Source organism: Brienomyrus brachyistius, chromosome 17, assembly GCF_023856365.1.
Source record: "Brienomyrus brachyistius isolate T26 chromosome 17, BBRACH_0.4, whole genome shotgun sequence".
Classification (NCBI taxonomy): Eukaryota; Metazoa; Chordata; class Actinopteri; order Osteoglossiformes; family Mormyridae; genus Brienomyrus; species Brienomyrus brachyistius.
Genome location: NC_064549.1, coordinates 8,274,011 through 8,395,126, shown reverse-complemented (window position 1 = coordinate 8,395,126; position 121,116 = coordinate 8,274,011). Strand labels below are relative to the sequence as shown.

General features: G+C 42.0%; 7 protein-coding genes and 1 long non-coding RNA gene across 18 annotated transcripts in view; 5 read left to right on the top strand and 3 right to left on the bottom strand.

Moving 5' to 3' along the window:
* Positions 1-2,529: 2,529 nt before the first annotated feature.
* Positions 2,530-36,497, top strand: LOC125711902 (mitogen-activated protein kinase kinase kinase kinase 5). 2 transcript variants are annotated; one of them, XM_048981334.1, is made up of 34 exons: positions 2,530-2,630; positions 2,844-2,953; positions 13,992-14,049; positions 16,497-16,587; positions 18,389-18,453; positions 19,008-19,063; positions 19,318-19,365; positions 19,821-19,863; positions 20,352-20,424; positions 20,810-20,941; positions 21,840-21,902; positions 22,599-22,680; positions 22,839-22,955; positions 23,317-23,398; positions 23,575-23,633; positions 23,779-23,852; positions 23,968-24,018; positions 24,973-25,017; positions 25,122-25,142; positions 25,347-25,392; positions 26,082-26,244; positions 28,927-29,027; positions 29,638-29,679; positions 30,031-30,109; positions 30,208-30,284; positions 31,001-31,061; positions 31,205-31,307; positions 31,795-31,853; positions 32,091-32,194; positions 32,762-32,939; positions 34,244-34,312; positions 34,598-34,690; positions 34,902-35,028; positions 35,218-36,497. In XM_048981334.1, exons 1-34 carry the CDS (start codon positions 2,564-2,566, stop codon positions 35,312-35,314), a joined length of 2,736 nt encoding a protein of 911 aa, XP_048837291.1. In that variant the 5' UTR covers positions 2,530-2,563; the 3' UTR covers positions 35,315-36,497. The 2 variants fall into 2 exon arrangements, with proteins under 2 accessions (XP_048837291.1, XP_048837290.1); XM_048981333.1 differs by lacking the exons at positions 2,530-2,630; positions 23,968-24,018 and having other exon boundaries at positions 2,715-2,953.
* LOC125711908 (uncharacterized) lies at positions 26,254-28,919 on the top strand. Of its 4 annotated transcripts, none has more exons than XR_007383145.1 (3): positions 26,254-26,699; positions 26,880-26,939; positions 27,090-28,919. It is a non-coding gene; the product is annotated as an uncharacterized LOC125711908 (long non-coding RNA). The 4 variants fall into 4 exon arrangements; XR_007383144.1 differs by having other exon boundaries at positions 26,880-26,969; XR_007383143.1 differs by having other exon boundaries at positions 26,880-26,999.
* A 168-nt stretch (positions 36,498-36,665) lies between the features above and the next one.
* zmp:0000000529 (WD repeat-containing protein 20) lies at positions 36,666-46,626 on the top strand. Its single transcript, XM_048981341.1, has 4 exons — positions 36,666-37,643; positions 38,760-38,942; positions 42,843-44,189; positions 44,343-46,626. Exons 1-4 carry the CDS (start codon positions 37,260-37,262, stop codon positions 44,388-44,390), a joined length of 1,962 nt encoding a protein of 653 aa, XP_048837298.1. The 5' UTR covers positions 36,666-37,259; the 3' UTR covers positions 44,391-46,626.
* Positions 46,627-46,775: 149 nt separating this feature from the next.
* Positions 46,776-54,850, top strand: si:ch1073-429i10.1 (delta(14)-sterol reductase TM7SF2). Its single transcript, XM_048981342.1, has 12 exons — positions 46,776-47,124; positions 48,375-48,425; positions 48,745-48,856; positions 48,995-49,182; positions 51,129-51,183; positions 52,088-52,285; positions 52,391-52,494; positions 52,628-52,747; positions 53,508-53,676; positions 53,837-53,917; positions 54,001-54,123; positions 54,584-54,850. Exons 2-12 carry the CDS (start codon positions 48,399-48,401, stop codon positions 54,742-54,744), a joined length of 1,338 nt encoding a protein of 445 aa, XP_048837299.1. The 5' UTR covers positions 46,776-47,124; positions 48,375-48,398; the 3' UTR covers positions 54,745-54,850.
* A 1,398-nt stretch (positions 54,851-56,248) lies between these two features.
* hif1al (hypoxia inducible factor 1 subunit alpha, like) lies at positions 56,249-70,427 on the top strand. Of its 3 annotated transcripts, none has more exons than XM_048981336.1 (15): positions 56,249-56,407; positions 60,346-60,536; positions 60,667-60,842; positions 61,610-61,697; positions 61,806-61,921; positions 62,411-62,598; positions 64,029-64,135; positions 64,620-64,767; positions 64,924-65,099; positions 65,204-65,352; positions 65,472-65,567; positions 65,681-65,817; positions 67,798-67,906; positions 68,189-68,306; positions 68,441-70,427. In XM_048981336.1, exons 1-15 carry the CDS (start codon positions 56,388-56,390, stop codon positions 68,515-68,517), a joined length of 1,896 nt encoding a protein of 631 aa, XP_048837293.1. In that variant the 5' UTR covers positions 56,249-56,387; the 3' UTR covers positions 68,518-70,427. The 3 variants fall into 3 exon arrangements, with proteins under 3 accessions (XP_048837293.1, XP_048837294.1, XP_048837292.1); XM_048981337.1 differs by lacking the exon at positions 56,249-56,407 and adding an exon at positions 57,082-57,371; XM_048981335.1 differs by lacking the exon at positions 56,249-56,407 and adding an exon at positions 59,994-60,148.
* A 3,107-nt stretch (positions 70,428-73,534) lies between these two features.
* Positions 73,535-81,674, bottom strand: zgc:152863 (uncharacterized protein LOC562658 homolog). 3 transcript variants are annotated; one of them, XM_048981344.1, is made up of 5 exons: positions 81,337-81,674; positions 76,775-76,884; positions 76,140-76,334; positions 75,303-75,444; positions 73,535-74,764 (listed from the first exon to the last, which is right to left on the bottom strand). In XM_048981344.1, the coding sequence occupies exons 2-5, from the start codon at positions 76,866-76,868 to the stop codon at positions 74,440-74,442; spliced, it is 756 nt and encodes a 251-aa protein (XP_048837301.1). In that variant the 5' UTR covers positions 76,869-76,884; positions 81,337-81,674; the 3' UTR covers positions 73,535-74,439. The 3 variants fall into 3 exon arrangements, with proteins under 3 accessions (XP_048837301.1, XP_048837300.1, XP_048837302.1); XM_048981343.1 differs by lacking the exon at positions 81,337-81,674 and adding an exon at positions 78,468-81,330; XM_048981345.1 differs by lacking the exon at positions 81,337-81,674 and adding an exon at positions 78,468-81,330 and having other exon boundaries at positions 76,775-76,880.
* A 131-nt stretch (positions 81,675-81,805) lies between these two features.
* Positions 81,806-113,146, bottom strand: pak4 (p21 protein (Cdc42/Rac)-activated kinase 4). Of its 2 annotated transcripts, none has more exons than XM_048981339.1 (10): positions 112,967-113,146; positions 94,404-94,625; positions 91,883-92,106; positions 91,273-91,702; positions 88,507-88,968; positions 87,845-87,978; positions 87,351-87,477; positions 85,028-85,153; positions 84,235-84,369; positions 81,806-83,802 (listed from the first exon to the last, which is right to left on the bottom strand). In XM_048981339.1, exons 2-10 carry the CDS (start codon positions 94,602-94,604, stop codon positions 83,647-83,649), a joined length of 1,995 nt encoding a protein of 664 aa, XP_048837296.1. In that variant the 5' UTR covers positions 94,605-94,625; positions 112,967-113,146; the 3' UTR covers positions 81,806-83,646. The 2 variants fall into 2 exon arrangements, with proteins under 2 accessions (XP_048837296.1, XP_048837297.1); XM_048981340.1 differs by lacking the exon at positions 112,967-113,146 and adding an exon at positions 103,160-103,463.
* Positions 113,147-119,427: 6,281 nt separating this feature from the next.
* The window catches only part of ccdc9 (coiled-coil domain containing 9), a 13,133-nt gene continuing 11,444 nt past the window's right edge, over positions 119,428-121,116 (bottom strand). For both annotated transcript variants that reach the window (XM_048981254.1, XM_048981256.1), the window contains one exon: positions 119,428-120,560. In XM_048981254.1, the coding sequence (XP_048837211.1) occupies positions 120,556-120,560 (5 nt within the window). In that variant the 3' untranslated portion in view covers positions 119,428-120,555. The remainder of the gene's footprint in view (positions 120,561-121,116) is intronic.

The following is a 121,116-nucleotide window of genomic DNA, read 5'->3' as shown; positions in this document are numbered from 1 at the left end:
GGTGTTGGGTATGCCCAGTGGTGGACAGAAGAGGATCTATGATGACCAGAGCCAAGGTGTAAACTTGGAGACAAGTTTGATGATGTGGTTATATAACCCCCAGAGTAAGAGGCTAAGTTACCCAGCAATGGATAGGAACCTGTGAGGATGTTTGTACTCTACCAAGACACAGGAGTGTTGTGGTTCTTGGGCACTCTTCCTTTAGTTCTGTACCAGTCCGTGGGACCTACAGATGGTATGATACCAGCCACAGTATCAGAGGATCAAGCAGCTCCCCGAAATCCAGTGCACCTTCCCAGACCACTCGAAGGACACAGCACCCCCAGCCAGACACAGGAAGAATTTTGTAAGGCCCCAGAATCTGGACCTTAGTGGGTCACCAGGACGTGTGTAGCAACAGAAGCACACACCTGCCATTGCGTTGACGTTTGCATTTCCCGTCCTGTGAAGTGGCACCCCCTTGTGTTCAAAGTAAGTAGTTGCCCATCATGAATTGAGCTAAAGTAGGGTAGAGGTAGCTAGTTGCTTATTCAAACAGCCTCATCAATTAATTTCCCTCCAAAAAACACTAAAATTCCTATTGGGAGAAAGCCTCTAAAATCTGAGAAACGCTTACAGAACTGTGTGTATAATGATGTAACTGGACTACAGCAGAATTCCATGATGTGTGTATGAATATGTCCATGACTGGAAATGGCTAAAATCATACGGCCACCAACCAGAGTTAAGCTACCAATGGTTACCTGAGCAAAGCCCTTAATCCACATTGTTCCAGGGACTCTGAATGAAGTATCTCTATTTATTGTGAATAAAGTATCTCTTTTCTAATCTTGCCATGTAGGTTTCCACAGAGCTCCTGCATCAGTGATCCAGACCAAAATTTTATTTCAACCAACCAACTGAGTATAGAGTCACAGTCACAGAGTACTTAGCTGATTGGTTGAAACTAAATATTGGTCTGAATTTGTACTTTTTGGACCTGACCATTACATATCTGTTTATAATCTTAACGGGAAAAGAGCTCAGATGCATCTGATACTTTTCATTTTGATGTTAGTGTTTTTGCTCATTAGATTTTGCCTGGCTGATCTTGTCAAGATTCTGTGAAGATCAACTTGTGTGTGGAATTCAGCTTTTTCCCTGTTTCATCATGGGGTTTCGTCTGGATACTCCAGCCTCTGCCCACAGTCCAAAAAAAAGGCGCTGAAGTTAATTGGAGTTACCAAATTGCCCATAGGTGCGACTGGTGTCTGCGTATCCCCTGCAATGGGTCCACGTCTCATTCTGGGTTGTTCCCTGCCTTGCACTCATAGACTCCAGACCCCCTGTGACCCTGAATAAGATACAGAAGATGGATGGATTGATGTTTGTGTGTGTATATATTTTATGCTTTATATATATAAGGAAAGGAACATACACCAATTACGGTGTATTGCCACACCCACCATATGACAAACCACCTCAGGGTGAGAACCTGAGTGCAGCCGTGTGGAAGGTGATACCTCAGTACCACACTAGACTGAATAGACCAGTGTGAGGTTTTTTCTGGTGGCTGGAATGCCAATTATCCCATCAACCCCCAAGTTATTCCCTGTAAGTTGGAGGACCCCCTTATAGGGCTGGATGTAGATTTATGTTGTACCGAAGGACAAAGTAATTGCAGGTCAAAGGCCTTGCTCAAGCGCCCAAGAGAAAAGAATCACTCTGGGCATTCATGGGATTTGAACCAGCAACCTTCCAATTACCGGCACAGATCCCTATCCTCAGATTAACCACCCTGTCCCCCATTGCACTATAATCAGTGCCTGCTCCTTACCTTTATATATCAGAAACGTATGTAATAATTGGACTGCATGTTTTTATATAGCGCTTTTCTACTCCTCCGAGTACTCAAAGCGCTTTACATTTCATGCCTCACATTCACCCATCCACACACTCATTCACACACCGGTGGCAGAGGCTGCCATGCAAGGTGCCAACCTGCTCACCGGGAGCAATGTGGGGTTCAGTGTCTTGCTCAAGGACACTTTGATGGGGTCAGGAGGAACCAGGGCTCGAACCTGCAACCCTCCAATTGCTGAACGATAGCACTACCTCCTGCACCACCATCTAAACCTTGTCACTCATTTTATATTAAAAAAAATTCTCCCGAATGTTTTATTGGATTATCTTACCCCAGCAATGGTTCCTAATTCTGTACCAAACTTGCGGTTATGGCTTTACATAGCGAGTTTTGTTTTATGTTGTGAACTTTGTTTATTTTTTTTTTAATACTGTTTTCTCATTACTTGCTCCTTCAACGAAAGAAGAACTTCATCCGGATACAGCCCATGTCATTATTTTTTTTTAATCATATTTGCACATGATATTAATTGAGTTGGTTACTTGATCAACTCAGAAACACTTCAAAGCAATTCAGGCAACAGCTGCAAAGGGGCCTTCCAAAGGCATTTGTCTTTTACGTCAACCAGATCGCACGCATAAATCGCAATACAGGATGTTAGTCACATTTTAAAGATGCGGCTCAGAAAGTAGGACAGCCGTGCAACTTCATTCTGTTTGCATGGCTTTTGCAGGCCAACGAAGATGCACACGTATTAAGGCCAAGGATATTGCAACTGCGTACACAGGTAACAGAAATGAGAGATGGCGTACGCACACACCCTCACACAGGAACACCCAACAGGAAATAAAACCAGCATTAATGTAAATGAGTCACTCATGGCAGGAGAGGGAGAGTAAGCGAGCAGAAAGGGAGGGTGCTTGGGTACAAGAGAGACAGGAAGGTGCGTATGTAAGCCTGTGTGCAGCAAAGAGTGAGAGTCATTGCCATGTCCCAGCAGTGATGGACTCTCAGAACCGTGCCGCGCTGGATATCTCTACCAGAAACCCCCAAGATGACTTTGAAATACTTTTGCGAGTCGGCGGAGGCACCTACGGAGAAGTCTATAAGGTAAATCGCCAACTGTGGCACCGGCGGTCTCACCTGACTCTTCATCATCCGGCATCCTGTTCTCTGGTTCGAGGTGCTGGCGTTCCCCAGACCGTTCAGATAAGCGACGCCATTGAGCCTTGGGTTTGCGCTCCGATGAGAGAGATGGGGGAAACCGTAAAAGCCCCCAGAGGGAGAGGGAAATGCCTGCATCTGTGTGTCACTGTTAAGAACATGAGAACTCTTCTTTCCTAAAGGCTTCTGGGTGACTTTTCTGCGCTAATTTCTTCAACGTTAAATATGTGCTCATTGTACGATTTGAAGTATCGGCATTTAGTTGTTCTCCACAAAACTCTGCAAAGATTCAAATCTCGAGTTTATTGCGAATATATGAGTTTCTAAAAAACTGAATAAAATACTTGCACTGAAAATTATCCTAACTTAAATTTTTACAGTGTATTTTGACTTTAGTACATAGTTAAAACTTCATATGATACTGTCAGAGTACTTTTTTATGACGAAAACAATTTTAGTTTTGGTTATTCTGATGAATCACTGTATCTGGTGAAATATGTGTTTAGATGCTTTTTTACATTACTTCCAAGTATGAAAAATGATTTTCACTCATGTCTGATTGTAGACACTGTACACTGTATGCAGTTTGAAGTCACTCTCGTTTGTTCTGCAACTGGGTTATGGATGTGATGTTTAAAGAAGCATTGAAGCCCTTTACAGTACTGAAAGTAAATGTGTTTTGTATTTGTTCTGGCTCCTTAAATGATCTACAACATATATCCAGCTTGAAAACATGATTAAAACATAGCTATGTGTGTGAATATATGTAGAGTAGTGCAGCATCTCAGAAGACGGAGTTAGACTAAAACTGCATTCATTTCACATCTAGTCAAATAATATCTTTGGTATAAAATGGCCAGAGAATGCGTACGCAGATCTGTGAACTAAGAGCTCCTAAACAGGAAGTTATAATTTTGATAGCAATCTTCTCATATGAGCTGGATGTGAACGTTTTCTATTTTTACTGAGAAGGTAATCTAATGAATAAGGAGAATATGAAAGTCTATTTCTCTAATTTCCCACTTAGTCTACTACAAGCAGACACAGCTGCGGTTTGCTGCCCAGTGATTGTGATCGTTACTTCCAGGGTTGTAGAAAAAGAGATGTGTTTGCTGGTGATCGCCTTTTATTTTATATTGTGCCACAGCGAAGTGTACCAAATGTCACTGCGACAGCGACGAAGCACTGAACGCTTTGTTCCACATGGCTAGAAAGCAGCGGTCTCCGCAGCTGCCATGTTCTTGAGAATGTGCAGCACACAGCCAATGCAAATTAGGGGGATGTGGAGCGTACTTCCTCTTAAGAGACACAGGCACCTTTTAGCTGGCCAGTAATGGCAAAAGCGCAGAAACGTTGTTCTTACTTTGAGAGCGGTTAGGATGTTGACAATCGCAGTCCCCAAAAAATGGAGCCATGAAGCTCTGGTGGCAGGCCTACTCTGTTCTGATACTAGCTGTTGTAATACAACGATAAAATGAGTAGAAGACTGCGATGTGAAACTAAGATTTGGTTATTGTAATATTGTAGGCCTACTCCTTTATATAAAGGGCCCTCCTTATATTCTTGTGTTAAAATGGGCTATATTTTATTAAATTACAGCCAGGCCTACTACGACGCGTGATGTCACAGCAGGAACATGTTCTAATGAAATCGATTATTAGCAGCCAAGTCCAGAACAACGTGGAATTGCATTTGTATTGGCGCGGTTTTCAGTCGGAGAGGAAAGCATCACGCACTGGTCTTAGGGAGAAATACTGCTTACAATCCAGTGAATGATACTGAGGTCCGATTCAGGAATGAACTGTTCTTCTGACGCGGTTCTTTTTTCAGTGAATAGTTGGTTTTCAAATCTAAAAGAGTTGAAAGTTGTTGTGCATCCACGCATTTCAAAGATCACTGTCTAAAACCTCTTGTGATATATGATGAATTTTCATATAAAAATACACAACAACCGTTTTAATTCACTTACGGCTGATTTTACCCCTCGTCGACTGCAGCCATGTTGCCTTCACTGCCCCTCCATTGTATTTGGTAAAAAATTGGTCACTGGGGGGGGGGGGAGGCAAAAGCAGGTTTTGTAGGGACCAAATCAGCCCAGGATCGCCCCCCCCCGCCCCCCCAAAAAAAAAAAACACATGGTACTCCCACAATATTAGTTGTGACATGTATCTGCTGGCCAACCCCCCCCCCCCCCCCCCCCCAGATCTACACCCTTGGCTTGGGTCCTTCACATTTTATTTAATACGGTTAGTTGAGGCCCTGGGGGCAGGGTGGGGTGGGGGGGTTTGGCTGCAGTAAAGTGTCCTGAATGTCCACCTTTCAAATGCCATGCAAAGAAATAAATCATGCAGAACACGATTATCATTCATATGCTTGGATTTCTGTTTGAGAACCGGAGAAGCTCCAACGAGCCACTGGAAAGCCGAAGCAAATGCACAGAACTAGCTGCAGTAATACATACACAACTGTATTCTACATCTGGCCAGTCAGGAGATGCTGACTTTAGTTAAAGAGCAAAATCGTTTAAAGGGTTTTGAAGCACTGGGCACCACTAAAGGTTATTTTAGATTGTAGCAGTGGTTCGTTTAAAAAAGAACAGTCTGAAGTGTCTTTATTCTTGTTAGCTGCAACCCTGGTGGTGCCACAACTGCGGTCTTGAGATATCACGGTATTTTTAAGGTGTAGAAGCTTGCAAGAGCTATAAAGTGTTTCAGTATTCCTGTAAGTGCGGACAGGACAGCAGGTCCATGATGCTTTGTAGGTTTTAAGAAGTTACACAGTATGTAATTATAATATGTGCAGTGAAATGTACTGTAAACGTTAGGGTCGTCGAACTTTTCAGTTTCCCTCTCCTCGGTGGGAAATGATTTATTGTTGAAATAAAAAGAGTAACTTTGTGCCCCGTTCAGTAGCACAAAGTACGATGAAAATAGAGAAGTGAAAGACCCCAAGATAATTGTCTTTTCTTCAGTATATGCAGAGAGAGGTTTCTCTGCGCTGCCTTATGTCCTTCACTGTCAGTTTGTTGGTTTAGTATGTCCCTTAGCAATACCAACGCGGTTCCGTCATGCGCGTCCATCAGTGCCACTGTCAATCGATTTCTGGGCAGCCGGTTCTGACCGTCATTTTTCGAAAAATGCTGCGAAACCAAACCTGAGGGAAAAAAATCATACTGTACATCATGCAGTACTTACTTTTAATAAATGTAAAAAAATGCAGCCTTTCGATCACTTGTCCACTTTCACAAAAGCAGCTGCTTGAAAACTGCAGCCATATTGACACCCACACACTGTCTGAAAGACAATGCAGAAAAATGACCTATAGGCATTTAACTGACATATCAAACGGAGAACAAACCCTGAAGGGGTGGCTTTTATTTTTACTTTGTTTTATCAGGTTTGAAGGCACTTGGTCACCTCACCCTGACAAATGCCTGTCACACGCTTTTCAGTCACCATGAAGGTTCCTATGTTTTTTTTTATACAATATTAGAAACCTCTACCCAGCTGGATACGCATGAAAAAAATCCCACAGCACTTCAACTAGCTTGTTCTGATACAGGGAAGTAGCCATTCTTTGGGGCCGCCTTAAGAAATCTCGTCTCAGCTAATGTTTTTTTGAGAGCCACCTTAAGCTCAGAGACCAGAGAATAGCATGGCGACATAGAGCAACCTGTATAGTGTGAGTTTTGTCCCAGTGCACATTTAATGAAGTACAGGTCATGAATCATTTAGTTCAGATGGTTGAACATTTGAAAAGCAATTCAAATAACTGAAGCTTTGCATGCAGTTACCTGTCATTTCTCAGTATTAATGCTGGTAATGGTAAACTGTAGGTTAAACTCCATGTTTCTCTGGTGTCAATCCACAATTTTAGTCATGCTGGTTTATATGCATAGTATTGGTAACACACTTCTCTGAAAAATATTATGAAACTCAACTAAAACTGTAATCTTCTCTATATAAATGTTATTTTCCATTATGTGGTTTTTACATTTATTATCTAGCTAAGCCTATAGAAATGTACAAATCGCTTCCATTGTGCAAGCTAGCCATACATTTTTTTTGATAAATATGTTGTTTATTTTTCTGTTTTCATTTTATGTTTGGTGAGACGTAAACAGGCATTTCCCCCCCTGAGCAGCATCCATTAATTACCCATAACTGCTCATCCAATGGATCTTATATCAGAAGACAGGCTACATGCTAACATACTACGGACATATTAGAGACACCAGACAACATTCTTCTCACAAAAACTGTGAGAGGGAACCAGAAACCTCCACACACAGACCAGGAATCAAACCCACAATGTGCAGGCGTGAGTTAACAGCACAACCTGCTTAGCCAAGTTATTCTTAGGGTCAAAGTTGGGTGAATGTAAAAGCAAAGGAACTCCACAACCATATCTGCACAACCACTAAACCTATTTTCATATGCATTACTTATACAAACTGAGGATACTGCCTCCATTGAGATCTCTCATGAGAACTGAAATGGAGGCGTATAAAGCTGTAGTGTGTCCTGTGCTTGCAGATATTCCTGTCTACCGTTTCAATGGCATGCAAAAAGGTTTCCAGAACACAACTATCATTCACATGTATGAGTTTCCCTGTTTGAGAACCTGGAAATTGCATGAGTCACTGAAAAGCCGAAGCAAATAAGTAACACTGTATCCATGGGAACACAAATAATGCAGTAGTACTTTCTTACTTAATGTATTAATTAACCAGAAACTAAGTGTTAGTTACATACTGATCCCATGTTCATTCCTCATTAATTGACCCTATCGGTTCATGTATTTCATGCAGTTACTATATTTGTTCATGGTTTATACTTGAGTAGTAACAGAGTTACTAAGTTACTTGTGCCCCCTCAAGTAAAGTGTTACCAAGCAAATGCATTTAACTAGCTAGTAAATATGCTATTTTATTCTGCATCTGGTCAGGAGAGGTTGACCTTACTTGAAAAGCAAAATGGATTAGAAGAATTATTTCATAGAGACCATTGAATGTTGTTTTGGATTTTAGCAGTGGTTTGCTTTCCTCAGAGTGGTCAGAGCAGGCTGGACAGAGTCCCTCAGGCTGGACAGGGTCCCTCAGGCGGGACAGAGTCGCTCAGGCTGGACAGGGTCCCTCAGGCAGGACAGAGTCCCTCAGGCAGAACAGAGTCTCTCAGGCTGGACAGGGTCCCTCAGGCAGGACAGAGTCCCTAAGGCAGGACAGAGTCCCTCAGGCAGGACCATCTCTGCAGCAGGCTGGAGCTGCTTCTGGAGATTCACTCAAGAATATCATTCTCATTTATTTGGAACAGACCTTTTCACTTACTGTCCAGGGGTGACTTTGCCAAAGCCTCCATAACACTGCGTTGTTTGTAAGTTTTACGTTTTAACACAGAACTTATGAACGGCGTAGCATTAAGAAGGCTTTGGGAAACTCCCCCCAGATGACATTAGGCACCCAAGCAGTCTAATCATTTTAAAAACTAGCTGCCTGTATTTGTGGCATTTCCCGCAGTGGTGGCTCTGCGGTACTCAGGACTACTTCCTTCAAAGGAGGACATGTACAGGTTACAGGTTAAGACAATTCTGTTTGTCATCTGTCCACTTTGATAATATAGTGAAAAGACGCAGCTAATCATTTGCCAGAACACATTTGACGCCTTGACAATCGATGGCTTCCATCAGTACTAGCTGAAGCACATGCCAATTGCCCCTTTGAGAAGATGGCCGCCTAGGTTGACTGGCCCTGATTTTCATAAATCATACTACCTTTATACCACATCTTTTTGGTTTTATTTCCCCATCTGAAAGGTCTTAGTTCATGTTCGAGACTATAATTATAAAGCAGGAGATTAAAATTCAGTTCCTCAACATCTATTCATCGTCACAATATATTGCAGCCTCTGCAGTCACTCTGCTTGACCTTCTGGGCAAATTACTGCAAAGTGCTTATCAGCTGGGGGTTTAGCTGCACAGAAAATATGGGCTGACTATGGATACAACAAACATCAGCTTTCCCTCCCTGAAGCTACCTTCTGCATACTGTAGGACAGTCTAGGAGTTAGCTTTGTAAGTACCGTCACACCCAAGCAGGGACTCTCACCAAGAGTCAGTCGAGAGTGAGATTCCAACAATGGTGCTCTTTTGAATTCGAATTTAGCTGTTAAATGTCATTAAAAGGCTTTCAGTTTAGCAAAAAATGGACCATTATCTTCTGACAAATCACTTAATTGACATTTATACATATTTATATTTAGTGTGCCTTTCTTAAGAGTATTTATTAGATTCACATAAATAAGTTTTAATATTTGAAAGACTTTAAACAAAAACCTAAAGGCAGAATAATAAACCAGAGACCCTCCTAAATATACTTAGCGAATATTCGATCTCTGCTGCAGCACGCATTTCTGCTGTCTATTCCGTCCATTTTCCTTGAAGCAAACCTGCGACCGGTATTTGCATTTGGGCTTTTTTTTTTTTTTTGATGAGCATCATGCGGTGGGGGGAGGGGGTGTTTGGGCGGGCAGATTTGGGAGGCTGATGCTGCAGGAAGCTCCAGGCGACGCACAGTGAACCAGCCGCAGTCGCTTTTCAGACGACAGGTAGATACTGTCAAGGAAGTGATGTGGCGCTTTTGATGTGCTCCAATATTAAAAAACAAGAGAGCAGATACGCCGTTAATATGCAGCCCCAGGCAGATGCACAGTATCTGCACCACTTTCAAAACTATGTTGTAATAGGTATAGAATAATTGTATATGGTAGATAATAGTACATATTGATTAGGGTACAGCTCCCCCTTCACAACTCTAACCAAAATAAGCAGTTGAAAGAATAGATTATAAACTTATATATAATACTTATGTATAACTGGGGTTTTTGTGCATGTGTCATTGGTGTGTGTGTGTGTATGTGTGTGAGTGGGTATACCTATCCTTATAGGGACACAATGTCTCCATAACATCCGTTTTTTTCCCTTATGGGGACCTGTTTCCTGGCCCCCATAAGGGAAAACTCTATTTTATAAAAATCAGTAACTGCTATGAAAAAGTAAAAAATGCAAAAACTCGTATTTTGCTTGGTTACATAAGGTTATGGCTAGGGCAGGGTGGGGGCTAAAGTTGTCATATTTAGCATTAGCATTTTTCCCATAGAAGTGAATGAGCGGGCCCCATAAGGATAGGTATACCCTACTTGCGTGCGTGTGTGTGTGTGTGTGTATATATACAGGGTCATAAACCATGCACATGCAGCGATGTGCACATCTGTCAGTGTTCCAGGCAAACAGCATTAACTTAACGTTCATGCTGCCAGTAGTCAAAACTTCTGTTTTTTTTGTGGACAATTTTAGTACTTATTAGCTGAGGTACACAGAGTCGGAAATGAACACCCAAGATGTGCAGGAAGTTGAGCAATAGGTGAAAATTAAACAAACAGCCTGACAGGGTATAAGTAAGGGACGCAATGGACCACACTCACTCCCCACACATGTGTTAGCGTTTGTTGAAGCGAATCGCTTAAAACGCACGTTTCAAGATTGTAATAGATATTTCATATTTTAACGCCTTTTTCTGTTCTGTATTAAAGGACTTAATTAGTCTTAAAACTAATCCTACAGTACAGTCCCATCGATGGAAACCATCTGCTATCTGCAAGTCACCTTATATTACAGGGAAATGTTTGCATTCTGTAACTCAGGTTAACTAATATTCCAGACAAAAGTTTAACAATAATGACCCTTTATTAATTCCCTTTTTGCCTGTACATCTTGCTGTCCATGAGACGCAGACGCATATGTAGCTGAGAGCAAGCTTGTCAGTAAAGGTCGGCCACCTGCAACAGTGCCCAGACGGCTGGTGGTTACGGAATTTGCCCCAGCGCCCACAAACATGTGACTATTTCACGGAGGCTAGACATAAACCAGTGACCTTCTGCTCACAGGCACAGAGGCTCAGCCCGCCAATCCATATGCCACCCACAAATATGACTATACAGGCTACAATTTGTTGTAAAGTCAAAAACTGGTCATTGAGCAGAACAATTTTTAAGCTACTCAGCATGGACTAATGTGTGCAAGGAGATGACATGTGGTATGAGAAATTCACACATCATTTTGCAGGCGATGCCTTTATTATATGCTTAGAATTTAAGTTCAAGACATTTGCCGAATAAGACAAAGTAATATTAATTCTTTATCCAGTGGCCAAGAGGGTAACAATCTGAATTAAATCAGAATTAAAAATAAAAATTACAGAAGTAATTCACATTCACATTGGATTTCTAGTCGTTGGGCACCATCAGAAAAAATGGCACAACATTCATACATTCATTCCCAACTATTCAGTGGTAGGACCTAACAGGCATCTTGCAAATACAGTTTTATTTTATTAGCTATCGACTGTTAGGCTTTATTTGTCTTTATTTGTCATTAACAATAAGCTGCTGCAATTTTTTCCCGAAATTACTTCAAAGTAAACATGTATACACAGAGAAAGCCCGGGCGGAATACTGATAAATGGCTACAGCAGCGATTCTCAGTCTGTGGGGGGGGGGGGGGGGGGTCACGACAAGTTCTGAAAGGGCTAAGAGGCAGAGTTGGAATTGTAAGCATTTTAAAACCTGCAAGTTCCTATGCTGCTCCACGATCAGATTTCCCAGCCCCAGTCCTAGAATTAAATTAAACAGGCACATCCAATCAGATTTATGCCATAGGAATTGATTAGCATAAATTGCAAACTGAACTGCTCGCTTGATCATAGCGTTAATGTAAACCGGTTCTTGATATAGGGTCGCGACTGAGCTGGCGTGGTAAAAATCGGGTTGCAGTGCAAAAAAGGTTGAGAACCACTGGGTTACAGAATATCGACGGAATATGGAAAACCAAATATGGACTACCAAAAGAAAATGACATCATTTTGATTAACGACCTGCACCTGCCACATGGGAAAGCCCGCAGGGAATCCCTACACTACATCTGTGATGATTCTTCCTTTGTTTGTCTCCAGCCCTCTTTGCATCTTTCAAAAATTCACTAGACATATTTGGATCCCTGCATTTGCTCTGAGCAGCAGACATGGATGATAAATACTTTCGTGTCTCTTGCTAAACTCACACCAAATACTTGACAACACAGTGCTGCGTAGCTCTGATGCTATTGCAGAGGAAACCACGATGGTTTAAACGGGCTCCACATCATGGCAAATAGTACTTGTTTGTTTGTTGACCTTTACATCTTCATACTCTGGATCCCAACCACCATCACCCTCCGCATAAACTTTCCACTGTTTATATACGAGGGTCCACAGGCTATTAATAACCTGCGTTGTCTCACATTGTTAGAAAAACAGACGAAATATAATGACACTTATTATGACTAATCTGTATACATTTAATTGCTGTCAACTACTGACTTTATCAGTGATTCAACCCTGTGAATTCAAAGTGTAAAAAGTCTGTAGCATTTAATACTATAAACAGTAATAATGCACTGTTTGGAAATGAATACAGTATTTATATTTCGCATAACAAACACCACAGAGTAAATTTCTAGAAACGCAAGGTCATTGCTGATTATTAAGAACGTAATTCAGATGTGTTCTGAGTGGGGCGCCTTACTGTTAACTCATCTTTTCATTGTGGTCACCATGTTTGTCACTTTGTGCATTGTTTGCTCTTTGTTGAGAGTCATGGAGTCAGTAGTGGGTGGAATGTGGTGATTTCAGTAGAGGACGTTCCAAGTCAGAAAGTTCCACAAGGAGGGCGGTGGGACGCGCAGTGGTCTTCTCTAAAGCACTCTCGTTATTATTTACCGGCTATTTCTGATCGTAATCACAGTGGCACCTTTTTATTTGGGTGCAGTTATATTTAGAAGCGAGAGAGAATTGGAAATGATGCTAAGCCGATAATTTCCCACCTGGGGTGGGGGCATTCGATAATACTTACTAACCTGGGGACAGGATCAGTGCCAGTAAATCAGTCGGGCAGATTTATTGAACATATAATCAGTAACGAACAAAACATTAATACACTATAATAACTGATCTAGTTATGCCAGAGTCAATGCTACAATAAATCAGCAATTACGTCATAATCAATCATTTTCACTTATTAATTTTTTTTACCCATGGGGCGTTGAAGGGGCATAGATACCCTGGCAGATTCAGGGGGCCCAGCACTTGATAGGGACCCCTGAATATGTGCAATAATGCATAGAATTCGGTGGCGGGGGGGCAGAATTTCTAGAGCATTAAATTCAATAGAGTATGCCATAATATAATATTAAGATTTAGAAAATGAACTCATTTTATATTTTTTGATGCATTACACTAAAAGCTTTCAAATGTTAACAGTGTTATAGTGTCAGTGGAGTTTGCATGTCAGGAATAGAATCAAAAGTAAATTCTGTCAGCAAAAAACAGCTCAATGTCCAGCCTTGGACTAGTTAGAGGTAAAACAGGAAACACAAAACTACAGAAGAATACAGAATCGTTTTATAGAAGCTTGGCAGAATAGTCACACGTCTGTGGACCCTTAATCTCCAGCTCAATCTGTACCATTACATATGTGGCCGTATGTCATGGAGAATAAACTGGAGCAGGTGAAAAGAGAATTTCCCCATGGTGATCGATAAAACGTCATTATTATTATTATTATTATTATTATTATTATTATTATTATACAAGTAATAGAAACAATAGACCGACTTAATACATTTTATTTCATTACTTTACCTGCTTTGATTTTGTTTTATTTTTTGAGTGTTGACTTTTTATCATATCATTTTTTCATTCTTATGGTAATTCTATTCTTGTCTTCTATATAATTTAAAAAGTTGAACAAAAAATATATAGTTCCTATAACTACTAATTTTTACACTTGCTCATAAGGAACATGAGAAGGAGAGCAGGAAAATGTTGAAGGGTAGAGTGTCCCCTATTTATGTACCACAAAGACACTAAGAGAATCTTGTCATCCTGTGATTTCAGGCCCGAAACAAACAGAATGGAGAAATGGCCGCCCTCAAGATCATCAAGATGGAACCAGGTGTGTCTCGTTCTCTCATGGGCCGCCATTGCACAGATTGTAGGCCAACTGTTGCATAATCATATGAATACAATCAGAATATTAGAACACTCAAAAATAAATGTAATTTCAGGGAATGGTTCAGAAATACTCTGAGTATGATATCAAGGCAGTGTTCATCTGGATAGAACTTGGGGGTTATTTTCAGATGGATTTTTTCTGACCCATTTGACAGTTAATTTCCACAGACTCAGTAAGGTACACATCTGGGCACAAAGGTATGCATAATGTATACATAAGGTATGCATAAGGTATGCATAAGGTATACATAAGGTATACATAAGGTATGCATAAGGTATACATAAGGTATGCATAAGGTATACATAAGGTATACATAAGGTATGCATAAGGTATGCATAGGGACATCATTGTATCATTGTGGCTAACCTTTCTGCAGGCCTTTCTGGTTCAGATAAACTGAATATATAATAGAAATGTAATGTATGCTTATTATTTAATAATCTTCCAACCACTGATCTTGGTCAGGGGAGGCCTGGTGCCTAGTCCAGGGAACATACAGCACAACCTTGGATGGGATGTCAGTACACCACAGGGCACATATACTCACAATATAATTTATTATATGAATCAGTTTAACAGCATGACTTCGGAATGCAGGGAGACACCCGAATGAGCAGAGGTGGAGATTTCAGGTTCAGAAAGATTAAGATTTTGCTTCAAACGACCAGTTGAGTACTCTGTCACCATGACTCTGTATACTCAATTGGTTGGTTGAAACACATTTTTTGTCTGGACTTTTATGTTTAAAAAAGTTCATACTGCCTGCCTTCTGTGTAAATTGACTCGTTGGACCTTATAAAAACATCGCAGTTTTATATTCATTCTCCTAAAGGCAAGGGAAGTAAATTTACAAATAAGCTCACGTAGTAGCAAGATGGATATAAGGGGTGTATTTTTTCATTGCTTAATTCCTGTAACACATAACAGTGTACATAAAACTGAAAATACTCATACTGTTACGTACTGACGCATTTGGGTCATTTCAGGCTTAATTCATAGCTTTTGTTAAGCCCAGCCAAGCTAGCTGAGATATGCAGTTCAGTCTTTTGTACCCCTACAGTTAGAACTGATTTTGGGTGTCATCTGATGAGCTCCTAATTACGTCTCTTTTTTTACATTTTCCAATATATCACCCGCAATTCACCCCCATATCACCATAATAGGGTCCCATGCAGGGGTGGGTCGCCAACTGGGTTAGTTCAGCATAAACTGAATTTACTCATTAACTCTCGGATCTTCGTTTATTTTTTACGTGTACATCAGGACACTTTAGTGAGGGGGGGGTTGAGTAAAAAAGTATGCATTAACTCTAGCTTGCCAACATCCCTAGTAATTCTGCACTCTGAAAAATGAAAAATCTAACATCAAATACTGGTTAGTCAGGCCGTTCAAGCTGATTGGTTAACTGGGAAGAATGTCAAGCTGGGATTGGCCAAGAAGACCCTGTGCACATCATCGCCTAAGTGAATTTTTAGACAGGCGGCGATATACATATCTGTGCCGAGAGATAAATGTGCGACGTAATGTGCTCTCTTGTTGCAACGTGCAAATTGTTTTACTGGCCAACATTCAGTTTTTTGTACTAACTTTAGACAGATGGGTGAGCTTAATTTTCAGTCCATGTCCCATATTTAAAAAGTAAACAGAAAAAGACACCAACAAAGTGTCATACATTGGGTTTGCATAAAGGCCACAGAAAGACAAACATGTTTTGCTTGCACTAGTGGCAAAGCATTGGATAGTGAAAAGGCTACATAAGTGATTGGTGGATTTTTAAAATGGCGTAGGACCAAAAGGGATTTCCCTGCCATTTATGGTATCAATGAAACCTGCTGCCTACAAAATATACTTTTGTCCCCACTTTACACCATTCATAACAGGTACGTGTTTTAGCTGTGGGGGAGGGTTAGCGGGGAACAAGTGTGAGTCACAGGATATGATGTGCATGGGGGGGGGGGGGGGGCACAAAGAAATGGTTAGATTGACATGAAACCAGGTTTCGTGAGTACTTTGAATTACAAAACAAAGTGCAGAAGAGGACCAATACACAAAACGAAATTAAAAACAAGAGAGCATGACGTGCAGTAGTTCTTCAAAATCACCCGTGCCATATATCTCCATTCAGTACATATTGTAATATGTAATACTGCTACAGTAATATAGTCGTGGCATAAGTAGGGCAAGGAGTGTCATGCACACGGGAATTTTATACACATCACACGAGAAGCAAATGAGTAAACGTCTTCCACTTGACTGATATAGCTAACGAATAACTTGACTGTGCTTTATTACAGCTCATCCATTCATTATTAATTAGGCTCGTTAGGTTGAGGAATTGATTTATTTATTTTTCATTCTAACGTCGTTTTGCTGCACGATCCCTACAGAGGACGACTTTTCGGTGATCCAGCAGGAAATCGTGATGGTGAAGAGCTGCATGCACCGCAACATCGTAGCTTACTACGGTAGCTATATCCGGTAAGGCTCCGCTGATGAGGTGTGGTGCACATAACCGCAGTAGAAAATTGTGCTGGTATCAAAGAATGTGTGCTGACCATTGAAGAGCCTGCATTCAAAAACACACTCTTTGCTACAACAGCACCAGAAATCGTAGCGATCATGTTATATATCCTGTTGTTTGCTGTCGCACCAGAGATGTGAACAAATGTCTTGCAATTGGTAAATAAATAGACATGGATGAATCATTGAATAACATTTATTTAATCTTTGTATGTTTACCCACTGGGTCATTATAAAAGTAATTTACTGGGAAAACACTGGATTATACAGCTATTATAAAAATTCAGTAATATAGCGAAAAATTTAAATAACGCACTATACATTTTATAATGCAGTACATTTGCTTTTGTCCCAAGAATGACAATATCTTCCATCCAGACCACCACAGGGTATGAGGCAGGGGTACATCCTGGATGGGATGCAAGTCACACACACACACACACACACACACACACATTTGTAATCATATCTTTGTAGGGACTCTCCATTCATTTCTATGGGGGGAAACTCTCATCACAACACGACGACCTTAACCCCCACCCAGCCCTAACCTTAACTATAAGTAGCCAAACAAAATACAAGACTTTTGGCATTTTTAGATTGTTATTGCATTCATAGATTCTTATAAAATTGAGGTTCTTCTTGTGGGGACTGAAAAAATCTCCTCACAAGGCAAAAAGATGCAGATGTTTATCACGATGTGGGGAAACCCCCCCACAATGTAACAATTATAAAAGCGGAGATGTACAGAGACACATTTGAAGCAGATACCAGTTCACCTACACCCATGTGGAAGGGACCTGGCAGAATCACACATGAACACAAGGAAAACATGTAAACTGCGAACGCACACAGTCAGTTTAAGAATCAAATCAGCGATCCTGGAGGCATAAAGCTCCGGGTCTTAATGTTATATTCTTGGTGGCTCACAATAAGTCTTTGGCCTCCATAAACATCACTGGAAAAATGGCTAAATTAGCTGCATTCATGTGATAATTGATTAGAGTTGATGTACTTAGAAAACACTGTTCCCTACAAGTTTGTATATGAAAAAGCATTGTCTTACATTATTGATGATGAAGCACTACGATTTACAGTCAAAGAGAGGGTGATGTATGCTTGAGTGACCCCATTTTCTTGCAGCAACTAAACCTCATTGTACGCTGGTTTCATAGAGCTCAGCTAAAAGTATGCATTTTTTTGATGTTTTGCAGGCTATGCACGATTTCATGCACACAGAGAAGTCTGTTTCTGATTTAGATAATGTTACAGGTGGATTTATGTTTAACAATGGATATAAATCCATCCATCTTATAACTGCCGATCCTGTTTACGGTCACAGGGAGGCTGATGCCTATCCCAGAATGCACAGGGCACAAGGCTGGGGTACACCCTGGACAGGAGATGGCAAACCCTTGCAGAGCACACACACAAACTCGTACTTGAACACTTCAGGGTAATTTTGAGATGGCTTTCTAGCATAATTACATGTCTTTGGCCAGGGGTAACCCAAAACCTAAAGGGAACCCATGATACAATAGAAGACATGGAGAACATGCAAACTCTACACACCAGATGGTGTGTTGATTCAAAACCCAAAAAGCACCGGACCCACTGACTGACTATGCTGCCCTCAATTTTATTCGTTACTTGAATTAATATGCCCATTAAAAATCATACCATGTTATTTGATATAGCTACTTTGCTTACTTATCAGTTTCCAGACACTAATATCTTATTGTACTGTGTCTGGATCCAGGGCCAACAAGCTATGGATTTGTATGGAATACTGTGGTGGAGGATCTCTCCAAGACATCTACCATGGTGAGTCACTGGACTTCGGAATACGGGAAGTGTTAGAAACGAAGTGTTAGAAAGATGAATGACAAAAATCCAAAGTACATCAGATCAGCAGGCTCTCTGTGTTAGATTGTTGCATACTGCTCACTGCCCAGCTATGACTGCATGTCTCCTGCTTTGGGTTTAGGCTAGTTATAATGGGTAAAGTGGTTATGATGGTTAGTTTCCTCACATGTATATTGTTCTGCTTCAGTCACAAATATATTTGTAACTTGCATGCAGATGTAATTGTTTGACAGACACATTTGTCCAAAGCCACATACCAGGTCAGGTCCAGTGAACCGCATATTACAAATATATAGCAGTCAATGAGTCAGCTAGACAGCTAGGCTGAGCTTCCATAGCAAGAACCAAATATGACAATTATTCAAATAAAAACGACTAGGTGCAACACTAGGAGCAGTCAGGGAACATAAGACAGCAGCAGGGGAACACTGGATTTAGACTATATAAATCACATCAAACAGATTCCGTGAAATGTAATAATTTTAGCATCCAATGTTGCCTTCTCTTTGCAGTGACTGGACCTCTGTCAGAGCAGCAGATTGCCTATGTGTGCAGAGAGATGCTAACGGTAGGGAACAGCCCAACAAGCAGAGGTCCAGACACTAATCCAATCCAAATCCAAGCCAAGATTTTCTTTCAACCAATTGATTGAGTATAAAGAGTTACAGTGTCAGAGTACTCAGCTGGTTGGTTAGAACAAAATCTCGGTCTGGATCTTTTCTTTTTGGACCTGAAATATCCACCTCTGCCAACAAGGGGTATTTACAGATCCCACCCAGCTGTCAGACTGTTACAATCTGTCTCCTCTGATCATTTCATCAGGGTCTTGAATATCTGCACGGACAGAAGAAGATTCACAGAGACATTAAGGTAAAGCCGCCCGAGGCCGCAGATTAAAGAACTGCGGCATTGCTGCTGCACTGCATGCATGCTCTGCCTTCCTGCCCACACATTCATAATGCACCCACAGGCTTTGGTATATCCTTACCACAGGATTATACTAGAAAATGCAACCAGGTAGCAGAGCTGCAGCATTGAAGGGAGACCTGCAAACTGGAGTATGTGTCTTGTTGCAGGGCACGCCAATTCCTTATCCAGATGAATAAACTGTAGCCTTTTCACATTCCGTAGCATAGCCCATTGCACACAACCGCATGTTCTCTGCAAAATGCAACAGAGCATGAAGGAAAGCAGGCCGTTCTACGGGTACTGCATTCACATGCAAACTCAGAGACGCATCCACTCCCTATATACACAGAAAACCAGAAAATCAGATAAGAATCTGACCACCTGGCTCCATGCATCTTGACTTTTTTATCTTCCAGGGTGCAAATATTCTTCTGAATGACCACGGAGAAGTGAAGCTTGGTAAGTTGTGTCTACGAAGGTCCTGCTGCATTGGGTAACTACCTGTTACCGGTTTGCAATCCCATTTACTAACCATCGAGATGCACAACCTTCATACTAAATAGGGTTCCGATGGGCTTATTTTCTCTTTATTTTTTTTGACCTCATATCAGCCACAGCTATCTTAGATCAGTGCACATTTTATTTCAGCACACCTAATTATAAAATTACATATCAGCATTTTGATCTATCAGCATTTCAAGAGCACATGTCTGTGTTACATGCTTATCTTTTCAGTATGATGCTAGTCCCTATTGTAGCATCAATGTCAACAATGGATTTGGAGTGCTTAAGACTTACAGAACAGTTCCTTGATGAAGAAATTCGAAATATAAGCATATGACATCTATGAAAGTTTAATTAACACATTAATTGAATATCTACACCAGGTAGTCAGGATCACTGTAACTCAAGTGACATTGAGAGTAACTGCTGTTTTTTTTTTCCAGCGGACTTTGGGATTTCAGCGCAGATCACGGCCACGTTTGCTCGCCGCATGTCCTTCATTGGAACGCCATACTGGTGAGGTTATGAGGCAGGAGCTCACTACACTAACCCAGCTGATCAGTGGGCTCTGAGAAATGCTGGCACAAGTATAGGAATGAAAGCCGGGCCAAAGGCAGAAACAAAATGCATGGGGGGTCCGTCAAGATAGGTCCCTTTTGGTGGGGGGGGGGGGGGGATTGTCCACCTCAGTAGAATTCGCCATTTGAGCTCCATTGATTTCACCAACAGGGGGCCGTAAATCAAATTTCAAAGGGGTTCAAACTCGCAATTTTACTACTGGGGTACATGCTTGATTGGTGATTAAAAAACATGCTGGGGAAGTTAAGCCCCTTATATTACTTTACATGGCTGAATTGATTGAAGCTCAGAGATGCAGGTGCTCTTTCGCTCCCGATCGCAGGATGGCTCCAGAGGTTGCCGCCGTGGAGATCAAGGGTGGCTACAATGAGCTGTGCGACATTTGGTCCGTGGGCATCACTGCCATCGAGCTGGCGGAGCTGCAGCCTCCCATGTTTGACGTTCACCCACTCAGGTATGGCCCAGCCACGCCCAGCGCACGCACGGCCGCAGCCCATTGGTTCACGCAGGATGGCAGGCTGACATGAATATAGTCACCTCTCATATCAGCAGGAACTACTGTGTGTAGAGTACTGTGGAGAATAATAATTCTCCACACTATAAACTATAGTATTATATCTGTCATGGTGGTGCAGTGTTTAGCACTGTTGCCTCACACCTCTGGGACCCGGGTTCGAGTCTCCGCCCGGGTCACATGTGTGTGGAGTTTGCATGTTCTCCCCATGTCATCATTTCCTTCAGATACTCTGGTTTCCCCCCACAGTCCAAAGACATTCTGAGGCTAATTGGAGCTACTAAATTGAACAGAAGAACAGAATCTGTTCAGAGAACAGAAGACATTCTTGTTGTGTTACTGTTCAGTTGCATGTATTCTAACATTAAATTGTTTTTCCTTTTCTGAGCAAATACACTTATACACTTACAACCCAGTAGGTAGAGGTGGCAATTTCAGGTCCAGAAAGTAACAATCCATACCATGATTTACTTTCAACCAACCAGCTGAGTACTCTGTGACTGTGACTCTTTATGCTCAACTGGTTGGTTGAAAGTAAATCTCGGTCTGGATTGTTACTTTCTGGGCCTGAAATTGCCATCCTCTGCCAGTAGATAACATTTTCTTTGGCTGTTTTATTGCACAGTGCTGTTTGTGGACATACACTAACATTAAAGCAGAACTATGCCTCCCGGCACAAAGAAATAAGACACTCGTGTTTATTTATATACAGACTGTTCCCTTGCGTACTTTTTTGATGCTTATCAGCAGCAGGCATCCCTGTTCCCCCGCATGTGCGATAGCGCAGCCTCGCAGAGAAATGCACACTTGCTGCACTGACAGTCTCATCCATTTCCAGGGTCCTGTTTCTCATGTCCAAGAGCGGCTACCAGCCTCCGAAATTAAAGGACAAAGCAAAGTGGTGAGAGATGGATATTTCACTCACTTTTCACCGAAGCGATTCGCAGCCCTTGCAGTGTCACGTTTTTAATGTAGCTTTCAAAGCAGGATTTAGTTTTTACTTCACTTTTACTTTAGTGCTTTTCTATGGAATTTCTTCAACCCCCCCCCCCCCAACCATGCTATTTTCATAAGCAACACCCCATCCCCATCTTCTGCCCTCTGGCTCACAATGGTCACAAGACCTATAAAAAATTTTACCCAGGAAAATTTATCATGTCACTGTTTCCTAATCCAGTCCTCGGGGACCCACAGACGGTCCATGTTTTTGCTCCCTCCCAACTCCCAAAATTGTGGATTGTCAGGCAGGGAGCTGGAAGGGAGCAAAAATGTGGACCGTCTGCGGGTCCCTGAGGACTGGATTGGGGAAAATTGTATTAGAGCTTCTAATTTTGTGTGCCTAATATTCTGAAGCACAGGATTCTACACAGATTTTGCAGTTCCAAACTAAACAGAATCATGTTAGCAGTTCTAAACAATGACAAACCGGGTCATTCCACTACAACCTAACTCTCGTTCATGTTTACTACATCATTATGTTGCCAGAAATCATAACCTGGGCCTCTGAAATCATCTTTGTTCACCATTACAGGGTGTGTGAGAGTACATTTGTCACCCATCTGTTGGAGGTATAAATCTCCGTTACCTTCTCTCTTAGGTCAACTGCATTTCATAACTTCATCAAGATGATGCTCATCCGGAACCCGAAGAAGAGGCCCAGTGCCTCTAAGATGTTGACGGTGAAAATGAGACCCTTCCTTAATTCCGTCCATTCTTCCTGATATTCCTATTTCCTATCATCTTCAAAAACCTAAAATGAAGCGAGTGCCTTGCTCTTTGTCTGTTTGTCTCTTCTTTACCTATCCCATAACCCTCCTCTTTCTGCCTCTATTCACAGAATAGCTTTCTTGCTCAGACCTGTTTAAACAAGTCCCTGACCCTGGACCTCCTGGAGAAGCTTCGGCATCCAGAAAGGCTCAAGGACTGCCTGCAGGCCGAGGAAGAGGACATGGAGGTACATCGAACTTTTTTTTTCTGGTTATGCGGTTAAACAGAGATTAATGGACCGAATAATGTTATTTTCAGAACAATTTAGTTAAAAGATGTCCATGTACACTTTCAGAAAAATGGTACAGCCCAGGTACAGTTTTGTTACCCAAGGTACAAACAACATTAACATACCCTCAATGGTACAAAAATGTTCCTCAGAGTCTATTCAGCACCTTAAAAGGTGCATTTAACTCCAGCTACAGGGTACAATCGCCAGACCCTTGAGGGTACATCCCAGTGACAAGTAACTGTACCCACAAAGGTACAAATTGGTACATTTTCTGATAGTGTAGGAAGACTTAGCATTTTATCTCTGCTATACATAGGTGATCATACCAGGATCCCTGAGAAGAATCCGCTCCACAAATCGACACAGCAAAGCTGAACGCACCAATTCCAACAGCAGCTGTGAGTGTCTGAGTTCTACTGCTTTCAGGGCAGTAGCTTGCAGTCAGACATTTCGTCTGCAACCATTTTTAACACACTTCCTATTAAATTTAATGTTTCTCTTTTGTTTTTAACTGTGGCGCTACCATCTTTCTGTTTGTGAACCAGCCAACATTTCCTGCCGTCTGTGTTTTCAGGGCAACAGATACACACCAAAGAACCAGTGCAGCCAGACAGAAAGCTTTTGGATGGAACGGTGAGTTGGCACATGTTCTGAGGAAGCTCCTTCCTGTTTGTCTCTGGGTTTCCGTGGGCCGCCTGTATATGTTTGCGACGTTGTGCACGTCGTGTGGACTTCTGGGTCGTGCGTAGCCATTACTTCTTTCCTGCATGCGCCGTAGGTACAGCACAAGCGAGACGGCATATCGACAAGTTCTGCGAACAGAGATGACGTGACGCACAGGAGAGAAAACAGGTCTGCAGAAGCCACGGCTTTAAAATAGAAATGGCTATTCCCATAAACAGCTAATTATGAGAAGGCCGACACTCGGTGTATTTATGAACCTTTGCTAACCACATATTCGCTGCAGGGTTACAGTCAACACGAAGCCTATTCCAAGGAAACACAGGGTACAAGGCAGGTGAGGCACCCTCAACAGGATACCAGTCGATTTGCACGCACACACATGAATACACACAGTGGCCAATTGGAAGACACCATCCTATCTTGACATCTTTAATGCAATGTGGTGGCTCAAGTGGTGTCTTTACATGGCCATTTGTTGCATGTGTGTGCATTTTGTGCCCCTTGATGTACTGGCATCCTATCCAGGGTGTCCCCTGCTTCGGAGGGATAAGCTTATGCTTACATTAATACATTTTATTTTATAAATCACAAACGGTAATGATTTACCTTAACTGCAGCTTCATAATGTATTCATAGAACATTCATAAGTAGCATGTAACCATACCTTAACATCCTAACATACCAGAACAGCTTTAATATACATTAATAACAAACATTATATGATTATATCTTCCTACAATTACTGTCTATAAAGGACTTCCTATTATTTTCTGGTGGAAAGCTGGTAGCTTTATACAATTAGTAGACTTTAGTACTAAGATACCTTTGAATTGCTGTACCACAGCTTTTATATTCATTCCAAAGATTTACGTTCAGTTAGCAGATGCTTTGGTCCAAAGTGACATAAAAGGGACAAAGGAAAGCATCCCTGCAGCAGTTAAAGGGTAAAAGGGCCCAGTGGTGATATGATTACACTGTCATACACTGAGTTTGGAACCCACAACCTTCTGGGCTGTGCTAGTCGTATCCCACAATGCTACATTCCAAGCTCTCTATATGGTGTTGGCTATATTAGGGCTCTTTCTTGACATCTGCAGTTAATATTCACAAATGATATATCCACCTGTCTAGACGGCCAAGGATTCACTGACAGGTCACATTAGCCGGCTCCAACTACAACATATTATTGAGAAAGGATAAGCAAATACACACAGTGTAGGTTGTGCAGTGTTTACACCATTTTGGATGGTTCTGTTGCTGATTCCGGTGTGTTTTATACCCTTCACAGGGAGGACAGCATGGATTCGGATGACGATTACGACGATGTGGATATGTATGAGTTCTACCCAGTCTTTTATTCTGCATATAACACATGGTCTGTCTCCCACCCTCATTGTGTGATTAATTAATTGTCTACATCTTTTCCTGTTTCCTCAGCCCTAGTAACTATAGCAATAGGTAAGCTCCTTTATAAGAACTATTACACTAAATTGGCAGAGAATCACAGGTTAAGTCAGCAATGTCGCTTTGAATGTGTAAAATCAAATAAAAGTATTACCTTCGCTATATGAAACATGAATGTGAGATCGACTGGTGCCATAAAACGCCATCAGGACTTCCGGCTGCTCAGGCTCCTTATTTTCGCAATCTCTACCTCTGCAGCGAAACCTTGCCAGCGGATGAGGTCCCGCCCCCACTTCCTCCAAAAGTAAGGGACTCGAACGCGACATCTCGAAGAGCACAGAATAACCGATGCATTTATGGGAAACCTGGATGCGTTGACAGGAGGAATAGTCAGGAATAGTGCACTAGCTTACTATGGTTACCAGCCTAATGTTTCATAGACGAAATTATGTAATTATAATTATAGTACTTATGTCAGTTTAGAGTATTACAATTAAGCATTTATATATTATTTGTGTTTTTAGTCAGACTCAAAAAACACTAAGTCTCAGTAATGAAGTATAATCAAGTACAGACGCTCCCCAGGTTACGATGGTCAGTCTTACGATATTTCGACTTTACGATGGTATTCCAGTTCCATTCTATTTTTCACTATGGTTACAATATTCAGTTGATTACATGAGATATTCAGCACTTCATTATAAAATAGGCTTTGTGTTAATGATTTTGTCCAACTGTAGGCTAATGTAAGTTTCCTAAGCATGTTTAAGTTAGGCTAGGCTAGGCTATGATATTTCTCACGTTAGGTGCACTGTATTAAAATGCACTTTCACCTTACGTTTATTGGAACGTAACCCCATCATAACCCGGGGAGCGTCTGTATTACAGACTAAGTATAAGGACAGAATTTCTAATATCTTAAGGAATTTTGTTCTTAATGAAACGACTGCTGAGACGCAATAGTGACACACATGCACCATGTGTCCTGTTTAGCCGAAGCTGCGGACGAGCTCGGAGGAGAGTGTCAGCGGGGATGACAGTCGGGGGCGGGGAGCCCCCTGCTCCCTGTACGCCCCCTCCCCCTTAGTGCGCTGCTCAAGCAGCACTCCTACCCGCCCCGTCCCTCGTCCGCGGTCTGTCCGCAACGTCAACTCCGGTCAGTACCCCACAGTAGTGCATCTTTCATTTTCATTGTGTATTGGAGAGACACATCGGTGTTACTCCTGACATCATGGTGTGGGGATCCATAGGGTATGACATCATGGTGTGGGGATCCATAGGGTATGACATCATGGTGTGGGGATCCATAGGGTATGACATCATAGTATAGGGAGCCATAGGGTATGACATCATGGTGTGGGGAGCCATAGGGTATGACATCATAGTATAGGGAGCCATAGGGTATGACATCATGGTGTGGGGATCCATAGGGTATGACATCATGGTGTGGGGAGCCATAGGGTATGACATCATAGTATAGGGAGCCATAGGGTATGACATCATGGTGTGGGGAGCCATAGGGTATGACATCATAGTATAGGGAGCCATAGGGTATGACATCATGGTGTTGGGAGCCATAGGGTATGACATCATGGTGTGGGGAGCCATAGGGTATGACATCATAGTATGGGGAGCCATAGGGTATGACATCATGGTGTGGGGAGCCATAGGGTATGACATCATAGTATAGGGAGCCATAGGGTATGACATCATGGTGTGGGGAGCCATAGGGTATGACATCATGGTATAGGGAGCCATAGGGTATGACATCATGGTATAGGGAGCCATAAGGTATGACATCATAGTATAGGGAGCCATAGGGTATGACATCATGGTGTGGGGAGCCATAGGGTATGACATCATAGTATAGGGAGCCATAGGGTATGACATCATGGTGTGGGGATCCATAGGGTATGACATCATGGTGTGGGGATCCATAGGGTATGACATCATAGTATAGGGAGCCATAGGGTATGACATCATGGTGTGGGGAGCCATAAGGTATGACATCATAGTATAGGGAGCCATAGGGTATGACATCATGGTGTGGGGATCCATAGGGTATGACATCATGGTGTGGGGAGCCATAGGGTATGACATCATAGTATAGGGAGCCATAGGGTATGACATCATGGTGTGGGGAGCCATAGGGTATGACATCATAGTATAGGGAGCCATAGGGTATGACATCATGGTGTTGGGAGCCATAGGGTATGACATCATGGTGTGGGGAGCCATAGGGTATGACATCATGGTGTGGGGATCCATAGGGTATGACATCATGGTGTGGGGAGCCATAGGATATGACTTCAGGTCACCTGTGATAGTGATTCAGGGGGGGCCTGACGGCACAGCGCTACGCCAGTGACATTCTGCATCCGTATGTCTTACCCCTCCTGAGACACCACCCTGGTACAGTCTTTCAACAAGACAACACCTGTCCACACACAGCACATGTGTCTATGCAGTGCCTGCATCATGTTGAGGTCCTCCTGTAGCCAGCCAGGTCCCCTGATCTTTCCCCAATCGAACATGTGCGGGATCAGCAAGGATATCAACTCAGACCCAGTGCCAATCTGGAGGATCTCGAGGGCCAATTACAACATTTGTGGGTCGACTTGCCACAGGAAAGGATACAATGGCTGTACGGCTCACTTCCGCACCGTATTGACGCATGTATCTAGGCCCTGGGGTTGGGGGTGGGGGTGCCACAACCTACTGACATGGGACCAACAGTGTGCCCATACTACCAACTTTGTTTGATCTAATATTATAATCATTGCGATACAGTCACATGACCTTTCACCACGTACAGATGCATTTCCACCATTTTGTCTGGGTGCTTAATTTTTTTTGTCACTGAGTGTACAATTAATGGGTATTGATTCCAGAGTCTTTATTGGCCACGTGCAATTGGTGCGTTAGAATGCTTACTCAGTTAAAGAGAGACTAAGGACAGTGCAAAACAATACAGGACAGTGTAAAACAATACAGGACAGTGTAAAACAACACAACACAGTGTAAAACAATACAGAACAATGTAAAGCAATGCAAGACAGTGTAAAACAATATGAGACGGCAGACGGCAAAAACCAATAGCACACGACGCAATGAACAGTGCAAAACTGGATGATATGTGGTTAGACACTGATGAAGTGCAGTGGCAGATCTAAAAAGTGCAGGTGCCATGAGTATGGCTGTTATGGGAAATGCGGATGCGGAAAAATGAATAGTTTGGGGAAAGAAGCTGTTTGAGTCTGGAAGAATAGAATAGAATAGAATAGAATAGAATAGAATAGAATGGAATGGAATAGAATAGAATAGAATAGAATAGAATGGAATAGAATAGAATAGAATAGAATAGAATAGAATAGAATAGAATAGAGTAGAATGGAATAGAATAGAATGGCTTTATTGACATTGCACATATAATGAATTCAGTGCTACTTCTGATCGGTGTAAACTCAAACAACCACAGCAACACCATACAATAAATATAAAAGTTTTAAAAGTAAGTCAAAAATACCAGCTTAATGTGGATGTGTGAGTATGTAGATTATTAATCTAATCTATGAATGTAATCTAATTATTGCTGTGTATTATAAATATTTAAACTGCATATATAACAGGATGCAGATTTTACATTTATTTACAGTACACTCATGTACGATGCACCTTTTGCTTGTTTGATATCTTGGCCAAAGGCATTTCTATAGTCATTAAGAATTGGAGAGGGGTCACTTGGTGTGACCCGTCCAGCGGGACTGCTGTCTATACCAGCTTCATAAAAGACAATAATATACAACAAAACTAATATTTTGTTTTACTGATTATTCAGACCCCACCTCATTTGCTGGTCACATGATTGACAGCCCCCCAGACCTACAGCCACCCGTCCTTCCCCCAAAGAAGGATAGGAGGCTGCGACAATGCCAGCAGGTATCAAATGTGAAGGAGACAACAAGGAGAATTTCACATACATGAAAAAATTCTGGAAACGCTGTACTTGAGGGGGCACAAATAATGTGCTATCATGTTAATACTTATGTAGTAATTAACTACAAACTGAGTCTTAGTTGCATACTGATCTCATGTTCATTCATCATTAGTGAATCATGATCCATCTTTTATCTAACCATTACTATATTTGTTACTATATCTGTTATTTTTGCCACCCTTTGTGAACTACTAAAGGAACAAATAATCAATAACACATGTGAATTACTGATCTCACATTTGTTCCTCATTAATGAATTGTTACACATCATTTATCCCTAGTGGTTACAATATTTGTTACCATACCTGTTAATTCTGTAAGTTTGTTAATTACTGAAGGAGCAAGTAATGAATAACGCAACTGAAATACTAATCTTGTTTGTTCATCATTAATAAATCATGATGCATCAGTTTATATCAAATAGCTACTATATTTGTTCATGATTTGTACTTCAGTAGTAAGTGAGTAACTAAGTATTTGTGCCCCCCAAGTAAAGTGTTACAATTTTTTTATTTCTTAATTGATTTGTAACAAACATACTTGCTTTCCCAGGTGCCAGGAGATGGACCAAGTACAGCACTGAAGAAACCTCCAGTAAGTCACTCTGATTCCCATAAATAGATTCAGGAATCTAAAATACATTCAGTGACTATGTTGTGGATATACTGTACAATACACTGTATAAGCAGAGGCAAAACTGTGTTTATAACTGAGCATTTCTTTTTAAATGATGTTATAATAAGTCACACAGCAACATTAAGTAGTTCTATATGAAGTAATGCATCCCCCCAATTCTGCAGTCATATTAAATGATGCTTTTGGCATATCGTCATTATAACATGGGGAATCTCCTGAAAACCAACTAAATGGAAATAGGAAATAAGCAGCTGCTCTTGCACAGTTAGGTTTGTTGAATTTCACCATGTCTTCTTCTTTCGTTTTCAGGTAATCTTTAAAAAGGTCTTTCATGGGTGTCCTTTAAAGATCAACTGCTCAACCATATGGGATCATCCCACAACCAAAGGCAAGCAAACCAATCAGTCTGCAGAGCAATATTGCCGTTTCTTGAAAACATTTCCCTGACGTGTCATGCATTTCCTATTATTTTCTGATTTATCTCAGATCATCACCTAATCTTTGGAGCAGACGAGGGCATCTTCACACTCAATTTGAATGGGCAGGAAGCCACAATGGAGCTGGTAAGATGGCCGCCGGGAAGGTGGAACAGCACTGTAGAACCTGGGCGTACCTGTTTTATGTCATCTTCCATTGCCAAAGACAAAGATACGATACTAAGAGCAGAGGTACAGAGGACGGCAAAAGCCGCTGAATTTCCACGTATCAAGGATACTTCGGTGGTGTCCTCACCAAATGAGACAAATCCTCTGATTCCATCCATCCATTTATTTTCCAAACCGCTTATCCTACTGGGTCGCGGGGGGTCCGGAGCCTATCCCGGAAGCAACGGGCACGAGGCAGGGAACAACCCAGGATGGGGGGCCAGCCCATCGCAGGGCACACTCACACATGCACTTCTACGTGCAATTTAACAAGTCCAATTAGCCTCAGCATGTTTTTTGGACTGTGGGGGGAAACCGGAGTACCTGGAGGAAACCCCACGACGACATGGGGAGAACATGCAAACTCCACACACATGTGATCCAGGCGGAGACTCGAACCCGGGTCTCAGAGGTGTGAGGCAACAGTGCTAACCACTGCTACTCCATGCCGCCCCATCCTCTGATTCATTGTGCCCCAAATTTGTTCTTGGGGGGCAGGTTAGCAAGACCGGTCATGCTAAGACCGCAAGTACGATCTTTGCGTTCTTGGTATTGAGAAACACCCCCACGAGAGTTATCCGAGAATGCAGAGCGCTGGAATTTGAAGGCTGTGCTCTCTCTTTTCATCACCTCAGCTCTATCCTGGAAAGTGCACTTGGGTCTATACCATTAACAACGTCCTCATGTCAATATCAGGTGAGTCATCTGTAGCCTTAACATCAACCAGCAGCAGATCCTAAACACGGATGCTAATCTTGAATGAAAAACAATCTCGCTAATTGTCGCGTGCTTTGGACAGTCTGGATGAAAATGCCACATAAGTCTCTGTGTTTCATCAGGAAAGGCATCCCAGCTGCACTCTCACTCCCTGAAGGAGCTGTATGAACAGGCGCGTAAAGAGCATCGCATCGTGGCGTTGCCAACACACAGACTTCTGCCCAGGTAACTCTACCTGTTCTGTCTGTAAAAAGCTTCTTCGTTGAATTTCATCGCAAATTGTTTTTTGCGCAGTTTTTTTCCATGTCATTATAAATTCTACCGTGGGGGTAGTCACATTTTAATTCCCTAAAACTTTATTAAACGATAAAATATCCATTATGCAAACTTTTTTTTTTTTTAACATAATGTTTCTTTCTGGTTTGCTACTAGCACTAGATGTGCGTCGTAATTATTGATCTGCATTCAGATATCGATCAACTTTAGCTCATTTACAAGTTACAAGTACAAATGCCAGAATCAAATGATGGATTTCTTGGATGAAACTGGATGCTGTTCGTTTAATTAAAAATTAATTTGTGCTCCCATTCATTCAATGTCTGCAAAAGTTTCTGGGGAAAAAAATAGTCGGTTTCATATATAACACCAGAATGATTTCTGAAGTTCTAATTCCCTATAGAACCATGAATAATATATTTCTTTGTAATTCCAGGAAATGTGCCATAACTAGTAAAATCCCAGACACCAAGGGCTGTAAGATGTGCCGTGTAGGTGAGTATAGAGTAATCACACTCCAGGGAAATATGTTTCTTCCATTTTATCCAATGGAAGCCCTCAAACCAAGAAAAAAAAACGATAGCATTTGCATCCCTAAAAGTCAAACTAGGAGGCCCTGCCATTGCAAGGAAATATTAACACGTTATGACTTTAAAATCAACACTATGCATTAACTTGTTAAGTTTCCAAGCCTTATATCTTTGCTTCATGTACCATCTTTCTGCATCTTAGGTCAAAACACACAGCAGGGCTGCATCTTCCTGTGTGGGGCTCTCGAGTCCAGTGTGGTGCTGCTGCAGTGGTATGAGCCCATGCACAAGTTCATGCTCATCAAGGTCAGTGACTCCTTTTAGCCCCACCCCCTTATTAACTATAAGCTCTCCTATTGGCTGTCTCCTCATACTCCTAAATATGAAGTGGATCAAACCCACAGGCCCATTTGATTCCAGTAATTAACAAAAAGTTGTTGAATGTCTTTTACATAGTCTACACTTTTATGCTTCAAACATACTTTATATGATTGAAATTAGAAAAACAAGGTATTAAATGTAATGTACTGTAAAACTAAATATTTTAATTAAATGCATGATAATATGATTGAAACTCTACGTTTAGGATTTACTTTCCCAGCCTGTCTCCAGCACAAGATCAGGGCTGCCAGTTCTCACGCATTTGGCGTGACGCTCACGCTTTCTCACTCTCATGCTCACGCAAGAAACCTTACAGCAAATTTATATTGTTCCATTATAAACTCAAAATCAGCTACATCAAAAGCGTTGGGGTAGTTTGCAAACCCTACAGACTAATTACAAGGTAATAAAACTGTTACATCCATGTAAATGGGTGTGCAGACTGGTCTAAATGGAGAGTCTACATTCTTACACTATATGTGTGTGTTGCAGCATTTTGACTTCCCGCTACCCAGCCCTCTGCGGGTGTTTGAGATTCTGATCGCTCCAGACCAGGAGTACCCACTGGTCTGCATCGGAGTGACCAGGGGGCCGAACCCGTTCCAGCCCGTGCAGCTGGAGAACATCAACCTCAACTCCAATACCTCCTGGTTCACAGATAGTGGCTCAGGTAGAAACTGGCTGAGCACTAACGTGTGGGAGTATTTCTATGCAAAACTGCTATATCTTGGTAACTGAATAAGCTAGGAAGCCAAACAAAAACCAGCTATCCACCCCTCTGCCAATAACATATGCAGTAAATGGTCATAGTAGGTTTGGAGCCTATCCCAGGCAAAACAGGGCACACAGTAGACTATAAATGGGATGCATAGGGCACATACACACAAATACTCACATCATGTGGGAAACCTAGAGACACCAGTTTGCCAAACAAAACATTAATCAAAATATTAACTGAGTGGAATAGTTGATATACTATATGACAAGCACTGACTCTCGGGCAAACTTGAGTCAGTATTGAAATGTAAATAATTTCATCTAATACTTTTTGAGTTACATATACAGTTCCAGTTTGTTTTATATTTTTAGTTCTCCAGAGACTTTGATTGCCAAAAAACAACTGGTGAATCTATATAAGTGTTTCTCAACCTGGTTCTCAGGGATTCAGTTTTTCCTGCTCGTGGGAGTTTACTTACACAAAAATGTTTTGAGGGCAGAATGAAAGAAAATGTTTGGTACAGAGAGATAATAATCAGATTGTAGAGGAGGTGGGACCCAGACCTCTGATTTGTTGGTTCCACCCCCTCTAGTATTTTTATCCTGCCCTCAGAACATTTTTGTGTAAGCAAAACTACCATGAGCATTTTTCCTCCCTCCAGCTCCTTGCCAGACAGTCCACGTTTTTGCTATCTCCCAGTTTCCTACCCGGATACCAGGAGCTGGGAGGGAGCAAAAACTGTTTGGGATTCCCTGAGGATTAAGTTGAGAAACACTGCTCAAAATTGTCCGTTGTAAGTGAGCATGTGCCCTGCGATGGACTGACTTGCCATTTAGGGTGTCCCCTGCACCAGCTAGGATAAACTTCATGATCCCAAGGCCATGAACTGGATAAAAATGTATGAAAAACATTTGGATAGAAATTTTCAGTTAAACATTAGTGAAGTCACAAGTACCTTTTTTAAGGTTACTGTCCCACTACTGAAGCTTAAAACATATTATAGGATAACTAGAATCCTGTAGGAACGCATCCCAGTCAAACTTGTTGTTACTGAATAGCAAACGACAACACAGTCTTTCCTACTTTCTGCATAAATCTTGTGGATGAAGAGCGTACATGAACAGCAAACAAACATGATTATTGTTATAACTATTCGCTTGATATACTAGAGAACTAATATCTATTTGTACTGTCTTTTTAAAAACGTATAATGCCCGTTCCCCCCCCCCCCCCACCCTTGTGTCTGACTCCTCCAGGGAATTCCTCTCCCGATATAGTACAGGTCAACCAATTGGACTGCAGCACTCTGCTGGTGCTCCTGGAGAGTAAGGCACCATTTCCAATTCCTATGCTCTGCACATTTAGTGTACCGGTAACATGATTCAGCAGTTGCAGTCGTGGAGTACACTACCTTACATTAGATAGCTGTGAATTCCCAGTTTAACAGTTGTATCTCCATCATTAGACCTGGTGATTTGTGGCACCATGTTATTCTCACTTACTCTAGTTTAGTTTACTCTAGCTGTGGAATAACATGACAAAAGACAATTGGTGCAGATGCATATATTGTTTCATTTGGATGACGCAAGAGATGTTTCTTTTTTGGACAGAGACTGTACATATTGTGAGCCTGGAGGGCACCCCAAAGAGCCAGTGCAAGCTGCAGACTGAGACAAACTTCTCCTTCAGCTTGGAGGCCGTAGGTATGAACCTCAGGAAAGACGGGTTGAACAGTAATTAGAATAGACTGGAGATACAATGTTTATTTTGATCTCTTCCCGAATGAAAAGCATAGAAATTAAACTGAGAGTAGACCTTCCTGGAAAATGGTGGAAACATTGACAGGCTCAAGAGAAGCATCACTGCTGCAGAGATGGCCTGATAGGCGTGACTGACACGTTCGTGTTCTTGCAGTGTTTTTTGAAGACACCTTGCTAGCGATGTGGAGACACGGGTGGCAGCGAAGAGGAGAGTGCTTCTCAGACATCCTGCAGGAGATCACGGATCCCAAGAAGGCCTTCCGTCTCGTGGGATCAGACAGGTGTCCCTACGTGCACATAACTTCTCCTGCAATTGCACACACCCCTACAATTAAAACATGTGTGATAGATGAGCAGTGACAGGTCACTTGGATTGCACAGACAGAAAGTCATACCACTGTGTGAATTTTCAGTGTCGCTCTATGTATGTGAGTATTGACAAATGGTGTCTTTATATTATTTTCCCACAGGACGGTTGTCATGGAAACACGGCAATGTGAGGACCAGTCGGGGCTCAGTAATCTGTATGTCCTGGAGATTGCCGAGACATTTGTCCCAAGTACTTGAGCTAAAATATATGCATAGGGAGACATGCTTATCTATAGCTGTTGCATCCCTCTTATGACTTGTGACCATTCCAGAAACTCTGCCAGCCCTTGTGACGTCACAATTCTCCAAGTCAAACCCAAACTAGATCTTCATTTACTACCCAAAGTTATTGTATATTTCAGATTTTTTATTTTTTTTTTGGTTTCACGTATCAAAAGACTTTCCAACCAATAACTCATAGAGCTGAGAAGTTCATCAAACATGCTGGTATTTTCAGTGTAAAATACAACCAATTGGACATTGATTTGTTCTTTTTTCTTTGTGATTTCACTCTCACAAACACGGGCACAAAGTTGAAATAGTGCATTTCCGAGTGATGTATGTCTTGATTCCAAGCCACCTTCATCCATAGTCCGAATGTGAATCCTACTTTAACATTATGTACAGAGCTGAGTAATTCAGGTCCAGAGAGTAAAAGTCCAGACCAAGATTTTGTTTCAACCAACCACTTGAGCATAAAGAGTCACAGTCACACAGTACTCAACTGGTTGGTTGAAACAAAATCCCGGTCTGGACTTTTACTTTCTGGACCTGAATTACCCAAGTCTGATTATGTTAATGGTCCTCAAAGTCGGTCCTCGGGCCCCACTGCCCTGCTTGTTTTCCTGCTATCCTGGGCCTGGGGACTGAGTTTGAGAACCACTGGATTATATACACAAATAAACCTTATGTGTCACAACACATCAGTGGGCTGCAAACAAGATACTAAAGTGGTCTGCTGGTACATACTACTCCACCTGCTAACCACTGATTTCCTTAAACACCTCCCATGCTCTCCTGTTTTTACCAGAAATCGCTTAGTGTCTCAAAAAGCTCACAAACTTTTCTGTTTGACGAGTAAGCTTTTTTCCAAATATGAAATATAAAGTTACGCATTATTACAAGTGATGTGCGTTTCTGATATAAATTTATTCAAAGGAAACATTTCCCAAAATGTGTACAAAAAAATTTGTGACTTGGCTGCTTGTAGATAACACCATGAAAAAAGTCATTAAGTCTCGAGAGCTTTAAGCTCTTTCCAAATATACTTGTCTAGCTAAACACATTAAATGTTTAATGTTAAATGTAGCTATTTGCCGCATGTAATTTTCTCTGTATATTTAATTTAGTTATGTAATAAAACTGTGTTGCTAAGTGCCAATGTATTTAACATTGCATTTTTTGGTGTAAATTGTGGTAAAATGTTATGTACAATGAGGGAAAAAAAGGCAAAACCGGTATGCAGGTGAATGACTTACTGGTTTATTGTATTTCATCATTATTGCTGGGTCATATATGTTAATTTAGCGTTATCTAAAGGACTAGGACTATATTACAACTTATTAAGTCATTACCCAGCGCGCGCACAGATGACAAGGAAACAGTCATTTTATTCCGATGCGCAGATTATCGTTTTCTTAAATCAGTAAAGCCCACATTAGATTTAGTGATCAATAACTTTACCCTTCTGGATTTTTTTTTTTTTTTTGCGAAGAAAACGTACAAAATTCGTGTATTAGAATACATGTTTAAGGTTTTGATGTATTGACGAGCGGCCAGATACGTATGAAGTGCACTGCTCCGTTCACACCCAGTGTGCACCCAGATCATAAATAGCCCTGTATTTTGCAAGGATGGAGGGGAGCGTGTCGCCGGCTGCTGTACACGCTCCTCAGTGACGTGCCTTGCCGGGGTCCCTTAGCAGAAACATTACTGCTGTTGCTGCTGCAAATCCAACATGGTCCACGCAGGGAAGCAGGATGAATGACAACGACGGGACGCGTAATGCATCCATCGTCAGCGGCAATATTTGCAGCGACTGAAAGCCAGCATCATGCTGAAACCCTCCCATAACTCTTGTAGTTTTTGATCATTATTTCCAGGTCAGGGTCTCGGTTTCCTGTGCGGCTTGTTTGTATTAAAGATGGCCGGTGATGGAGGCGCCCTAAAGGATATTAATGAGATTAAATCCCAATTCCGGACAAGGGAGGGTTTCTACAAACTGCTTACCCTGTCGGACTCACAGCAGCGGGGCGGTATACCACGGGGTCTATCCACGAGTGCCGCAGTGGGTCCCGGGGCCGGACCGGGTTCGGTACCCGGTGGTGGCGGCGGAGGGCCGGTTCAGGGGCCTGGGGCTACCTCCTCTGCCACTGCCGCAGCCAACTCCTCTCCGACCGGTTTCCTGCCCCCGGTCCGGGTCTCCATGGTCAAGCTTCAGCCAGAAGATCCCAGTGAGGAATCGGAACGAGTTTGCTTCAATATCGGCAGGGAACTTTATTTTTATACTTACACGAACATCAAGAAGGTAAGACGATCGGAGGAGCAGCAGGACAAACTTGACAGGAGGAAAATGTGTTAGCCAGCTACCTGGTTAGCACACTATGGATAACTGGCTAGATGCATCCTGCAAGTATACACCAGATATCCTTATACTCTTATTATTATAATCTGTTGGGACAAGGGAAGCCATTGTGTATTTGAACAATATTTTATGCATGGATAGATGATTCAGCACAAGACACTGAGCATTGCTTTGGGTCGGGGGCGTGCTAATTATGGCCATGCATGAACGATCGCCTCTGGGAAACTGACAGAGAATAAAACGTGTCCTGCGGGATATGACCCTTCGCGATGACGTACCTTGTACCTTAAAGCGTCTGGATGCCCTATACTGAGCAATTTGGGTTTAAGGCAGTCGTTTTTGCTTTATGTGTACTGATCAAAGTAGTGTTTAAAACTGCGATTTCCAATATGTGTGTAATATCAAAAGACAGTGTTTGTGAGTGTAAAGACGTGCTGATTGTCACCCATACTCGCTCATCGCGCATTAAGGTTTCGGTGGTAAGGGATGTCCCCTCCTTGACCTACGCAAAAAATATTGTTAAACTGAGACGTTCACTAGTTATAATCTTTAATGGAGTAGATTAAGGTCAACCAATACACATGACATTTCGCTAGGAGACAAACAGCCACGGTATGCGAGAACTTGGGTAAAATCCCCGACGGCAGGAAACCTGACCATTTAAAAGCATCCTGTGAGAAATCAATAGGTAAGAGATACAAAAGAATTCAATCCCACTCCGGTTCTTATGGCTTGTTAGGTTGTTTTATATGCGTTTTTCAAATGCTATAATCTGCCTTTATTCGCCTAGTTTCACAGCCAGCGTGGTACTTTGCACTCTGTGTACTTCTGTGATGATGGATTAATGTTATTTTGGGCTTTATTATTTATTATTAGCAGATTTTCAATTTTCTGTATAAGAGCTGTGCAAAAATCTTGTGTGATCTAACACAAATCTATCTCTGAACCACATTCATAGTTTGATAAATGAATTGCACATGTTTTGATTCAGGGCTTTTTGAGGACTGTCTGATGTTAATATGCATTTGATCTTACTGGTACATTGTTTCTAACCCATAGGCCGTAGACCTCAGCAAGCCTATTGACAAACGCATCTACAAGGGCACCCAGCCAACTTGCCATGACTTCAATCAGTACTCGGCCACTGCCGACAGTGTGTCGCTCATCGTGGGCTTTTCTGCCGGCCAGGTCCAATACCTGGATCCCATCAAAAAGGAGACTAGCAAGCTTTTCAATGAGGAGGTGCGTGTATGTTTCTGTGTGAAAGATTTACACACCGTGTCTGTTGACATCCCATGTCCTTACTCCGGCACATGTGTTGTGTGCTTGTATTGTTGCATTAACGTCCATAATAATAATAATTCCTTTATTTGTATGGCACTTTTCAAGCCAAGTAGCATTTCACATCATAACAGGCAGAATCAGCAGAAGAATAACGTCACCGAAAATACTTTAGCATCTTTGGTTTTTAGTCTGGACTTTGGGACGGCAAGTAAACCTTGGTCAGATGATCTTAAAGGCCTAGCGGTTTTGATAGCGTTCTAGCAATTCAGATACATAGGGTGGATCTCAGTACCAAGGCAAAGACTGTACGTGAGGCGCAGTGAATCATGGGATTGGTCTTGTTTGACGGTGATGCAACTGATGTATCCTTGATATCTGAGGCAGAGCAAGACCAGCATCCTGGGATTTATACCATCCTTGTGTACTTCTGTTCTTAGTACTGGAACTGGCCTTCGGCAGTGGAAGATGACATAAAATGGGTACGGAAGAACACAAGTATGCATATTGAGATTCACTCCATGCTCTGGAGCTAGACCATGCAAGGCCTAAAAAGCGATTAATAAAATTCTAAAATAGATTCTGAACTGAACTGGAAGCCAGTGAAGTGATGCCCAAATTGGGCTAATATGATCACCAGTCTTTGATCTAGTATTAGCCCCTTTATGGAATAAGATGATATAAAACACTGCAGTTATTTCCCTCAGTGGTACAGTTGGAATGCAGACTCAGGATTAAAAGCTTCATTTTGCCAAGTACATCTTATGTGTTGCACTGGGGGTTTTTTTTGGCAGCGATATTTTCATTTTCACACATAGCATTCCTTACATGTCCTCACAATATAAATAAGACTGAAAATGCTGACTGGTATTTACATGCAGTGCAAATGATCCTTAATACTCAGTGCACACATCCAGTGCAGATTGAGGAGTGTCAGCCTTAGTGCCAATAGGCTATGTGATGATGGCTTGGTGTTACGCAGTGTTTTTGCTCTCGTGTTTTGGGGGGGGGGGGGGGGGGGGGGGGGGGGCACAGATAGCTTGGTGCTTCACCCTGTTGTTGCTCTGCTGTGTCACCTGGGGTCCTTTGTGGCCGGAATCGGGAGAATAGCGTTTTACTCCAAGTGTGTTAAGTGGCTCGATGAAGCCCGCAGTGTGCAGACTGATAAGAAGCAGGTGGCTGATGGCACACGCAGTGGAGGAGGTGGCCGGTGGTTTTCATCCCTCCTGCGTTTGCTTAGCATGCATTTGGGGGGGGGGGGGTGCTGAAATGTGATAAATTTAACATTCCAGACTGTTAGACTAAATGGGTTAAAACACTGTTTTATTCTCCCTATATTGGGAACATAACATTGGATATATTTATAGGGAAAACTTTGGATGTAATTTTCGTGGCATGCTTCTTCAAGCACTTGTTAAAAAAGCTAAAAAAGGATACTCATGCTATGAATCTTGTGATGCTGATTAATGCAGAAAGACTCCAAATTACCCTTTTGTATATAATACGGTACATGGCAAAACTGTATACCAGGTACAGTACGTCTGTGTATAACAGGGTCTGCATAGTGCAAAATAACACAATGCAAATCTCTATAGTAATACACTAAAGGTGATTGTTATTTCTACCAAGTGATAAAACCTTCCTAAGTGGGAGATTTGGGATGTTGCGACAGGGCAAATCTCAGACAGTATTTACAGAGGGTGGACAAAATAAACATCACGTGAAAAGGACATAAAATTTACAGTAACTAAACGGCAATTAAATCACGGCTACAATGGTGAGTCATATTGGATGTGATTCCAGTTAGCAGTATGTGTTGGCAATGAAAGCGCCCTGAAAATCAGCACTTTGATATGTGACAAATAGAGTTCCGAAGAGGCCAAATAGACAGGGCCAGAATTGCTGGTGTATTGAGTGCAGTGACTGCAGAATTATTTGATCTGTCGAGTAGAACAGACACGGAAATCATGACTGTATGTGGAGTGAATAGGAAGATAATGAGCTGGAGAGACACGTCACGGGATAAATGGGTAACGCCACAAAAGTACAGAATCAGAAATTAATAGAAAAGCAAATCAGCGCTCTGCTGCAGTCTCAGAAGTGCATGATGCGAGCTTCACAAAGCTGGAGCTGGTGGCTGGGTCCTCATTTGCAACGGTTTGTATGAAGGACCGATGCCTGACGATGGGTAGCCTGGTATGAAGATCCCAGAGCAACTGGAAAAAAACTGTGGCCCGATGAGTCATATTTCACTCCTTTCTCTAAATCTGGGGGGGGGGATGGTTACGGAAAGCCAGAAGAGATACCTTCAACCTACAGCGTGTGTCGGTGTGGGTCACATGGTCTGGTGATGCTGTGAATATGAGGCCATTTTACAGAGTAAGATGCATCTGTGGTGCAATCTGTATTCCCTCAAGATGTTTCCATATTCCAAAATTATAATGCCTCAGTGTAAACTATTAAATTCAGGAGCGGTTTCTGGTGTTCAGAAAACACCATGATGTCCTCGGCCACCAGATCTAAACATCATTAAATGGTAACTTCTGGAGCTCGGAGTGCAAATGAGATTCACAGCTCCTTGATCCGTCAAAGAACTAGAGGCTTTTCTGCCTAAAAAGTGGCCCCATCATACACTAAACAAAAGTTCAGGATTTGCATGACATTCCAAGAGGGATTGAAGCTATTCTGAAAGCCGAAGGCTTGGTCTTGCTCCTCGTCAGGTTCTTGATAGATCTATTGTTAGATGTTTCTGTTATTTTGCCCACCCACTGTACGTCAGTATATTGCAACTGCAAGGACCTTTTTTTGGTAATGTGTTCTTGGCAGTTACTGCAGTTTTCCGTGACGTTAAGTGGCACAAGACTTTGGGGAACACTCTGGAAATCCGCTGCGTAAACAACCTACAGCAGCCTCATGGTGGGCAACCACACACCAAGTTAGGTTGGTCTGTTTCATAGATCAGTGCTTCCAAATCCGGTCCTTCAGAACCCACAGAGAGTCCATGTTATTGTTCCCTCCCAGAGCAAAAGAGTTGCTGTCTGGTAAAGACCTGGGCGAGAGCAAAAACGTGGACCGTCTGGACCGTGGACCGTTGGTTCCCGGGGACCGGATTGGGAAACACAGAAACACAGATTTTTCTATGAGGCAGATTCAGAGTTATCCAGAGAATTGCTGATATCCAAATAACATGTTATTGTTGACAGTTGTAATGAAAGTCTTCAGTGCTGTTCTTTGTCAAATAATTTAATAGCTAGTTCTTCATCTACATTTAAATTGTTCATATTCCATATGGTTCTGATTGTTTTGGACCTTTAGTCATCTCAGGATGTTGTACAAGAATGTTATGAAGATCTCCAAATCCCAAAAGAATGCACATGCGCTGTATATTAGACCTGAAAATTAAGTTTGTAAACTTGCTTTCCATTTTAAGCCAACTAAATTGACAATATTTTAGAAGATTCACTCTGAAATAAATATTACTGAAATAATAGTCTCCAGTATAATGAATTTGGAAAAATATGAAATGACATTTGTCACATAGATGCTTCTATTAATGTAATCATATAAATTCAGTGCATTTGACTTTTAAATGCTACTTAAGCACGGTAAAATCTGAAATCTTTAGTGGGGAATTAAGACATCTATGTGCCTGTAACGCGTTTGACACAGACTTTTGGACATTACCCTAATTTTCCATTAAATGACCCATTTAATCCAAATTGCATCCATCCACCTATCCATCTTCTAAACGCTTTTCACGGTCAGAGTCAGGGGGATGAATGCAGATTCTTGGATATGAAGTATCTCAGATGCTCACCTTAACTTTTTGTCTTCCTCACTCCCTGAACGCCGGCTCCCCAGAGGTTAATAGACAAGTCCAAAGTGACGTGCCTGAAATGGCTGCCCAAGTCGGAGACACTGTTCCTGGCCTCTCATGCCAGCGGACACCTGTACCTGTACAATCTGGAGCACCCCTGTGGCACGGCCGCGCCCCAGTACTCCCTACTGCGCCAGGGAGACGGCTTTGCCGTCTACGCCTGCAAGACGAAAACGCCACGCAACCCGCTGCTTCGTTGGGCGGTGGGAGAAGGGGGACTCAATGAATTTGCCTTCTCTCCTGATGGCGTCCATGTTGCATGTGTAGGGCAAGATGGATGTCTGCGAGTGTTCCACTTTGACTCCATGGAACTGCAGGGTGTCATGAAGAGCTACTTTGGGGGACTTCTGTGCGTCTCCTGGAGTCCCGATGGCAAGTACCTGGTTACGGGCGGTGAAGACGACCTGGTGACCGTCTGGTCCTTCGCCGAGAGCCGTGTCATAGCCAGAGGCCACGGCCACAAGTCCTGGGTTAACGTGGTAGCCTTCGATCCTTTCACCACCAGCCTGGAAGACGAGGAGCCGACTGAGCTGAGCGGCAGTGAGGAGGACCTGCAGGGGGCGCCGCACTTCGGCCGGGTACGCACCAGCAGCACCCTGTCCCGCCTGTCCCGGCATAGCTCCAAGGGCGGAACGACCTCCGTCACCTATCGTTTCGGGTCAGTCGGGCAGGACACGCAATTCTGCCTGTGGGATTTAACAGACGATGTGCTGTACCCTCGCCTACCTTTGTCGCGCGCCCTCACCAACACCTTCAGCACCACCATCCCGCCATCAGTCAGCGGAGGTAGTAATACGTTGGGCGGAGGTGGAGGCGGGATGACCGGGGAGGGCCACCTTCATCCTACTCACCCTCACCAGCCTCCACCGTTACCCCGGTCCCTCTCTCGCTCTAACTCTTTGCCCCACCCTGCCGTTGCCAACGCCTCCAAGGGTCAGGGCGGCACGGACGGCGGCGGCGGAGGAGGCAGCGGAGTCACTCCGTTCAGCATCGGCCGCTTTGCCACGCTGTCCTTGCAGGAGCGCAAGTCGGACAAGTTGGGCGGGGGCAGCGGGGGGGCCGAGAAGGAGCACAAGCGCTACCACAGTTTGGGCAACATCAGCAAAAGCAATGACAAAATTAACATGGCGCCGCGGAGTAACCGCCTGGACGCCACCAAGGTCCTGGGCACCACGTTGTGTCCGCGCATGCACGAGGTTCCGCTGCTGGAGCCGCTGGTGTGCAAGAAGATCGCCCACGAGCGACTGACTGTGCTCGTGTTCATGGACGACTGCATCATCACCGGCTGCCAGGAGGGCCTCATCTGTACCTGGGCGCGGCCTGGCAAAGCGGTGAGTCTGACAGTCTACGTGATGGAACCTCATCACTTGTCACGGTGGATGTGAACAGCTTTATAACTGTCCCTCACTCTCTCTCTCTCTCTTTCTGTATCTCTCTGTATCTCTCTGTCTCATTATCTTTCCCTTTGCTTGTAACCTCCCCAGAACTTGACAGCACAGAATGGGAACTCTCCCAGTGGCACTGTGGTATAGCTGGAGATAGAACACTGTACGTATCACATGCCCCTCCCCTGCTCCCGATTGGTGGACTTAGGATGCGGAACTTGGCCCACGAGCGCAGCATAAGCCAATGGCGGCTGTCGATCAGTATGGTGCCCCGCGTGTCATTCCTCCAAGCCCTCCTGTCTGGTCCTTGATTCTTCAGAAAGACTACAGGATGAAGCGCAGACTGCAGTCCTTTCCTGGAGCATCGGGCTGGGCCACAGTGTTTCCTTTTCAAACACCACAAAAGCCACGACTGTTCTCCTTTATTTATTTTAAACTAACAGACTGTAGTAATTTATATTGTACATATTCAGAATACCCTATAAATACAGAGGACTAGATGTATCAAGATAATGAGTTAAAGAGGACGCAAAATGTTTAATATATTAAGATCCTATATTGTATATAGCAGCACTGTTAAATTAAATGTTTGCATTTAGGGAATTTAAGAAATAGTGTCTGTGAGTAATAACTGTCATATTCATTAAAGCAAATATGTAGTATGTTTCGAGACCTGTGAATCCTGGATTTCCAAGCATGATGTGAGTGACACATAATAACGGCATACAAAGTAAACTTTTCTTGACTGCTATGCTTATATAAAGGGACTTGCAGTGCTGTTCAGTCAAACTGAACGCAGCTACATACCAGAATTCTATACACTTTGCATTCTTTCCCTGACCATTCCTCCTGCAAAATGTTACACTTGAACCGTTGAGTTTCTGTTGGACTGGGAGTCAAGCATCTATGGCAGCCTCTTTGCGACGCCCCTATCTGACAGGAAATGTGCACAGTCAGTGCTCGATGTTTACCAATCCTTCTAAGCACGGTGTGTATCTTCCCCACTTCCCCAGCAAGCCTGCTAGGACAAAACACTTCAGACCGTCTTAGTTTCACTAGAAGGTGATTCTAATGACAAACCAGAACACAGTCAACTGGAAAATGAATCAGTCTTGCAAGTTGTAGTGATAAAGTGACAATTCAGCCTGCCTGGTCAACGTAGATGTTTGTGGTAAACTAGAAGAGTACTCTATGTTCTGTAGGTCTATGTGCAATTGAGTAGAAAGCCAGATCAACCTCTAAATCTTTCTACTCCGATCTTTTTGATACACATTGTTGGCTACCCCTAAAATGTGATATTATCCTCTTTACTTTCTAAAATAGTGCAGGAATTACATCTCACCATTTAGTGTAATGAGGAATAAATATTTTATTTCTTTATTTTTCCTTCTAACAATATACAACTCATCTGTAGCATGTATGATTTTTTTTGTATTACGGTGTGCATTTTACTCACAGTAACACTGAAGTAATGAAGCGGGACAGACACGTTTGTATATGAAAATCTGTTATTAAAACTATTAACTCTACTAATTATTCTGTGGTTTAAATGAATTATGTTCCTTTTACTAATTAGATGACCAAGCGTAAAAGAGAACAGTTAGAAAACTTGTGTTGCAACCTTTACTGGTTAGAGTAATTCCTCTTTCTTGAACAGGGTAGCTCTGTGATAAGTGTCTTATACAATTTTTGATATGACACATTATATGAGCTGTTGGATTGGGGGAAAAGGCTAAAAGGAATTGAATGTATGCTCGTTCAGTATCTTTGATATGTTTATTTATCTAGCTTCAAACCAATGACGTGAGTTGCTGTCAGCGAGAGATGATTGTTGTAAGCGAAATTCTTTTTGTTTAGTTTACTTTGGTCCTCATTTGGGTAATCGATTAACAAAATGTAAAAAAAATGAAATCCAAAATAATTACTTCATTATTTTTGATGACGACCAAACTTGTCTTACATGAAATGTGTAAGGTGAACGCATACTTAATTTAGCCGAACTTAAGCAATTCCACCTTCACCTAAGTGCACGCACTTCATCGTAATGCATTTTTTTTGCGTTGTTTCTATCGTATCGCTAGCTAGCTAATTGTTGCTACCCCTGAAAGACACATCGCTATAATATCTTTGTTTTTTTATGTGGGATGACGTTTTATTTTGCTGTCCCTCAGGTACAGTTCTGTGTGACTGTCAATGTGTTATGGATGTGCCGTTCCACTGCCTACAGAGCTTCGTAGTGCTTGGTAGCTATTTTGTCCATTTTTAATGCAAACTTTCTCTAACTAGTGGGAAATGCACATGTTTCCTGCAAAAAGGGTGACTTTGGTTATGGTTTGTTCTGGTTTTTTTTCCCCTGGCAATTAAATATTGTCGTTAACCCTGAGATCTCAGAAGACTTGAGTCTCTTGTTTTTTGTCCCTTATTATTTACACCATTTTTCAATGTCTGAATGCTACAATGTTTCCACTATCGCAGTGAAACTTCATCTCAATCCTATTCATTATATACTGTGTATATTCAATAAAGATAATATGTATGGAAAGTTATGTTACGAACACAATAGCGTACTGGATTTTGAGAATTACAATGTCACGTGAAATTAACTTTAATCAATGTATTGAGACCAGTAACTTTTAAGGAACTTCCATTTTCATAATGGGACGGCTAAATGAGTACGATAAGCATGTCACAAATGGAAGTGTTTCCCCCCACCACTGTGGTATAACGTTGAGCCTTTAGCAATCTCTTGCATCAGTTGTTGCATCAATCGTTGGTTGTGAATTGTGCCGTTGTGCTATATATCTCTGGGCTATTTGTGCTGCCTGGTGTCGCCTGAAACAGAGGCACTGAAATTACCGCCTGGAACTTCAGTCAGCAGCAGGTAAGCAAATACGTAATCACTGGACAGCTATAGTATATTGTTTTTGGATTCATGAAAAATCTTGTGTATGTTTCTGCATGTCTGCAAGTGTCAATATGCCAGGCAAGAGACAAAAGATACGGATGTTTGAAAACTTTTCAGCCTTTTAGCAAAAAGTTGATTTTGATGGAGTGCAGGCATTAAGATAATTATCCGGCCATCAGGATTAGGAATATTAGTGGATTGCCGTTCATACACATATGTTCAGACACAAATCAAGGACTACTGAAATGAATATAGAAATTATATTAAGTACTATATGAAGAAAATTCTGATAACATTTTGTTCGTAGAAACTGCAATGTTCTGTAGACTGATCTATTATTAAAAGGAAATGAAATGACATGCAGCCGTGGTTGGTGCCCAAATGTAGTATAATCATAATTGCATACGATCTACTAAATGCCATTAAATTCTTCTAGACGTTTCTTAGAACCTACTTTGTCTATATCTTTTATATTCAAACCTGCTGTCGTTGTTAATGGCTCCCCTAACAGGGCCTTTATACATTAACAAATACGTTTATGCCTAATACATGAATACTATTAAGAGAACTAGATTTGACAGTATTAAATTACCTGCGCCAATACTGTACGTGGTTTTTGCGTAGTCTTCAAATTTGATTACCTTAAATAAACGTCACGTTATGTCCGGCTTTACGTGTTGTTACATACATCACTATAAAAAAACGTATTAAAACTTTAAATCGAACTTAAAATTGGACACAGTTCCAAGAATTTAACATAAAGATAAACTTGTTAAAACAGCTTTAGTGTACTTTCCACACTTTTCTCAACCGTAAACCACGACTTGCGTTCAGGAATGCCTCTTAGGTCGGAGGGGAGGTTCTCAGTAAATTGTCGCGTATTTTCCGTGATCAAAAGGGGCACTCAGTAAAATTTGCCGTACAGGGGGGTGTGGGGGCTTCCCATTGGTAACTTTTGCAGTGGGACGCCTGCTGTAAGGAGCCCGGGGGCAGTGACCCCCACCTCCTCCACTACTGGTGTGAGAGTGTCTAGACTGTACAGAGAATAATTTAATGAACAAAAAGCAGTCAGTCAATGGAGAAATGCAAAAAGGTCTGAACTTGCCTCTTAAAATGGTTCTGGAGGCTAATGTGGGTCCTGCCTTGTACACGCTAGGTGTACCTAATAAAGTGGCCACTATATATTCTCCTTTGAATGAAATGTTTGAACCTTATTGTGTTTTTAGGAAGGCATCACGTTTTCTTTTGCAATGGAAGAGTCGACATCGTTAAAGCAGGTGAGGCAAGATATAAATCTCTAATTTTTTAATTAATCGTCTGTGTGTATAGACATTAATATGTTTGTATAAACGTGTATAAACATTAATATGTTTGAATTTTCACATATGTCAAATCATCCACTAACAAGTTATACCTTGGTTTAAAAGTTCAATACCCCTGTTTGTGAATAAGTGTGCATATGCTGCATGAACAAATGTTATAAAAATTTATCATGAGCTATCAGGGCCCAGCACGGTGGGCCACACTGCCTCATATCACCAACGTTTGGGTTTTGAATCCTGAATATTATCATATAATTTGGTCTTGGTATTGAAGGCAAATGGGATCTCTGTGCCTCACTGCACCAACACTAAGGAGAGCTTGGAAAGAGTGAAAAACAACAGACCTACTCCAAAAAATGAAGAACACGATGTCTGGAACAATGCTTGTGAGTTCGGGAGAGGTTCATGTACAACCAGATTTTAATAATTGATATTGATTTAATAATATGGAATGCATACTGTGTTCTTGATGTCACTTTTGGAAATTCTGTGTTGTTTTCTGATTGTGCATCTTTGTGTTTCAGTTCTTTTGCTTTTGTGCACGTTACTTACTGTGGCATTGCTGCTAATTCTGGAGGGATGCAGACCTCCCTCGGAACCCTGGGTGTTACTCGGCAGCGGGAGTACAAAACTGTGGGACTGGGGAGCTCTACAGGTTGTAGTGACATATACTGTCCTCCAGGGGGTGCTTTACTGCCTTCCATTTGGCAAGGTGAGTCAAAACTGTTTGCCTCTTCTTCTTGCCAGGAGAAATCACTTTCTAGCATCAAGTATCTTCCTGAATATCCTACAAGAAAAACTTAATTTCTACTCCTTATAAGTAATTTTTAAGGATGTACACATACTTTACTAGAATGTTTCGAAAAATCTTATATGTATTATTTTATTCTGTATTAAGTCTTAATGCTATAAGTGAAACTTTTCCCTCCGTTTATCCATTGTCCACTGCTTATCCGGGATCAGGTCACAGGGGGCAGCTGAGAGTTATAATCTCTCCAGCATGTCCTGGGTCTGCCCCGGGGCCTCCTCCTGGTTGGATGTGGCTGAAATCACCTCCCCATCTCAGCTGGCTACTTTTGATGCAGAGGAACAGAGGCTCCACCTTTGAGTCCCTCCCGAATGTCTGAGCTCCTCACCCTGTCTCTAAGGCTGAGCGCAGACACCCCGTGAAGGAAGCTCATTTCTGCCGCCTGTGTCCGTGATCTCATTCTTCCGGTCACTACCCAGAGCTTGTGACTATAGGCGAGGGTTGGAACGTAGATCAACCTGTAAATCGACAGCTTTTCCTTTCGACTCATTTCTCTCTTCACCAGTACAGACCAGTACAAAGTCCACATAACTTTCAATGTTGCAATAATTTGCCTTTACTTTTTTATTCATTTGAATGCTTAAAAAGTTTTCCCGTATCTAAAATAGTTTTTGGTCTTTTCTGTTTTCGGCAAACTTTGTTTTCATGGCTGCTCTTGCTTAATTAGGTCGTTTGATTAAATCTGTAGAATTTTATTTTCTAAATTTATTTGATTTTTCTACTTTCTATTTGTTTCTTTTTCTTTTAGAGAGACATTGTATTTACAGTTTAAAGATAAAATGGCTTCATTTTTAGGGCATTAATATAATTGTTTCAAATATAATTAAGAAATAGTTTAATTTTTAAAATGACAATAGCCGATAATTAGCTAAAAAACAAAAAGTAAGCCACATTAATGTAAAAAATATATTTTTTTAAACCAAATAACCCATGTATTGCACTTTGTAATATACGAAATACTTTCTAGAAAGTCCAACTTGTTAGTAAAAATAGGAACAACTCAATTAAGCCTTACTGATTTGAAGGTCAACTGGATACAAAAACATCATAAATTGCAGAACCATTAAAAAATCCCCCAAGATACATGAAACAACACTTGGGAATTTGGTAAAATGCCTTTTTGAAATGAGCAAAGGGAAAAGTAATAAAATCCTGGCTTAAAATCTGAAATCTAACAATATACAGTTTCATTACGGTTGGCACTGACATGGCAGGGCTGAACTGCTTTGCAGACTGTGGGGAAATAGGAGGCCAACTTCAGTTTTTATTCAAATCAAAGATAACCCCCTCCATTGGCACAGAGTACAGGAGCAGGCGATGGAAGTGCCCCCCCTGCTGGGGAAGGTGCTATCCTACTCCCATATTAAGAGACACTGTGGAGGTAATATAAAGATAAGACAGAACTCTATTGATCCCTGTGGGGTGGGGGAGGGAGCGGGGGAGTTCTCTTTGTTCAACAATAGAGGAGGGGGATCGGTGGCTCTACTCCAGGGCGGTGGAGGATAGGATGTAGGAACAGAATGGCACTTTGTGAGGCAGCACTGAGAGATGGAAATGGAATGGGAGTTGGGTGAGGCTTCTCTGGGAAGGAAACGCAAAACAGCCCATGCCTCAGGGTCAGCACAGACGTGAGAAATGTGACAAGGTGGCGGATAGCGACAGGAAAAGGTGGGGCTCGTTCTTATAGGACAGAGAAGTGGTCTTATAAATGCCCTTGACCTTTTAAGCTGCCTTTTATCGACCGATCTGCTAACCCAATGTAACATAGGCAGGGAACATTCAGAACAGGACGGATTGCAGGGTAACCTTTATTTATTGTGAAATATATTTATTTGTTACTTTCTATTCAGGTAGTTGAAGGCAAAGTGGGACATGATGGAAGATGCATAAAATACAGTATGAATGGTAAGAAATTTGAGTTTTTTTTTTTTAAAAGCAGAGTCCGTAAACATGGAGTCAGAGGACAGGGATAAGGTGTCCCTGGGCCAGTTATTGTTAAGGGCCATTCCTTTATCAACTGTAATAGGATTACTCTACTAGCCATGGGATTTGAACCCACAACCTTCCAGATAGGGACACAGATTCCTCATCTCACCAACTGACACACCACCCACTCTGTACTTTTAAAATTTGATTATTGGCTCTTACACAACTAATGGAGACACGTGGGGGTGTTTTGAACATTGTCTGCATCAGGTCCTGCCAAAGAATCTTGATTGGATTGGACAGGACCTTGACTTAGTCAGTCCATTCTTTTGTAAATGTGATTGAATGCTGGAGATCATTGACTTGTTGGAACACGTACTTTTAGTGACTCACAGACTCATGACCTTTCATTATGTTCAAGAATATTCTGGTACACTTCAGAATCCATGGTTCTCTTATTGATTTTGACTCATCCAAGTACAAAAAAAAAAAAGCATAAAAAACACAGATCGTGATTCCACCCCCCCCCCACCACCACGCTTGCCAGTAGGCATAGAGTTATATTTATCAATGGGCAATAATGGATTTTCACCAAGAAGGTTGTTTTTGCTTCATGTCCATAAAGAACAATTTAGAAATGTTCAGGTTCAGATCAGGAAGAAAAGAATTTTTGATTGACTTAATTAATTTCAGTTTAGGAAAGACTCTTATTAAATATATTTTATGGTAGAATTTTTGTTATTGTATGAGGGGTTCTAAAATTCGTTTCAGCTCCTGTTTGTGGCCTACTGTGCAGACGAAGTGGGCTAAGTGGGTGGATTTTAACGGTAAATATGGCACATGCAGATTCTTTCGTCAGCCTGACTTTTACGATTTCTCACAGGCCTGCATGCCCTATCTGTGACACTGCTGCTCCTGGCTGCGTTGTGGCAGCGTGGCATTTTTCGGGCATCAATGATCAGCGGCCAAGTCCCACAGCTGGTGATGGCTTGTGCGGCCGTATCCCTGCTGCTCAGCATCGCTCTGTACATACGCTCCTTCAGGGCTTGCCCACAACAGCTGGTGAACTATGGAGATAAGGGTATGTGATCAAAGAAAGTCCAAGAACCTTAGTTTTGTGTACATGACACCTGCACACACCTCTGGCCACCGCCTTTTACAACCTCTACGATGGTGCTGTTGCCAGGAAACTTCCTGCAGGCGTTTGCTTTAGGAAGAGAGAGGGACCCATCCATCGGTGGGATCGATATGAAGCTGTTCGTCATGGTCAGAATCGGGTTTATCGGATGGGTAGGTGGCTTTACCTGCATCATGGACCACAGGGCTCTCAGCTTAGATATTTACATTCTGCGACAGCTGAACAGCACATTGGAGAGTCCTCTGCTTGACCACGTCCTTGCAAATGATTTGTCTCACCGACAAGGCCCTGGTGGACATCTGCTACCTGCTGACAGAGATTGAGGTGCGGGGCTGGCCCTCCCCCCCACTGCTGCTTGTCGTGATCTTTCAGATGATTTACATTATCGACTTCCTCGTCGATGAGGTGATAGCCGTTTTTCATTCATGGTCATTCTCCTCTTTTTTTCTTGTATTCCCTGCCTTTCCCTCTCTCTCCTTCTTCATTACACAAGAAAATATATGAAGAAATTAACAAAGCCTAATGTCTCAAGATGATTTTTTTTTTAAATCACTTTAATAAACCCCCCAGGTTTCTCTTAACAGAGATGCCACACACGTAGCTTTAATACAAGCTAAAACCAACAAAATATTTGTCCGCTGTCCAGCTTCCATGTTTAAAATATATGAAGCAAACAGAAAATATCAAATTCTCCGTGTTTTTATTTCTGCACAGTTAACTGAAAGTGAATCACCCCTTGAGCATTAATGTACAAAATAATTTTTAAAGCAAATGTTTTACATGCTCTCAAGCAAGTATGGTGTGTTTTTTATTTGGGTTATGCCAGTTTTGATGTGTACTGCGTCTTAGTCTGCGGAGCGCTCATTAAATTAAACTTTAAACATTACATGACAATTCATAGAGGAATGTTGCGACAGCTTTTCTAGTCTTTGAAGATGAGAGCATGATGCACTGACAATGAAACATTTCATTCGCTCCATGTTTAAACTGTTGCCAGGATATTTAATTTTGCCAGTAGTCAAAAGGGTCAAACGCTTTTATCTAGACACTTTTTACCTAGACGAATTGTACACATGCATGCCGCTGATCACATCTAAATGGCACGCTGCTGTTTTGGGATTTGAAGTTCATTTTTCAAATTAATCATATTTTCTGTTCTTAATAGGAAACTGTTTTGCCCACGAAAGAATACACAGAGGATGGCATTGGATTCCTGATGATTCTGGGAGAATATATATGGATTCCATTTTATTCCAGTGTTCCTGGTTATTTTCTGCTGCATCGGCCTGCTCACCTCAACCCCATTGCAGTGACACTCATCTGTCTGATCTTTGGTAGGAATCCTATCCAAGTCACTGCCTTTTCCTAGTTCTGATTAATATTTTTTCTCCTTCTGAAAATAAATATCTTCTATCCATTAGGCAATTATTTCAAACAAGTAAATGCGCCTCATTGTCAGTCAAATCAATCCCCCCATTTTTCGTTGTCTTACAGGAACTGGCTTCATTGTGTATTACCTATCTAACAGCCAGAAGGACGGATTCCGTAAAAATCCCAATGACCCTGCATTTGCTCGTATGTATTGTATGTCTACCATCTTATCCAAACTTCTGTGAGAACATCCTCCGAGTCACGTAACACCTGCCTCCCTCACGCAGACCTGGAGACCATGTCCAGCCCTTCAGGGAGAAAGCTGTTAGTGTCTGGCTGGTTCGGTTGGGTGCGCCACCCGAACTATTTGGGAGACATCCTGATGACCCTTGCCTGGTGTCTGCCCTGCGGTGAGACACCGTACTGATTTTTACCGTTGGTTCTTTGTCGCCATTGCACCACGTAACACCACGACATGCTACAACGTGAATTACAGTTCAGGAAAAGCCTCCACTTTCTCTATTTTCATTCCAATGCGTAATTGAGATACAGACACTCCTCTACTTACGCAAATACACTATTTGTCAGCCACTTACATAAATGAAAATTTGTCAGATTCCCCCTCCTCCCACACCATTGAAACATAACCTAGCCTACCCTAGCGTAGCCTAACATAGCCTAGCTTAGCTGACCATAACTAAACATAGTCATCTGTTGCAAACACAAGTACAAAAAATTTACACAATTACTATAATTTTCCAGTAAGTGTCGCACATCAAATACTGTAATAAGACCTAGGCCTAGTCAATGAAATAAATTTTTTATGCCTTATTGAAAATGAGAGGGAGACTGACCTATTATATGTTTCAGGTTTCGCTAGCTTCTTGCCGTACTTGCCAGCCCTGCAATGCACCAACCTGCTGCGCGGCCGGGCTGCTGAGATCGAGAAGGCCTGCAGCAGCAAACACGGTGCGGCCTGGCGAGAGTACTGCCGGCGCGTGCCTTACAAGCTGGTGCCGTACGTGTACTGAGCCCCATCAGGAAAACAAGAAGCCCATTTATCGGTTAAGGTTTTATCGAAGCACCCTGTCGGATCTGTGGCATTACATATTCAATAAAGTTTTCAAGTTTTTCAGAGTGGTGGTAGGTTGTGTTGCATCATCAGTTGTAACGATTTATGGGTACTGCACAGATTTTGTGTGTTCTGCCTGCTTTCGTAAATACTTCCTGCCACAAACCAAAAGCACACTCATCAAGATAAAATGATAATTATCTGAATTATCTGGTGTAATTCAGCGAATATTTCTCTGCATACATGCCAGAGTCTTGCAATGGATGGTTGCTGTCTCACCTAAATTGTCACCTACCTTATGCCCTGCGCTGCATTTCCAGAACAGGCCCCAGATTTGTGCAATATTTATTTGGTTCAATTACAGAAAACAGATGAGATGATAAATAGTTTCCAGAAGAAGGTTTTCTCAAACGACGTACTTGGAGCACTACGTTTTGCTTCATATAAAAAATCGTATGAAGCGTATGTAAAACCCGTCTAAGGACTGGCCATACATTTGCATTTCAGTACTGTCAATATAAAGGCAAATTATAAAATCAAGTGTTTTTGTTATTCTTTTATGAAAGGATATAACTTATTGTCTTTAATCAGATGCCTTTTGCTAAATTGTAATTAACATTTTCACAACGAGATCCATAAACCAGACTCCTAACCGTTTATCTTGCTGAGGTGTAATACAACCGCAATGATTGAGGATATTATAATTCGGCTGATTTCTGATGGCAGAACAGCCTTATAGATTTCTAGCTGAGTTATAAAAACCAGTACTAAGTTGTTATGAATTCAAACGTGCACGAGATGTTTATAGCGATGTTTAGGATTTTAAGCAGAATGGTTTAAATTGAAATGTTACCCTCCTGTCAATAGAACGAAAATTACATAACGCCAAGAATTCGGACGCTTTGTCCGAACGACTTGAGGCGAAACAAACTGATGAGACATTTTCATAGAAATGACATTCCAGAGAGTAACACCTTCTCAGGCGTCAATATGGCGCATAAGTGCACCCAGAAAAACCGCTTACTTTCTGGCGTTAAAAGAATTGTCAGGTTTTACAGCTGTTGTTTATATGATGTTATCCTAAAATCTTTGTTAGGCTGTGTTCCCCACGTGTGCTTGTACCCAGGGTTTACGGGAAAGGCTATTTTAATCATAACAGTTTCTCCAGGGGTACTTCTCGTGCTTAGAAGCGGTTTAAAGCTGATGATTTTTTTATACAGCTGACGTACAGTCGTGCTGGACAAACGTGGAACACGATGTCCTGTACTGCAAAAGATTGAAACTGAAGTTATAATACACTTGTAAGATACATAAAATTAGAACAACATTTGCCTGGGTGATCAATAGAAAAAATAAATATCGAGTTTCTTTATAAATTACAATAAAAAAACATTTTTTTTCAGTTAAGGGGTCGTCTCGTTCGAGGGTTGCCGTTCTATGTAACATGTGATTTCTTTGATCGGAAACCCTCCGGTAATTGGGGCTTTTTGTGAGCATGCGCATTATGCGCGCAGGCGCTGGCATTTGGGATACGGCCACCCTAAACAATAACAATCTGTCCTGCAAGAAGAAACGTGTTCGAGCCCTTCCAGCGAATCGCAAATGGAAACGGATAGGAAAAGGTAAAATATGCGGGTTATTACCGTTATATTCATATACTGTATGGTGCCACTATTTAGTCAGAATTATGTTGCGTAACAGTGGTGGTTGTAGTAGTACAGTGTTATTGTCTCATTCGTTACACGTTTATCTTGGAGGTCTGCAAAGCAGCGTCGATTGATCTCAAATTTTGACTGAGTTTACGTTAGATTGTGTTTGCTTGATGTGTAAAAAAAGTTTTTTTTGTCAAAGATGCGAAATCGTTGGGCTTGTCGCAATATCCGTAGACGTTACAAATGTTACATTTAGCAGTTTTCAGTTGATAATAAACATAAAGTGACAAAATGTGGTTAATTATAAGCCGAATTATCGTTAGTTGCGTGGTAATTGCGTATCTGATGCAATTGTTTAAAAGTAGTACAAATTGTTCACCTACTTTAAGTTATTTTTTGTACCCACCAGTGAGCTATATTGATGAAATCTGCTGCAGAATGCAAAGCAGTGTTTTCGGTGCAAGAACGAAAAATAAAATGGTTGTTCTTTCTGCATGTGTCTAGGCGTGATAAGGTCTAGTATTTTGACTACAGCTATCGGTATTTGTATTAAAGATTTAATTAGGTAAATGAATAATTATAATTGCAAAACAGTCAGACAAGTGTACGCTTATTTAATTATCTTTAAAGTCTTTTTTAATCTATTGTTTCATGGTCAATTTGAGCAAATAGCAAAAACATGGAGATGTTGTTCGTTGCAGGATGTTGTTCAACAGACAGCCCCTTCATGACATAGGTGGACAAACGCCAGTTTGTGTTGTTCTTGACTGAGGACAAACTGTACTTGTTTTTCTTTTTCTGCCCGAAATATTCTGAATAACGCTCTAAAGCGCGAAGCTGGGTGTATTGCAATATGGTCGAGTCTTTTTAAATGATTTGTTTCATCTTAAGGGACAAAGGTATCCGTGCCGCCACATCCGTTTACTTTGATTCGGTGAGTTACACCCCGATGATTTTTAATTGATTTTATTCTATTTTATACGGGCTGCTTCGGGTTACCGGGCAGCAGAAATCTGCGGAGCATTGGCAGCTTGACACCTCGCTTCGCGGTCAGCGGGAGGGGAATGGCTGTCTGCAGCTTGAATAGCTCCAATTTACTCTTTCACAATTGTGTGAGGAACCTATTTACCCAGAGTGATTTGCATAGTTTCACACTTAACTGGATATTTATTAACAGAAAACTTGCATGCTGGCTTCGTTAGTGGCATACACCCCAGGGTTTGTACCTTTGACTATGAATCCGGTTAAAGAACCACAATACTGCTTCCTGTGTGCTAGTTATTCTGAGATACGGGGGCTCGGTACTGTGGAGAATATTTTTATTTCGTCCCCCACATTGTTTTATGTGTATTTCATATTGTGGCTGTATTTAGTGGGTTTTAAATATGGAACTTACTAAAATTGCTTTCATGTAACAAATATTACCGCCTTGCCGAAAATAGAACGTGTGTTTGTTCTAGATGCATGGATATGTATAGGCCTGGCTTGCTGCTGTACAGGGTACACTGTGTTCTCAACCGGTGGAGAACTGGAAGCCTGTTGCAGGCCTGCTTTTTTTTTTTTCGAAACCCTTGGTTCCTCAAACTTGTTATTGTTGCAAACGGCCATTGACGTCACAATCCGGGGGGGGGGGAGGGGCAACGACTCCAGCACAGACTGCTGGATCAGCTTCCAGTGCTGTTTTGGTGAGGAGCAAAAATGCACCCCCACCCCACCAAGCAGCGCCCAGGGGACTACGAATACCTGAAATGCTTTGGGGCATTGTGTGTAATTACACTCCATGACCCACCTCCGTCAGTGGGCCAAGTCCTGCACAGTGCAGTCGGCTCTGTGGCTCGGTTCCAAGTGGGGAGAAACCGCGATTAGTATGCTGTCGTCTGCCAGCAGTGCTCTTCGGCACGCCGCTCGTGGACAGAGTGTTCCCATTAAGTCATGTTCCTGTACTAGATGCCCTTATAGTTTAAATTAGCAACTCCCTCAATGGTAATATAACTATCTCTCTGGAGAGCAATCAGATATTAGTAAACAGTTGTTCCTAAAGCTTAGATTGGTGAAATAAAATAACTTTGAGTCCAGCTGAAGGCTTGAGTGTCGACTTGTTTTGTTTTCCGCTCTCTGCCAGTGTCTTTGTGCCCCCTGGCTGAAAGGGGGGGCTTTTGGCTGCCGTTCCCATGCATGATCTTTTCTCTCGACCCTCTGGCCACTCTGAGCCGCTACATCTGGTTCTTTTTGGCTTTTATTTATTTTTTTCCCCTCTACTTTTTAATTCTCACAGCCGTATGGTTTGAGTCATTTGGATTGCAGCCAAGTAAGAAGGGCTGGTATGTGTGTGCATGTGTCACAGGGTTATGGGTCACTGGCTTGCCCCGTACTTTTTGGATATGCGTGGTTTCAAATTATATGTGCCGTAGCGCTTAACCTTTCAGTGTGTCATTCTCTGCGGAAGGCGAAGACGTTTCAGAACGCAGATGTAAAGTATAGGGTGTGACTCTCAGCGTGAGATTTCTCCTAAGTCTAAGAGGCCATTGGGATGTGAGTGTGCAGCGTTCCTTATCAGTGTTAAGTGTCATTGCATAATTTACAGAATCATTTCTACACACTGCATTCTGGCATGAGTGACCAAAGATAAAGAAACATTAAGAATCCAGGGGGCAGTGCAGCCAGCATACTCTGGACTTTAGTTGTGGAGACTTAGCATTGTCATCCCCCCCCCCCCCTCGTCCCCCCCCCCCACTCCCCTGGCAAAGATAAGCCTGTAGAAATGGCAGACTTGTTGTCATGCTTCCTGCCGCAGAGGTGAATGTGGGGGGGGGGGCTGTGAATTTCAGCGTTACAAAGACCTTGGGGTAGGGACCTGTTTGGAAAAATGCATTAAAAACACGTCGACAATTACTGTTCTTCAACAAGTTTTGCAACCCAGGTATTGCAACTTTAACCTCCCCCCCCCACCTGACCACAGTGCTGTTTTTACATGCATTTTTAAAAAAAAAAAAAAAAGCTATAACTCCGCATCTTTTTGTGGTCAGTATATTGCTCTGGCTGCCTCACAATCAACCCTAACTTTGGCAACTTTTATTGTACAGCCTCCCTTATCGGACGGTAGATAAGGCAGGTCTAGCTGTTGTCCGACTCTTATGCAAGCAATGCGAGGGGACTCCACCCTGGCCCGGATGAATAGCCTTCCACTTGCACCGTTCTCTCCAAGCGTGCTGAGGCAAAGCCTGCACTTCCAGTGTTTCCAGATTCTTTGGCACACGGTTTTCCCAGCTCAGCATGTACTATTTAATGACTCAGTGACTTATTAGGCTGTGACTTCAGGTACCGACGCTGTAAAGGGCTAAAAAGGTGGCCCGGCTTCGGAGTGGAGGATTCCTTCTGCAAAATGACTGGAAAGCTTTTGTCTCAAATTAGTTCCAGTGGGAGACGGGGAGCGAGTTTGGAAAGAGGGGGATGGGAGGAGGATGAAGGGTGGGGGGTGTGGGCGTCAGATGTCATAAACAGTGTAATAGAGCCTGCCTGTGTCACAGGGGGACAGCTGATGCAAAAGTGGGGGTGGGCGGAGGGATATGTGGGGCGGAGGAAGGAAAGCTGGCCTATATTTGCTGTTGGGAGAAATAAAAGCGGAAAGGAGCAGCGATCTTTTTTCTCCTGCCGAAACGGAAACAAGACCAGTGTAAAAATGAGGTGGTTGGCCTTTAGTCAGCGGTCCTTGTGAGTTCTCCTTGAAACATATTTGTGGAGTGTTTTACCGTAATCGGGACTTTGAGGTGTAACTTTTGAAGCTTGTTCGAAATATCAGTTTTAGTCTCGAAACGATGGGGCTTTCAGTGCAGTTTTTATGGTGGTTATTGTCATTGTAGAATTTGCTGGGGCAGCGTAATCATGTTGTGCCTCTGTCCCGCCGGCAGGCCGAGCTTGGAGCTGAAGAAGGTGCGCTCCCGCGACGCAGCGCGCTCCCGACGCAGCCAAGAGACTGAGGTTTTTTATCAGCTGGCGCACGCACTCCCCCTCCCACGCCGTGTCGCGTCCCATCTGGACAAGGCTGCCATCATGAGGGTGACGCTCAGCTACCTGCGCCTTCACCATCTCCTGAGCTCAGGTGGGTGCCGACCAGCGCTTGAAGTACTCGGTACTCGTACTCAGTACTCGGTACTCGTACTCAGTACTCGTACTCGTACTCGGTACTCGTGAGTACTTGCCAGCTCACTGGCTGCCTCCCGCTTGTGCAGAAGGTCTGGAGACAAGAGCGAAGAAGGAAGAGGATGAGGCGATGGAGGAAGAAGAGGAGACTGTGACCGACAGACTCTATCCCCGTGCCTTGGCCGGGTTTGTCATGGTGCTGACGGAAGAGGGAGACATGATCTTCCTGTCGGAGAGCGTCAGCAAGTACATTGGCGTCACGCAGGTATGAAATCATTGTGAGACAGGCTTTTTGTAGAACTTTCTTCTAAGGAGACCAACCCTGTGGATGAAGCTGCACAGAAAAAAATTTGGAAATTAAGCCCAGAGTTTTGCATGTGTCATTTCTATATAAAATGATAATATTACACTACATATTGTTATCGTAGGTTTTCTTTTACTGGAATACTAAGAGAAACCCTGAAAATGAGCTTTGAAGGGTTAACGAGAGATTTGAGCAGTTTGGATTGGGGATCCAAGCAGTGGGAAACCTTTACCCTAATCTGTTTATATACACAACAGCTTTTTTTTATCTGCAGCGAGTCTTTGCAAGAAATCCAAATACAGTATTTGTTGCTACAGCGTAAATGTACACAGTCTGGTACATTTTGTTCTTGCCTTACTGTTCAGCTTTTTGTGAGTCAGCCACCAGCAAGGCGGACATAAGTAAACAATTTTGTAAATGTGGCACCAAAGGAGTGTGAATAGAGAGCGAATAGTAATTGACATGCGTTGGCAAATGCCCGAAATGCCCAATAAAATGCAGGCATACTTCTAAAGCCCTGCTATTCAAAGCACGGTCCTCAAGGTCCGAGCCGTGCCGATTTTCCAGCCTTCCAGCTGGGTATGAAGCCTCTGGCCAATCAGAATCAGTAATTATTAAACCAACTACCTGGGAGCATTGAAAACAAGGCCTGGATTTGGATTCGAGGTCCAGTTTTGAAGAGCCCTGTTCTAAAGTATAAAAATGCTGAACTTTTCCAAATTTTACAGCTGGAGCTGCTGGGTCAAAGTCTGTATGACTTTGTCCATCCCTGTGACCAGGAGGAGCTTCGGGACGTCCTGACCCCAAGAAGAGCAGGTGAGGTGACCTTTTTACATGCAGAATAAGCAGCACGATGGGACGTGTGAGATGCGATTAATTTGTCTGCTCCGCATAGTAAGTGCGATAATCCCTCTCCTGTCCCAGGACCATCCAAGAAGAATCAGTCAGAGAGATGGACGAGGCGCGACTTCTTCTTGAGAATGAAGAGCACCCTGGCTAGTCGGGGGAGAACTGTGAACCTCAAATCCGCCTCCTGGAAGGTTTGTGGCCCTTGGTCGTTTCATCCACTGCCCTTCAGTCCAAAATACAGATGTTCAGAAGATGCACATGAATTCTCTGATAGTGGTATCAAAAATATTAGTAAACTCAATAAGCCTGTCTGTCTTTGTCTTTCTAACAGTAGAATTCATTCCTTCTGTTTTGATATCAGTTTCTGTGTTGTGCCAGTTGCATTTAGATTTTAAGTGATGGGGCCACACTGACGCTGTTCTTATCCGTTGGCCGAAGGCAGTGCCTCACTCGGAGTTTGCTGTGTGCCCTTTTGTTGTACTTGTGTCATTTTCAGTGGCCTGTCTTTAGACTCGCTCACCTAGTTAACTTGCCTCTTTCTCCTACTTGCTAAAGTTCAGGGCAATTTAGGATTGAGAATCTGTGCAAATATGTCACTCATGAATGTTGAGTTGTTTCTCAAAACAGTAATCCTATTCAACATAATTTTGAAATACACTTATGGATTTTCATGTGCCCAGGTCCTGCACTGTACTGGCCGCATGTTGACTTACCACTCGGAAGAGAAGGTGGCGGCCTCTGCTGGTAGCTTCCTGACACTGCTGTGCGAGCCGATCCCACACCCATCCAGTGTGGAGTTTCCGTTGGACTGCAGCACCTTCCTGACCCGTCACACCATGGATCTGCGTTTCACTCACTGTGAGGGCAGGTGAGATGCGACGTGCCCAGTAGCTGGCTGTTCATTAACCTGCAGAGAGCAGGCTGTTAAAAAGAAAGGCAGGTTTGTCGTTAAGGTGGTAAGAAAACGGTACAGGGCCGAAACTGAAAGAACAGGATCCTTCATGTAGTTAGTTTATAACAGGGGAGTCAAACTCCAGTCCTGGGGGGCCAGAGCCCTGCACATTTTTGGGTTTCCCTTCATTTAACACACTTGATTCAACTCCTTGTGCTAATTACTACACAGTTCTTGAGCTGAATCATTTGTGGTGGAACAGGGAAAGAACCAAGCTACACAGGACTCTGCCCCCCCCAGGAATGGAGATTTACTCCCCTGGTTTCTCATTTACAGTATAAAAATTGGAATTAATGTATAAGACTTAGTGAAAATTAGTTTTCTTCTCCTGTACGTCTGTTAGCTGGATTAAGCATATTGCCTAATAGTGCGTGTTTTTTTTATTTTATTTTTTTGCTTAGTTCTGAAATTTAAGTTCACAGGCCTCAGGTTAGCTTCCCATGCTGTAAAGGTGCTCAGCATGCTTTGGGCTGTCCAAGCCTGCCAGTGCGAATAGTTAACAAGATATATTTGGATTTGGGGCGAGCACGTACGCGTGACTTCTGGAGATCACGTGTAACTGGCCATCGGCGTGACTGTGTGCACTGAGCCCTGTGTAATTTGTAACCAAAATGACCTTTCTGTGGAGAACTTTGAATGTACTGTTACTGCAGCAGGCTTTGGCAGTCTGCCCTGTGCTTTTCCTACCGTGCGGTTTGGCACACGCGTACGAGTTCCGCCGGGGTCTGGGTGTGTGCGCGCGCGCTTGCTGGCCGCAAGCTGGATGTTGTGGATGAGAGCTTTACGGTTGTAGGTGTGTGCCGAGTTTGGTGCTTCGTTGCTGGCGGTTTGCCTGGAATGTGAGGGGAGGAGTTTGAAGGGAAAGAGAACATTCTGTCTGAACTGCCTAACGCCAAAGGGAGGGAGCTGGATAACGAGATTACACTCTCACCGCGACGGAAGACGTTAAGCGGCATTACATGGAACGCGGCGTTCCTTCCCTTCATGTAAATGCTCTGTTAGGGTGCATGCAGATGTGTTTGAAGTGCATCAAGCTCGAGAGAGATTTTATGTCATAAGCAATGGGAACAATGGAAACCAGGGCTTTGGCTGTTACGTGCAGTTTGTTGTTTACATGGTTCGGGGAAACGTTCTCTTGCGTGACTTTGAGGCATCAGTGCATGGTGGGTGGGGGGGGTCTTACATTTTTAACTTGAAGGCCAAACAAGAGTGTTCATTCTCAGGCTTCTGTTGTTCTTGGCCTCCCCCTTTTTTCTTTGGAATCTTTGGTTTTAAATTTAATAGCGAGACGCGGCTTTATATGGTTCACTGACCTCTCACGTTCTCTGCGTTTGTTCTGTTCTCAGGGTGACAGAGCTTGTGGGATACCAGCCCGACGATCTCATTGGCCGATCGGCGTATGAGTTTCATCACGCCCTGGACTCTGATCACGTGACCAAGAGCCTGCATATCCGTGAGTGTGACCTATGATGTGAGATTACTGCACGCTTTTAAAGTGCAAGGGGAAACCCGAACCCCCAACGCTGGAGGCCAAAAGCCGCTGTACTGTTATATACCACACACAGTGAAATTAGATCCAGCACATACATGCATTATTCACAACAAAAACAACACAGCAATGGTATAAAACATGTATATGTTTCATTGGCACACTGTGAAATCCTTAACAACAACAACAGGTAATCACTGCCTGTTTTCAGTCAGATTGCTCTGTTTGCATTGTACCTTTGCTCAGAGTAATATCCTTCAACTGCTTGGCTGCATCCAGAGGAGAAATGGGCCTCTGGAGTACATAATCCTAGAGGCGTGCTAATTGGAGGCTGTGCCGTCTACAGCAGGAGCCCACGAGTGACGTGTCAGTGTGTGATGTCATTGCGTGTTGTCATTGCGTGGTGCCATTGCGGGTGACGCGGTTGGCCTTCGTCTGTCGCCCACAGTGCTCTCAAAAGGCCAGGTGTGTACCAGTCACTACCGCTTCCTGGCTAAGAGAGGGGGCTTCGTGTGGGCCGAGACCCAAGCCACCGTCATCTACAACAGCAAGACCTCGCAGCCCGAGGCTGTCGTCTGTCTCAACTTCATTCTCAGGTACTGCTTCAGAAAATCGCTCCATCTGCCCCATTCCTGTCCCATTCCTGCTCGGCTCATTTTCTATTCTGCCGACTCGTGTTCATTCTTCCCGGAAGATTTCTAAGGCATCTGCCGGTAACAGAGTCCCATGCTGTGGTTACTTATCTCTTCCAGCGGGATCGAGGAAGCAGATATGGTCTTGTCCGTGGAGCAAGGCCCATGCCCCGTAAAATCCAAAACGGAGTCGGACACACAGGAAATGCTAGTCGCAGAGGCCTGTAATGACATCCACGAAAAGAAGAAAGTGTTCCAGTCACCATCGCCAGCAGACGATGCAGTTGACGTGAAAGGTGAGAATCATCCCCAGACATGTACCTGAAATCTGATCTTAGTGCTTTGCTTTAGTGTGTCTAACACTGTCTTGGTACCTTGTGTTTTTATTATTTTTTCGCAGTGCTTTTGGAAGTAAAAGACTTGTCATTCTGCCAGCCTTCCTGTCCAAACACTGTTCCAGAGTTCCCCCGTGACCTGTGTACCCCCGAGCTTCGCATGCTCCTCTCTCCCATTTTCGACAGGCCGGAAGCCACTTCCTCCCCAGCCACGGTGAGAGAACTTGCGTAGGTCCTGGTTGCTGCTCTTTCTGACCCCAACTTCCACTCATTTCTTCTGCATCTCCCCGCCTTCAGTCTCACTCACCTGAAATTTCTTTGTGGACGTTTCAGAGTTCCTCCGATGAATTGCTGATGGACAAAGACACGGTGGAGAGGTTCTTCACTGTTAGATCAGAGGACAGTACCGACCAGGACAGCCAGTTTGAGGTACCTCTCGCTGATAGAGCAGTTCCTGGCAGAACTTAACCACTATGCTCTCCTACCTACAAACAAATACTCAGTGGTAGGTGCTAACGGTTTATTATTCCATAATCTTCAAGGACATGGAGGGTACGGATCTCGACATGTTGGCGCCATACATCTCTATGGACGACGATTTTCAGCTCACCTTCCTGACCCAGCTCCCAGATACCAACCTCATCTCACCAGAATCTCCAGTCCCGGTGACGAGGAAGCGGTAAGTCTGGCCCGGAATTCTCTATGGTTCGCTTCGGGTCCTTACATGCAAATGAATTTGCTATGATAACCATATCTATAAAATCCTGGACATGATAGCAAATTCATTTTCAGGCAAGAAAAAGTGAAAATTGATCATTTGAATCGTATATAATCTTTGAAGCCATGCATTTTCTTGTAGCTATAAGATTTTTAGAGGCATAGCAAGCAGAGCATATTATTAATGTCTGCAGCTTGGCACGAAAAAGCAGCTGGTTTTTGACCTTTGGATTGCAGTATATCATATCACATGGCCGCTGTGTGGCTCAGTGATGGGAAGGTCACCCATTGAAGTCCAGCCCTGGCAGAACAGCCACATGTCAGTGGGCCTTTGACAAAAAGGCCCCTAACCTCCAACACCCACTAGGTAGCCATACCTTCGCTGTGACTCCCAAGCGTCTCTGTGTCTCACGGGGAACAAGATGGGATAAAGTGAAAAAAGAATTTCCCCAAAGGGATTAATGAAGTATCACTATTCATCATGCTGTTCTCTACTTTATTCGAATCTGCGACTTGTAAGCTTATAGCAAAATTCATGCCTGTGGGATAAATATTCTGACACAGGATGCCCGCGACAGCTTCTAAAGTTAGTTTAGTAGTATGAGAGCTGCAAAATGAATTTTTATGGAACCCGGGCCACGTGATTCTGTTTTGGAAATCCAAGACTGTTGTTTTGTATCAGATGTATGACTGCGTGTTCCCTAGCTGTTCCATTTCTGTCACAGTAGCTAATTACTAAAATTACCATTCATTACAGGAGAACAGTAGACCAGAACAAAATGTACTGCTAAGCTAATACTTTATATCTACTTCTTCCCTTGAGATTAAATAACTATGACCGTTAGGTAGATTGATACCTTCACACACCACTAGAGGGCACCTCACCTGCAACTAGTGGCATGTATGCTATGGCGTGAGAACCAGAGTCCAAATTTAACAGAAACGTCAAATATGCTGGTAGATGTGCACAGGGAGTTAAATTAACAGCCATGTTTTAAAAGTAAGTGTTGCAAAGGTAGACTGCAAGGCTGAACTGAATATCGCACCGTAAATCCTTTTGCTGCTTTGCGTGTAGCCGTACCAGTGTAGACTGGTACAGTCTTGCAAATCTTGCAAATTCCAGTACTTCTTGACTTCCTCAGCCAATCTTGCCTCATGTCCGCTACTCATATATTTTTTTTTCATTCTGATCAGATATGTTAGAGTAGAAAGTGTGTTGAAATGAGGTCTCCACACCTGACCTCTGTGATGATTAAGTTATAGTAGCCACATCTGCAGTAAGGGTGAACTAGCCTTTGAATAACCAGACCAGCTCAAGCCAGACCAGGGCAGCGATGAAGAGCTGTTGAAGCGCAAAGTGTACTTCCCTGACGACGGCAGTAATCGCCCGTCAGTCACTGTCAGACACCAACACTGGTCTGTTATAGTCGATCACAGACAATGTGGTGGCATCGCTCAAGTTCAAGTCGACAAGTTCTTTTTCCACTGAAAATCAATTCTTGGAAATGTTATAGTGTGTGAAGTTTACTTATGCTTTTCAGAGATATTATAAGACAATTTCACTTTATTTTTAATTTAGTTTGGTTGTTTTCAAAGTAATAATGAGTACTTTGACTGTGTTTAGAATGATTACAATGACTACAGAATGATAACACTGGTATACTTTTCCCAGGTATTCCTGGACATAAAGTTCCCTTTTCTCTTCTCAAACAGAACCCCATTGTTTCGCAAATGCATAGTTTTGTGTATAGTGTACATAAGACTTTCGCTTTAGATGTTGTGTTGCAAACACTGAATGTTTTTAGATGTAGATTTTAGATTCGACAAAGAGCAATGAGCTAAGGAAGTTTGACTTGCTCACTGGCATTGGGTTATTTTCAGGGTGTGTAGTTATGTGTATGAACGTGTTTCTAAATAGTGCCTGTCCCTCTACCCTGGCCAGGGTTCTGGAAGAGGATGGAGACGCATCCCTGCAGGACATCATGCAGGACAAGAGGCAAAAGCACGCTGCGTCTGAGGAGGAGCTTCTGGTGACCAACATGAGGGAATGGGTGAGTGTCAGCTCTCAGTTTTAATAAGGCAGAATTTCCCCAGCCCTGCTCCTCGGGGACCCCTGGACGGTCCATGTTTTTGCTCCCTGCCAGGCAGTCCACAGTTTTGCTTCCTCTCTGGTCCTATTAGGGAGCTGGGAGGGACCAAAAATGTGGACTGTCTGGGGGGGGGTCCACAGAGGACTGGGTTAAGGCATGAAACCTTTACGCAAATACTTGTCTGACATTCATGTCACTGCTGGAACTGGTGTGGAGTTTCTGACGTCACTGTGGTTGGTACAGGGCTGCATACAGGATCATGAGTCTCCTGAAGAGAGGCCCCCCTCCCACTATCGCAACAAGCTCCTCACCGACAGGGATCCCATCCTTGGGGGAGCTCGGGGCCCCTGTGACCCTGAAGGTAAAGAAATCGCTTGTATTAATGTGCCGCCTGGTTCCCATGAATTGCATGCCTCGGTATCAGGATGGAGAGTTGGGTGTTGAACATTGAGTCAGGTTTCTAAAGCTTAGTCCTTGTGTCTTTGATTCCTACAGTATTATTGAGTGCCCTCTTGACCCGCCCACCTGATCCAATTGGCCAGAAGAAAGGGTGTGTCTCGTCCTTGACCTGAGCAATTGGACGCCTGTACTTCAGCATCTAGGGTTTGGCTGCAAGATGTTATGGGTTTTTGTTTTTTTTTTTTGTTTTTCCTTTTTCTTTTTTCATTCAATGGTCAGCCAGCCTCTCATACTGGATGTAAAAGCCTACAGACCTTCAGCACACTGACAGGAAATCACTCCAGTAAGGCACTTGGTGAGCCTCAGTCCACATCCTGCCACATCTCTCCCACCGTAAGCAGGGATCAGTGCCATCTGAGCTAAGGAGGGACACTGTCTCATGTTTGGAGGTGGGGGGGGGGTGGGATAGACTGGACCTCGTCCTTCCAGCAGGCCCTGGACCAGTTCTCAAATCCAGTGCAGTAAGGCGGATCCGAGTGCCATTTCGTTCACTTTGTCTTGGCACCAAGTATCACTGTTCATTAGATGTCAGGATCATTTGAAAATCATAGACCGTCAAGTACTTAGGTCTCAACACTTTTGTCCTCATTTTGTAATTTCCAACAGCCCAGCGTTTTCCAGTTCAGGAACAAGAATGATACAGTAATAATGGTCTTCTGTTCCCGTCAGAAGCATGTTCCTAATGCCTATGAAATGTTTTTTGAAACATCCTAAGAAAAATATTTGATAGATGTCAGTAGAGAAGTGTTAAAACTATTTACTGCAAACCATCTAACACTGGCATGCGGTATGACAGTTTCAGAATCATGTTTATTAAAAAGCAGTGAATTAGTGATTTTTCTTTTGGTTGTATTGTTTAGAAGGTCATGTGTATGCGACTTCCTTTTAGGTGAGCTGATCAGCCTGTTGATGAACGCTCAGGAAATCTTTGGGAGATGAGAAAGAATAGTGGGTATGTTATGATGCACCAATTTATGAAATCCAGAGATACGGTAGAGCTGTTGTCTAGGTGAGGAGCTTCTTATAAACTGGTTTATAGCAAACAATATATATGGGAGAATGAAAGTATGTTTAGTTTGCGAATTTTAATGTTTCCCGGGGGCGGGGGGGGGGGGGGGGGGGTCTTAAATTGAACCAGAGCATTTATTTTTTCCAAGTTTTTAAAACAAACGAAAGTGCTGGGTGTTAATGTATTATTTAGTTAACTGGGCATTGTAAAAGTCTCAACTGTAAGCTTAAGTAATATACCAGCATACACAGACTTTACCAAGACTCAAGGTGGAAATCACTGTATGCGATCAAATGGGGTGAAGCTTAAGCGGGTCGACAGCTTCAGATTTAACAGCAGTTCATGAAATTTTTAATGCACAATGTATTGTATACACTGCAGTAAGTCTGTAGGGGTTTAAATTTAAAATAAGGCCTAAATGTTTCCTGAGCTGAATGTTGGAAAACACTATGGATATGTTAGCTTGGATATGCCCAACGGTATTTAGGTTTAACTGAAACCGTAAACCTTGCTTCAGCCAACTGACTTTAGGGTGGTTGTTATAGCATAATTTCATGTTGCACATTAGAAAACCGATAGTGAGCAAACAAATGGAAATCGTACGTTTCAATGGGAAATAAAAGCGATACAGGAGTTTTTTTTGTTTTGTTTTGCAGGAGTGTGGAAGTCATATGTTGATTTTGCAGCAGTTGGCGCTGCATTTCATTATGTTTAAAAAAAACTGAGGTATTTTTTAATACGGTTTTGTTACGTGATTTGAAATGCTTTCATGTCAGAGTATCTCTGTATCAGTTCTTGTGGTTAGAGTAAGGAGCTTGGAACAGGGATAGAAGTGAACATTTATTGTGTAATGAAAATATCTTCACATTGTAAGCTATTGTGTAAGCAATTTCACTTGATTTCAGATCAACTTATGCAAATCATAACCACGCACAGTTAGACAATGCTTGGTCAATGTTAAGATTTATTTTCTGACTTTGTATACATTAGTACTAATAAAGACATTTTTACTTATTTCAGTGTGATGCAGTATTTGTCGCTGTCGCGGTGTGCTATTACTGCCACCTAATGGCTGAGAGGAAATTTAAAATTCACTTATTCATTTAAAATGTAGTATTAAAAAAAAAATTCATGTCGCTCATTTGTGGCAGTTATTTTTTTACTTCATTTTTTTTATCCACCAATATTTGTAGTCAAATTGAGCACTTAAAAACCTTATTGCGAATTAACATTTAACCCTATTAAAAGATTGACACATAAAGATGTTGCTATCTTATTTTGAAAGGATTTTTCTGAAGTCCTACTTCAGCACACCCTGTGTGTACATTGTTCCGTGTTCCAGAAGTGGAACTGAAATGTGTTTTGAAAGCTTTCATTAGTGTATAGCAGGGGTTCTCAAACTCGGTCCTCAGGCCCCACTGCCCTGCTTGTTTTTCAGCTATCCAATTGCATCGATCAGCCATAACATTAATACCACTGACAGGTGCAGTGAATAACAGTGATTGTATGGATGCAGTGGCAGCTGTCAGGGGTGCTGTTATGTTGGGCAAGTGGACTGTCAGTTCTGGAAGTTCATGTGTCGTATGCGGGAAACACGGACAAGTGTAAAGATCTGAGGAACTTCGACGAGGGCCAAATCTCCAAAATGGTAGGTCTCATGTGGTGTTGCCAGTATGTAGTGGTTAGTGCCAAGGAAAGCCAAGATGGGACCAGACTGTACTATGGTAAGAAAGTAAGAGTAGGAGGATGCCGCTCGCATCAAATTGACAGGTTGGGTCAAAGGTCACGAAATCACGAAGATCAAAGGATTGGGGTCAAAAGGGGGTGGGGCCAGGTGTGGGCTGTGTGACGTCACAAATATTGTTTATGGTTGATGATTTTTCCAGATGTTGGGGGTATATGAAATTAGTTATGGTTGGTTATTTATTCAATTTGATTTAATTCAATTGTGTGCTTATGGATATGAGTGTGATTGTGTCAAATGCTATAGCCTGTGTTATGAGGGTCAAAAAAATGATCGAGTGTGACCGTCTGCTGCCGGGGCTGCTGCTGGGTTCTGCCGCTGGTGCTCCCGATGGTGCTGCCGTGTGGGAAGGTGGAATGATTCAGGTCCGGAGGCTGGAAATGTTGCGGATACTACAGTCCTTTGTGGCTGGCCCCCCTCTGTAGGCTGGGTCTCTGCGGCTCCCCCTCTGTAGACTGGATCTCTGAGTCAGGGTCTCTGTAAGCTGACCCTCTGTAGGCTGGTCCTCTGTAGGCTGGTTGCGTCTGCAAAAGACTTGGACATTCTGTGTTGGAGCGAGTGTTGTACGAGTATGAAAGAAACCCTGTGAAAGTGAGAGAGCGTAGAATGAGAGGAGGTGTGTCCGACGTTATCCTCCTCCAATGAACGTCCCTCCTGCAGCGGTTCGGATGTGTGTCTGTGAAAAGTGGCATGGGGGGGAGGGGGAGCGTGGGGGGTAGTGTGTGGCCCCCATCATTGCATCGCAGGTTTGTGAACCTGTCGGCTAAGTGAGAGAATAGAAAAGCCACACATCAAATTGACATTTTGTCTTACAGTATGTAAGTTATTCTCTGTTTGAAGTTGGGGGGGGGTCCAGTAGTTTTACCCATGCACCTGTTATTTTCTACCGTCGTAGATCATCCCTGGGTCGATCTTACCGTCGGTGTCTGCGCATAACTACAAATGAAATAAACACCGTGACGATCAAAAAAATTAGGAATCCCCCGGTCACCTAAAACTTGACACGACATTAAAGAATCCTAAGAAAAAAGTTTGTCTATTGCATGTCGGGAGTGCCACGCCCCCAGAGGGCCGTGGGTAATATAACAAGCTTCAAGCAGTAGGCCTAACAGTAAGAGGTAATACAGAGAATATAGATACAGACATTTCCGGCACACCCGAAATGAAAGATTCTATGGCACGGTCAAATATTCAGGAGGAGGAGGATGGTGTACGGCCTCCGGGGGCTCCCAGGAAGATTCGTACGGCACGTAGACGGGTACCTACGGTGCAAGTGCCGGGGTACCTGAGGGGTACCTGGGGGATGCCCAACGGGGAAAAAGTGATCTGGCTCTTTGACTACGATGAGGAGGAACTGCACATGTTTCAGATCGGCGTAGACGGCACAGACCCCCCCGAATGATGACACGCATATGGTGAGTTTCTCTGAAGATGAATGGGGAAACTTGAAGTCTATCATCATCCCGATGATGAAAGCGACCACCAACCCTGACAATCGGGGGAACACCTACAATATAGCCATGCAGTTTAAAAATCCGGACGAAGGTAAAGATCGGAGGACCTTTATAAAGTGGGACGCGACTGGGGTGGTGAATATATGTCAGTGAATGGTGAATATATGTCAGCGGCCTAATTTCGACTGTTTTGGGCTGAGAATACCGCTTGAGATTTGGATGCTGATGTTTGAAAAAAAGGGGGATTTCTTCCACGCGCTGTTAAAGGATCAGAATTCAAGTCAGAATTCTGAGATAGTCATAAAAAAAGTCAGAAGTCTTTTTTTATCTCAGAATTCTGACTTACTAAATGACTGGAATTATTCACCTTCCCACACGGCAGCACCATCGGGAGCACCAGCGGCAGAACCCAGCAGCAGCCCCGGCAGCAGACGGTCACACTCGATCATTTTGAGCCTCATAGCACAGGCTATAGCATTTCACACACAATCACATTCATATCCATAAGCACACGATTGAATTAAATCAAATTGAATAAAATAAATAATAACCAACCATAACTAATTTCATATCCCCACCATCTGGAAAAAATATTAACCATGAACAATATTTGTGACGTCACATGGCCCACGCCTGGGCCCTGCCTGGCCCCGCCCCCTTTTGACCCCAATCCTTTGATCTTCGTGACCTTTGACCCAACCTGTCAATTTGATGCGAGCGGCATCCTCCTACTCTCTAGTAAGCCTGATGCTCTGGGCAATGTACTACTGGGAAACCTGGGGTCCTGGCGTCCACGTGAATGTTACTGCCTTCTCTCCTACAATAATATTTCGTATAGTCCTTTAAAAAAAAAAAACTTCATGTGTCTAACACTAAGGCCGTTCATAATAAAAACCTAAAACAAAGTATCTCTAACACATAAAAACATTTATACATTTTTATTAAATGTAATATTGTAGCAAAGTACACAATGTTAATGTTACTTTAATATATTAATCTTTCTTTTTTTTAAAAAAAAACTATCCATTCACTTCAACATCACACGGCATTTGGCGCCGAGACCACAATTACAGTCAGGTGAAAATGGATAGGAAGGAACAAACCGACAGGCTATAGAGGAAATTGGCAAAGGTGATTATATCTTCAAAGTCGCTATGCATTCACGTAATGTGAAACCTCGCACTTTCCATTTCTGGCTGGAGACAAACAGAGGTGACGGAGCAGGAAGCACTTGGTTAGGTACAGTGGTAAAGTTGAGAGGTTCGATGGAACAACATCACAGATTCTATCTGGTCCCATCACCAAAAGGGGCACTACATTTGCATCTTACTACCAATCTGCTCCATCTCACTGCTGGTATTTCACATTCCGAGAAATACCACCAACACCTGGTTTCCTTCCAAACATATATGAACATCATACTTCCGCCTAAAAGTGATGCACCAACAGCAATGCTGGATATCACAGTAAGTACTACCTCCTCGAACTGGCCAACAGAATCCCCAGTTTGGGTCCCATCACTGACAGGATAGCAACGTTCAAATTCCCAGCGTCTGCTGGAAATACACAGAAAAATTACCATGAATATATTACTACTTGATCACTATTGTGATCATGTGGTTTAGCCTCTAAATCATGTTTCTCAACCCATAGGAAAGATTTAAGCCACTTGTTTTTAGTGATATACAGCCACTCAAAAGGCGTAATCATACAACAGACAATTAAAACGAATCCTATGCAAACGTCACCGTCTTGGCAGTAATAATCAACAGACTGAACAGCTCTTTGTTCAGCAATGTCCAAACAATTAACAAACAAAACTGTGGCATTAGCTGTCCTTGTCTTCAGAAAGTGCAATATGTAGTGTTCGTCCATCCCCTACAGTCTGATCACCAGAGGATCTTGACTGTACTTCCTCATATGGTGGTGGTGGAAGCTCTGCGCTCTCATTGGATGGCTGAGAAGAACCATTTATCTCCACCTGAACTTGAGGCAAAAGGCTGTGCCCATTAGTCTCCTGGGCCAATAAGAGCTGGGTCGGTCCATGAGTGGGGGTGAGTCGCTGGCCCCAGCTCCCGTACACCGCCTCCTCGTATGTCGGAAGAGAAACCGGCAGTCCGTCCACCATCAGGTCCATCTGCTCAGGGGAATGCCTGCAAGAAATACACAAGACATGATCTCAAGATGGAGCTCTCATTTCAAGCAAAATATTGATATTTGGTTTAAAATCCAGCAATATCCATCCAAGGTCATGGAAGCAAAGGGCACAGAGCTGGCACACCCCGACTGGAATGCCAGTTCATTTCATGCCTTGTGTGTGTGGTTTTGGTATTTGGTATATTGTGGGGACCAAATGTCCCCACAATGTGATTAAACCTGTTATTTTGATCTTCTGGGGACATTCTTTCAGTCGCCACAGGTGGAAACTGACTTTTATAAAAGACTTATATTTTGTTTGGCTACTTAGGGTTAAGGGTTAGGGCTGGGTGGGGGGTAAGGTTGTCATTGCTGGGATTAGGGCTATGCCCATAGAAATGAATGGCGAGTCCCCACAAAGATATTGACATCTAGTGTGTGTAGGTGTGTGAATACACCTACCTAGACTTCATGTTTTTCCAACTCTCAGAGGAAAATAGTACCACGCGGAAAACCCCCAACCTTTACAGCTACGCACAGTGCAAAATCTCTTACCTGGTTGACTGACAGGGGTAGAGGCGGGATTTAATCACCATGCAGGCTGTGGTAGTGAGCAGGAAGATCGATACACCAACTGCTGTTGTGGCAACACTTGGGAGAGGCTGGACTTCTCTATCATCTGTGTAAACATGCCCCGCTGTGTAAAACACACACACAACAGCAATTAATAATAATCATCAGTAGTGGCTACAACAGATATAATGTTATTTGCCCATAGTGATACATAGAGCACAGTTTGAGGGTGTAAACCCCAGATCAATATCTAGACAGTCCGGGTTTATCGGAATGCAAGTTCGATATTTTTCTGAGACATTTTCCCCAGTTTTAATTGCATAGAGGAAAATGGTTAGTTTCTACCTAGCTGACTTCCTGTTCTCACAGGGGATTTCCTGTCTTATTGTGGTGTACAGTGATGGGTGGGGGGGGTTATAATTACTGGTGTCACAATAGTATCACCCAGTTGAATATTTAATTTGATGTCAAGACCTCTAATTTTTTGATGCGCTAGTACATACTTTATAGTGTGACATAAAATGACACAAAGAGCACACAAGTCATTCAAGAAAATGACAAAAAGCCACTGCGATGATGTAACTGTGGCAACAAGCATATTACAACATAGATGGGAATGGACTGTTCATACAAAAAGCTACAAAGTATTTTGAAAGACAGGAAAGTGCACGTATTGCCCGTTTTACTTATGTTCCCTGACCCTTTGGGGACTGACTCATCCATTCACAAAAGTGACATCTGTAATCAGGAAAGCTATTTTCCTCATTTCATTCTGTTGTTTACGAAGCATAAATTATTATTCTGAGGGGGTTTTCTTACTTGTGCGAAGAATGCAGGTTGGGATGGGGGGGTCCCATGTTCCTTTACGACAGCGGGAATAACGACGTCCAGGAATAAAATAGCCTGACTCGCAGATGTAGTGGATGGTGCTCTGGTGCGGGAAACCTTGGCAGGGAGATGATTCACAGCGGAAGGAGACATGTTCTGGCATTATGGGGTGGCTGCAGTTCTTGCCTAGCAAACACAATCAGAGATAGATTATGAACACCAGTTCTGTCTGGTTTGTGCCAGATAATGCTACACTGAATTCAACAGCAAATGGCAAAGTGGGTAAGGATTTGAGCAAGGTTCTTTGCACCAGTACACTTGTAAAACTAAATGCGATTGGATAAAAAGTTTCTGCTAAAAACATGAAACATTATTGTACTCCAGGTGTAATTTGTGAGGTCGTTGACTAGTTTCTGGATACGGCAACAAGTTGCTAGTGTTGGTGATGGAGCCAACAGCCAATTGCGAATCAAAATTAAATGTTATTGTAACCTGCCATGTGCAGCAGGGTAAGTGCGAAAAGACATTAAGAGAAAATGGTGGATTCTGGCTATTGGCTTGATCATTTGACCCCAGGGATTCATGGTAGATAATTCAAGCCATGCTGGTGCACTTGGGGAAATTACCTGTGACAAAATCCAGCAAGATGACCATGATGAGGACTACACAGCCTATGGCTGAATGTGCACATTTCTGTAGAGTTGATCCACACGCAGACATCAATACGCACGTCTGGCTGGCAAAGGAAATAAAGAAAGATTCAGGGCATAGCAACATTCACTTGTTCTAGTAAATGAAACAAGCAAGGAGTGATATTCATGCAGCTCTAACGTTCAGTACAATATCAGACATTGATTTTACTCCCCAAGGATGCCACGGGTATCGTTCTTTTTCATTTTTTTATTATTGTTTCAATTTTTTTGTTTGTTTACACATTCACATTAAGTACATTCAGCACAAATACATGTGTGAAAATTGATCTGCTCTCACACCAACTTGTAGTGGTTCAATGTAGGGAGTTAAAGAGTAGGCACCGACAACTCAAAATGCAACTTACAGTGACACCTGACCGCCTTGTTTTTCCAAATGAATTCTGTGTAAGGGTCACTGCTCGAGAGGCGCGGTCTATCTGCCTGACAGCTTTAGCAGCTCGAGCCACAAAGCCACACCACAGCATCCTTTGCGAGAATTATGTTTTTTTTTGCACTCTCTGGGCCAGTGCAAGATCGAAAACCTTGCACGAATGTCAAATGAATCACAATGTGCTTGTGATGTGGTTTTGGTTTCCAGCAGCACCCGTCATTAGTGCAACATTAATGCATGCTTAGGGTGTCAGTCCTAATTTTTACCAGTGCGATATATAATACATCAATGACAGCTGCGTAATTCTGAAATATGATTATTCATACAATTTCAAACTCGTATCCAATATGGGCCAGTGTGAACATATGATGATTCCCTGTTAATGCACAATAAAATTATGCTGCAACTAAACATACTTTGCCTGATGTTATATAGAAAAAGATTTTACCCAATTTAAATGAACTCTTTTACTACATCAAACCCACAGTTTTGTAAAAGGCATTCCTTCAAATTTCAATGCGTTAATTGGAAAAGTTAGTCGAGGAATAAAAGTACCTATTGTGTGGTACTACAGGCAGTAAGAAATGCAAATAACAGGCAGGCTCGCTCTTCTGTAGTTTTGCAGAACAGCAGTCGTGCAAAACAGCTGAGCGCGCGCCAGTTAGCCGACTAATTCTTAAAGGTCACGTTGCAAACTGTCGACCTTTCGTTTGACATGTATGTGTTGATATCATTTTAAAAGCATGTTTTCGCTATCATGAGTGTTGCTCCGTAGATTAAACGAAAAATCAGGGATGAGCAGATAGGAACACGAAACTGGATTTTCCGCGACAGGAGTAAACAATCAAAAAGTGCAGTACAGTAACTATTTTCTAAAAATTAAAAAAAGGAAAACAAAATAAGTGACCCCAGCTGCAATGTCAGTAAAACGAAAAACTTTTTAAATTCAACGTCAGTACGGCACCCCCTCGTTATAAATCTCTACACGAGCCTACAAAAGCCGAAATTACTGCAGTTACGGGCAGGTCTACAGTGAGCTCGGTTTTCTGCAGATTATCATACAACAAACATGCTTCATAAATAGCACCAAACATGGCGTTTAATATATTTATTACGAAATATCTAATGTTGCTAAGGAAGAGGTCAAGCATAGAAACGTAAAATACATGCAAACTCAATTCTTAGTATAAATATAAAACAATTCATATAGGAAAGAACAGTATCCCCCATCTTTACCTTTTGCGTTACGAATGTCAGATATTAAACTCGAAGTCCTGCTACTTTGAATATTCCGCTGCGAATGAACGTTTATAGACGCCTAAGACTTACGGGTTTCAAGAGGTCGCCCGCTTCTCAGGCGCCGCTAAATGAAGCGCGAGCTGCCAGACTCCGCCCTTAACTCGCGCCTGAGTTTCTCAGAAAAACCCTCTTACTCTGTACTTCGCCATACATTTCAATGAGATTGCATACATACAAAAACAGACTGACGCGATATTGGTTATTTGACGTGCGTTAACTGAAATTGCGATTTGCAAACATTTCAGAATAATAAACATTAAATATATGACTTAAAGGAATGGGCATGGGCGTCGCCACCATTAAATCTGAGGGGGACGTGTCCCCCTCACATTTCATAATTATTCGTTTGGATCCCCTCACATTTAACATAAAATATTAGTTTTATGCCAGTATGTCCCCGCACATTCAAAATGCTTCTGACGCCCCTGGGTGTGGGTAAAGAGCGCAGTTATATTTGTTTTTTATGTTTTGTTCTTTTTCTCAACAAGATCAGCAAACAGGAAATGAAACTTTCTACTTATGCACCAAATGAGTAAACTACTTGTTTTTTTTTGTAACAGATTTAACCAGCTGACTAACTTTGATACTACCTTATCACTGATCGTCAGCTGTGTGCATGAATATAGTATAGTATGGTAGTCGTAATGCAGCACTTAAATTACTGTAACCACAAAAGCAGCGATAAATTATTTTCATTGTATACAGTATCGTTGATAATAGAATTGATTACGTATGACTTGCTTCACGTTTGATTCTCATGTCTTCATTGCGTTTATTTGAAATGGTTTTCCCATGAGCGTAGTTAAATAACGTGAGTAATGCAATAACAGCAGGAGGGCTGGGGGCTTCAGCTTCCCCGGCCTTTGCGGGGTTGCCAACTTCGGCGTGAGATTCTCAGGTCGAGACACCATAAGCCTGCTCACGCATTTACATGTACGTAAGTTTTAATACCTTGTAAATAGTCTGTAGGGGGTGCAATCTGCCCCAACGCCTTTGCTAATTTTAGGTTTACGATGGAATAATATAGATTTTCTATAAGATCTCTTAGGTAAGCGTGAGAGTCTGACAGCGTGACAATTGGCAACCCTGCGTTTGACTCAATAGGAAGCACTTGGATGAGTCTTCCGAAATGAGAATCAAGCATGTCAAAACTGCTTATTCCAAACTCTTGCAACATCCTGAAGTTACAGAACTTGAACGGATTACAGAAGTTCATGCTGTTGGTCATCTGTTACGTTGGAACAACGCATTTTACCAGCAGATAAACTCTTTGTTAAGTATATACTCGTAAATGTTTCAAAAGTAGTCCACTGCACGTCTTATGGTACGCTCGTTGGGTAATCAGTGGCTTACTGTCTCAACTACTGTTAATGTAGCCTAATAATTCTTACAAAGCGCTACCATCATTTACCCTAGATACATGAAACGTTATTTTAAATGAGTTGATCTCTTTGTCCGTAGTGCGGCAGATCTAGGTTTACGCTTAGGCTTTAACTTACGACATTAATAGATGAGTTTTGGAGTTTTACTAGTGAAATTAATACGGTGGGCGTACAAGGGTACAGGAAAGTTTGCTGTTGGGGGTGCACATCCCCCCTAGTTTAAGCGCCGTTTTAATGCCTGAGTACCAATGACATCTCCTAAAACCTCAGATACGTTTCGTAAAATCAGTTACTTTCAATGGAATATAGTTGCTACGATTGATATGGGAAATATATTTTGAAAAGATCTCTGCTGCTATACCTGAAATATTATTTATGCTTAGACATTGTCCGGCAGTAGTTCGTGTTACCTTAATACTGTCGACTTTCAAAATACAATGCGTTGAGTAATCACTTCTATTAAAAAGGCACATAAACGGAAATAAGGTGGTTAGCCACAACAAAGAAAAAAGCTGAAGTGGACACAGAAACCTCACCTTTGCAAAAATGTATTTGGGAAAAAAAAACATCAGCTTGCAGGTATTGTTCTCTTTTTATGAAATAAATGTATAAACAGTGAGCTTTTGATGAAAGCATTGCATCATCCATTCCGAAATCCTCAAAACCCTTTAAGTGACAGAGTACACCAAAGCAATGCACAAATACACCAGTGGGAACACAAAGCACTAATAAATCCATGTCCTACACATAAAACAAACAAAAAAAAAACACAAGAGCCAATATGTCCTGCAGTCATCTGGTCCATGCATATTTTGATCATTAAGCCACTCATGATAGAAGTCCTTGAGTTCTGTTCAGCATAAAGAAAACTAAAGGCATTAGGCTAAGCGCTGACCATTGTACAAATTGTAACAATAAAGACATCTTGAGAGTAACATTGTGGAGGGCTAATGGTAAATGAACTGCATTTATATAGTGCTTTTCTACTCTTACGAGTACTCACAGCACTTTACATTTCACGCCTCACATTCACCCATTCACACAGCCATTCATACACCGGCACCATGCAAGGCACCAGCCTGCTCACCAGAAGCAATTTGGGGTTCAGTGTCCTTGCTCAAGGAGGCTTTGATGAGGTCAGGAAGAACCAGGGCTCGAACCTGCAACCCTCCAGTTGCCGAATGATAGCACTACCTCCTGCGCCACCATCTTCATTTTAGTACTTATGTCAACATAAGGCAGGAACATAACTTCACATTTAACGTTGATATTCTAGATTTTGGTCGACATTCCTATACTTCCTCAAACACACCTATTCAAACCACACAAAGAATGTTTCTCTTTTTTAAAATGACAGCTTTCCATTCAGAAACTCTGAACATTGGCTGCTTGCAGCCCTACACTCACACACGCCTCTAACTCACCTGTGTTCTTGCCAGAACTTGCACTGGGTGTTTAAAAGGCTTCACTCTTGAGACGGGCTGAAGTCTAAAGAATGTCAAACAAAAAGGTGAAAGAAAAATGTCTGCATACGACCAAGAGGCTATGCTTGGTTCAAGGTAGTGTACCAGCAATGAGGAAGCAAGACTGCTCACTCACTAGCTAACCCCATCCCTTAGTTTTTTTGTTTCTGTATCTCCAGATCAAGAAACTAGCAATTAGTCTAGCATATAATATTGGCAGAAATATGGGAAGTGACAAACTGCTGCATAGTATCCCACTGTATTTGTGTGTCTTCCCTCACACTGCATAGCATCCCACTGTATTTGTGTGTCTGCCCTCACACTGCTGGAGGAAGTCAGCAAATCATAAAAAGGGAAGGAATCCACAGACAGACGATTCCGCTCCCACGTCCTCAGTCATAGTCACAACAAAAGGAAGAATCCACTCGCCTTTGAATAAAACTACCAATTTTAATTTTCCATTTAATCAGACACTACACTCATTCTACAAACTTAACCAAATTCCATGACTCCTTCTGAAGCATAAATAGAACATTAAAATGGGATAAACAGCTGAGAAATTGTGAACATCCAGTAACAAAAGTCTGACAAAGTTGGTACAAACACACAATTGTATACATATATACGCATACAATAAATTGTCTTTCAATAAAGCTATTAGGAATAGACCATTTCTAAGTTAAAACTACTTTTTTCTCCTACTATGCTCTGCCCTTCAGTTACCACTGTGCAGGCAACTCATCGATATCTGTGCTGATACACGGTGCATCATCGGTGCTGGTGCAAGGCTACAGATCGCATACAGCTTAGCCTGCAAGGACGCATTCAAAAGAATGAACTTCGTGAGAGCTGGTCATGCATAGTGATACGACCGCGCTCTTCTGATGTGTTCCCCGAATGCATGCAGAAACGGGCTTTGTTCTCAGCTGTTAGGCGAGCCGTTGCTGGCTCAGACTCAGCCTACTTGCTATATTTACACAAACACGCGTTCGGACATATGGGTCCTCCAGTTGAGAATGCATCCCATGTGGTAGTTCAGGCCACTGCTACCAACAGCTTTTAAACACGCCCACTTCTGCTCTCATGTGCACACTAACCTTTTAATAAGCCCTTGCATGGATACTCCATGGCTCAGTTATATATTCATGTAGACCGATTTCTCCACCCCTAAAAACCCAGCTAGCCAGCTATAGCAGCAGGCCTATAGTGTTGTTCCAGCACAATTAAGGTCATTCTTCTTACAGTCCATGCTTACAGGATCATGGCATCGTATTAGGCTTAAATACCTACAGTGCTAAAGTGAGGAAAATTGCCGTTTTATTTTTTTTCTTTTCTTAAAAAAAAAAGGCATTTAAAATAAATTCATCCAAAACCCATACTTATAAAAACTGACAGAGAATTTTCATCCTTTGCAAAAGCATCAGATTTCTTATGTTGGTAAAGAAAGGGGTCGCGGCCTGTAACATTATACACAGTGCCTCAATCAGCTCACTGTATCCACAAAGTGGGAAAAATATTTCAATATATTTATATTTATACAAAAGTAAAAATTAAACAATTCCAGTGTCTATCTCTGCTTAGTGTTCATAACAGAAAGCTAGAATGTATTCTCTTAAAAAAAAAAAAGGTTCATAGTGTCATGAGAATAGTGTGGTCGATCCTTCAGTAGTACTTCTTACTCTTAATTTTTTGTTGTGCACAAATGAAAAGAGGCTTATGCCCCCCCAAGCTGACCAGTAGTGTGCCGAGATCGTGAGATTTCCTAACTTGGCTTGAGATGCGTAACGATTCTAAGATCATGTACATGGCCAAGCAAAGTTCTAGATGATTTTGAAATCTTTAGCCCTGTGCAATCAGGCTCGGGTGAGACCTGTCAGATTATAGCGAGCGAGTGCTTATGACCGCGGCATCTCGTCGTGGAGACGCCTCACGGCACTCCGCAAAGCTTTACAGCTGTACAAGCGGATCAACAGGTCGTCCAGTTCCCTCCTGTGGTCCCGGGTGTGGCAGGAATGAAAATGAAATGAGGGGGAAGCAAAAGCATTTAAAGGCAATAGTGTTTTAGAGAACTTATTTTGAGAATAAGCTGATATTCGGCCATCTTAAGTACTTCCATACTTTAAAATGCTTGACCGTAAGAGGAAAGAACATTAGTTTAATCCCAAATGCAGCACGTCTCTCTGTGGGGCCCAGTGTTAGTCTGTAAAGTCCTGGGCTTCCCTAACGAAACGTTCCCAAGGAAGAGTGAGGCGAGAGGCCTCTGACGCTGCTTCATCTCATGCGGTTCTGCCTCATGAGGGGCACGATGCAGGAGGGAGGCCCCGCCTTGCTGAGGAAGGGATGCTTCAGTAGCTCGTTGGCTGTAGCTCTCTGGTCAGGGTCACGCACCAGCATTCGATCCAGGAAGCCCTTGAGAAGAGGAGAAACCTACAAAGGGTAGGAAGAAGTTAGGGAAGAATGCAACTGCATGTCCAATCTGCTTAACAGATCAGGGGGGTCAATCAATGGCAGAGAAACACAAACTGAGATTGCATAGCTGTCGTTGGTAAAAGACAGCACGTTAAATGTAAAATAAGCACATGGGGGACTTACAAAAATGTTCTGAGGACAGAAGGAAAGATGATTTGAGGTTCAGAGAGATAAGCAAGCAGATTGTAGAGGAGGGGGATTCAAGCAACTAGAGGAGGCAGGACCAACCAATCAGATATTTTGGTCCCGCCTCCTCTAGTTGCTTGGAACCACCTCCTTGACAATGTGATTGGTTCAGAGAAAGAGCCAATTATTTTTTGTGTACGTAATACTCTCATGAGCCTAAAATAATTAAAGCCAAAATGGCAAGAAATGGAAACTGTGCCATGCCTTGTGAAGGTTTTTGAGCTTGGGTGGCAGGTTGTCGCGAATCATCTTCATTGCTTTGAGAGGCGGTTCATTGAAGTAAGGTGGCTCTCCATCAACCATCTCTATCACCATCACGCCCAGAGACCAGATGTCAACCTGAGGCAAAGCCAAAAAAAGCCATGAAGGTAAAGGAAGACATTCTTGGGGATGGAACGATACACAAGCGTTTCAAAATAAACCGCTGCCTGAATACCTTTTTCTAACTTCTTACTAAAAAAAAAAAACAAGCAAATGTTTTGGCTTTTTAAAATTTTGTCCACGTCACATTTTTCATTTTATGAAAGTGTAAGGGTATGTTCACACTAGGGATGCCAAGAAACGAAATGAAAAGCACAAAGCGTTGTACTGTGTTTTTTAATTTTTTTTCGCATGCGTTTTTCTGCATTCTCGTCTTGAGTCTGTCTACGTTCTTGTGCGTCTTTATACATTTTAATGTTGCATTGTATTGTAACCATTTCTATGACTGTACATGATTGTCCCGAGTGTTTCTGGGAACAACAGGGAGTAAAAAAAACGTATGCAAACACTTGTGTTTATATCCGTTTCACATTGCCGTCAGTGGGAGTGTGCAGTGTAGAGAAATACGTGCAGCACTGCGTTTTCAAAATGCACTGCAATGCAGCATACTAGTATAGCCTTCTATGCAATGTATGGTGTTCTAGCGAATCACAGAACGCGCACGTTGATGAAAAACACATAGTGGGAACGAGCCCTAACCCGAGACCACTTTCTGGCTACGTGTATGAAAACAAACCTCGGGTCCATATGGCAGTCTGGAGATGAGCTCTGGGGCCATCCAGTAGGGAGTCCCCACAAGGGACTTGCGACGCTGGACCTCTTTGTTCACCTGGGCGCAGAAGCCAAAGTCTGAAAGCTTGACCTAATGAGAAAAAATGATTTGTTAAAAAGCTGACGTAACAACAATTTACACATTGGTCAAATTACTACAGAAAACGCATCGCTATAATCGTCCGTTTGGTTCCATTACCTGCCTTCTTTTTATACCACAACTTTACCAACATAAACAAGTGAACCAAATGTGTTAATTTCCCAGAATTCCCATTAGTACAGAGATCTAAGCTACAAGCCTGCGACTTTCATACGGCCCCTCACAGTTCTCATTTAACCATAAATCCAATTTTCTGCATTCTGTTTTTTTTTCTGTAAATTGCATAGTTCTCTTAAGGAGTTGCACAACAGGAGCAGATAACTAATTACAGGCTTAAACAAACATGTAACCAGGCAGCTAATTGACTATGAGCTAACAAATATCCCATAAACTAAGTGCACTGGATCCCACAAAAGCCTGTATTTCTGCATTTGGTAGCTTGCAAAGCTGTCTGTCTTTGCTTAAATGTCTCTTACAAAGCCAAAAGTGAAACTTAGACCATAGGTTTCATGAGGTGGACAGTAGTTTTTTTTGATTAATTTAATACCAATGCTGCCTGCCTGATCTGCAAGTTAAAAGAATCATAAGGAGGACAGTCTTTGCTAAGTATGACAAAGAGTAAGTGACAAGTCTGTCCATAGAGCAGAATTTATTTATTTATTTTTACAGCCAGCAACGGGAGAATATCTTGTGGCAGTTCAGGCCTAGCTATGCGGGAAGCGAGTTTATCGCGGATGCAGAAAAGCCGCCAGCTTCTGAAAGACTGCAGGGTGCTAATATTCTCAAAGCTCAACTGTCGTACCGGAAGAATCATCACATTTCTGGTAGCAAGCGGAGCCAGCACTGGTCAAGACGTACTTAAATAAAATTTAAAAATTCACAATTGCAAACAGTCCCCCTAACAGCTCACCTGGTAACTTGAGTATGAGATCCCTGCATTAGTTATTTGCATTCTAGCCTCTTTGTTTATATAGTACTTTAGATTTTAATGCATGAAAACGGGGAAAAAAGCGAAGCAAAACGAGAAGTTAAGACGGCGGCTTCGCGTGCTGGTGTGGCTGAAATCCGAAGAAGGGCAGGAGGGTAAAAGCAGAAGCGAAGTACGGAATGGATAGCAGAAGTGAGAAGTGCAGACAGGCTGCTGGCGGGAAGCAGCTGAGGGCGGCTGCACTTTCCCCGCAAGCCCACCCTCCCGACACGCCGCAGGGCTGCGCCGCAGGGCCGCGCCGCAGGGCTGGGCGACAAACCAGCCTTTTCACGACACGGAAGGCTGGTCGCACACAGCTGGAGCTGCCGCCAAAATTCACACGCAGCTTATTTCATGGTATTTCATCCTGCTTCGTCATTCCGGGTCTGCCTGTTTTGTTGTGTCATTTGCACAGGAAGGCAACTGTATCACTTTGTACTTTCATTTCATAAACTTTCGATGACATCATTTCTGTGTCGACATCATGACATCACTACTGTCAAGTGTTTATTTATATATATATATATATATATATATATATTTTTTTTTAACTTCACCACACTAGTAATGCAGTTCAGATCCAGTTTAGAGTTTGCACTGCCCTGTCTTGTTTTTGGATCCCTTTTTGCAAATTATGTTTGTATAGTATGTAGTATGTCATGCGTATTGCCTAAGCAGGATGCACCCGTCAGTATGGAAATGCATGTATGTAAAATGTAATTGAGAGAATGTGTTAATATAGCACTCTGGGGCTCAGGGGGACCATATTTCATCCCAGACAGATGTACGCTCAGAAACTGACAACAATCTCATATGCTGAACACCCTCAACACTAAATTTAATTACACTTTTGACCAACAGATGATACCCAGCCAAAATTTACAATGGGATGATATCGCTGCCTGATTAATAAGACTTGCTACAGAAAGTACAAATTGTAGCCAGTACTTAACTGAGCTCACTGAATACTCTCGTCCACACATTTCAAATTCAGCAACTTTGTCATTTCTATCCTCAGTGAACTTCTATCGATTTGAGCGGCAGGAAGTTCTACTGGAACAATCCCAGCATCTGATCTAACTGAAGTTAGTGGTTATGTGAACTAACATGCAGCAGATAAAAATCTTAGACAATCTAAATTAGGTTTCCTTAAGCCGCAGCCCGAGCCAAAGAGATGAGAACCTCTGGGGAGGGGGGCTGGGTGGGGGCTGTCAAACCTACCCTGCCGTCGTGTGTCAGCAGAATAGAGTCACTTTTGATATCTCGGTGTATGACCCCTTGAGTGTGCAAAACAGACAACGCCTTCAGGACAGACAGGCAGACCGTGGCAATCTGCTCCTCATTCATCCTGAAAAAGACGACAGCAAGTTCATATAAACATTTTGCACAGGAAGCAGAAATATATCCATTTTGGTGACTCATGCTTTAAGTTACTCATACATGTGTTCCTCTGTGGTGTTCTGGCTGACGGAAGGGGGATGCAAGGAAGCAAACACTAATATATGATCTTTTACTCAAATCAGTTCAATCACCGTGAGTGTTTCTCCGAAAGCATACATCTCTGTATGTTCAGATCACAATACTGGAATGTAGTTAATGACTAAATACTGCCCCCTTATGGCATAATTATCAAAAAATAGAATTGTTCTCTCACTATGATCCAGGACACTTAATAGTAGCACTTGGTCTTATTTTAAAACAAAGAAAATACTGACCTAGTATGGGTGACAATGTCAGTCAGAGCCCCACCCTCCAGGAACTCCATGACAACCCACAGCTCGTCCCCAACCAAGTAACTGTTGTACATCTCCACTACATTTTCATGGTGATAGTCCCGCATGATCACAACCTGTCAGGCATGAAGAATAGAATCATTCATAATAAAGCTGCTAAAACATAAGACATGCAGTTATTCCATTAAAGCTGACGGTTTTTAGTTTTATATTAAGTAACATGTGAAGTTCAACCTAGAAGCCTTGAGTCTACCATGCATATTCAGCATAAAGATCACAGTTCCTGATGTGTGGTGGGAATGCGACACATGCAAGTGGCCAAGAAGTACAAAAGTTTCCGGTCAAGACTGCCCAGAAACTTAGAACCAGGAACAAGGTTCCTGAACTTTGGTAGGAAAGCACCTTTAGTCATGGTGAAACATTATGTAGTTTAAATAAATAAACACAATTATATTTTCAGTCAGCTCTGCAACATAAAGACTGGACATTTCCAAGACAGTGTTGCTTGTAATCTAATAGGCCTCAGCCTAATGCTAAAATGAACATTTTAATGATAATACTCATATACCAAGCCAAGTGTTTCTGAGTGCAGTGAGCAGAAACTGCCGGGCATTGGGGCAGGTGGCCTACTGCCGAGCACTCGCCTCATTAAAAAGCAGCTCCCGACGTTGCTGCTTCCTGAGGTCCATCTTCTTGACGGCCACCAGCTTGCCAGTGCTCTTGACGGTGGCGATGCACACGATGCCCGTGGAGCCCTCACCGATCTTGATGTAGTGGTCCAGGTATGTACGGGGGTCGCCAGGGTCCACGACCATCTGCAGGGCGGCGCGGAACTGCTCGTGGGAAACGCGCTGGGGCTCGCGCTGGGGCGACCGTGCCTGGGGAGGGGGCCCAGAGGGTGCGGGACCAGGCGGGCGAGGTACTGGGGCGTGAGGGGCCGGCGGGTCAGGGCCCAGTGAAGGGTAGGAGGAGTGGTGTGCACTGGACGGAGCATCCCCTCGGGAATGACTTGGGGAAGGCCTGCCCTCTCCAGCAGCGACCCACACAGGCCCACTCGAAGGCCCGTTCTGGGGCAGGACCTCTTGGGTTCGCCCAGGCTTCAGCTCCTGTGAGGACAGAGCAGAATCCAGAATCTGCCATCAAGAGTGACGATCTGAGGCGCACTATATCGTCTATTTTCTTTTTTCAGAATCAGAATCAGATATTAACGTATTAGCCAGGAACAACTGCATGTACTAGGAATTTGTTCTAACAGTACTGGTGCTTACATTCACACATCACTTAGAACAACAAAGAACGAAGTTAGAGAAACAATCAAATAAAAGAATAAAGGAAAAAAAAAAACGTGCGGAGCAGAGCAAGCTGTACGATATACTAACAATAAGGACATTAAAGGGAACAGAGGTATATTTAATAGTAAAATATAAAAGTACGAAAATATATAATGTCCAGTAGATGAAAAGTATGTACTGCAGAGTGAGTGGAGAAGTGAGAGGTAGGGACTGCTAGTTGGGAAAACCAGCTAACAAGAATAACCATAACAATAGCTACATTACAAAAACAAACAAAACAATTCCCCCTAAAGGTGCTGGAGAGAGTGGGGATCCTCTTGACAGCTGTGAGCAAATCTAAGGATCATTTGTATTATCCACATATAAATAGATTTAAAAAAAAAAAATAAGTAAACACGTTTTCTGTAATTTTTGGACCCTTCCCCTGTCCAACAATTCCCTGCTGGAAATTTTTGTTTACGGGTCTTTCTGACAAAAATTGCTTGCGAAAAATACATTTTGAATAAGACTATTTACAATAAGTAACTAATCCGCACAGTTATTATGTACAGACCAGCAAAGAGATTCTCTGTTGTTACTGTCTGACACTGACTTCAGTTCACGTTTGGTCTTCAGAGTTTGATGTTTGTCCTGCTTTTTAAAAGTGGATCTCTTATCCATTGCACGATTTGGACAAATTTTATCATTTTTGAAATTGTTCTATTGGACATAGTTTCTGGCAAAAGCATTTACATACAGCTACTCCTTAAGGTTCTATAACAGATTAATAAAAACTATGATTAATTCTAGTTAATTTGTAAAGCTACAATAAAAATGATCGACACCTGACCAGTTAGTGTCTGAATAGTCGTTAGTACAACTATCAATCAGCAAAAAAAAAATAAAGAAATGCACACTTTTAAACTGTTTAGTTTGCCTCTATGGGAAGGCTAAAGGCACTTCCACATATCTGGATCTCTCGAGTAGGGAATGTTAATTACTTTTTATTTCTCCACAAAGAGTCATTTAGTAAAATAACAATAAAAATTCTCAAGAATGTTTACTTTCAAATAGAGAATTTAAATCATGGAAAAACTCTGGGACTCAAGTCAAGAAGTTACTAAGAAGTTACCCACACGTTTCCTTCAGACCCATGCATGCTGCAAATGTGACAACGTACACTGCATAACTGGACGCAAGTCTTTTAATATTTTGGTAGGCAAATACTAATGAAAGCAGTCCTTCAGTTTTATAGTTGTACAACTCTGTTGAAGGGGGATTTTGAGTGAAGAGCTTCAACTGAATTTGAGACCTGTATGGACCTGAAATTAAAGCCCGTTCCAGTGACCTTGGGACCGAACCAGACCCAGCACGAAGAGTACCAGCAAATCTGAAACCTGAATTCAGCCAAAACCCAAACGCACAAATAAACAAACGAACCCTATCCCGAAACAAAACTGACAGCCACGCATCCCAAAAGCTGACGCCTCGTTAGATCACAGACCTCTAGTATCCATCCTGAATCACCGACTGTATGAGTTGGATGCATCAAAAAACACAGGGTAGAACAACACACCAGAACATCAAGACTGCTCACAACATCACTGGTTGTGATCTGTCCAGACATTCCTAAATTCAGGGGGAAAGGACCACTGTCGTCCCTCCCACCCTGCCCATCGCATCTCTCAGCCTCTCCCTGCTCCGTAAGAGCTTCAAGACACAAAAGCACCAGCTTCTCGTGAGCAGTGGCTCTCCTGAACAATCAACAGCACACACCCACCAATACGAATGCGCACGATTACCACAGTTGGTATCCCGCCCCGCAGATTTATTCATGCATTTTATGTTGGTTGGGAGTTGCCTGTTGACTGCGAGATGTTTTTCTGTTCTCCATTCCCTGCTTGTTTATGTCATTGTGAGCACCATGCCAAGTCAAACCGCTTTTAAGTGTGAACTCCTTCTGATTCAGCTTACACAGCCAAAGGATATTCTTGTATTCTTGACTTCATTCATTCCAACATATGCTTATGATTAGGTTGATAACGGATCATAAGGTATCACAAAAATAAAACATAAAAACGGATTAGAAACAGCTGGGGACAGAACATTTCGTGCCCTGGGGGCTGTACTGATGAATACCTGGTGGCTGGGGCTCCGGGGAGAGTCGCTCTCGGTGCGGGGGTAGGTATTGAAAGGGCGGCCAGTCTGCTGTGCAGTCTTCATCACCCCGTCCGTAACGGGCAGGTTTGGAGTACGGATGTTGGGCCCTGACAGGGGTCTCTTGTCTCGAGGGGACTGAGGGCTGTTGTCGGGGTTCGTGTAGCTGGATTTGGGCCGCTTGTCTGAGGATCCCTCTCTCCTTGGCATGGCGTCTGGGTAGTTGCGGTGCTCTCTGTCCTTGTGTGGGGGCGGCGGAGGAGGAACTGAGCCTGGGGTCTCCCTGTCTCTGTGGCGGCCCGGCTCCTGCCCCCGAGGTTGCTGCTGGGGCCGAGCATCACCGCGGTGCGTGGGGGTCGATCTCTGGGAATGGCGGAAATCCCCAGCTGTGGGCTCCTGTGCCGGCCGCTCCCTATGGGAAGAGCAAAGCAGAACTGACACAGGAACCCATGTGCTCCCCCAGCCAGACCAAATGATTCCACCCTACGATTCCCTTGGTCGACGCTGCTAACACACACGACAATGTTAAATATTTACTTTCCTGCATCAAAATTGAGTTCAGCTGGCTACATTCCGAACAGAGCATTCATACCTTTCCCTACTGTCTCCGCGGTGATCTGAGTGACCACCCGGCCTGTGGAGATGCTCCCCATTCTCCTGGCTTCCCCCGCCGGAGGAGCCTGAGCCGCGGCGAGGCTGGGTGGGTGGGCTGCCACGTCGCAGGGAATTGGAGCGCGTCACCGACATCGTGTCGAACTCGTCCAGTAGCCATGTGAGCGAGCCGTCCACCCCAATTTTACTGCCTCTGACGATGGTCTGGAAAAGAGGGGTAGACAATTCTCTGCTGTGAATCACACTACGGATAGCTGCAGTGACAGTTTTGTTACACCTGCTTATAACTACCTGCTTATATTTATCACAAGTACCACATACATGGAAAAATGTAAGCCATCATTTCGAATTCCCTCCCACTGAACAGTGGGATATTTCCAGAGATAGACAGTTCAGGTGCAAAAAGTACGAACCCAGACCAAGATTTTGTTCCAACTAACCAGTTGAGTACTCTATGAATGTCACTCGCTATACTCAACTGGTTGGTTGAAACAAGATCTTGATCTGGATTGGTACTTTCTGAACCTGCACTTTACAGCCTATTTCAGCCTATTATGACATTAGATTTCAGTTACATAGACTGATAGCCTTCACTAGGGAAAAAAAAATCACAAGCAGCATGAAGTATCGGTAAGGTCAAGAAACCTCACACACATGGAACTGAGGTGCCATTGAAACCCCATTCAGTGGAAACAATGCTAGGTAGATTTTAAATGATACCCACAATGCACCTGGGAAGCTACCCTTTCATAATGCATGCTTTAATGGACTGGAGCAGGGCCAGGAACTGAAGCCAAAAGTGGAGGACAGAAAATGAAGCCAAAGTATCTTTATTGCTAAGAATTGAACATAGAACAACAAAGAAATGTTAATCACGATGTGTGGTTAATTGACATGAAGCAATGCATATTTTATCTTCTACTTTGTGCTTTGGCTGATATTCAACACCTCTCGTGAATATGTTGTCATCATCAACACCAGCATCTCACAGCACAAGCAATTTAATGAAAATAACAAGAAATTTAAAACCCAGATCATGCCAACGAATTGCAGAACAAACCTGGATTGCAAAACATCCTCCTGCCTGACAAACACTGACCACTGCAAGTGGCACAAGTCTTAGCAGGAAAACTGCAAAGCCCAATGTAAGCAAAGCACAGTGCTGTATGCTACTCTGGTAGGAAAAGCCTACTTCTATCATTTACACATTCAGAAAGAGGAATCTAAAAACTGAGAAATTACATAAACAAACTTATTTCTCTCTGCTGCATTTAAATGTTTCAACCATGTTTTTTTATACCATCTCTCACTCTCCAATAACCATAACTGACAATACAGAGTGAAATAAAGTACAGTTATACTGGTCTAAGTCTGCCTAGAAAATGGAAGGATATAAGAGTATACAACTGGAGAAAAGAGGACTGAACTGCACAATGGGTGGGCTGTACAATTATCAGCCAACAAATGCCTGGTTTAAGTTGACGGGACACAGTTAAGCGGTCAATGGAAAGGGGCTATAACTCTCATACTCAGCCGCATGACAATGTGCGGAAACCTATAACCATATCAGCAATATCACTAATGAGCAAAACAAATACTACAAAATAACTGAAGTTTTTCCACACCAAAGACAACGTTAAAACCAAAGCATAGTGGGCAGCAAATTGTGCTCCACTAAACTAAACTATGGAGAGGAGATATGAAATCAGGTTGACATCCAAAAACTAAACATAGGAAAGGGGACCATGACGTTGCCACCAGCAGGAACACTCTGCAACAATCAAATGTGCAGCAAACACTAGCAGAGAGGGAAAGTGTCAACTGATAAACCTTGTGCAGTGAAAGTAGCAGAACCATTTAACCGGCACCTGACAGGCACGGTTGTAATGGTGGTACGCGGACGGCGCCATACTTTCTGAGGTGGTGCTGGGTATAAAACGTTTGAGAGCCGCTGCTTTAGAGTGACACATTTTAAAATCATAATTAACCCTCGGATCCATTGCTCTTTAGTCGGTGGAAAACAATGATCAGCACTACTATGACCTACCCCACCTACCCTCCAGGGTAACGAGTCTGAAGCGCGGGCTGAAAAGCGGATTGTCCGCATATTGTTTTGTTCAGGCTCTCTCGTGTATTTATATATTTATTTGTTTATTTTAAGGGTCCCACTTGGTGTTGTGGTGGAAGGGGAAATCAATATCATTGTTCTTCCCAATATTTTAAAGTTAAAATACTGAATTTTTTTTTGTTAGATGGTGCACAGCCCTAATTGGTATCGGTATCAGTAAATACCAGAAAGCCAGCATCGGTACTCGTTATAGATCTGGAAAAATACATAGTAAAATCGGTGCATCCCTAGAATTTTCATTTAAAGAACTTTTCCCAACCAGAAGTGTATCATAGAGAAAGAGGACCGTTCGTTGCTACCTAATGCAGCAGTCAAACATGGGCTATAAATACCACAAAATCGTCAGAAGGCCTTCCTTCATTTGCTGCCTCACCTTGCGCGGCTCCACATTGGTGATGACTGTGGCGTCGATGAACGGCTTGGGCCGCTTGGCTGTGTCCTCGATCAGGCTCTGCCATTGGCGCGGCAGCCCCACGAACTTCTGCTCCTGCTCGTCGAAGTCCGTGTGCACCCGGTGCTCGAAATTGGAGGGCGCCGAGATCTGGATGCGCTGCTTCTTCTTCTTAGTGAACATCACGGCTGCCGGGCATCAGACCTGCCAAGAAAAAAAAGGGACAGGGTGTCAGAATCTGAGTGTATAGCTAAACATAATATTCACTTCAATTTATTTTTATACAACGCCTTTCACAACAGCGATGCCCCAAGGTGCTTCACAGGGGTGTGTTCTGATACATTCCTGCATCATTTAAACAGAATAATTCAAAAACAGGGAAAAGGGAACACAAAGAAATGAAGAAAAAAAACATGACAAAAGACGAGTAGGACCCAAAAACTCGCAACCCAACCCCCCTCGGGCATATTAACATTGTAGAAGAAGAAAGAGCAGGCTTGCTCACTAAAAGCAAAATGTAAACTGTGGTCAAGGTCAAAGCTGAAGTCTGTCAATGAATCAGTTCTACCTGCAAGCCTGTGTGGGGCGGCAGGCTGAAGGATTCACCCACAATGTTACACGATGCTAATATTAAGAAACTACTGAATATTTTTGGTTTCATATATATTACTGGGGCGTACCTGCTTGTTGCACCCCCAAAGAGGCCCTTAACCTGCTCTGTTTCAGTAAAGGCAGAAGAATCAAATACTAACTTGCAACACAATAAAGTCTTTAGTCTGCTTTAGCCATAAAGTTAACAAAAATTTTTTTGGGGGGGAAAAAAGCATTTAAAATGTGATTCTAAAAATTTAAAAACCAGAAAAGAACAGCTGACTGGCAGTAACCGCACTGGGTTCACTGGGTTCCAGCTCTCCGTCTGGGTTGGTTGCTGGCAGCCGATAACGGCAAGGCCAAGAGGGCGGCCAAGGTTTGGAGGTCCGGGGCCGCATGCGTGGGAGTTCGCCGCTGCCACGTTCACAACAAACGCAGATCTGCCCTAACTGACCTCTCATAAAATGAAACAAACATAAAAGGCGCCTTTCATTTCTCAGAAGCAGTGTTTTAGTGCAGGATTATGCTGCGTTTGCCAATAGGAAGCCCTAATGTTGATTAGCCTGTGTTTTCAGGCTGGATAAATGGGGTTTAGCAAGCATTCAAAATTACCAGTAACCTTTGAAATACGTTAAGGGGAGTTGTTTTTTTTTTTTTTTTTTTTACAAAACTAGATGCTGTCAGAACAACAATATAATCCCCAGATGGCTGTATCACGCCCCCCCCATCTAAACGCTACTCCTCTCACACCCCCAATTGCCCCCGTAAACTATCCCTACCTCTGAAAAATATCATTAAAAGTCCAACTTTGTGTGACTCGTCTCAATGCAATTATATTCAGCAGATTTGCATCTTCCTGTCCTTTTACGTGTGACCCATAAGTGATGCAAAGTGACAATTTTGGTGAAACTTGTCTCAAAATGGAATAGGACCCAGATCAACACCTATACACGATTTTTGAAATCCGTTTTCGTCGCCAGATCTCGTTGCACAAGGTCGGCCACGTCACACTAGCAGGGTTAAAGCTTCACACATCCATGAGAAACTGCTATAAACTATACAAGGCTTACATTGGAAAAACTGAAACTTGGATTTTATCAGTCAACATAGGATTATGCAAATAATCAATTTGAATCACAAAAACAACTTTATAAACCAAGTATAGTTGCTTAAATTTTGGTGTGATTTGTCTGAAAATGAAATCAGGTGTGGATCTTCATCCATATGTGAAGTGGTAATAAACCTCTGGGACCAGGGTTTGAGTCTCCCTCGAGGCTCCATGTGTTTGGAGTTCGCAGGTCCTCCCCGTGTCAATGTGGGGTTTTCCTCCAGGTACTCTGACTTCCCCCACAATTCAAAAAACATGCTTAGCATGCAGTTATAATTGGAGTCACCGAATTGTTCATACGTGCACATGTGTGAGTGGGCCCAGTGATGGGCTGGCGACCCATCCTGGGTTGTTCCCTGCCTTGCACGCGAGGCCTCCGGGATAGGCTCCAGGCCCATGACCCTGAATAGGCCAAGCTGTTACAGAAAATGGATGGATGGACACCAACATATCTATGTGGTGCTGCTTCAGTTCTGGAGTGATTTGTCTCAAAATTTGATAAGTTCCAGATCTTCCAGATTACCCATACAATGTACGCAAAGTTTGAAAAAGACCAATCAAATACTTTTTAAAACCATATATATGCTCTCCACCCGCATACAATGACAAAATTGTGAAATCATCTACAAGAAAATGGCTGGTAATTACTGGTACTGAGGAAAATAATTTACATGGAGGAAATTGGGGGCGGCATGGTGGTGCAGTGGTTAGCACTGTTGCCTCACACCTCTGGGACCTGGGTTCGAGTCCCCGCCTGGGTTACATGTGTGTGGAGTTTGCATGTTCTCGCCATGTCATTGTGGGGTTTCCCCCAGGGACTCCAGTTTCCCCACACAGTCCTAAAACATACTGAGGCTATTTGGAGTTATTAAATTGCCCATAGGAGTGAATGGTGTGTGAGTGTGCCCTGCGATGGGCTGGCCCCCCATCCTGGGTTGATCCCTGCCTCGTGCCCATTGCTTCCGGGATAGGCTCCGGAACCCCGCGACCCAGTAGGATAAGCGGTTTGGAAAATGGATGGATGGATAGAGGAAATTGTAAATGGCAGGAGAATCTCAGTAACAAGGAGACTCATGATTCCTTCAGCCCTCGCTTGCATGTAAATGATCAACTCAGACAACCAGATGGATCTAGAAGCATTAATAACTTGCTGTCTGATGACAGGGCAGAGGATTCTTCACAAACGGCTGGCACCAACTGAGCTGCTAGCCCTAATTTTTCACTTGGGCTGGGGAGGGGAAATCCTCCCCAACAGACCACGATACCTCATATAGAGAAGCATACATGCAGGACCATTTCCACTAAAATGTGTATCAAACTCACACTCAGAAAGTTTGATCATTCCTGCGAGTACTTTGCCAAAACCACAGCACTGATGGATGCTAGTCACAGCAAAAAAAAAAAAAAGTTTGCTGATCAATGACAATTTCCATGGGATTTCTAAGAGGACATCACATTAAAGAATTACCCCCACAATCAGGAATGCGACCAGTCTGCCCGTGCACTACAGGGCACTCCAACAAAAACAGAACTTGGCACACCCGAGATAAACCTTCCACAACAGAAAGTTGTAAAAGTTGAAAATTCCATTACTTTAGATCGCCATTTCAAACTAAATAGATAGTACTCAAATTTTAGAGGGTAATATAGTATTGGTGCATGGAGCTCTTTTGTGGAGGAAAACATCTCAACATTACACATTAAACAGAAAGATTATTAAAAATTCTAAAAGAACAGCATACCACTGAGATACATGAATAGTGGAGGAAGATCAAAGCAAACTGTGCAGATACACCCAGTTTTGGAAAAAAAATGATCAAACTGCCCTATAAGCTAGAATTCCCACTCAGTTTATGAGGCCCTCCCCAAAGCAGACATAACAGCCCAAGGCAGAAACTGACTTACCATCCAAATATTTACCACAAAAGTGCTGGCACATCAACATAGTAAAAACATAATAAAAATAAAGAAGAATGTTCAATTAAGGCCCAACTACAAAAGAAACCAAACTGCAATTAAAGGCAGTGCCCAAAAACAAGGTACACTAGAGACTTCAGTGTCTTTAGAGTCTATGATACAAGATGTTCTTCATGTCTCTGAAATAGCTTTGTTTTAAAACTGAATATCGAAAAATCAATCATCACAGAAAGGACTGCAACAGAAGCCCAACCATGTGAAGCTCAGCACATTTTTTGTACAAACAATGAGCAACAGCTGTTCTACAGTGTGCAGGCAAGGCTGTGCGACCGTGCTCCTCTAGTAGAGCACCCAAGAGATCACAAGGTCACCGCATGGGTGACCCAGGTTCAAAGCTACTCTTGGCATTCAAATATTTATGTTGGATGCTTCCACAAACTCCTTGCAAAGTACCCTAAACACCCAATTTCCTCCTAGTCCCTGCTGCAAATTGCCTTGTGAGAAGTCATTTTATTGCACTACTTCTCACAGATGGGATGAGGTAGCTTCTCTTTAGACAGAAGTCAACTAAAAATGGTACCAGGTACAGAACAATGCCACAGATGTTACGTGTTTGATATACTTAATGCTCCATTAGTAAACTGTTACATAGTACTTTTAAGTAAGACAGGCGTAACTACAATAACTGCATGAAGGATGAGTCATTGTAAAACAAGAGGCCAATAGCAGGAGGGCTGAAATCCTGAGGGCAACCAGGCATTGTAATACAAAAACCAACACAAAACTCCAGAGTACGGAAGTTGATCACGATTATTGTGACAGCTACAAACATGATATAGATACCAACAGATAAAATCACAAATTTAACTGTGCAACTGAGAATAAAAGGATCACAACTTGCCACTAGAAACTAATCGATTGTAGAAATAGAGGCAAATTTGCACAATTTCATATATGTATATCCCTATTATCTGCACTAACTGATCACAGATGGACTTGATACTAGAGTTAAATAAACATGTTAAAGAAATTGTAATGTCTGAGCTAGAGGCTTCACTTTTGGAGTGAGCTAGAGGCTTCACCTTTGTCTTAGGCCTTGCACGTTTCACCAACTTTTGACAAAAGCAACTACTGAATCCGCCTGTGCTCCCTGACTGAAGTAAATATGCAAGGTGCTGCTAAGGCACCTTCATATCACTCTCCCCAACAATTTGTACCCACTGCACAGAATGCAGTTTCATTTTGCCAGACCTCTGATTCTCATTGGTGCGTATATAGTTTCCTGTGTTGCCCACTTGAAAGTTGCAGGAACAAATTCTACCTAAAGAAACTGACAGGAATCATCAATACCCATCAACAATCAGCATGTCTCGTCAAAACATGCAACAGAAATCCAAACACAGGTGCCCTTAGCATCACTCAAAGCAAAATCAGTCAAATGGAGCAGAGGTATTTGCTGGCTTTCTTTTTTTCCTGCATGTGCTGCTTGATCTTATCCAGAAAGCAGCTCCATGTGAATTTTAATCTAAAAAAAAAATTTTTTTAAAAATCACGCTTTACTCCATGAATCCTTAGGCTGAATGAAATTCAAATCGTGCAACACATTTTTTTACTGAACACCACACAATTGGGTCCAAACACTATCTAATAGCTTTTATAACCAGGAATAAGGTCTCCAGAAATTGTACAGTTGTGGTTTAAAAAAAAAAAAAAAAAAACCACACACCATAAGACTAAAAACTCGGTTTTGAGTTCAGATTTTGGTGCATTTTCGGTACAGCAAGGAAAACAGAAGCTGTTTTGAAATTATTAAAACACAATTACAATTGTAAACAAGGGGAATGCGTCTTCATATGTATGGGAAAAAAAAATCCAAGACGCTTATTTGCAAATTGTTTTAGTTCATATTTATTTTCACAATGAGCTAAATGCCATGTACATCCCATGTTCTTTACTACTGAGTATGGTAACATGTAGCGATGTAGCAATAAACACCCCAATAACTGTAATTGTTTTTTAGACTGGTCAGAGTTTCCTGGCAAACACGCCTGGCGACTAACTAACAGAGGCTGTTTCTGGCTTGCTCCAGTCATACACACACTCGAATGTTCATCTCAAAAGGAGTCAGCATGTTAGATGTTTCCAACAGCGTAGCCGATTTCAGTATAACAAAGCTGATGATTTTGGTCTTAGCAATGAGTCCATCTCACCAGAGCTGGTGTAATCTGGACCAGGGTATCAGTAATACAAGACAAAAATACATGTTATTAGTAACAGCCAAGATTTTCACATTGGTACACCACTATGTTTGAATGCTCCCTGTGTTGCAGAGCTTCCACCCACAATCCATGCAGTTGGGCATTGGTGAATTGCCCATAGCGCACATATGAGTGCTGTAATGCACTGGGTGGCCGAGGCCCCCCACAACTCTGTGCACGTTAAGCAGCTAGAAAATGGATGAATAACCTTCTGCTTAACTTTCATCTACAGAATTAACTACAGAAAACTTCCAAACTTAAAACACAACCAGCAAATAGATGTGCCAAACCTGATGCTGAATGACCACACTAAGTCAGCGGCTAACACAGCATGTGCTTCAGTACAAATGCTGCTGATTTTGGCAATTTCTTAAAACACTTCACTTGTTTGTTCTTTTGCACAAAATAGCCATTAAAGTGTTTTATGGTGTCTTGCAAAAAATATTCTGGGCCTTGATAAAATCACGTTTTATTGGATAAAATTGTTCTGTTTTTTTCCCCCATGTGAAATTTTAATTCACTTTACCTTACAAAAACACCAAATTATTTGAGTGGCCTTTGCCAGTGTGCAATAGCGGTTCATAATAAATGATCACAGATTTAAAGGGAAACACACATGTGCATGAGGTCCCACAGGTACTGAAATCTGAAGGCAACATGAAAACCAAAAGACAAAGGTCAAGTTAACACCACAGACTACAGGGGTCCAAAAGCATAACACTCCGTAAGCTCAAGGTGCTCCGTCATGAAGAAATGGAAGAAGCATTACAATACACAGAGTCTGTCTGGCTGAGACTGTTTCTACTAAGTTTGTTGGGACAATCTAAAAAAAAAAAAACTTTGACAGGTGGAAGTAGCATTTAGTAGAAGATCCTACAAAAAGTGCACGCAACTGTACAAAACAACACGAGTAATATGAATAAAAGCAGTGGATAATTTGGGAGTCGCTAGCTTGTGCTGTTTGGCACACTCACTACAGGATGGACTGCCATCGCAATGAAGTGTAAGTAACGCTGTTGGAAGCCAGTGGAAGAATAGCTGTGGGACATTTTAAACATTCACTACTAGTGTATACTCACTAGAAAGATATTGAAATGGAACTGCAAAAGCTTCAAAAAATTCTTAAAAAACAAGATGCACAAATGAGGTGGAACAGTACATTATGCATCTTTAATTAGGCTAACAAACATTTTTGACACTTTTTTCCCATTTGTATTCACTAGTTTAAAAAGAGCTCTTGTATCGGCTTGGTACTCATATCGGCAGATACCCTCTGTTCAAGTATCGGGATCGTATTGGCCCTGAAAAAGTGGGATCAAGGCACCTCTATTTGCAACAAAAAATGAGTGATCCAGTGAAAAATGGCTGGGTTAGATGAAACAAAAAGTATGTTTGGCAAGAGCCAACAAAGCACATCGCCTAGGAAACACAGCATGGTGACTGTGAGATAATGCTATGGAGCATCATATGAAATACAGGCAAATATTAGAGGAAAGCCTGTTTGTCTCCAGAAGAGTATTTATCATTGTCTTGGAAGACAGCAATATTTGCCCCATCATTTTACTGCAGAATGATATTTTCCATACAGCCTGTAGCTACAAAGTTTTATGTGACTGCGCATAGAGCCAACTCAGTTATTCATCTTCATATCCACTTATCCAGATGAGGGTTGTGAATACATAACTAAGTCAGAACGAGTGTTTTACGTCTAGATCTCTTGCATCTGTGTTTCAGCCCAATGAAAACTCCAGCACTCAAAAATGTACACAGAAATCTGCTCTGTCACTGTTCCTCCTCGATCCTTATTAACGCCAAAATGTCACATCCACAGACATTTTCATCTATCTTGAGCTTTGAGAAGCTTATTTCTTGACCAAATATTGCACTGTATACACAACTGTAAGGTACTGAGACATGTTAAATACAGAGCAAACTATGGGACCAGGGACCAATGAGAGGCTACAAGTAAAACCAGCACTGCTTATCGCAGTAGTCTGTTATTTACTTAGTCACAAACCATTTATGAAGGCTGCCCCTGGTAGCCATCAGATCCCCAGATGGTCAAGAGACCTGAAAGCAATTATAGTAACTGATTAAGTTCCAGTGCCCAATTTTCCAGTGTTCCTTAGTGCAGCCTCGCAGGTATGGAGAAGTGATGCGATGTACAAACAAAGGAAGACAGTCTTGCATGGTTGCAGATGACAGGCACATTCATAAAGAAATTTCATTAGTATGGAAATTATCCATTGGTTGCAAGGGGCTATCATTGGAGGCAGTGTTTGAAATGATAATATATATATATTGTCTACATTACCATACAATCAGGAGGCAACTCTTGGATGCCTGATTTGGCCTTTACATCTGTATGTCTAAGAAACTGGATTTGTTTAAAAAGCCCGAAATTAAAAATACTACAATGCAAAGTGGTTCACACATATGTGCAACCCATCAGACAGCTTTAAAAGAGCTTTAGAATCATAAACTGAAGGCAGGGATGCCTCCCCTTGGTTAGAACAAAATTACTAGTCATGCTTAAACCACAGATAAAGAGTATGTTTAAATAAACGTGAAATGAAGAAAAACGGACAGAATGAAAGCCAGATGTTTCACTAAATGACGTTGTAGAGGGAAAAAACAGTACTTCGTAAATAGTTCCAAATAAAACAAACAGGAAGATAAGAACACATGATGCATCACAAAAAAATTAAGTAAACGTTGGGACATTACATTATTTTAGTGTCTGACTCATTCTAAAAAGGAAACGAAATAAGTTATGGGTTTAATAATGCAACGACATTAGGGAATGTAGGTACACCAGCAGGTAAGTTTGCATGATAATGATCGTCACTTAACTCACCACTTACCTCAATCTTGACTAGAACAGACAATAAATCCTGCTTCATTTTGATACTACAACAGAAAAAAGTCCCATACGGGCCTTGTCTTTCAAAGAAACCGATTCTTCAATTAACCACAAAAGGACTGAAATATTTCCGTCGTGAATTAAATCGTCAAACATATTCCTGAGACCGTAGCGACGACTCCTCCCGTCGTGCCGGAATATAAAGTTCGGCTGGTGCGAAAGGTTCCAGTGCAGCAGTTCGGACGGCGATCGGCGTTCTCACATTCCTGTAGTTTCAGCGGAGCGGCCCAGTATCGTGACGTCACCCGCGCAACAGGGCTGCGGGGGAGGCGGGGAGTCACGCCCGGCCGCGCGCCGGAGCGCGAGTGCCAGCGACACGCAACGCGCGTGAAACAGCCATGAATCACTACCACTGGTATCCAGCATCAAATCTTCGAGTTACCTTACTTCGCGTAATTTTTATTTACTTAGTTCAAGAAATATTATTCTTTGGTCTACTGCGACTGACAATAACTAGTTGGAACAGAGTGTCCCATTGGTGTATGAATGAGTGCGACTCGAGGATCACTCATGCTTGGTGCAACTAGGAAGTAATATATATTTAGGTAATTACCTCACGGTATACTCACACGGAAAGGGGCCCTAATCATCTTCGAGTTCAAATAGTCGAATGATAGCATTAATAAGGTCACGAAATATAAAACCGTCTAAATCAAACGGAAGTTTGTCAAAACTATCAGACAAACAATCAACATTCAGTAATTGCAGATAAAAGGGTATTAAGAATACATGGAAAAAAAATTGAGAGGCAGATAAAAGTTGTGGATTGGACCTCCAGTTTTCAAACAAAGCGCTAACCCCCGCAGCCAATCAGAGCAGTTTCCCAGGTCAGGAGGTGGAACCTGCAAAGGTCAAACACTGCCCAGGTCCAACGCCTCCACAATAGATACAGTCACGAGAAAGTATTTCCCCATTACTGTTCAAGTACAACACAGTAAAGTTCAAAGGAAACTGGTCAGAGGGATAATTTTACATGGTTCTCTTAATGTGTTAGGTAATATCCATTCAAGAGGCTCACTGGAACACATTAAAACGAAAAAGGTTTCATTTTTGTGCCAAAATAACTATTTCAGAACACCTTTTCCATCGCTCTGGAGAATTTTAGAAAATCCAGAACTCCAGAAACAAATGTGGGATTAGGGTTATGGAATGAACATACTGACTGCCATTATAAAGCAAGATAAAACCTTTCTATCTCAACCACGACACTCAAGGCTGCAGTAACTATGTGGAAAAAATACATTTAGAAAATCTGAATGAAGGTTCCACAAAAAGAAAGGATTTTCGAAGTTTTGGAGAGGATCCTACAGTACACAGCTATACATATTTTCAGCAAGGGGACAAAGACAAGTAAAATCGTATCCATAGCATAACATAAAATTATCTTTTTCATATTTTTGAACATTGGGAAGCACAAAAACAAATTTTCCAGGAGTTAAAACTAGAGGGCAGCACAAATCAGCAGACATACTAGACATACTGAAGAACTTCTTCAATCCTAAAATCAGCTACCTGAAAAATAAAAATGAAATGCATACACATCTATTTTTACCCGTTAATGGCAAAGATATACCTTGATCATGAACTGCACTTTACCACCAAAGCACAATCATTTCAGATTATTCTCTGATTAGAAAAATCCCTCAGAGTAAAGACACGGGGCACGTGAAAAATGGGCAAATAGAAAGAAAGGGTGGTTAAATAAGGGCGAGAAGCAGATAAAGACTAGGAGAAGAAGGATCTGTGAACACACTGAGGAAAGACACAGCTGAATTGAGCATACACAAAACAGCCATTAACTGGGGCCTGGCAACGGGGGCTTGGGCCACTCTGAACACTTACTGGATCCTACGGCCACATGCCCACTTGCGTGAAAATTTGATAAATGGAAATATAGTTCTGCACCACCAGTTTCAATTACTTTTTCCAGCTGAAATTAGAAATCAACTGTGTCCAGGAGCTTTGGCTTCAGAATCAGGTTACAGTAGGCATGCACTAGGAGTCAAAAAAAAGTTTCTGCATTTTACATCTGGATCTCTTTGAATTTGCATTTTTTACATTTGCATGCAAATGACATTTGCTAAAAATACACTCAATATTCTTTGCTAAATAAATTTACAGTATGGTCACCATTCGAGCACCTTTATTAGCAAGAAAATGTCATCTTTGATTCAAAGTAACCTCTTCTAGCAGCTATAAAAGCAGAGAAAAAACAAGGCATAATTTCTACAAGGGACACTAAATACTGCTCTGTTTCACAGGAAACAGTTAACTGGTACATTTAAAGGACAGCCTAGAAATAGACTATGCCATCGACACATAACCAGATAATTGATGTTAGATGTACACTGTTACATACACTTTCAATGTTATAAAGGAAACTTGTTTTGACATATTTTCATTTATAGTTGTTCACTCCAATGCTTAATAAGAAGAAAAATCAGCAATTTATTAAATAAACTGAAAAGTGGTAAAAACCTGTGGTGTTCAAAAACCTTCTGCCTGCTAGAGTATCTTAGCAAGAATCCCACACCAATGGCTGGTATCACATGATTCAAAGTTATCAGTCAGCAGTAATGTTGATGGGCGGCAGCACCAAGGTGCCAAATGAGGAAGAGCAAAGAGAGATGCCTTTATTTCCCTTCCCCAGAAGCATGACCAAGAAAAACCTGCTCAGCAAACACAACAGCTTGCTTTCCCAGAATATGCACATTTTCCGAGAGCAGAAAGTGGATCTCATACCTGAATCAGAGTTCTTGTCAAAGCACAGGGGAGGGAGAAAAGCAGCCTGAAATACAGGTATATTAGTACCACTTGTGCACTAATGTGGAAAATTTGGCCAATACTGGTAACCGATATATTTCTGTATAATATTGCTGATAGACACCAATACTCAGAGGCCCCCGGGCTATTTAAGTTATTGGAGGGCTCCCTTTGATGGTGTAGTTGGCAAGTAGGGGGTGGAGGTGCTGATGGTGAACCTTGCCGTGCGTGCCGACAAATTAGTGGAATGATGTCACATTGTTTTTATTTTGATTTTTAATGGATATCAGCCAAAATCGATGTTAACCAATACATTGTGCATCTCTATTCTCAGATCCGAAGGGTGCTAATTTTCTATAACCACACATGTAGTGCCAGCCAGGTGAATCGGAGCAGTAAATCAATGTGTGATTATAATCCCTAATTCTAACTAACATTACTTACCAGAAACTACAAAAGTAAAGAAATTGCTACAAGTCACTAAGGGCGTACTCACACTTGGCCCGGTTGCCTTCTACCCTGCCCAATAATGACTGTCCCCTTCGCCCACTCTCTCACTGATCTGTGCTCGCATTGTGCTTAACCGTTCGGGCTCATGTAGGCTTAGCGTGTACTCACACCAGGCGATCTGTACCGTGCCCGAGCAAGTCTGACCCCCAAAATCTAGTTTGTTTGACTAGTGCGATCACTCCATAACGTGACCAGGCACAGTACACTACATTATGCCTGGGCCCGCTTGAAGAAGTGGGTCCAGACATGGTTCAGTTGGACTCAGGCACATTACACATCCAGTGAGATCACAAACTGTGTCCGAGCACGAAAGACAGACGTGACATCAATGAGGCGACTAGTACATGTGCTCATGTATACCATATATGAACCGGACCTGGAAGGAACAGACTAGATAGGCTATACAGATAAACATTTAAACATTGCAGCAAAGGGAACACTTTACTCTAAGCAGAGGTGCCGCGTTTGCTAGAAATTTGGGCTGATGAGAGTATGTAGGAAGAACTGGATGCACCACACACAGAATCTCAGATATTTGGTAAAATAGGGGGATCTTCTTACATGTGCAGCGCAGTTAAATGAAAATCAGTGCTGCATACTCAATAAACCTATGAGGACCGTGTGTTATTGTGCCCAAATGAGTCCAAATAAGCCATGAAATAAGGACATTAATTACTCCATTGTGCTGTGTGAAGGTGCTTTTCTTCTTATGTTTTCTTCAACACAAAAAGTCGCACAGTGATGACGAAAGCGTGCTGCGTCCTGGAATGTAAAGTACAATGTGGGCACAGACTAGAGGGGGACAGTCGTGCTGAGGCAAAGTACGACATAGGCAGGCCAAGTGAAGGTATGCCTTTAGAAAGCAACAGTGAATCAGGCTGAAGACAAAGGCCTATGGTCAGTGATTAAATACCAAAACGATTTACTGATGTAATGCACTTGTAATCCAGTAATACTTTACAGTGGTGGGTAACCTGCGCAAAAAAGATGGTTCGCAATAATCGGGAAACACTAAATAAGCCAGGTTTTAGCCAAAGCTGTAAACCTAGGGGAAACACTGGTATCTACAAATCACTTTTCAGATGTAATGTATCACGATATAGCGCTACATTTACTTTAGTTAACAGACACTTTTGTCTCATACAAGTATGGCAAGTAGCACATTACAAACAAAAGTTGTTACAAAGTTAGCAACAACAGAGCCATAAACACAACTACTAAAATAATGAAGATGATTATATTGGATGTTCAACCATTTTCCTTAGGAGAGGATGAAGGATTTTGTTGGCTCATATCATTTAGAGTTTTCAAAGTACCAGCCTGTGACATGATGTTGAAATTTCATTATTAAATTTGGTCCACAGATTAATCTTTCATTTTCCACAAAATAAAAACGGTGTAATTTGATTCTGCTAATCCATGCCAACAAGCTCAGCAAGTTTCACTCCTGGCAAATATCCACATTGGAGCAAGACTAGTTAATGCAAGTAAAAACAGCCAATCAGGTAGCATTGCCTTGAAGTGTTTGCTTTTTTGCTATATATTTCAGTTGTTGGCCTTTTTGACAATTTACACGGGCTTGTTCTTCCTGTTACAGAGTAACAAATTTAATGCTATGAGATTCTGCTTTCTTTGTATTCCATTAAGAGTGTGTGATTACGTTACCATGGTCAAACATGACTTCTTTCAGAAAGGTTTTTTCCTTTTTTTTTTTTATTTTTTTTTTTTTTCTAAATTCCAATTTATCAAATTTGTTTCCTAAATCATAACTGAATCAATTCACCTTGGAGCCCATGATTTATACTCCTAGTGTATGTACATTTTTTATAGGAGAGCAGAAAATGGATGTGCAGAGACTGAAATTTCTTGATAACTAGAATTAAATACCTATTAAAGATATATCTGCGCCTCACCATTACAATAAACAAAATTATTCTCTTTGCATTAATCTATGCAGCATTTTTTTTAAATAATGCAAAATGCAACTCAAATTTTTCCTTTAAAGAACATTTACTGATATTGTAGATATCAAACTGGCAATCCTAAGACCAAGTCTTTTCAGTGAGCTGGTAACAGCTGTGCAAGCATGCAATAAATTGGATCAATGAGATAAATCAGGCTGTGACCGACGCACACATAAGGTTCTCATCCACAGTGTTGGGCCCTGTAGCCCAAAGCTAAAGCCAGGGGCAACTACCACTGCAAAGCTAATGATGCAGACCACCCTACTTACCCAAACTAAACCACGACTAGTATGCTCTAATTCCCCACTGTGGATGAACTGTGTTCTTGATACACAACAGTACTGGCTTATTCACACAATATTCTGCACTAATCCCAACACAGACAAGAAAAAACTCAGACATTACGCATTTGAACACACAGCCTGTGTTTAAACATTGTTCCACAAAATACCAGATTAATTGTTGGCATCCAATTAAACGTAATGTACTGCAAGCCTGTTTGTTAACTGGCATTGACCGTTGATGCAATTTCATAATGGCTTGCACATTTTTCCCCTTACAACCAACCCATCTTCAGAACTGTTTACACAGCTGTGATCTGTAACCTGCTTGCTAGGGGAGAACTCTCCGAAAGAACACAAAAACAAAAAATCATGCAGTTCTTTACATCTCTATTATAAGTTCTCTTTAATTTCCATGCTACATTATCTGCCTCTAGGCAGAAGTGGATTTATGTGGGAGAGTTGTCGGGGCATAGAGGTAAACTTAATTGAAACCTTCTGTTTGAACCAACAAGTCAATAGGTCAGCAAACACTGTAGGATGGTTCTCAAGAAGAGACAATCTGAGCTGCATAAAAAAAACCATGGCTCACCTCAGTTATCAACCAAAACAAGAAGATATTTCCTAGTGCATATTATCCAGGTGGGACCTACTTCAGGATGAAAAGTAATGCTTTTCTTCTTACAGTTGTTCCTTCAAATCCCTAGAAGAAATTGGCTTTGAAAATCTGATATTAAGTAAACCACCATCAACTTTCGAATGTGCTCAACCCGGACAGTACTATCAGTGCTTTATGTATTACAACCCTGCATCCTTGCTTGTCTACTGCAACCAATACTACTTGTTAACTACCCATAGTGCCAGGCCTACCATTCCTACTGAAACCCTGTAAGGACAGGCCCAGAGGGACCACCAAGAACTCGGGTGTGCTTTAGGAGTATGTCTGAACCTCTTACTTTTCTATTAAAAACAAAAAAAGGGCCCTACCCAGAACAATTCCCACTACGATCACAAGAGGGCACAGTTGGAACAGCACAAAAATTCATGCTCAGTTATTTTCACTACCAGACCGGCTCACCAAGCTGGCTCCATAAAATTTCTTGTGATTAATGTACAGGTTCTCATTACACATTGAGGTCAACTAGAACACTCGAGGGCGTCATGGCATGCCAGGAATGCACAGAGTGCCCAGCACAGGCCGTGCAGCTCAGCAGACACCTCTAAGGGATCAGTCTGGAACATTTATCAGCTGCTGAGTGCCTGGGAAAAACGCAAAGGGTTGATGGAGAATGAGAAAGAATGGACTCTGCCCACTGAAACAATACCAAAGCAGACCTGACCTGTTTTTCATTCCATCCTTCTCTTTCAGGGAAACCTTTAGCTTAAAATATATACACAACACAAATAAAGGTTAACAAGATCCCTTCTTATTTAAACACTGATTCCACTGAACATGCAGGTAATTGTTATAAAATCCACAAGCTCTTAAAAGATTAACAGGAAGAACATCCTGGTTACCTTCCACAGCTTGCGCACGATCATCTTCCCAAGCGGAAAGGCAACATAAAAATGCACAAAAAACATTGTGGGGATGGAAGATGATTTTAATAACCTTCTTGAACATTTATCTTTTACCACTAGCAATAAAATCCATTTAAAAAAAATTATGAAGTAACCTTTCCTCCTCAAGTGCAATCATCTTCGATCTCAACTATGATCTCAAAAAGCGGACCACAGCTAGTAAAATGAACCGTTATGCTTAAAAATACGTTTAGATTTCCTCAATTCTTCGACACTCATCAATGATTTTACAGCAATATCATAGGTGTTTTAATTTCGGACATTAACTCAAGGAACATGCAGACAACCTTAGTGACAGCTGTTACTTTAACAAAAGGAGATACTGGGCGATATTATCAGCAGCATAACGCACTTCACATTGTATAAGGTAGCAGTTCAAAGCATATTTTAAACAGAGAGGATAAGTATATTACCTGCATTACATAATCACAACAGTGTTAGAGACTGCAGATTTCCACTGATACAAGGAACCTTTGGTATTTTTGTGAATGTTAAATTTGCTGCTTGAACCACTTCTCAAGAGGAACAGATGTAACTGATGTTTTTTGAAGAGGCGCTTTTCTTAGGTCAGCATTTTCATTTGCAAGAGCTCAGTGTATTTGGTGTTAAAATAAATCAGAGGAAAGCTGTGATGCAGGCTATTTTCTTAATACAGAAGTGTTCCATTTTCCAGTTAGAGTGGTTTAACTAATAATACACCGTCTGTACTGGCAGTTTTACAAAACTGAATCGGGACTTGATACAGGCAGATACCTAATCTTAAATTACCCGGACTGGAAGCAAAAAAATCTTTATTAGAACACCACTAACTAATGAAAACAATATTTCTCCAATGCGGCAAAAAATTTTTTAACGCCCTGCAGTGTTCCTCTGACTTTCCCAGGGTTAGAATTCTAATGCACTCTAAGACATAAAAGCAATATTTTTACGGGGGTACCCATAAATGACAACAACCATAGATTAATCGTTTTGTGGAGCTCTTGTAAATTTCTCTCCACTTGCATAACACTACCGATTGGATAAACGATACCACACAGGGACTACAACTAAAGTCAGGCACCCAGTATTAAAAATGACAGGTAGTGAGGGGGGGTCTTGCTCTTCAAAGTAATGTGTGCACTGACTCACAGAACCCAGCTACTTAACTGCCTTTCTCCTTCAGCACAGCAGGCAGCAACCAGGGCAACTTAATGAGCCCTGTGAAAAGGAGGTGCAGGAGAGGTAAGGAAGCAGCCGCTGAAGCGAAACCAGCTGAAAGCTCACACACGAATACACTTTACCGTGTGGTTCACATGAAACAGTTATGGGAATATTTAAAATAATCCAAAATGACTGGAAGACAAGAACTTTGTTTAATGTCTGTTGCATTAGGTATGAATGACTCGAGTCGGCAAGTCATTCATAAGTAATGCAGTTAATATTTAAACAGCCATGATTAAGAGCCTTAATATGCAGACCTTCTGTAATTACAAATTTGTCAACCGTTTCCACCTTTATGTAATTAAAGTTTACAATAATATCAACAATACGTCAATAAATGAAATTAAATACAATTTAAAAAAACGTAACTGTTTTTGTAACTATACTCATTATCTTATTTGCATCACTTCACTCTCGAATCAGACACACCTGCATGTTTTCAAACCGAAAAGGGATTCCTTCCATTGCAAGAAAGCAGATGTGTGCGTTTGTGTGTATACATATGTGCATATATATACATACAAACATCTCATGTAATGTAAAATGTAATACTTTTCCACTGTTCAGGGCCCTTCGGTACTGAGCCACTTGAGCACCCGGGCAGATCCGCCCCGATGCTCCGCAGACCCTTGACAGAAACTGGGGCCTTGATGTTGTACATTCACCAACCCCGAACAACTTAAAAAAAAAACGTGTAAAGTCATCGCCTCAGTAAGTCACTTTGGACAAAAATGTGTTACATGTTAAGTCGATGAAGCCACCGCAGCCTCCTACTTAGATATTTCCAAATTTCCAATAAAGCATTATATTTAACAGATCAAATCTGGAATCGCTCCGTAGTTAAATAACCATGGAACATGCTGCCTTACGTGCTCAAAAATAAGAAGTGATGGTTACCAGCTAACCTCGGTCACTCAGTAACCCCGGCTACTCTAGCTAGCCTAAAAGTTAGCAGGAAGCTCAGTGGGAAATCTTCACTTTTCATATCCCGACAACCACACAGTAACCAAAAATAAGATTTCATCGTTAAGTCCCCACAGAAACTGTTCACCGCCCCCCAATGAATAACTGGAACAGGTTTCTCACGCTGTGACTTTCACGTTTACTCCTAATGCTAATTAGCTAGGTTACCGAAGCTACTCAGATACACTCGCCGAATAGGAGTCACAGCGCAGTAATTAAAAAATAATAATATATATATATATTCCTAGAAGGCATTTATTAAACAGCCAACCACATTAAACTGATTCCCGACCCTTCCAACAGCCACCGTAACTACCAAGTAACTATCTAAACTTGCCCAGAATTGGGCACTAACTAACTTATGAATGATGGCTTCAAAGTGCACGAGCACCTCGGTCACTAAAACTGCAGCGCGCCGCTGAACCGTCAGAGGGAAACATATCCTAACATAATGACATAATCAACAAAAAAATCATCTGCCCCTACCTAATATCGTCGTCTTGCTGCAATAGCCCACCTGTGGAGATCCTTCGCCTTACTTTTTTTCCCCTCTTCGACAGCAGAGAAGCAAAGATTATCCTGCCATTCACATACTAACCCTACTTTTCCGTCGCCATGTTGAAACCCGAATAGCAACATCCGGGAAACTGGATTCACTATCGATCCATAGCAACCAGTAGCTGCGAAAGCCGCCTGGTTTGGAGACACTGATAACATTCCCTGCATCCCGGGGAATTGTCTAATGCCGCTAACGTAATACACATTTTGTGCCTTATAACTTCACCATTACGGTCTTCCTTTCTGTGTGTGCTGCCTACTAAGCCGGCTAAACAGCATACAAAATTACAACAAGAACACTAATGAATTTGCTAGCTAAAGTGCAAAGTATATGGGGGTTCTTGAACAAAATTCTGCTGGAGGTAATGCAAAAAGAATAAATATAAGTCGAATAAACATTTTGAGGAATATTTGCTGGGTTATTCTACAAACAGTGTTTTTTTATACTGATCTTTTTTATAATTTTTTTAAAACACAATTTTGGAAAACTTTTCTTACGTTTTGGATATTGCGTGATCCCGTTTGCTGATATGTGCATTAATATTTGTAACAATTGTAAATAAAAATGTCTGGTAAAAGGTACATATATTAAATGCATTTTGATCATTCTCGTCTGCGTTCATTTTCACAATGGCATTTTAAATATTTTTGGAACAATTATGATTTTACATGACGGGTTATGGGTTATTTTGTAAATGAAGTTAATATTAAAGGAGGTAATGAGGTGCAATTGCACATTCGTTCCATGTCATTTTTTTGATTGAATTCAACAAATTAAATTTGACAGAGGTTAACTGTGGAAACAGAACTAACCAGTCTAACATGATTAATGGAACAATGATTTTATATATCATTGAATCTTGGTAATGTTTTCCAGGGTAGTGTCTCATCTTCCGCTGTCTTGTCTTGTATTGCGCTCCTGTCTATCCTTCCCTCTCACGCACAAGTCGAGCCCTTCCACTGTAACTGTAGCATAAGAATCTTACCGTGTTCCTTCAAGCACATGTTACGATAACATTTGAAGCTTGTACTACATCCATGCTTGTAGCAAAATCTATAACGAACAAAAAGCTGTAGGGAAAATGTATAACAACACTGCAAATGAATGTTAATTTTCAAAGTGAATATTATATCATTATATATATTTTCCCCAGAATTAAAAAAAAGCCATTATTTTAATACCTCAGGCACAAAACAACATTAAACTGAATCTGACTGTAATATTTCCTGGTCACCCAAATTCATTTAGGAATCCTGTATCACCAAACAGACAGACAAGAGGTTTCAGTGAAAACCCATTGACATAGTCTTGCCCAGAACAAATATAAGTTCAAAATGTTTGTGTCTAAATATGAGCTTCTGAATTATCCACAAAGTTCAATCGATCAATCAATCAATCAATCTTTATATATATATAGCACTATTTTAATTATAGGGTTTACAAGGTACTTTACAGACATTTTAAAAGGAGAAAAAGAACGATATTAACATTAATAACAATTAATAAAATACTACTAGAAATAGGAAACTTGAAGAACCCATGGTCTCTGCAAACGACTTTAACCCCCACCTCATCGTAGACACTGGCCCCTACCTCAATGGGGACACTAGCCCCTATCTCACCAGGGTCGTGTCCAACAGTAGGTCTCATAGGAGTTTCCATACGGCAGGAAATGACTGGCATGGGAAAGGCATGAAGTAAATGGTATTATCAGTGTACAAAAGCAGGCCAACCTGTTTTCACCTGCGCACTTCATCCGTGCACCATTTGCCAATGCCTTCTGGAATTTGCAGCATTTAACGACATTCTAATTAGGATATATATGAAAATGTATTGAAGTAAACTTTTCTTATTTACATTGATACATTAATCATTCAATGTGATTTATAATTAATCTCAAAGTCAGAATTCATTAATCATTTCTCTTCAGTTTAATTTTTATTAACACTAAGTTTAAGATAACATTTCAGGAATGCACGTCAACATATGTTACTACAAAAAATAATGTTTAGAAGAAAAGCCTTTAAGATAATCATTATGCTGTCAGCCCTGCATTACATTTTCCAATAGGGGTGTAGATGGATGTAGACTAATTGGTCTCAGTGTCCTGTACACAATGTGCCCAGTAAAATCAATAGACACCAATAAGACATGTGTCTTACTGGTAACTCTGCCCGTGGGACGATGGCCAGGCTTAGTACGACAAACAGTACGCATGCGCAAAGATTCACGCCTTTACGCGATTTTTTTCTAATTCAACGCGGACCTCTGCCGGTGAAATCATCGAACTACTAGTTGCGATACGTCATAAATTCTGCAAAATCAATAACCTCTGATATTTTGCAGGTTACACCATTACTACTTACTGATCCATGTATGTTTAAGCATATAATTTCTCTTTTAACCACTATTCACTGGTACATATCTTGGTCTAAGGAAAAAAGATGGGATATATATTTTTCGCCATAATATTAATCTGCGTAATAAATTTGCATTTTTATCATTTTAGTTTTTTACTGGTCCAGCAATAGTTATAGAATGAAGTATCCTGAATAGCTACAAACCTGTAGGACTGTATTCTTATGTACATTATGCAGTTTCAGCTTCTGTATTGCTGATATGGAAATGAGGTAATCTTCACTTTGTTTAATTTTGTTTACTCAGGCATTTTGGTCACACGTCATATGAGTCGTCATTTTTCTGTATTCAAAAGCTTGTTGGTATTTCAAAATCTTCCACATCATTTTAATATCTTAGCAGTGGGACAGCGCCAGTGTCGGCAGTATGAGCTCCTGTTGTTCTGACAGAGGTCTTGTCAGAAATTATTTCTAGGGCTGTCGGTGGCACAGTCAATGAATCGTTCTGAGTGCTGGAGGCGCTCTTAATGCATCAGCGTGACCAGGATTTTTTGCAGATTGTTCTGAGTCGTTACGCAGACCCCGCAGACGCCGTGTTAGCCGTACTTTGCGAAGACCTGTTCTTCATGAGTACATTTATTGAAGGAGACGCCTCAGTCGTCACGGCTTGAGGGATATCGTGAACCTCGAAGCCTGACTCACCTGCAGCACACATAAATCAGGGAGGTTTCCCTTGGGTCCTTGGGTGACCACATATGTGAGGTGGACTGCACACTGCGTGCACTGAATGGTATACCCAGTATGCATGTAGTCTTCTAAAAAAACATGCAGGCTAGATAGGCTGCTGTACACCAGGGATCACCAACACGGTGCCCGCGGGCACCAGGATGCCCCCAAGGACCACATGAGTCGCCCACGGACCTGTTCTAAAAATAGCTCACCAGTGAGCAGCGTCTAAAATGTAATTTTATCCTGTTGCTATTCCTCTTTAATCACATTTGCTTTTATATAGATTTGAAAATGGCAATATCTAAAAAAAAGCATTTAAAACATGTTTATTATACATGATTTAAGAAGAGTGCATCAAACTGGTAGCCCTTCATACGGCTCAGTACCCGTGAAGTAGCTCACACTAATGTGCTCAATGATCAAATTAGCTTCTAGAACCTCATACAACAGACCTTGAGGCTCTGGCCTGCTATTAGACGTGCATGTTACAACCTCAGAATTATTTTGAACGATAACCCTTCAGTCTGAATAGTAAACGAAGTGGTCTTCACACCATTTTAGGCTAAATTCACTACCCTATCTGGATTCTGCACGAAAACAGTCTGTACAAATCATTCTGCACAGAAACAATTATAGCGTTTTGTAAACAAGTCAAGTCCACCTGTGACCCCACAAAGTTTTCAAATCTAACTTTTGAAGGCATAACTGTAACAGTGCATGCACTATTGTGTACTATTATTTAAATATGGAGGGCACCTTCTTTTAAAATCAAAATAATTTAATTCACAGATCACATTCAGTGCGCTTCATATTTTTGTTTCATTCTAAACACATATAATTAACAAAAATGGACAAAAACAACAGGAAAATACACAGACAATTTTTTGAATAAACTTTTTACATCAAATTAATACCATTATCTACACAGCTAAACCAGATATGTAAGCCAAAAAGCTGTCGAGATGGTGTTGAAATAGAACTAGAGTTACATGGTTTATTTTAATTCCATTTTTCAGTAAGACTCTTTCAGAACCTAACAGCCCTTCCAATTTATTGAACACTAGATAAAAACTTAAACATGGAACACAAAAAAAACCCGTAATAAATAATTTGATAGTTTTTACTATTCATAACCTACATATACATTGATTTTTATTATTTCAGCTTTATATGTTTGAGTATAATATGATTATAGGATTATTCTACATCTAGGCCATTAGTGTTTATCTGAAGACTATCTAATAATTAGCTAGTAATTATTCTATATGGAGTTTCGTACCTTTTAAGACTTATACCAGTCAACTTGTGCCACGTTTAACGAAGGAAAAAACACAACCATTGAACTTGAATATAATATAATATAATATAATATAATATAAGCCTAATACCTGATATATTGCAAGAATTTTAGAATCTGATGTATTTCTGCTTTGCACTAGTCAGCAGTTGCAGAGTCAATCCTATTTAAATTAACAACGTTATTAAAACCCTGAAAAACATATTGGAATGAGTTAGCACTATACATTTAAGAGCCCTTGTAATTGTTCTCTGGGATTGTTCTTTTAATTTTGATTTGGAAATGGTAATTTATAATCGCGATGACACTGAACACCACGCCCACGTCAAACACACTCAAGTATACCGTATATTTGACAGTCATGTTTAAGAATATGGAATAAGGAACTATGCCATTCTTGTATAAGCTATACTTTTCCATAAAGCACTGTGAAGTTGTTTTACATTTCGTAAACCATCTGTTAAGGATTAGCAGTGTGCCATTTCATATCGTAAGTTTTAGTTAAACGCAATAAGTCTTTAAAATGTTTATCCAGATAAAGGTGCTTAAACGCTATAATACAATAATCCACTATACATGATATTTTGTATCAGAATTAAATATCGTCTTTACTAGTCTACTCGTCATGCAAAGTACAATGATAGTTTTATCCATTTATTTAGCAACAAGATTTTCTTCCCAAGTTGTACCCCAAAGTGTTATTTCCTGTGCTGCATGTTGAAAAGTGGAATATTCTTCCCTCGTTGGTCATTCATCCCTTAGGGAGATACAGTATTTGTCCCGATGCAGGTTTCTCTCATTTTCGGATAAAACGGTGCGTCCTGCGTTCCCGACGGGTGCGGTATACAAGTCAAGGGGGGCACGTTGTTGATTTGGTGATGTTTCTTGCATTTGGAGTCCAAAAGAACACGTAGTATATGACTAAAATAAAGGCAGCAATGGACACGCAAAGGAAGTACACGATCACCATCACCACTTTTATCCAGGTCTTCGTGGTCGTGTTGGCTTTTTTCACCCACTGTTCTCCGGGGTAACTCGGTCTCCTATCCGTACCATCGTTCTGTTTCCGTTTTGAATTTTTGTTGTTGCCTTTCATGACTGGTCGCTCAGTTCCTTCCCCTTTTGACTATGGAAAAGATTATATATATATATATATATATATTCTCTGTCAATTAAGGTTTTAAATTCACTTCGTTTCGTCAAGCTTGTTGCGCTTCTTACTCACGGGTCTTAATAGTGTGCTGTCTCCTATAGGGATGTTGCGCGAACTCTTGCATGACAGCTCTTGTGGTAAACAAGGAATATACTTTTTTTGATGATAAATACTCTGATCATGAAGCCGCGCCCACTTTAGTGCAATTGATTGGGTTTCGAGCTACGGAGTTACACCATCCGGCAGGGAGGCACGCAGAGAAAAAAATATTTTAAAGTATTACTAGACCAAGCACTCAACAAGCTTCTTTTGGTGAATGGATTCTTTTGGGTTTTGTGATTTGTTCACGTTCCTTCATTTATTCGGGCACCACTGAAATACTTTGCATACGCGGGAAAAATCATGTGTCTTGAATTCCAACTTGATATACATCAATGACCCTTGAACACTACATGGAGCAGAAAGGGTATTACTTAAACTTTGAAGTTCATTTATGTCTTAACTGCCCCATTTTGCCAGCTGTCCCATTTTTACAGTACTCACCCTATACATATGTGATTTATTTTTATATAAATAAAAATTCAGAGTGAATTTTTAAGTCATATAAAAATGTATAGTTGCATGCATTTCATTTTATCAAATCAGTGTATACATCATAGTAGCAAAATAAATCATGGTGACAACTGCCATCCAGGCGAGACAAAGGGCAACTCACCAAGCCAATGAAAAGCTACCCACAACTGCTCAAAGGAATTTGGGAAAGTGGCCAAGCAGCACAGGTGGGCAGCATCGCTCAGATAGGGTGACGATGCGCAGGGCAACTTACAGAAAGCAGCGCACAGGATGCAGACACATGGAAGTCCAGTTTATTCATCAAATAAAAATCTCCACGCATAAAAATCCCACAAGTTTACAACATTAGCGAAAATCATTATGTTTAACATCTTAAAGCGTGTACGTTGACATTTTGCAGGGCTTCCATGTTAGTGATTTCCCCCCCACCCCCCCATCACCCTGATTCCCTTATACATACCCATGCCAGTTTAAACAAAACTACTATAAGATTACACACTTTGAGTGGGAGTGGCACGGATTTCATAAATTTCATTAACTATTCATGACATGAGATGCATTATAAGAACTTCTACATAAAACTGGAATGTAAGCAGATATCAGTTACACAATTTTCAAATTCATGAATTCACACTATCCAAAAAAAGTCAGATACTGCCTTAAACTTACACCCCACTTTGATAACTTAATCATTCAACTGATCACTGGAATTGTATTAGTTCAAATTAAAAAAAGATTACACAGCTCCGTTCACGCGCATGGTCTCCTTCCAAGGTGTCCTCTTCCAAATTTCAAAGACTCAGACTGTATTTCCATGATTCGTTCATGATCAGACTTCCAGAAAACAGGGTATTTTAAAAGACGGCTGCGCAGCTAACAAACCTTCTGCAAATGTTTGTCTGTCAAAAGCTCAAGACATTTTTAAAAGGGTTATTTGGCTGCCCCATCAAAGGTGCACGAGACCTAAATCTCCAGTGTAGTGGCAAGGACAGGAAGGCAAAACAATATTGGAGAGCAACACCATCTTAGACAAAGCAAACTGAATTGTACAAATTCAGAATTCGGAAGCGACACACGTTCTTGGCTTGGTCACCACAGTGATGCATATGACCTGTAGCAAAAAATGACAGAAAAAAGCACCACCCCCCCCCCCCCCAAAAAAAAAGGTGAATATCAATCTCAAAAGCAACCCTGAGGCTGGGTAGCAAGTCCCAGGCTTCCCTCCATCAGCTATGACCGAACAAGGCACGGCCATGGTAAAAGTTCGCGTGGCAGACGTGAATCCCAAGCGTGACGGTCTTTCTTAGCGAGTCCACGTGCGTCACAGCCTCTCTTCTCTCCAGTAACACCTATTCTTGTAAGCTGTGGAACATTATCATTGCAAATCCTCACCGCTCCAACTGGCAATCAGCCTGTCAATGAAGAACATGAGGAGGGGTGGGGTCATTTTCTGACGAAAGAGATGCCCGATGCAACAGCAGATGTAGCAAATCTTTTTCAGGCATTTAAACTGGAACCAGTAGCAAACACACCGGTTAGTAAGACAATCTAAAACGTACTTGTTAGCTAAAAAACACACAAGCGGCACATTTCAAGAAAGACATGTCATATTTACAAAACAAACTATACTCAGAAAAAAGGTACCAATTTGTACCTTTGCTTGTCACTGGGGCTGTATCCTGATGGGTCTAGCAATTGTACCCTTAGCTGTAGGTAATCATACCTTTTTAGGTATAGAAATGGACCCTGAGGAACAGCCCCAGAGACAAGCAAAGGTACAACGTTTTACCCCCCCCCCCCCCCCAAGAGTGTATGAACAAGGTTTTCAGCTATGCCAAGCTGACCTTGAATTGCTTGAGAAAATCTCACACTATATTTCAGTTTACAAAACGAGCAACAGCAGCATTGACCAGTGACTATGAACCTCAAGGCATTCCCCAACCTTTCATTATTAATAACTCTTCTATT

Excerpts from the sequence above, each read along its gene's own strand:
- LOC125711902 (XM_048981334.1), top strand. The coding sequence starts at position 2,564 with ATGGCTTTTGCAGGCCAACGAAGATGCACACGTATTAAGGCCAAGGAT. Across the intron at positions 20,942-21,839 it reads TTTGACGTTCACCCACTCAG|GGTCCTGTTTCTCATGTCCA; the intron begins GTATGGCCCAGC and ends ATCCATTTCCAG. Across the intron at positions 25,143-25,346 it reads CCTAGTAACTATAGCAATAG|CGAAACCTTGCCAGCGGATG; the intron begins GTAAGCTCCTTT and ends CTACCTCTGCAG.
- zmp:0000000529 (XM_048981341.1), top strand. The coding sequence starts at position 37,260 with ATGGCCGGTGATGGAGGCGCCCTAAAGGATATTAATGAGATTAAATCC. Across the intron at positions 38,943-42,842 it reads GCAAGCTTTTCAATGAGGAG|AGGTTAATAGACAAGTCCAA; the intron begins GTGCGTGTATGT and ends CCGGCTCCCCAG. Across the intron at positions 44,190-44,342 it reads GGGCGCGGCCTGGCAAAGCG|AACTTGACAGCACAGAATGG; the intron begins GTGAGTCTGACA and ends TAACCTCCCCAG.
- si:ch1073-429i10.1 (XM_048981342.1), top strand. The coding sequence starts at position 48,399 with ATGGAAGAGTCGACATCGTTAAAGCAG. Across the intron at positions 48,857-48,994 it reads CGATGTCTGGAACAATGCTT|TTCTTTTGCTTTTGTGCACG; the intron begins GTGAGTTCGGGA and ends TTTGTGTTTCAG. Across the intron at positions 52,495-52,627 it reads GAATCGGGTTTATCGGATGG|GCCCTGGTGGACATCTGCTA; the intron begins GTAGGTGGCTTT and ends CTCACCGACAAG.
- hif1al (XM_048981335.1), top strand. The coding sequence starts at position 60,117 with ATGAGGTGGTTGGCCTTTAGTCAGCGGTCCTT. Across the intron at positions 65,818-67,797 it reads GTCCCGGTGACGAGGAAGCG|GGTTCTGGAAGAGGATGGAG; the intron begins GTAAGTCTGGCC and ends TACCCTGGCCAG. Across the intron at positions 68,307-68,440 it reads GGGCCCCTGTGACCCTGAAG|TATTATTGAGTGCCCTCTTG; the intron begins GTAAAGAAATCG and ends TGATTCCTACAG.
- zgc:152863 (XM_048981344.1), bottom strand. The coding sequence starts at position 76,868 with ATGTCTGCGTGTGGATCAACTCTACAGAAATGTGCACATTCAGCCATA. Across the intron at positions 75,445-76,139 it reads AACCTGCATTCTTCGCACAA|CGGGGCATGTTTACACAGAT; the intron begins GTAAGAAAACCC and ends TGTTTTACACAG. Across the intron at positions 74,765-75,302 it reads TACCCCTGTCAGTCAACCAG|GCATTCCCCTGAGCAGATGG; the intron begins GTAAGAGATTTT and ends TATTTCTTGCAG.
- pak4 (XM_048981339.1), bottom strand. The coding sequence starts at position 94,604 with ATGTTCACTAAGAAGAAGAAGCAGCGCATCCAGATCTCGGCGCCCTCC. Across the intron at positions 88,969-91,272 it reads CCCGGAGCCCCAGCCACCAG|GAGCTGAAGCCTGGGCGAAC; the intron begins GTATTCATCAGT and ends CTGTCCTCACAG. Across the intron at positions 84,370-85,027 it reads GACTGCCATATGGACCCGAG|GTTGACATCTGGTCTCTGGG; the intron begins GTTTGTTTTCAT and ends GCTTTGCCTCAG.